The 122,218-nt window shown below is 45.5% G+C and overlaps 2 protein-coding genes and 1 pseudogene across 10 annotated transcripts in view; all 3 read right to left on the reverse strand.

The window, feature by feature from the left end:
* Positions 1 to 7,601, reverse strand: part of LOC133767223 (zinc finger protein 396-like) — a 9,123-nt gene extending 1,522 nt beyond the window's left edge. The window contains exons 1-3 of the mRNA XM_062201544.1: positions 7,539 to 7,601; positions 4,808 to 5,228; positions 4,394 to 4,541 (exon numbers count right to left, since the gene is read on the reverse strand). Coding sequence (XP_062057528.1) covers positions 4,394 to 4,541; positions 4,808 to 5,227 — 568 coding nt within the window. The 5' untranslated portion in view covers position 5,228; positions 7,539 to 7,601. The remainder of the gene's footprint in view (positions 1 to 4,393; positions 4,542 to 4,807; positions 5,229 to 7,538) is intronic.
* Positions 7,602 to 17,548: 9,947 nt separating this feature from the next.
* INO80C (INO80 complex subunit C) lies at positions 17,549 to 117,697 on the reverse strand. Of its 9 annotated transcripts, none has more exons than XM_062201554.1 (6): positions 117,495 to 117,641; positions 100,972 to 101,089; positions 96,941 to 97,051; positions 95,496 to 95,607; positions 94,470 to 94,537; positions 17,549 to 17,629 (listed from the first exon to the last, which is right to left on the reverse strand). In XM_062201554.1, exons 1-6 carry the CDS (start codon positions 117,539 to 117,541, stop codon positions 17,570 to 17,572), a joined length of 516 nt encoding a protein of 171 aa, XP_062057538.1. In that variant the 5' UTR covers positions 117,542 to 117,641; the 3' UTR covers positions 17,549 to 17,569. The 9 variants fall into 9 exon arrangements, with proteins under 9 accessions (XP_062057538.1, XP_062057529.1, XP_062057533.1 ...); XM_062201545.1 differs by lacking the exon at positions 17,549 to 17,629 and adding an exon at positions 66,797 to 66,979; XM_062201553.1 differs by lacking the exon at positions 17,549 to 17,629 and adding an exon at positions 68,775 to 68,882.
* LOC133766594 (partner and localizer of BRCA2-like) lies at positions 108,737 to 110,375 on the reverse strand (annotated as a pseudogene).
* Positions 117,698 to 122,218: the final 4,521 nt, after the last annotated feature.

Raw genomic sequence — 122,218 nt, forward strand, 5'->3', positions numbered from 1 at the left:
TAGAATGACAGGAATCACACGTGGCAGCAGGAATCATAAAGATTTAGTACAAGAGTACCAACAGACAAAGCAAAAACTTCATTACAAATGAATCAAAAACTAAGCAAACAAACTGAAAAAACTAAGGGATCAAAAAAGAATACCAACAATGAGGTCAGAAAATATAAGTGAGGCAAAACAAAGGATTACAAACTAGGATGACCAGAATCTCAAAAAATCAAGGTAAGGGTGGGCCTTGTGGCACAGGTTAAGCTGCCACTTGCAATGCTGGCATCCCATACTGGAACACTGGTTCAAGTCCCAATTGTGCTGCTTCTGATCCAACTCCCTACTAATGTGCCAGGGAAGGTAGCAAAAGATGGTCCAAGCACTTGCTTGGGTCCCCGCCACCCACATAGCAGACCTAGATGAAGTTCCTGGCTCCTGGGTTCAGCCTGGCCCAGACCTGGCTGTTGTAACCATTTGGGGAATAAACCAGCAAAAGGAAGATAACTCTTTCCAACTTTCTCTTGCCCCCTCTATCTCTGACACTCTGCCTTTCAAACAAATAAATGTATCTTAAAAAAAAAAAAAAAGATCAAGGGTAGCTAGGAAAAACCTCTGCTCCTATAGATATCTTATAGTAATGGTTGAATGGCTAAACTTACTGTATTATTTTGTATTGCATTTATGTCTATGAAAAAGTGTACATGGTTGCTTAGAGGTTGCACACAGAATGCACACAAATCTGGCTCAACCCACTGGGCCTTCTGATGCAGGGCACTTGAAGCTCCAGCAGAACTGCAAACTCAGATGCAAATATAGAACTTAATTTGAATGTATTCACCAAATAAATCACTTCAGTATTCCTCATGGTGTCATTTTAATTTTTTTAAAGATTTTATTTATTTATTTGAGAGGTAGAGTTACAGACAGTGAGAGGAAGAGACAGAGAGAAAGGTCTTCCTTCCGTTGGTTCACTCCCCAAGAGGCCACAACGGTGGGAGCTATGCTGATCTGAAGCCAGGAGCCAGGTGCTTCTTCCTGGTCTCTCATGTGGGTGCAGGGGCCCAAGGACTTCAGCCATCTTCTACTGCTATCCCAGGCCACAGCAGAGAGCTGGATTGGAAGAGGAGCAGCTGGGACTAGAACTGGTGCCCATATGCCAGCACCGCAGGAGGAGGAGTAACCTACTGCACCACAGCGCTGGCCCCAATGGTGTCATTTTAAGCAAAGCTACAGTTTAAAATGAGTTTGTTAAAGCTCAGCAGTTTGGGACATGGTTGAGGACATGACTTGGCTGGGGCTGACTGTGACTACTGGGATACCTATATATCTAAAGTAACTGTAGAAACCAGACTGAAGGAATGCATAACGGGACTGATAATAAGTGATCCTGTGTGCCTCTCAAGGCATAGTCAAAAAGATGACATGAGAAGAAAAGTTAGTGACTAAGTGTAATACTAAGAAAACTGAGTTTTTTTTTTTTTTAAGATTTTATTTATTTACTTGAAAGGCAGACTTCAGAGAGCAAGAAGGAGAGAAAAAGAAATATTCCATCCATTAGTTCACTCCCCAGATGGGTTGGGACTAGGCCAGGCAGAACCCAGGATCCAGGAGTTCCTTCTGGGTCTCCCATGTGGTTGCAGGGGCCCAAGCACTTGGGCCATCCTCCACTGCTCCCCCAGGCCACAGCAGAGAGCTGGACTGGAAGAGGAGCAACTGGGATTAGAACCCGGTGCCCATATGGGATGCTGGCACCGCAAGCTGAAGATTAACCAAGTGAACCACGGCGCCGGCCCCAATCACTACCGGTTTAAACAGAAACCATTTTATAAATGGTAAGGATTCTGTTTCATTTTTTAAAAATATTTTATTTGAAAGGGGGAGAGAGAGAGCGCTCTGATTTGCTGGTCCATTTCCCAAATGCCTGCGATGGCCAGGGCTGGACCAGGCTGGGCTGAAGCTGAGAGCTGGGAATACACTCCAGATCTCTCACATGGATGGCAGGAACTCAGTTACTGGAGCCATCACCACTGCCTTCCAGGGTCATTATTAGTAGGAACCTAGAGTCAGAAGCCAAAATTAGAAACCAAACTCAAGTACTCCAACGGCAAATGGTAGGCATCTTAACCTCTAGGCAAAATGCTTGCTTCTCAAATTCATTTTAAAAAATTTATTTGAAAGGCAGAGAGACATATAGAGTGAGACAAAGAGCTTAACATCCACTAGTTCACTCCCCAAATGCCTGCAACAGCCCAGACTGAGCAAGGCTGGAGCAAGGGTCTTGGAACTCAATCCAGATCTCCCATAAAGGTGGCCATGACCCAAATACTTGAGCCATCACTGCTACCTTCCAGGGTGCACATTACCAGGCTTCTGGAATCAGAAGTAGAGCTGGCACTTCAGCCTCGGTATTCCTACATGAATGCAGGCATTCCAAGTGGCAACTTAACCACTGCACCAAATGTCTGCCGCCTAAAACACATTTTTTGATAGCTCATATTTCAAAGTGACCCAGTGTTTAGTCACTATTATCAAAATCCTGGCAACAGTCAGAACTTGATAAGCACTGAGCCAGAGGTCACCTGCAGAACCTTTCAGTACCACAGAAATAGTTTTGTAGCTTTGAAAACTGATTATCCTATCACACAATTCTGGTTCTATCTGCCTCGTGTTACAAGATCCTGGGGCCTTTGGCTTTCTGTTTCAAATTTCCCTGTACCTTTTAAAAACAACTGGAAAGGGCTCTGTAAGGATATTTGCAGGTGGACCATGGTTCTTGCCAACACCAACACTCCAGCACCAGACTTCAAGGCTGACCATTTCTGTAGTCACTACCACACCCAGGCTGTAAGCTGGGATGGTTCCCTTCCACCCTTGATACAGTGAGAAAACACTTCCACTTTTCTCTGATATATTTCTAGAGGAGAGGTGTTAAGTGCTTAGTACAAGCCTCATGGGAGTAGGCACTTGTCAAATAAGAATAAAAATGTTTTCTAAAAGGGGCCGGTGCTGTGCGTAGCGAGTAAAGCTGCTGCTTGCAGTGCCAGCATCCCATATGGGTGCCACTTTGAGACCCGGCTGCTCTGCTTCCATTCCAGCTCTCTGCTGTGGCCTGGGAAAGCAGTAGAAGATGGCCCAAGTCCTTGGGCCCCTGCACCAGCGTGGGAGACTCAGAAAAAGCTCCTGGTTCCTGATTTCGGATTAGCGCAGCTCCGGCCATTGCAGCCAATTGGGGAGTGAACCAGCGGATGGAAGACTGACTCTCTCTCTCTCTCTTTCTCTCTCTCTTCCTCTCTCTCCTCTCTGTAACTCTTTCAAATAAATAAATCTAAAAAAAAAAGTTTTCTAAGTATCAATTTCTGTATTTTCTTTGCTTATATGTTTCCTACAGTTTCCTATCGACATTCCCTTGGAAAAATCTAACCTTGTTTAGGTAATTAGCCAGGCCTGAAACACAGAATTGGTGATGGAGCTTCCCAAATGGGGTTTCCCTATTCATCTCTGGCTCCCATTTTATCCTTAATGATCATCTAGAATGAGTGTCTCAAAGGTCACCTTACCAGAAAGGCCTTCTCTACAACTCTACACAATGAGATCCTGTCCCTACCCTCTTATTCTTTGTTTTTTGTTTTTTATTTTCCCTAGAACATATTTCTTAGGATCTGCAATAGAAAGACGGCTATGCCAGCCATTATGGAGTGCTTCTGTAAAAACTGAGATAGCAACAGAGGCCAATTTAAGGTGTGAAGGAGTAGAAATCCATATTCAAAGCACATGAAAAAGCAGTCGTTTCAGCAACAAAACGGGTAATTTTGCTACTAGGTCCCACCAGTAACTGAACAGGCAGTTACATAGGAAATGACACAATGCAGACTACACGTGGAATCCCACAGACAGCCTCAGGGGCTACTGCATGAGGTAGGAATGAGGCTGAGTTGGAGGCCCCACGGGTGAGACTGCCCACTCTTGCTTCACAGGTGTATTTTTATCTGTTTTATGTATTGGAACTCCACATGAAACTTCACTGGAGAAAAAGGTTTGAAAACCCTTATGGGGATGCTGTCAAGAATTTTAAAAATATAAGAATTTATATAAAAGAAACACAATTCTGAATGTTCCTCTAGTTTGGGACAAATAACAGTGGAAGTTCCCGCAGTAAGGAGGAGGCAAGAGGGGAGACTGATGCCTTACATAAGGCAGTGGGATGTCTGTGGTAGGCTGACTCACTCTCTCTCTCTCTCTCTCTCTCTCCTCTCTGTAACTCTTTCAAATAAATAAATCTTAAAAAAAATGTTTTCTAAGTATCAATTTCTGTATTTTCTTTGCTTATATGTTTCCTACAGTTTCCTATCGACATTCCCTTGGAAAAATCTGTACCTCCCTTAGAAATTGAATCCGGCCCCCTCACCATTTTGTCTTAAGGAATGCAGTTCCCCGGATGCCCACTGCAGCTGCTGCTTCACAGGCTTGAGCTTGCTACTTGGTAACTCCTGAGGGATTTCCCAAGGCACTAGCTTCTCGGCAATCAAGTCCGTCCTTTGTCCAACAAGGAAGACCTGCAAATGGGTACACCCAAGGCTGAGGAAGAGAACATTAGGATGAAATAACAAAGGAGAAACTACAGAAAATATCCTGGACATAGGAAACAGAAGGATGAGCGTAGAGCCCCATTCTATTTCCTGGGACACAGAGAAGGACATTCCTCAGCCTACACCCCAAGCCATGCTAAGTGGGAATGCAATTTGGTAAGCTCCACCCTTGATGGTACCACCCATGCTTCTGACTCTGCCTGGTCATTTGTGCCCCACAGATGCCTTCTTACCTGGTCAGCCTGCCTGTCAAACTCTCTCTCCACATCCTCCAGCACAGTCACGACCTCCTCTCCATTGGCTGGCTGATGCTCTTGCACCCAGGCCTGCAGCTCCTCAGGCAGGATGGCCAGGAACTGCTCCAGCACCAGCAGCTCCAGGATCTGCTCCTTGGTGTGCACCTCTGGCCTCAGCCACTGACAGCAAAGCTCCCGGAGCCTGCTCAGAGCCTCCCGGGGGCCAGGTGAATCCTGGTAGCCGAACTGCCTGAACTGCTGGCGGAAGGTATCTGGGCTGTAGCCGCGGCCACAGAGAAGACTAGAGTCCGGATCACAGGTCCGCTCTTCCTCTTCCATTTTCACCACCAGAATCCCATCAGGCTCTTCTGATGTTTGTGGAGGGAGCACTGATGACTCTCTGAATTTTGCAGACATTCTGACAGGCAATAGCGGAAGACTGCTAACCTTTAATCCTCAAGAAGATGGAGCTCTCCTTACAGATACTCGTTAAAAAATATGATTAAAGAAACAAGTGGAAATAAGGTAAAGGACAAATGCTTCTAGGAACAAAACAACTAAGAACAGAAATAGAAGATGGCAGAGAAAGTACTGACATTAATACTAACGTACACCATGCTTTCAAAGAATACCTTTCTCTAAGAGAACCAAAGAGCTACGGCTCATTAGTTCACATGCATGAGTAATTTCCAATTTATTTTGAAGACCATGCCCACGAGACCGACTCAATATTACAATAAGAGGTCAGCCAGGACTGCACAGAAGCTCTCAGAGAACAGAAATAAGGGAAGCCTGAGAAAAGCCATGACTGAGGAGCAGGTTCAAAGAACCGATCAGTTTTATCTAGTCTGCTACAAAGGGCTTGAAGAAATATTCTCATGAGACAAGTATTTTTGTGAGGCATTTTTTTTCAACTTTCACTAATTGTTAAAATTGTATCATCTGGAAATTAAAGGAATCATTCAAAAGAAAAAGCAAGTGCAATTTCTCCATCTTAATGATTCCTATTTTTTCACTTCCTTCTACTTCCTATCTGTAACAACTATACTTGAATCATTTACTTAACATCTCTTTATTGTAGAATATTGGGGTGTTTTAATGTTCATGTTACAATAGTGCTAGAAGGTATTTCCATGACTAGCATTATTTTTCCCCTTTCAATTTTTTTCCTTCAAGCACGTCCTAAGGTCTGTGCTGAGGTCAAAAGAGAGTGGCAAGTTCTATCTTGCTATATGTTATTAAAAAAAAAAATCGCTAAAAAGGGGGCCGGTCTTGTGACACAGCAGGTTAAACTGCTAGCATCCAAGATGAGCACCTCTTTGAGTCTCGGCTGCTCCACCTCTCAGCACTGGGAAACAGAGAATGGCTCCAGGGCTTGGGCCCCTGCCACCCCTGGGGAAACTCTGATGGAGTTCCAGGCTCCTGGCTTGGGCCTGGCCAAGCCCAGCTGTTCCAGTTATTTAGGGAGTGAACCAGCAAACAGAAGATCTCTCTCCCCCTCAATCTGTAACTCTACCTACACACACATCTATGTATGTGTATATATTTTTTAAATCATAAAAAATATCAACTCACAATGTTACCAGTAATTCCCAGTAACGTGTCAGGGCACTGAGCTAGCCACATATTAGCTTGTTAGTGCTTCCTGCTAACCACTTATCGTAGCACCATTTAATATATGTATCACCAGTAACTACAGTAATCAAACTTGTAAAATTGGGCCATGGTGTGTGATGTGTCTGTACATGTTCAGAAAATATTAACTAATCTTAAAATCTTAAATGTGTCCCCATTTTCCCTATTTACGTAGCTTGCCACCTGATAGTTTCTGTATTCACCATGCACTGTTCTAGGCATTGCAGACACAGGGTGACCAGGATAAAGTGTGTGCTGCATGTAACTCCTGTTATCAAGGAAGTGACACAACCTTAGCCAGTGATGTGCTACGCTGTAAACAGCAGCAGATACACATAGAATTTGCTTTGTGCCAAGCACTAAACACATTAATATGAATAAACAGAAGCCTATCTAAATCCTCATAAAAGCCCCAGGCGGTTATTTTTATCCCCAGGTTGCGATGAGGAACCTGTCACAGCACAGTGGTTATCGTGGCCAAGAACAAAGCAGCCATGGCTGGGTCTGCATCCAGGCTGCCGCAGTTACCCATCTCGGACAAGAGGCCAAGGGCAGGAGAGGCCCCTCGGGGCGACCCCTGCTCAGCGACGCCGCGCAGCCCCGGACAGAGCAGAGGCTGGGGGGCCGACCCGAGAGGCGGGAAGTTCTGTTGCGGTCACGAGCCTGGAGCGCCGGGGACCCCTAAGGGACAAGTGAGGAACCCCGAGGCTAAAGCAGTGTCGCTTGGCAGCAGCAGCACAAACTGCGCCCACAAAGCGCTGGGCTCTGCACGCGAGGCGAGCGCGCCGCCCCGCACGGCCGCCCCGCCGGAAGCGAGCGCGGTCTCCCGCAGGGGCTTTGCGGAGAGGCGCCGCGCTCCGCCACTCGCCGTCCTCCCGCCGGCCGGCCGCTCCGGAAGGGCCTCCACGCCTCCCCGACTCCGCGGGCCGCCGGGGCGTGGGGCGGGGACGGGCCTGGGGCCAGACGCGCGGGAAGCCGAGGGGAGCGGGCGAGCAGGGGGTGGGGAGGGGGTGCGCCGAGGCCCGCGCCCACCCCCGACAGACCGTGGCTTCCGCCGGCGGCCTAGGGGCCCTGACAAGACCTCGGCTCTCACCTCCGGGCCAGGAAGGACGACCCAACGCAGCCGGTACAAAGCCAACGGCGGGCAGCAGCTGCTTCCGGTCCTGGCGGCCGAGGGGGCGGCGGTTGCCATGGAGACTCTCCGCGGCGGAGGGCGGGGGGATGGCGGACAGCCCCTGCAGGTGGGCCCCAGCGGCTTGGTGTGCGGGTTCAAGCCAGCCAGCCATGGTACTTTTCTTTATTTCTTTTTTTAAAAAAGATTTATTTATTTATTTGAAAGTCAGACCTACACAGTGAAAAAAGGAGAGGCAGAGAGAGAGAGGTCTTCCCTCCGATGGTTCACTCCCCAACTGGCCGCAAGGGCCGGAGCTGTGCCGATCAGAGGCCAGGAGCCAGGAGCTTCCTCCCGGTCTCCCACGTGGGTGCAGGGGCCCAGGGACTTGGGCCATCTTCTACTGCTTTCCCAGGGCCATAGCAGAGAGCTGGATCGGAAGTGGAGCAGCTGGGACTTGAACCAGTGTCTATATGGGATGCCAGCACTGCAGGAGGTGGCTCTACCGGCTACACATAGTGCCAGCCTCCGCGCCATAGTACTTTTCAAAGCGCTTTTACTCACAGCGTTGCGTTAATTCTCTTAAACCCTGTAAAGTTATTCCATTTCACAGAAGAAAAAATATCTGTGACTTGCCCAAGGTCGCAGAGGGTTGGTTCTGTGTTCTGGGCACGGCTTGCTCGGATCCCAGGGTGCTACTGAAGGCTGTAAGGCGCCAAGTATTGACGTTTTAAGGAATAGGTTTGACGTACTCCAACCCCATGTTTTCCCACAGGGGCCCTTAAAACGGTGAGAACCTGCTCACACGTAGATTTTTGTCACCAATACATATACTTTTATTTCCTCAGATAATTTTTATTTACTTAAAAGGCAAACAGAGAAACAGGGAGTGGTCTTCCATCTGCGAGTTCACTATCCAAATGCCTGCTGAACCAGTCCTAAACCAGGAGAAGAGACCCCCACATGGGTGCAGGGGCCCAACGACTTGGGTCGTCTTCCACTGCCTTCCCAGGCGCACTAGTAGGAAGCTGGACAAGAAGCAGAGCTGCTGGGATTCAAACCCACACTCCAGTATGCTGGAGAGGACTCTGCTGATGTTTTATTTGACGTGTTTTAAAATTGAATCAATTCTCGCCATGTCAATTTTGGTTTCATACTTAAATATCTACATTTGTTCTGGCCTAGCGGTTCAGACTCCATTTGGGATGCCCATATCCCATACCTGAGTGAGCAATCAGAGTCCCAGCTCTGCTCCTCACTCCAGCTTCCTGCCAGTGCGGTAGTTGCATCCCTGCCACCCACATGGGCGATCTAGATGGAGTTTCTGGCTCCCGGCTCAGTATGGGCTGGAAGCCATTGCAGCATTTGCAGAGTAAACCTGTGGATGGGAGCCCTCTTTCTGTATCTCTCTGCTTCTCAAACATTTATAAATAATTAAAACCTACCCTGTTCACTTAGAAAATTCAAACATCTAGAATACTGGTGCTGCATTTCCCTAGGGCAAACACCCGCTTTAGGCTGAGCATGCTTTCTTCAGTTTGCCAAAGCCCCAACCTCCCCCTTTCCCCTTCCATCAGCTTCTAGCTCCTATAGGTATTTGTGTTTGGAATCTCATCTTCCATCTGGTTCTCAAAGATGTCCATGACCCAGATGACTGCTTCTCAAACTTGAAATACAAATCCCTTGGGAGTCTTGTTAAATTGTAGATTCTGATTCAAAAGGTTTTAAGTGGGACCGAGTTGCTGCATTTCTAGCCTCTGATTGATTCTAAGAGCTAGTTCATGATACCTGTCCACCAAGAAACCATGACAGTGTCTGTTTCCAAGAATAACTTGATGGAGAGCCAAGCTGAAGCTGCCAGAGAGCTGGTCCAAGCATCAGCCATGTTGCAGTACTAGCAGTACCACTGTGCCATCAGTAAGTGAAGCTCCGTCCCCGATCTTTAATACGGCTTCTTTGGTATTAAACAGTGAGTTTGTACCAATTAAAATGTGTTTTAATTATTGCACAGATGTGGGTGAGGTTTTTAATTGCCCATTTGGCAGATGTCTCTGAGGTAAAGCATGGCTGAGTCTCTTCGGAAAAAGCACTTAACAAGCACCCTGAAAGTGGTTCCAAATCCCTGGGGTTTTGAGGATAAACTCAGGATGAACTCAGAAACTACTTTGGAATGTCTGTCTTTGTGACTGAACTTGGTGATGTTGTACCCTTCTGTTTTTTAATAATACTCTTGCATTTTTATGGAGATGGAGAAATACAGGTTAAAAAAAGTCACCATTAGTAATGAAACCACGAGCTGTGATAAAAATTATCCACTCATTCAACTAACATTTTGGTATATAATAAACCCAATGCTAGTCCTGTAATATGTACATTTTATGGTAAAATTGGCTGAGTTACCCTTCTGAATTCCTTTCGAATTGTTGATTAAAAAAAAAAAAAGATGATAGTTGTGATGCCTTTAGCAGGCTTTACTTGACCATTTTTTATGTTTTGAAAAGTCATGCCGGCGCTGCGGCTCACTAAGCTAATCCTCCGCCTTGCGGCGCTGGCACACCGGGTTCTAGTCCCAGTCCGGATTCTGTCCCGGTTGCCCCTCTTCCAGGCCAGCTCTCTGCTGTGGCCAGGGAGTGCAGTGGAGGATGGCTCAAGTGCTTGGGCCCTGCACCCCATGGGAGACTAGGATAGGCACCTGGCTCCTGCCATCGGATCAGCGCGGTGCGCCGGCCGCAGCACGCCAGCCACAGCGGCCATTGGAGGGTGAACCAACGGCAAAAGGAAGACCTTTCTCTCTCTCTCTCTCTCTCACTGTCCACTCTGCCTGTCAAAAAAAAAAATTTATTAGGTCACCACTTCATAAAAATGGCACACATCCGAGAATACATTTGTTGTCTTTTGATGTTCTCTGATTATGAAAATATGGGGCAGCTTTAGTAGCGCATAAGGTAGAAATGGTAAGACTTCTCCGTTTCTTCTTCACTTTAGTTCTTCTGATGAGCAAACAGAACCTTCTGAATGCTGCTGAAGCAGTTTCTCATTAGTGTTCTCCTTGATAATAATAATCAGTCTTAGTGAGTGCTGCCATGTACTTAAGAGATGGGTGGAATAGTGTGTCTTGGGAGTGTGAGTCTTAAGAATAGGATGTCTCACAAATTCATAAGGCTTCTTCCCACAGGCATTACCTGATGACTAATAAGGGGTGACAGCCATGTAAAGTGTCATGGCCTGGGTCACAGTGATGAGGCTTCTCACCTGTGCATCCTTTGATATAAATCAGTGTTGTGCCCTGACTAAGGGTCTTCCCACAAGCTTCACTTTCACCGTCTATTTTCTGTTGCTACAACTGAATACCACAGATTTGCTCGCTTATAAAGAATAGTTTATTTGCCTTATGGTTCTGAATGCTGAGAAGTCCAAGATTAAGGGACCAGCATATAGTAAGGGCTTTTACCCTTTTTCATCCTATTGTCTCGGAAGGGCTGTAAGGTTAGCAAGAGCACCTGAAACAGAAAGCAGGCGGGACCAGGTGTTCTATAACAACCTGCTCCTGTAATAATTAACACACTCCCATAAAAGCATTAAACCCTCAAGAAGCTCCACCCTCATGATTCAATCACATTAAAAGCTTCACCTTTTAATACTATCACAATGGCAATTAAATTTCAATGTGAGCTTTGTAGGAAACACTTACACCATAGCATAGGACTTCTCCCACTGTGCATTCTCTGGTGATCAAAAGGCTTTTCCACCTTTGCCCACCCTTGTTTCTTGCCACTGTGGCTCACTGACCTGTGAGTTCTGTACTCTGAAGGCTTTTCTTCCCCATCCACTCTCATGTGTGTGTTTTCTTTCCTGTGTAGATTCTCTGGTATAGACTAAAGACTGATATTGGGCTAAAATTCTATCACGTGCATAGCAGTTATACAATGGTGTTTCCTATGAGATGGTTTCCTCTGATTTCATTCTAATCTGCCTTCAAAGGTGTTTCCAACCTGGAGCCATAATGTCTTCACTATGGCTCTTAGCAGAAATGACCTTATGTAGGAACTTCCTTCTTAGAAAAATATTCTTTCCTTTTCATACAGATATTTTCAACTGAAATAAGAAATAGAAATATCACCTGTTCCTCTGAGGCAAACAGTGGCGAAGAAATGGATGAAAACAGCAAGAACAATGTAGATACAAGGGCTCCATAGCTTAAGCTTATTCATAGGAAAGAGTATTCAGAAAATTGCAAGAAGCTAAAACAGTTTTATCAAGGTCAGAGGTGATCCATAAGTGCTAGCAAGTCGGGAGTTTTGAGAAGTGAGCTGAAGTTAATAAATACACACACACAGAGGTTGTAGATAGAAATATATGTATAATATATGGTTACATATGTGTATAATATTTGCATATATGTTTACTGGATTATTGTTCAGTATCAGGCACTGTGGCAATTTCTTCCACTAATCATTTATTTAATTTTTACAACTCTGCATTGCATATTCCTACACTGATCAGGACAGGAGCAAGACAAGCTGTCCTTGCAAGGAGTCAGTCCAGTGTTGTCCAGCGATATGACACAGGATGAAGAACTCACTGGGAATCCCGCCAGTCAACACTCTTCACTGAAGCCCGTCAGTAGGCATTTAGGGAAAGGTATTGATTTTAAAGACAAGAGGCTCAAATAAGCAAACAAAGACGACTAGGGGAACTTAGACAAAGTGAAAAGCAGAAGACATTTTATTAAAAAAATACTTAATGTCCTCAGAGAGTAAAGGAGGGCATTGCTTCCTGTTCTTGTTTCATGGAAGCTCTAATGAAGAAATCCAGAAAAGTAATCATTTGAAAATTAAAACCACAATGGATACAGAAAATTCAATTAAAGAGTTGGGAAAGCAAGAAAGTTCTCCAGAAAGCACAAAAAGAGGGCAAAAATCAGAAGACAGGTTCAAGTGATATATCCAAATGGTAAGAGCTACAGAAAACAAGGACAGAGAAGAGGAAGAGGCATTCTGATATTGTGAACTATGTATTTGGTGTCTGTCCCTATTTCCTGGCAGACAACTCCTAAAATCCTTAGAATGCTCACAGTGTCTTTTTAATACACTAATGAGTTGACCCATGGCTGGTAGCTTCAGGGTGGGGTTCGATCACCAGAAAGGCCAAGGCGCGATCAGAATGATGGGATTTTCAGCCCCATCTCCTAAGTTCTGGGGATGAAGGTTAAGTTGATTACCAACAGCCAGTGACTTCGGCCATCTTGTACTACTTTCCCAGGCCATAGCAGAGAGCTGGATCAGGAGTGGGGTGGCCAGGACTTGAACCGGCACCCATATGGGATGCAGGCACTGTAGGCGGCAGCTTTACCCGCTAAGCCACAGCACCGGCCCCATCATCACAATTTTTAAAATCCAAATAAAATAAATATTTTATAGAGAAGATCCTTCAGGAGACAGCAGCGGTGGAGGGGGATAATTTTTGGCAGAAGGTAAAGAAGACTTACGTGAATGAGAGATATCCCAAGATCATGGACTGGATAACTGGATGTAAAAATGACAGTTCTTCCTAAATTAATCTGTAGAGTTAATGCAATAAAATTAATATACTTTTTTGTGGAAACTGAAAAACTGGTATTAACATTTGTATGGAAATATTAAAGACACTCCTGAAAGAGAATGGAGTGATAAGATTTGTTCTATAACCTATAATGTGTTATTTAAAAGTTGCTTAACTGGGTCTAGCATTGTGGCCTAGCAAGTTAAGCCGCCGCCTGAAACTCTGGCATCCCATATGGGCGTGGGTTCGAGACAAGGCTGCTCCACTTCCAATGCAGCTCTGTGGTAATACACCTGGGAAAGCAGTGGAAGATGAGCCAAGTGCTTGGGATCTTGTGCACCCATACGGGAGGCCCAGAAGCAGCTCTGGGCTCCTAGCTTCGGCTGGCCATTTGGGGAATGAGCCAACAGATGGAAGATCTCTCCTTCTCTGTAAGTCTGCCTCTCAAATAAATACCAAGAAATAAATAAATCTAAAAGTTGCTTAACTAAAATAGTGTGGTATCAATGTAAAGATAAGTAAGCAGATCAATCAATGAAAGAGATTACAGCTCCAGGGATAGATTCACAGATACATGGATTCTTGAACATGTGACACAATTAGCGCTACAGAATGGTAGAAGATGGGAAGATGATCTTTTCAACAAATGATGCTAGATAAATTAAGTATCCATATACAAAAAAAAACAAAATAAAATTTGACCCCTGCCCCCCTCACCATACACAAAAGTAATTTCCATGTACATCATAGACCTAATTATGAAAAGCAAAACAATTAAGGACTTCTAGGCCAGTGTTGTGGCATAGGGGTTTAAGCCACCACTTGCAATGCTGGCATCCTATATCAGAGAGCCAGTGGAGTTCTGGCTGCTCCGCTTTCAATTCAGCCTCCTACAGATATGCCTGGGAAGGCAGCAGAAGATGGCCAATCAGTCAAGTAGGAGACCCAGATGGAGTTCATGGCTCCTGGCTTCAGCCTGACCTACCCCAGGCTACTGTGGCCATTTGTGGGGAGTGAGCCATCAGATGGAAGATATCACTCTGTGTCATTCTGTCTTTCAAATCTTTTAAAAAAGTAAGGAATAAAATATAGGTCAGTATCTTCAGAATATTGGAAGAGGAGAAATTTTTAGAATAGGATATTAACACTTTTAACCAGAAATCGACAACTTGATAAATCTGACATTAAAATTCAGAACATCTGTTCACTAAAAGAATGAAAGGCAAGCAAGTGTGTGTTCCCAGGATGATAGCTATGTCGTAAATGGGAAGGTGCACAGTCTCAATTTGACCAGTAGCACCAAGAACAGCTCCAGTAATATTTAAAATTGTAATTGTTTGAGAATTTAGATTTGTTTAACAACAGTCAGAGGACCTTACATCTTCAGCAGAGAATGTAGGCAGTAATTTTGGTAAGCACCTAGAAACCTAAGCAAAAAAATGAGACAATGTCATGATTTCCCAGGAGCAAAACCACAGAAGGATATTATCAGAAAGAAAATATAATTATAAAAATGCCCTGGGCCTTTTGTGAGAAATATTTACAAAACATAATATGGTCATTATAAGGGTATCTAGAGGAGGAGGTGGCAAGGACAAAGCTAAATCTCCCTCATCCTCCAAGGTAGCGAAACACGCGCAGTGCTCTTTCTCCTGTTCTCCAGAAGAGGGCGCAAAGGGAACGGGATTGTCAACTTGGATTTTTCAGCACTGGCTTCCTGCAGACTACCCTTCGCTTTCATTTTGGGAGAGATGACAAACTGTCAACCACCTAAGTGTTGGGCTCAAAAAGCGTTACCCCACAAAGTGACACTGACACGCGGAGGACTTTGGACTAAAGGATAATGGAAGCCCTCAGAAGCAAAGTGTTTACCTGACTCTCGCCCACTCTGCTGCAGACACCAGACCACGAGAACCAGAACCCCTTTTCCTCCCACAAGCCTAGGAAAGTCCTCTCTCCCTTCTCCGAAGTCTCTCGAAGATGCCCATTCCAGAGGGATCCTGCCCCACACCTGGAAGAGAGGAATGTTACACAGAGAGGGCAAGAAGAATCTGGACAGACAGGCCTGGCCGGCCTTTCCCTCCCCATAGCCTGTTCCATGGGTCATACCCTTCTGTCTGATCACCCCGTGACCCGGCCATCCATTCTTCACTGACTCTAAGCATAAAGTAGTTTCCCTTCGTTTCTGAAGGCTCCCGTTTCACAGAGAACTTGTGAAGCTCTTCCCTTGTTAACCTGTTGTTAGAGGAGCGCTGGCTGTCACCTTTATGACTTTCTGCCCGACATAAACAGCCTTCTTTGAGGGCCAGGGCACCGCACAGGGGTGTCCCGGTGAAAGACACAACTAAACCCCCCACAAGCTTGTGGGGCCACCTTTGGAGGCCACCCTAGGGGTTCAAGGAGTCCTGGGCACATAGTGAGTTGGGGGTGTCCCTGGGAGAGGTTGGAGTGGGGAGGGGAGACCCGAGAGGGGATGTGCACCTGGCAGCAAGAGCCATGACGTATTTGCATGAGGCAGGGGGCATAGGATAAACCACACACGGGGAAATCAGTCAATCAAACCTCACCAGGGACCCAGGAGGACTATGGGAATACAGGAAGTAGCACACTAGACCTGTTGGTGGGGGAGCCGTAAAGAGCCAAGGCTCTGCCCCCAAAACACTGGGCAGATTCTGAGGTCTCTTCAGTCTTCTTTAATTTCCGGAAGATCCCTTTTGAATTCACCTCCCACTTTCTGTTCTGCCTCTCTCCTCCCTTGCAGCCTGCTCTGTTCCCTCCCATCCTGTGACCACCACCCCCCATCCCACCCCCCAGGCATTCTCCTTGCCCCCAGGGCAATTCCCTTTTAGCAATTGGTGTTTTCTTTCCGGCTTCTCCCCTTATCTGGGGCTTGTTCTTAAACACAAGGCCCAGGCTGCTCCGGCCCAGGAACCTTAAGCTCCTCTACTCAACCTCTCTCCTGGTCTCAGCTGTTTCTTCCCTGGCGCTTCCTGGTCCCCAGGCCTCTTTTCCTCTCCAGAACACATTCCCGTCCCAGCCCAGGGTGGCAGCTGTCAGGAAAGATGAGACGGAGTATGCAGCCACAGCCAGACCAGGTTTATTCGGAAGAATAATTCTTCATTCTGGGAGAGGGCTTCCTCCTCTCTTTGTGTCTCCTCTGGCACTGCCAGCCTCAGCCCAGCCACAGCAATACCTCAGTAAACAGCCCTTTCCCCTAAATCCCCCAGACTGAGCCGACTGATGGGCGCGGAGGCCTTACCACCCAGACTGTCAGGCCCAGACACACGGGGTACACCTGCCAAGCCAGAGGCCTCCTTACCACCTCCGCTCACATTTGGCTTTCAAGGTATTAATATGGACTGGAGGTCAGCACACTGGTTGCTGTGACAAGCCACCTGGTGTACACAGATGCACTCATTTGTATTCTGAAGCAAAATCTCCCGTAGCTTGCTAGGGAGCAGCCTTTCTGGGCCGGAGGGGAGGGCCAACCCTTCACCGATGCGTTAAGTTGATCAGGTTGCTCATTCCCCTCTAGGACTTTTCTGTCTTCTAGCGTTTTGCTGTCTTCCTGCTTTGGAAAATTGGCAGCCATGAAGCCGTCCACTTCCTCGTGCATCCCCTCGGGCCGGAGAATCAAGTGGAGCGGGGTTGGCTTGATTTTGGCAGAGTGCTGGGCAGGGGCTCGTTCTCCAGCAGTGCTCCGGACTGCCTGACAAAGGAGGCCTTCCACAACCGAGACGCGGCTCCAAAGACAGAAAAGGCTGCCGATGAGCAGGGATTTCCAGTAAGTTGCTGGGTACTGGCCCCAGCTGTGATGGGAGGGAGGAAGCAGACGTCCTCTGGGTGGCCGTCGGCGTGGGCAACGGGAGTGTGGGAAGATTCCTTGCCCAAGGACCAGGCTTGGGTCACTTCAGTGAGAAAGTCAGCATTTTTATATTCTACCTGGGAAAGTGCAGGAAGCTCCACGGGACACCAAGGGCTGCGAGGATGATGTCTGGAGGGACCACCTGGAAAGAACGCCAGAGACCAGGGAATGCCAAAAAAAAAAAAAAAAAAAAAAAAAAAAAAAACCCAAAACAAAACTCTCAAAAGCACCCAAGGAGGAACGAACTTGCTTCCAGGAGAGGGTGCACCCATGTCCCTGGAGCCCACTTGCTCCATGTACAGGCCAGGCTGGCAACTGTGCTGGACGGTGGCAGCTGCTGTGGGCTCTGTGCTGCTGCAGGACCCCGGGCCCAGCAGGTGAAGGGCTTTTGCTTCCACCTGCCCCCAGGAGCCGCGGGTCCCTGCTCAAACCATGGCAGTACCACATGGACTGTTCAAGAGCGGGGATGTGAACTTGTCCAAGGAGCGTAGTGAGCCTGGATGGCAGGGCTGGTGCCCGTCTCAGATTTTGGGAAGGATCGCCTGGCCTGGATGTCCTTGTCTCTTCAGCACAGGCTCTGCAGGTCTGACAACTGGATGGTTCCGGTTCACCAGCAGCGGGGTTTTGCCTCAGCGAACAGAAAGGGTGCAAGGTGGCAAAAGGGCACCTGGAGGCAAGTGGTGCTGGTCAGTTCAGTGAGGAAGGAACGGGAGACCCCGGGCTAGGACAGCTCGCCCCGGGGGTGTTGGGATTCTGAAGCGGCAGGAACCAGGGGAGATAGACAGCAAGCTTCCCGGCGAGCTCCGGGAGGAAGTCCGATCTGGAGTTGGGCTGCTGAGGTGTTGTGGATGGGGGAGAGAGCGGTTGTCGAGCTGATGAAGAACAGAGACGGTGTGGTGGTACACCCCTTGTCCCGAGTGACAGGAGAGGGTCAGGCCGGAGCAACAGCCTCCAGAGAGCGAGGAGGGTGAGCAGGGGCTGAGTGCAGTCAGCTCTAGGGAGGGCCATGGGGGTGAAGCCGCCAGGAAGCTCAGCTCCAAGGGAGGAGAAATGGATTAGCAGGAGAGTCGGGTGACTGCAATGCTGCAGGGTAACAGCCCAGCTCGCTCTCTCTCTCTCTCTCTCTCTCACACACACACACACACACACACGCTGAGGCTGGCGTGAGTGGCCACAGCCCTGCCAATGCTACCCCTTCGCAAGGACCCTCGCCTGCCTGCAGGAACTCACTCCCCCACCCCCTCACTTTCCAAATACTCTCCCAGCACCCAGGGCCATGGCGTGCTTTGCTGGATGCCTGCAGGGGCCAGCCCTACCCTCGAAAAGCCTCCAGATCAGCCGAAGAAAGAGGGCTTTGTCGGGAGTCCCCTGAGTCACGCAAAATAAGGCGTGAACACCCAGATGTTCACACCTAAGGGGCGGTAAAGGGCAGGGGAAGACTTCCTGGTTCCGGCAGCTTCGAGCTCAGCCGAGGAGCGCGGGGAGGGAGGTGTCCGGGCTGAGACTGGCAATGGGACAGTCTGTGGTTAACAGGTCCTGCTGCTGGGACCCACAGCCATGGAAGGCTACTGCCCTCCCTGACTTGTGTGAATCACACATACAAGTGCAAACAAACTGCAGTGAGCACGTGTGAGCGGCTCTTTTCCCACAGAGAGCAGTTTGGACAGGTTTAACAAAGTCACACTGCCCTCAGCAATTTGAGACAGAGTCGTATTCAGCGTCCCGGTCTGATAGATTGCTCTGTACAGGCAGAAAATGTCAGATGAGAAAATGATTTATCTGTGGGAAGCTCTCGCCTTGCATATTTTACAGGTCCTGTAGTCTGGATTTACCAGCGCTATGGACTCGTCAGTGTTTCGGTGCCGCACCCAGAAGCGACAGGCGTGCCCTCAGTGTCCCCGTTCTCTTCCAGCTGACTTATTTGTCCTCCCCAGCAAGCCTCGCAGGGGCTACTCCAAGGCCTGGAACACAAAGTCTCTTCCTTCTTCATCCCCAGCCCTCCATCAGGGCACAGTTCAGCACTATCAGCCATGCAGGGAGGGAACAGCAGGAGATCCTGGGAAGAGAGCAGCGGAGTGGCAGAGAACCAGGGAAGGCAAGGGGCTGGGTCTGCAGCGTAGCATGCTGCCAGTGCAAGCACCAGCGAGACCTGAAGGGCGGTCACAGGAGCTGGGGAGAGACGCTCTGGAGGCCGGGGGGTGGGGCGTGGAAGCCAGATTGCCATCGGGCCAGGTGAGAGCAAGTGCAGACAATTCTTCCAAGATTGGCTGAGAAAGAGCCAGGAGAGATGGGGCAATGACAGAGAGGGTGTTTCTATGATGGGTGAGGTTGGAGCTTGACAAAAAGCCCACTTTTTGTTTAAAAAAGCTCCTTGGTTATAGCTAAAGTCAAGGGGATGTCAATTCAGTCTGGGAGCTGGGGGTGGCTGGAGCAGGTCTCTGCCTCTGACAAGATGATTGATAGCCCGGGGTCTCACACACACGCAGACACACACACACACACACACTGCAGCACCAGTGGGTCTCAAAGTCCCACCCCAAGGGAGTCTGGGCCAAAATTAGCCCCTGGACTATTTAGAAGCCCTATAGGCTGAGGGCAAAACAAAAAGTAAATAAATACATTAGAGAAAGGAGAAGGTAACTCAGAAATATATTCACATAAGTGGAGATGGTTTTTAGAAATCTACAAACATCTGAAAGTGAACAATGCTGGATTCATGGACACCTAGTGGTAGCAGTGGGCTGGATGTGACGATCCCACACATGGAGAGACCCACGCGAGTCCCAGTGCACCTGACTGCTAAGGACAGCTTTAGCACTTCATAAGCACTGGGGAGAAACAACAACTGGCATTTGCCGGTGACACATGAAGGAGGTTAAAACTTGGAAAGAGTGGGCATGTTTTGTACAATACAAACTACCGGGAAGTATTTCAGGATGGTTAACATCTTCATTAAAATGTGATACAATGCCACCATGCTGCCAAAAAAAAAAAAAAAAGCTAAAATGAAAATTGAATATAATGATTTTAACTGCTAAACTAAAGTTTAATTGCATTTTAAAAGGGCAGCAGACTTCTGTTCTTAGCCAAGGCACAGTAACAGAGACCACATTTTCCCTCTCATCTGGAATAACCAAATAAAGAAAATAGGACAAAATATATGAAACCATGATTTTCAAGATACTGGACATCAGGCAACAAAGGACAGTGACATTCAGGATAACAGACGCAAATGATTTCCCCAGTTTATTGCTCAAGAGTTTTCAAGCAAGCATTCAGAGAAGAGGACCGAAGCAAAGCAAGACCCAATTACATGCTGCCTACAAGAGACTCGTTTCAAATATGAAGCCAGAATGAAAATCGGTGTTTGCCTGGGGCCATGGGAAGGGGCTAGAAAGTGACTGGTTACCAGGTACAGTTTTCTTCCGGGCTGATGAAAATATTTTGGAACTAAATAGAGGTAATGATTGCACAACACTGTGAGAGTATTAAATGCCACTCAGTTGTGCACTGTAATGGCTATGTTTTTGTTAAGTGGATTTCACCTGAAAAAAAGGAAACTAACCAGACATACATGAGAACGAAGCCACATAAACTACAACCAACAGAAACCAACAGCCTCACAGGGGACCTGGAGAAGAAAGTTAGAAGACTCCGACCTTAAAATAATTATGCTTGTTGTGTTGCGAGATGAGATTGAGAGTTTGGCTGGGAAATTATATATACACACACACGCACACATGAAACCTAGAACTGTAAATACAGCTATCAAAATTAGCAACTTGGTGGATGGGTGTAACAACAGAATAGACAGCTGAAGAGAATTAACAAACTCCCATAGATCAGAGAATCAGAAGAGACTATCCAGACTATAGTGTTGAGAAGTGAAGAGAGAAGAGAACACGAAAGTGAAAGTAAGAGACAAAGAAGTTACAGAAAGGAGTTCCAGACAGAGAGGAGAGTGGAAGTGGGACAGAGGCAGTATGTGAAGAGTCAGTCACTGAGGATTCTGAAAAACCGATTAAAGATATTAAACCATACATTCATAGCTGACTTCTAGAAGAAATAATGGGATCTGGAAGACAATGGAATATCTTCAAAACATTAAAATATTTTTCAGGCAATGGATGGTATAGTTCCTAAGTGGGACTATTCACTCAGGCAGGAGAGATAATAAAAGGGTCGCTGGAGAAGAGTATTCATCGATCTGGCCCAGGCAGGTGGTCTGTTGGTAGAACTCCGACTGGGTCAGTTTGTTTGGGTGAAGCTGAACCCCACAACTAGAAGTGCAATAGAAACTGAGTTTGGAAAGATGGTGAATGATCTCCTTCTACAGGTGATAGGGAATTTTGAACCTTAAATGTCTTTTTTGTCTATTCTTGCCTTGTTTCTTGGCAGAATATCACTAGTAAAAGTCATTCTCACATTTTCCTGGTATAGTATAAATCATGCTGTCTCTTGCTACTTTACCTCAAGTGAAATGAAATTTAGATAAATGCCAGGCTCAGCCTGCACTGTGCTTTCATTCCCTTGAGAGCAAATATTATTAAATTTCCATTTTTGAGGAATCTAATTGCAATGTATCTCATTTCCTCTTTCATTTTCTCCTCTGCAGCCAGAATGCGACTTTAGATAAGGGAAGGAAAAGAAGCCGCCCTCCAAGTTGCTGACCTTTGGTTTATTTTCCCTCTAAGCACCATGCTTCTTCTAGTCAAAACCTTTCCCTTTCTGTCTCCACGAGGGCAGATAATCCTTTTAAAGCCACGCCATCTTCCCCAGGCCACACGAACGCCGCCGTGCTCTGGCTGTGTTTTGCTCGTCTCTGAGTGCCACTCCTGTTGGCCTGCACCTCTAGGGGCTGCTGTGCCTGGTGTGCGTCCTTGCATCATTCATGAATCTTAAAAATTCTGTGGTGCTCTTCAGTGTGTTTGAAGTTACATCAATAGCATTGTGCTTTTAGGATCTTGTCATTGGACGAATGAACTGAAACTCTAATTTTCCCAATCATTCCTTTCATTTGCATCTCTTGGCATTTCTGATTTTGAAATTATCTACTTCCTGAAAGATACCTCAACTCTGGTTTTCACTGATTTAAAATTTATGCTGTAAATTCAATTTAGTGGGCTGTTTCTCATTGCTGTAACACACTACTTTCCAAGCAGAGTATATACATAAAGGGGTTTCAGTGTCACAAATACATGAGGGGACTTCAAAAATTTCATAGAAAATGACATTTTTAAAAGAAGTTTATTTTGGTGCAAAAATTTGGAAACCTATGCATTGTTTTTTCATAATCTGCACTCTCCACAGAATTCTTGAAGACTTTTGTACTCCTCTGTACACACTGAATTGCACTAACATCAGGTTGATGACCAGACAGCTACAGCAGTCCTCAGCCCCACTAGCAAAGTTTCATGGTTACATTTCTTTCAAGTTCACCAACATCTGATATTACAACTTTTAATCAACCAGATGAGTAGAAAGCGCCTTACTACTGAAATTCAGCTTCTCTTCACATGCTTACTCTTTGGATTTGCCTTTGTTATGTTATTTGCCCATTTTTCTAAGAAGTTTCCCATCTTTTTTTTCTTGTTTTGCAAAATTTCCATGTATATTTCAGAGCACTGCTGCTCAGTATGTGGTATGGAAATGTTCTATCCTTGTGCTGTCCCATATGGTAGCCATGGGCCATCTGTGGCTACTGAGCACACTACAAATGTGCAACTGATGAACTGAATTTTTTAAATTGTACTTAATTTTAGTTTACTGTAACTAGCAATAGTTGACTAGCAGCTGCCAAGTTGAACAGTGCAAGATCCAGGTTTTAATACCTTGTCAGTTGGCTGGCGCCATGGCTTAACAGGCTAATCCTCTGCTTTGCGGCGCCGGCATACCAGGTTCTAGTCCCAGTCGGGGCACCAGATTCTATCCCGGTTGCCCGTCTTCCAGGCCAGCTCTGTGCTATGGCCCGAGAGTGCAGTGGAGGATGGCCCAAGTCCTTGGGCCCTGCACCCCATGGGAGACCAGGAGAAGCACCTGGCTCCTGGCTTCGGATCAGCGAGATGCGCCGGCCACAGCGGCCATTGGAGGGTGAACCAACGGCAAAAAGAAAAGATCTTTCTCTCTGTCTCTCTCTCTCTCTCTCTCTCACTATCCACTCTGCCTGTCCAAAAAAATAATAATAATAATACCTTGTCAGCTGTTAATACCTTGTCAGCTTTTGGCATTGCAAATGTCTTCTCTATCAATCCGCACACTGTGTGATAACTTGTCATTTGACTGATTGATATTCAATCTTTTGTTAAACATAAATCCTTAACTTTGAAGTGCTCAAATCCACACATCCTTTTCTTAATGGTTGGTTTTTGAATAGAGGAGTCTTCTCTAGGAAAGAATTCCCTATCAACTTCAATTTTACAAAAATATTCTCTGAAATTTCCTTCTATTACCTGTACGATTTTTTTACCTTTAATATTTATTCATTTAATATTTATTTCTTTAACCCAACTGGGGTGCTTATTGCATACTGAATAAGGTAAAGATTTTGCTTTATTTTTCTCCACAAAGCAGATCAGTTTTTTCAGCACAACTTATTAAACGATACTTGCTTTCCTTGGCAGGTGTTGGGAGCATTTTTCAAAAGATCATACATCAGGTCCTGATAATGAATGTTCTAGAAACATGTTCTAGTTCTGTGTTCTGTACTACAGGTCCATTTGCCTGCTCCTGTGCAACTATCCCCTGTTGGAAACCATGCCTTTGCGGTATGTCTACACAATTAATTGTAGGGCAATTTTCCCTTTGCTTTTCATCATCAGATTGACTTATCTGTTTGGGAACTTTTATTCTTCTATTAAATTTTAGAATAATGGAGACCAGTGCTGTGGCATAGTAGGTTAAGCCTCTGCCTACAGCGCCAGCATCCCACATGGGCGCTGGTTCGAGTCCTAGCTGCTCGACTTCATCCAGCTGATGGCCTGGGAAAGCAATGGAAGATGGCCGAAGTCCTTGGGCTCTTGCACCTATATGGGAAACCCAGAAGAAGCTCCTGGCTCCTGGCTTCAAATCGGCCCAGCTCCTGCTTTTGTGGCCATTTGGCGAGTGAACCAGAGGATGAAAGACCTCTCACTCTGTCTCTCCCTCTCTCTGTCAGTAACTATACCTCTCAAGTAAATAAATTAATCTTTAAAAAAATGTAAATTTTTAAAAAAATCTTGCTGAAACTTTAATAGCATTACATTTTTTTTTTTACTGTTTTTCCTTTTAATTTGATCCAGGGGGTGGGGGTCTGTGCCCCTGGGCCTGGGGGCCGCGGCTCCCCTAACTGCAGGAGTCCCCGCAGCTGCACACCCACAAGATCACCCGGGTACACAGGGACACAGAGTCTAGGCCGGGCCACTGGTGGGTGACCAGCCGGAGCCAAGGATGGTGTTGGCAGGGGGAGGGCACCGGCCTCAGTTTCCCTCAGCTCTTGGAGTAGTGCCGGAGCAGCGAGTCCCGGTAGAAGCGGAAGACGTGTTGCGAGGCAGTCTGGGCTGCAGCCAGGCACTGCTGAAGCTCAGCATCTGAGTAGAGCCCCTTGGTAGTAGACATCAACAGCTTCCGGTCCACACTGTCCAACGCAAAGGTCAGCACTGCGCGGGCCTCCTTGCAGGAAAGAAGCAGAGCCATCCGGCCTGGACAGCAGGTTCTGTTCACAAGCAAAGTGCCGGAGGCTGCAGCCAGGGCCCCGAGAGCGAGACTCTGTTCCAGTGTCAGCGTGGGCATTGGCGTCAGTAGCCACCACCTCCTCCATAGTCCCAGAGCTCAATAGCATTACATTTTTTAAAAAGATTTATTTTATTTATTTGAAAGAGAGAGTTAAAGAGAAAGGTAGAGACAGAGAGAGGAAGGTCTTCCATCTGGCAATGGCCAGAGCTGAGCTGATCTGAAGCCAGGAGCCAGGAGCTTCTTCCAGGTCTCTCATGTGGGTGCAGGGGACCAAGGACTCAGGCCATTCTCTGCTGCTTTCCCAGGCATATCAGCAGGGAGCTGGATGGGAAGTGGAGCAGCCGGGACTTGAACCGGTGCCCATAGGAGATACCAGTGCTGCAGGCTGCGGCTTTAACCTGCTGCACCACAGCACTGGCCCCAGCAATACATTTTGATTTATAGATCAATTAAGAAGAACCAATTTTGCATGAAGATTTTGTAATATCCCTATTATCCTTTTAAAAAATAAAAGGTCCAAGGACCTGCTGGTACAGATTTCAAGCCCTTAAATAGTACCCCTGCACCAACTACAGAACTCCCAAAGCCTACATTCCCTGCTTACACAGCCTACAGCTTCAATCACTGTACAACAAGGATACTGCAGCTACACCAGCAGCTTCCACAACAAGTAAGCCTGCTACACTTAGGATAACCAGTCCAACCAGTAAGCTGGTCTGTCCAGACAAGTATATATCACTGGAAGAGAGAAGGGCACAGGTACCTAAAAATGAACATAATCTTTCTCAATCAGGACAGGCTCCCATCAGGAATCCACAAGTTGGACCAACAGGAGGTATAACGCTACCACAGCCAGGCATTCCACAGCAACAAGGAAATGAGTCCACAGTGTCACCTCATGCTCAGTGTGATGGTCATCATTGAAGCACGCTAGGTTAATCTTCCTGGTGCTATGCCGCCGTATGGACAAGGACCACCAATGACACCCCCTTACCAAGGTGGGCCTCCTCAGCCTCCAATGGAAATGAGGCTTCCTGTAAAGTTACAAGGTGGCCATAACTGATCTTACTTTATCCAGCCTAACAGCTTTGGAAATTAAACTGCATCTCAACTTGTGCCATTTATATCACCAAGCTTCCATGAATAAAGTTTCACTTATTATTTCAAAGTCAGAATTACAGAGGAGACACACACACACACACACACGGAGAGAGAGAGAGAGAGAGAGAGATTGATTGAGACTGATTTTCTATCTGCTGGTTTACTCCCAAATGGCTGCAACAGCCAAGGCTGAGCCAGGCTGAAGCCAGGAGCCAGGAGCCTCATCCAGGTCTCCCACGGGGGTGCAGTCCAATGACTTGGGCCATCTTCTGCTGGTTTCCCAGGTGCATTAGCAGGGAGCTGGATAGGAAGTAGAGCAGCCGGGACCCGAACCAGTGCCCTTATGGGATGCTGGCACTGCAGGCGGTGGCTTTCCCCACTACACCACAGCACTGCCCCAATAAAGTTTCATTGTGACTTAAACATTATCTTCCTACACGCCAGGGACTATTGGACATTTATTTTACATGGGAAAAATTTAGAATAATAAAGCAGGAACTTTTCTGGAAGTTGCAATTTGTACTGTATGGTTTCTTTTTCATGTTTCATCTGGGTGTTTAGCAATGAGGTACAGTCAATTTGACCTATTAAATTGCGAAGCTGCTGGAAGTACATGAACACAGCATCCTAATGGCAGCAAGTTCTGTGAGCTGACTGCACTGTTTGTAAAGTTATTCCTTCCCAGCATTTCTTTCTTTCTTTTTTTTTTTTTTTCTTGACAGGCAGAGTGGATAGTGAGAGAGAGAGATAGAGAGAAAGGTCTTCCTTTTTGCCGTTGGTTCACCCTCCAATGGCCGCTGCGGTAGGCGCATCGTGCTGATCTGAAGCCAGGAGCCAGGTGCTTCTCCTGGTCTCCCATGGGGTGCAGGGCCCAAGCATTTGGGCCACCCTCACTGCCTTCCCGGGCCATAGCAGAGAGCTGGCCTGGAAGAGGGGCAACCGGGATAGAATCCGGCGCCCCAACCGGGACTAGAACCCGGTGTGCCGGCCCCGCAAGGCGGAGGATTAGCCTGTTAAGCCACGGCGCCAGCCCCTTCCCAGCACTTCTAACGCCGTTGGGCTTCATGTCCCTAACCTAGCTGGGGAAGGGCTCTGACTGTTCCCAAACAGGAAAGCCTGACAGAGAAAGTCTGACTGTGTAACCCTATCTAACGTGTTTAGAGTTTCTCCTGTTGCAGGGTTTAAGAGATCTGACCCACTGCGGTCATATGACTAATTTGAGACCTTTCTTTTCTAATGTAGGTTTTCGTGCTACTCATTTCTCATACAGCAGCAGCCCACAAATTCCGATATGTTGTGCTTTCATTTTCATTCCCTTCAAAATTCTGATTTTCTTTTGTATTTACTTTTGATTCAGTAGAATTGTGCTTTTAGTTTCAAAATATTGGGGGTTTTCTAGAGATCATTCTCTTATTCATTTATAATAAAATTTTACTTTGATCAGAGAATATCCTTGGTATGGTTTGAATCCTTTTAAATTTATTGTGACAGGCAGGCACTGTGTCGTAGCGATTTAAACTGCTGCTAGGGACGCCACATCGCATTCTGGAGGGCCAGTTCCAGTTCAGGCCACTCCGCTTCCAATCCAGCTTCCTCTTAATGCATCCTGGAAAGCAACAGAGGATGGCTCAAGTGCTTGGAACCCTGCACCCTCGTGGGAGACTTGGATGGAGTTTCAGGCTCTTGGCTTCTGCCTGGCCCAGCCTTGGCTGTGGCAGGCATTTGGAGAGTGAATTAGCAGATGGAAAAACTCTCTCTCCCTCTTTCAAGCAGATGAAAATAAATAAATACTTAAAAGAAATTAATTTATCATGACAGAGACTATGGTCTATTTTTGGTAAATCTCCCACATGCACTTGATAAGAATGTGTATTCTGCTGTTGTTGAACGAAAATTAGGTCAAGTTGGTAGACAGTGTTGTTCAAATCCTTGCTGATTTCCTAAACATTTGTTTCAACAACTATCTAAAGGGGATATTAAAATCTATGTACAAAATTGCTGATTTTTCTGTTTTCACTTTTAGTACTGTCAGTTTTGTATATTTTAAAGCTCTATTATTAGGGACATAAATATGTAGGATCATTATGTCCTTTTGATTAATGTATTCTGTGTTGTTATCCCTGGTAATGTTCTTTGCTCTGAAATCTACTTTGATGCTAAAATAGCAATCCTTTTCTTGATTAGTGTTAGCTGGTATCTTTCCATTGTTCTAATTCATATGTATCTTTATATTTAAGTTGCATTTCTTGTAGGCAGCATATAGTTGGGTCCTGCTTTTTTATTCATTCTGACAATCTGAGCATTGATACAGTTATGTTTATAACTGATCTGATCTGTTCTTTGTTCCTTCTTCCTCCATTGTAGTTATTTCTGATGATTTCATCTTACCTCATTTGTTGCCTTAATAGTTACAGAGAAGGAGAGGCAGGGAGAGAGAGAGAGGGAAAGAGAGAGAGAGAAAGAGAGAGAGAGAGAGAGAGAGAGAGAGAGAGAATCTTCCATCCCCTGGTTCACTCCCCCAATGGCTGCAATGGCCAGAAATGGGCTGATATGAAGCCAGGAGCCAGGAGCTTCTTCCAGGTCTCCCATGTGGGTGCAGGGGCCCAAGCACTTGGACCATCTTCCTCTGCTTTCCCAGACGCATTAGCAGGGAGCTGGATTGGAAGTGGAGCAGCTGGGATTCAAACCTGCGCCCATTTGGGATGCCGGCACCACAGGCAGCAGCTTTTACCTGCTACCTCACGGTGCCAGCCCCAGATACTGCTCTTTGTAACATTATTTTAGGGCTTGATTTAGGGTTATAATACATATTGTTAACATTATCAAGTGATTGTATTGTCTCATATGTATAACAAGAACCTTACAACAATGTGCTTCCATCCACCCACTCCGGGTCTTTGTGGTACCATTGTCACATAATTTACTTCTAAACCTCACAATATATGGTTCTTATTTTTGCCTTAAGCAGTTTATTACCTTGTAATCAGATTTCAAGAATTTTAAAAGTCTATATATTTCCCTGTAAAATTATTGTTTCTGGTGCTCTTCATTCTTCTGAGTAAATACAGTTTTCTCGGGTGTATCGTTGTTCTACTTGAAGGACTTCCTCAAACTTTCTTGTCGCATGAATCTGCTGGGGACGACTCTTACAGCTTTTGTTTATTGGAAAATGTATTTTGTCCTCCTTTTTTGAAATAATTTTTGGTGAGTAAATGATTTGAGGTTGACAGATTTGCTTCCCAGGACTTTAAAAAATTGCTATATTGTTTTTCAGCTTATATATTCTTTCTAATGAGAAATCCACTGTCATTTTTTGGTCTTCACATAATGTGTCCTTTCTTTCACCCTCTGGCTGCTTCTAAGATTTTCCCTCTATCACTGATTTTTTTTTTTTTTTTTTGACAGGCAGAGTGGACAGTGAGAGAGAGACAGAGAGAAAGGTCTTCCTTTTGCCGTTGGTTCACCCTCCAATGGCCGCCGCGGTAGCGCGCTGCGGCCGGCGCACCGCGCTGTTCCGATGGCAGGAGCCAGGTGCTTATCCTGGTCTCCCATGGGGTGCAGAGCCCAAACACTTGGGCCATCCTCCACTGCACTCCCTGGCCACAGCAGAGAGCTGGCCTGGAAGAGGGGCAACCGGGACAGGATCGGTGCCCCGATCGGGACTAGAACCCAGTGTGCCGGCGCCGCAAGGCGGAGGATTAGCCTGTTGAGCCACGGCGCCGGCTCTATCACTGATTTTGAGAAACTTGATTATGACGTGCCCTGGTGTGACTTCTTCACTTTGTGTTGTGTTTTATTGAGCTCCTTAGATCTGTGGGGCTATGCTTTTCATCAAATTTATAAAAAATGTGGCCAATTTTTAAAAGGTTTATTTATTTATGTATTTGAAAGGCAGAGTTACAGAGAGAGAATCTCCCATCCACTTGTTCACTCTCTAAACAGCTGGAACTAGGCCAGCCTGAAGCCAGGAGCCAGGAGCTTCTTCTGGGTCTCCCATGGGGGTGCAGCATCCCCCACTGCTTTCCCAAGAGCATTAGCAGGGAGCTGGATCAGAACTGGAGCAGCCAGGACTGAAACCATTGCCCATATGGGATGTTAGTGCTATAGGCCACAGCTTAACCCACTGCACCACAGCACTGTCCACTTGGCCATTATTTCTACACATTTTTTTTTTTTCCCTGACCACCAGCTGTAGTCTGTCTCTTTCAGAGACTTCAACTGCTTGGGGGTTTTGACCACTTAAAATTATCCCACGGTTCACCAAGGCTCACATTTTTAAATTCTTTATTCTTTCGGTGAATCTTGCATAGTTTCTATTGCTGTGTCCTCAGTTCATAAATGTTTTTCTTTAATTTGTAGTAGTTACTTAGGAGTTTACATTATACATCTTTAACTTATTACAAACTACCTTCAAGCAATGTTAAATGACTTCGCATGTAAGAACTTTATAGTACTTTACTTACAGTTTCCTGCCTCTAGCGTTTATCTCATCCATTTTATACATTTATAAACTCCATAATAAAATGTTAATACTTTTGTTAAGCAGTCGTTGAAGAGACTTATTTATTTATTTTTAAGATTTACAAATTTATTGAAAAGGCAGAATTCCAGAGAGAGGGAGAGACACAGCAAGCGATCTTCCATCCACTGGCTCACTCTCCAAATGGCCACAACAGCCAGGACTTGAACCAGCACCCATAAGGGCCCCTCTAGCACTCTCTCTATTCCTCTGCCAAAACCCAGATTTCCTTGACATCATTTTCTCTTTACCTGAAAGATGTTCTTTGTAGTTTGTATAGTGATGTGATTATAAAGAATTCCTTCAGCTTTCGCATGTCAAGAAAACCTTGACTTCTGCCTTCATTTTTGAAAGATATTTTCCATGGCTATAGAACTCAAGGTTGACAATTTTCCCTTCCAGTAACTGAAAGCTCTGCGTCCTCCAGCTTCTGTTGTTCCCAATAGGAAGTCTGTTGTTTGCACCTTTGCGTCTTTATGCATACTTTCCCCTGTGGCTGCATTTATGAATTTCTCAATTGGTTTTGAGTAATTTGATTATTATGTGCCTCGTTGTAATTTTCCTCATGTCTCTAATGCTTATGGTTCATTAAGTTCCTTGAATCTTTGCACAAAAAATTTGGGAAAATTTTAGCCATGATTTAGTAAAAAAAAAAAAATAATAATAATAACCTCACAGTCTCCTCTCTTCCTTCAGCCTCCATGTCTCCAGATGGCAGGCAGGGTGCCTGAGTGGCCTCCCAGGACACTGAGGCTTTTTCTTTCCTTTTCTTCTGCCGGTGATCTGCCGTTAATTAACCAGTCTAATCTACCATTCATACACTGAATTCATACGAATTCAGTGTGGTTTTCATTTCTGGAAGTCGGATTTATGTCTTTTTTTTTTTTTTTTAAATCTCACATGCCTTTATTTAACTTTTTGGAAAATAAACAATACTGGTTTAATAATTGTCTTAATGTTTGTGTCTGCTTCGCCTTGGTCAGTTTCTTTTGGTTCATTATTCTTCTCATCGTGAATTATATTTTCCAGCTTCATTTCATTGTCTGGTGACTTTTGTTTTGATGCCAGATAATGTGAATTTTCCTTGTTGGTGGCTCGATACTGTTTCATTCTGTGGATATTCTTGAGGTTTGTCCTGGAAGTCTCTTGGAAACAGTCTGATCCTTTCAGGTCTTCCATCTATGATTCTAGTGAGGCCAGCGTACTGCTTAGTCTAGGGCTAATTATTTCCCAGTATGGATGCAAAACTTTCCCGAGAATTCTGCTCCATGCTCTGTAAATGGTGAGTTTTTCCAGTCTGGCTGGTGGGAGCAGGCACCGTTCCCGGCTAGGTGTCAGTGCCAGGCATGATTCTCTAAACCATTCCGATAGTTTTTGGCCATGACCGTTTGCAAATGCCTGGGATTCTGCCTTTGTCTGAGGAATGGCAAGCTGCTTGGTCCTCCTAGGACTCTGTCCTGACTCCTTGACACAGGGCGACTGCTGGAGTCCACCTAGGTTCCCTCTCCCAGCACTGCAGCCCGGGAACCCTCTTAAGGCAGTGAGCTGGGGCAATCCTAGGGGCCCCTTCATTTGCGTCCCATCTCTTGTGATTAATCTTTATGGGTGCCTGATATCCAGTGTTTCATATATTTTATCTCAGTTTGTGACGGGATAAATCTAGTTTCTGTCACCCCAACCTGATTGGAAGTAAATGTTTCTTACTTTATTTTCTTGAGATTTTAAATAATCTCCATAAATATCTTGTATATCCTTGATCAGTCAGTCTTTGGATAGTTCCCTTCCCTTTGTTTTCTCTGTTCCCTGGACCAATCCCTTCATTCTCTCTTCTTTTTTTCTCCTGTTTTCTATTTATGGCTCTATGTTCTCAAAGACTTCTTCAATTTTATCTTTTAAATCTCCTGTTAGATGTTTAGTGTCTGCCATTTTATTTTTAATTTCCAAAAGAGCTCTCTTTTTTATTCCATGCTTCTTTTTATATCACACTCCCATTCTTATTTAATGGGTTACTATCTCATTTGGTGAGAATATATATATATATATATATATATATATATATATATATATATATTTGACAGGCAGAGTTAGACAGTGAGAGAGAGAGACAGAGAGAAAGGTCTTCTTTCCGTTGGTTCACCCCCCAAATGGCCACTACTGCTGGCACGCTGAGCCGATCCAAAGACTGGAGCCAGGTGCTTCTCCTGGTCTCCCATGCGGGTGCAGGGCCCAAGGACCTGGGCCATCCTCCACTGCACTCCTGGGCCACAGCAGAGAGCTGGACTGGAAGAGGAGCAACCGGGACAGAATCCGGCGCCCCAGCCAGGACTAGAACCCGGGGTGCCAGTGCCACAGGCGGAGGATTAGCCTAGTGAGCCGCGGCGCAGGCCATGGTGAGAATATTAATTATACTTTTAAAGACTTTTTTCTGCTTTCCACATTACCTTAGTTTCCAAATTTTTTCTTTTCTAATTGTTTATTTGATTTCTATATCTCATGTTAAAAGTTATATTCTGTTGTAATGTGATCCATTGTTTCACATTCATACTTAACAGCAGACATTTAAAAACAAATTGGAGGGGGTAGGTGCCGCGGCTCACTTGGCTAATCCTCCACCTGAGGCGCTGGCATCCCATATGAACCCCGGGTTCTAGTCCCGATTGCTCCTCTTCCAGTCCAGCTCTCTGCTGTGGCCTGGGAAGGCAGTAGAGGATGGCCCAAGTACTTGGGCCCCTGTACCCGCATAGGAGACCAGGAGGAAGCACCTGGCTCCTGGCTTCGGATCAGCACAGCGCTGGCCATGGCGGCCATTTGGGGAGTGAACCAACAGAAGGAAGACCTTTCTCTCTATCTCTCTCTCTCACTGTCTATAACTCTGTCAAATTTAAAAAAAAAAAAAAAAGACACAAAAGAAGCCCACATGAATTGGGTTTAAAAAAAAAAAAAAAAAAAAACAAGGCCAACACCGCGGCTCACTAGGCTAATCCACCACCTGCGGCGCCAGCACACCAGGTTCTAGTCCCAGTCGGGGCGCCGGATTCTGTCCCGGTTGCTCCTCTTCCAGTCCAGCTCTCTGCTGTAGCCCAGGAGTGCAGTGGAAGATGGCCCAAGTGCTTGGGCCCTGCACCGACATGGGAGACCAGGAGGAAGCACCTGGCTCCTGCCTTTGGATCAGCGCTGTGCGCTGGTTGCAGCGTGCCGGCCGCAGCGGCCATTGTGGGGTGAACCAACGGCAAAGGAAGACCTTTCTCTCTGTCTCTCTCTCTCACTGTTCACTCTGCCTGTCAAAAAAAAAAAATTGGAAGCACTTGCCTATTTATACAACAATAAACTTTGTATTTACAAACAGTAAACTGTCAAATTGTGAACTCACCTTTATAGCCCTTATTCCAGAGTGCCTTCTACTTATTTCTCTTCTTGCTAGAATTCTTTCTCCAAGAGTGTTATACAAAAAGGTGTTTTCTGTTTTTTGGGGTTTTTTTGGTATAGTAAGACTATGAGGCTTTATATCTAAAGATATCCTTTTATCACTCTCAAATTAAATGCTAATTTTCTAGTCCAATTCTCTCTCTCTCTCTTTAGAAACACTTTTTTTTGTTTTTTTTTCATTTATTTTTAATTTGTATGTGTCTCATAAATATACCATAATGTACATAGCAATTCTTCTCACTGTGCCTGCCCTCCCACCCCTTCTCCCCTCACTCCTGCTCTCTCTCTTGTTTTATCGGAGAAAGAAAAATAAAAAGAAAGAACGAATGGAATAAAAAAAAAACTAAGAGAATTGTTGCTCAACTGTCTATACAAAGGCTGATCTGTTATTGCTTCTAAAGGTGATTTAGCTTCTTTTTTTTCTCCTTCCTCTTTTCCCTTCCCTCCTCTTCCTTCTTTCCTTTTAGAAACTTAATTGTCTTTAAAGAAGAACCAAAAGATGGTACTTCTTTTGTGAGCTCTTGGACATAACTATAACTTATGAGACATAGTAATATCCTCCTTTTAATATATTAAAAGGAAGTGATTCTTGAGAACAGGTTTTACTATTTTCATGGTACAATTCTCTGGGGACAGAGGTCCTGCATGGGAAGTTAGTGCACAATGACTCTTGTTGTTTATTTAACAAATAAAGGTCTTACGTGTGGCATCAGTAATCACCCAAGATTCCTGACATGAGCTGCCTTGGCTATGGAAGCCTTTTGGATCCACTAGCTTGACAGAGCCATAAGCAAAGAGGAAGTTCTCTCCTCCCTTCAGAGAAATGTACATCCTTCTTTGGTGGCCCCTTCTTGCCTCTGGGGTCTCGCCCATAGGGGTCTTTGGTGTAGGACATCTTTTGCGTGAGTGACATGGCTTTCCATGCCTGAAGTGCTCCTCCTGGGCTTTCCAGCCTGACCAGAGTGCTTTAAGGGCTGATTCTGAGGTCGAAGTGCTACCTAAAGCAATTGTCCTTCTGTGAGTCTGTAGTACGGACTGCTTCCCATGTTAGTCTTCTCTCCTTTTTAATTCTGTTTATTACTGTTTCCATACACTTAGTCCTATAACTTGATCCTATCTATGTGATCACTTTAGTACTTAATTGGAAACACTTTTAAAAGCATCGTTCCATCATCCGCTCCACCAGTACTTGCTATTGACGAGTCTGATGTCTGTCTTGTTCTGGGCTTTCTGCAGTTTCCCTGGGGTGCCGTAATTTTGTTTTCAATTATCCCTACTGAAACCAAGCTACAAGATCTCTTTTCTAGAAAGAATGATGACTATGCAATTAAACCCTGCCTACAGCCAGGTTGTAATTCCTACAAGATTTGTGAGGCTAGTAACTGACCCCTGTACCAAAGACTCTGCAGCTGAAGAAAACATCCAGTCATGGAATCATGGAAAACAGAATTATTCACTTGCTTGTTCTTGGAGCACTGATCATGAAGTATTACCCTCCAAGAGGCAAGGACAACAGGGGATAAGAATGGAGCCAAGCCCAGTCTGGGTTCCAGGTGCATTTGGGTTCCATCTAGCAGGAACAGAGAGGTGTGCCTTTGTGTCCTTTCCCAAAACTTCCACTCAAACATGTTCACAGGGTTTGTCTTGATGAAGGAGCACAGTAGTTCCTGCAATGTCTGTGGAACACAGTGATGTTGCAGGAGTGGGAGGTCTTTGGGGAAGAAATGATGAAGAACACATTAGTGCACAGTGTACAGTGTATGTAATGTCAATACAAGCTCACTTCTCTGATGAAAAATATGGTTTCAGCCATGATTTCTGTCTTTGAAATAAACCTGAGAATTTGGGGCCAGTGCTGTGGCGTAGCGGGTAAAGCTGCCTCCTGCAGTGCTGGCATTCCATAAGGGCACCAGTTGGAAACCTGGCTGCTCCACTTCCAATTTAGCTCCTAGTTAATGTGCCTGGGAAAGCAGCAGATGCTGGTCCAAGTCCTTGGGCCCCTGCACCCATGCGGGAGACCCAGAAGAAGCTCCTGGTTCCTGGCTTCAGACTGGCCCAGCTCTAGCTGTTGTGGCCATCTGGGGAGTGAACCAGATGATGGAAGATTCTTTCTTTCTCTCTCTCTGTAACTCTGCCTTTCAAATAAACAAAATAAATTTTAAAAAATGAGAATTTTTACTTATTCTTTCCCCAAGCTGAGACAGGCACAATGAAATCTATAGGACTTCCATTATCCATGAGGCCTTCCAAGAAATTCATCACCCTCAACCATGCTCAGTACACCTGCTCACGTGGCCAACTGGCCAAAGTCTGTCAAAAGATGGAGCAGAAATATGGTTTTAGTTCAGCTTTTCCCAGCCATGGGACAGCCCTCTGATGGCTAAGACATTGGATTAGTTGTCTTAATAGGGAAGATATTGTGATATGTGTAGGCGAGACTATAGTAGGCAGATAGTGGTCACTTCAAAAACACTTGTGTCTCGGTTATGACCCATGTTGTTATGACCCATGACAAAAGCAATTTTGCAGGGGTGATTAAGGTATGGGCCCTGAGATGATTAAATTATCCAGCATTATCTGGCAGGGTGAGAGAGCCAATTCAATCAGATGCATATTAAAAAGCAGAGATCCTGGGGCTGGCGCTGTGGTGCACTAGATTAATCCTCCACCTGCAGCGCTGGCATCCCATATAGGCGCCGGTTCTAGTCCCAGTTGCTTCTCTTCCCGTCCAGCTCTCTGCTATGGCCTCGGATAGTAGTAGAGGATGGCCCAAGTGCTTGGGCCCCTGCATCCGCATTGGAGACCCGGAAGAAGCACCTGGCTCCTGGCTTCGGATCAGCCCAGCTCTGGCCATTGCGGCCATTTGGGGAGTGAACCAACGGAAGGAAGACCTTTCTCTCTGTCTCTCTCTCTCACTGTCTGTAACTCTTAAAAAAAATCTTAAAAAAAAAAAAAAGCAGAGATCCTTTTGCAGCTAGGTCAGAGAGATGAGATAGAAGAGAAAAAGACATTGAAAGGGTGAGAATAATCTGACCTACTGTTGGCTTCTAAGACAGAGGCAGAGGGCCTCAAGCCAAGGAGTATGGTAACCGACAGCAGCTGGCAACGAACTTTAGCTTATGACCAGCAAGAAAATGGAAATCTCAGTCCTACAATTGCAAGGAACTAGTTCTGCAAACAACTCGAATTAGCAGAAGATGAGTCCTCTCCTAGAATCTCCGGAGAGGAATGTGTCCTGCTGACACTTTAAATTTAGCTCAGTGAGCCCCACGTAGGACTTCTGACCTCCACTGTCAGGTTGTACATCTGTGTTGTTTCCAGGCAGAAAGTTTATGATGATTTATGGTGGCACCAACATAAACTCCTCTCAGGTCTTATTCAAATGCCAAAGAACAGTCAGCAAACTGAAATGAGTATACACGGAGGTGCTCCTGATGTCCATCGTCCCAGGCATCACTGTTCCCAGACACTGATCACAAGCAGGGACGTACCAGACAGCACCTAGCAGCAGCCATCACAGATTTATATAGATACTACAGTGTGGATTTTAAAACTGCTGAAATTCTGTTTCAGCTTCAGGACCAAACAAAGCCCTGCAAAGGGGAAGCCAATGGTGCCAGGGATAATTTGAGTGGTTCTGGGCCCTAAGGATGGCCCATCTACTGCCCCTAGCACTCCCTTGCTCCCATTTCCCCTTCTCCAACTGTCAGGGCTCCCAAGACCTTTTCACCCAGCAGAGGAAGTTAATAACACTGCACCTACTGTGTGCATTAGGTTTACTATCTTCTTTTTTTTTAAATTTAATTATTTATTTGAAAGTCAGAGTTACACAGAGAGAGGAGAGGCAGAGAGAGAGAGAGAGAGAGAGAGAGAGAGAGAGAGAGAGAGAGAGAAGTCTTTCATCCAATGGTTCATTCCTCAATTGGCCGCAATAGCTGTGGCTGTGGCTGCGCCGATCCAAGGCCAGGAGCTAGGAGCTTCTTCTGGGTCTCCCACGTGGGTGCAGGGGCCTAAAGACTTGGGCCATCTTCTACTGCTTTCCCAGGCCATACCTGAGATCTGGATTGGAAGTGGAGCAGCCAGGACCAGAACCAGCGCCCATATGGGATGCCAATGCTTCAGGCCAGGGCTTTAATGCTCTGTGCCACAGCGCCGGCCCCTCTACTCTTCTGAGATCTCAGCAACATGGTCAAAACCAAGGGCCCAGGGCCACCACAGCCAGTCTCTTTAGCACTGGTGAAGTTAGCAATAAGAGATTCTCATAAACTGAGTTGTAAGAAAAAAAAAAAAAAACTGAAAAGCCCATTAGATTGCATAAAGTAGCTACTTATGCCTTTTTTTTTTTTTTAAAGAGATTTACTTTTTTAGTTGAAAGGCAGAGTTACAGAGAGGTAGAGGCAGAGAGAGAGGTCTTCTATCCGCTGGTTCACTCCCCACATGGCAGCAAAGGTCGGAACTGCACCGATCCAAAGCCAGGAGCCAGGAGCTTAGTCTGGGTCTCCCACATAGGTGCAGAGGCCCGAGGACTTGGGCCATCTTCTACTGCATTCCCAGGCCATAGCAGAGAGCTGGGTCGGAAGTGGAGCAGTCAGGACTCAAATGAGGCACTGCAGATGGTGGCTTTACCCACTAAGCCATAGCACTGGCCCCTACTTATGACATTTAAAATTTTGCTCCATCTACTTGTTTTGCAACTCATTATGGAAATATTCAAACATACACAAAAAGTACACAGATTAATACAATGAGCTTTCATGTATCTATCATGCAGCTTCAACAATTACCAATGAAAATATGGTTTCATCTCTCTCCCCACAACTTGGCTTTGTCATGGGAGTGTTCTAAGCCAAAAAACAGATGACATGTAATTTCACCTATAGATACTGGAATATGAATGTGCAACAGATAGGATAGTTTAAAAGATGCTTCCCACGGAATTATCACACCTAACAAAACTGGTAGCAATTTGAGGAGGACCATTATGTATGAGACTGCATTGGAGGTATTAGAGGAGAAAGGTTAGCAGGAAAGTGTCCAATGCTGTACTAGTTTCATATTGTTGCTATAACAAATTGCCACAAATTCAGTGGTTTAAAACAATTTAACTTTATATTCGATTTGGAGGTCCAAAGTCCAAAATCAGTCCCAGTGGGTTAAAGTCGAGGTGTCAGCAGGTCTGCTTCCTTCTGGAGGCTCCAGGGGAGAATCTGCTTCCCTGCCTTTTCCAGCCCCTAGCTGCTGCCCACATTCCTTGGCTCAGGGCCCCTTCCTCCATATTCAAAGCCAGAAACTCTGTACCTCTCTAAGTTGTTTTGCAGATTAATCTTCCTCTCTGCTTTTCCATAATAATTTTCCTATTTCAAGGTCAGCTCACTAGCAAGCTGCATTTTTTTTCCCAAAGAAACCTTTTATTTAATGAGTACATGTGCTCACTTTGGCAGCACATATGTAGTTAATGAGTACAAATTTCCTAAGTACAACTTTAGGGATATAGTGATTCTTCCCTCCATACCTGTCCTCCCACCCCCACTCCCACCCCACCTCCTCCTCCCTCTCCATCCCCAGGCCCATTCTCCATTAAGGAAAAAAAATCTGTTCTTCAACAGTCAAGACAAGGGCTGTTCAAGTCATTGCTTCTCAAAGTGTCAATTCCACTTCTACAGATTTCCTTTTAGGTGCTCTATTAGTCATCACAGGTCAGGAAGAACATATGGTATTTGTTCCTTTTGCATTGGCTTATTTCACTAAGTATGATGTTTCCAGATTCATCCATTTTGTTGCAAATGATTGGCTTTCATTTTTTAACCACTGTGTAGTATTCCATAGAGTACATATCCCATAATTTCTTTATCCAGTCTTCAGTTGATGGGCATTTAGGTAGATTCCATGTCTTAGCTGTTGTAAATTGTGCTGCAATAAACATAGGGGTACAGATAACTCTTTTATCTGCTGATTTCATTTCCCTTGGGTAAATTCCCAGGAGTGGGATGGCTGGGTCATATGGTAGGTCTATATTCAGATTTTTGAGGTTTCTCCATATAGTCTTCCATAGTGGCTTTACCAGTTTACATTCCCACCAATAGTGGATTAGTGTGCCTTTCTTCCCCATATCCTTGTCAGAATTTGTTGTTTGTTGATTTCTCTATGAAAGCCATTCTAACCGGGGTGAAGTAGAACCTCACTGTGGTTTTGATTTGCATTTCCCTGACCACTAGTGATCCTGAGCATTTTTTTCATGTCTCTGTTGGCCATTTGGATTTCCTCTGTTGAAAAATGTCTGTTTAAGTCCTTTGCCCATTTCTTTACTGAGTTGTTTGTTTTGTTGTTGTGGATTTTCTTGATCTCTTTATATATTCTGATTATTAATCCTTTATCAGTTGCATTGTTTGCAAATAATTTCTCCCATTTGGCAACCTGCATTTCATTGGCAATCTTAAATCTGGTTTGCCTTAAAACCTTACATAATCACAGGTTCTTAGGGATTATGTCATGAACATCCGTGGGGGACTGTCTACCACGGCCCCCTCCTCAATTACCCATGATTTTAGGGATATGGTTGGGGGCAGCAGCCAGGAGAAGCAAAAATAATAACAGGATCTGGAAAGCCATGAGAAGGGATTTGAGTTCACATAAGAAGCTTCAGGGGGAAGCCTTTGAATATTCCTGTAAATGAAACAAAGGAACATGACATCTTCATGAGGAAGGTGCAAGGAAAACTGGGAAACTGCTTTGCATGCCCTGTCAGCCTAGGCCACATTCAGTGTTAAGAGAAGAATGGACATAGGCTCTTCCTTGTTCTTTCTAGACAGATTTAGTCATCATGCTACATGGGAAAAACATAACGGGAAAAGTCACTGTGGAACTTTATCAAATCATAGGAAAGTCACCTCAAGGGCAATAAGCCCGGGGCCCATCCAATGAGGTGGCTGCTGTGCAGTACCGATGGGCTTTTACTGGAAAGGCCAAGAGGTTTGGAGAGAGAGAGAGAGGAGCTCTGGGAGGCAGCTTACAAGAGGTCACGCTGACTAGGATATGAATCATACCTATTCAGAACAAGAACATAACCCGAAGAAAAAAACAGCGTTGAGCAAGGTGTTTTATGGCTTCAGTGTATTTCCTCTTTGAACCCTTAGGGAACGTCAGACTAGTTCGTTCACATTTATTAGGGGATGCATGGAAGAGGGAAAAACTAAAGAACAGAAACACTCGGTTGCCTCACAACTGTCTCCTGGGCTTCCTTTCCAGGCATGAACTGCCTTTCTATAAACCAAGGTTTCTCTCCAAGTCTTTCTTGTTTAAGGACAGCAGATCACCAGAAGCTGCTGACACACACACACTCACACGGTCATCTCCAGTCGCTGCTTGCTGCCTGTTTTTCATTTGCTAAAACCTCATGATGATGGGGATCATGTGAAACCACTTCCAAATCCAAACCCTCTGCTCTTTCTCACTTATGTATTTTCTGTATCCTCAACTTGTATTATTAATATGGTGCGATCCTCACGTCTAGTTTTATTAAACAGCAAATCCTTGCTGTTTGTACTTCTTGGTGTGCGCACATGTGAGTCCATGCGTGCTCTTTTATTTGCATATGTACCTAAAGGAACCAACCAACCAAACGTTGTTCTACTTCCATGCTAAAGCAACTTTTAAGAATTGCTAAATTACAGTGAATCTGGGTAAGGCATTTGGGTGAGGGACAAATTATAGCAGGCAAAACACTGGAATAGGATCATAATCATTTTATCTGAATTTTAATTTAAAACAGAAAACAGTGGTTACAGCATTGACTGTGCTCCTTATATTTCTTCCTTCCACTTCAAAAGAAAGATTAGTCCTGCCTTTGTTCTCTGTAGGCCGCCTTCTGCCAACCACTACTACCAGTGCAGCCACAGACCCTTAGCAGGTTCCTCCCTCAGGACTTGGGGATCCTCCTGGGGACCATACAGCCACTGTGTCCCTTGCCGTGGGCCCTGGATGGTACTCATCTTGCTGGGATTCTCTTCAAATTCTGCAAAGATTGTGGGAGAAATGACTCCGAGAGGTTCAACTCCAGTTGACTGTGCTAGGAGGCTGTCCTCCAATTTCACGCACTTCCCAGGGCTCTGTGACTGTTCCCATATCCATGACTCTAGAGAGGTGAGGACCCACTCTGGCGCTTAATCAGGAGCAAAAAGAAAGTGCTATGTGCCTGTGCTCTGCTGTCGTTCTCCACAAAACCTTTGTTCTCTTCTGTGTGTGAGAAGGGAGGGTTGCCAACAATATAATGATTTCTCTCCTTTCTTCAAAAGGAAAAATAGCATGAGGAAGAGTGGGGTGGGAGGGAGAGGGAGACAGAGGGAGATCATAGGGAGATCATCTTTGTTTGGGGAAAACATTAGGTAGTCTCAGCCCTGTTGAAGGAAATCCAGGCCACATTAAAATCCAGGGAATTTGAAATGACAGTGTTTGTAGTGGCTTGCAGATTTCCATTGGTGATTTCTTTAAAGCCAAAGAGTTATAATTAAAATAGAAATGGATCCAATTATTTCTGCCTCCTGTCTGAAAGGATGTAGCTGGTAATGAAAATCATATGTCTCAACTTCAGCTCCTTCTATTTCCAAGCAAGTTCCCCCATGAGAGAAATTCCTTCTTTTCAGCAAAACTCAGTGAACCACAGGCCTCCCTCCTCCTTGGCTACCGTGGTTTTGCACTGGTTTTTACAAGTGCCAGCCCTGGCACTCAGTCATAGTAAGTCTTCTCATTTATTTCCCTTTCTTCTCTGTATAAGTCATGTCTAGGTGACAGGATTATCTTTTTGTTTCAAAGACACTGAGATGAGAAGAGTCTTGACCAGGCAGACTCACCTTATCAGGAACGATAGGCTAGGTACTGAGCCATTGCTACTTGGGATATTGTTGAGTTGTGGGAGGAAGAGGAGGAGATGACTAAGTGGCCACGCAGACCAGTCTTGGGGGAATTTTACCCACCGGCTGAATGAAGCTCAGATCAACATGATGGCTACCAATGTGCCCTGAAAGCGGTAGAGCCTGTACAGGGGCAGAATACTATCATTACCAGGAACAAACAGTTTACACAACAGTGTTTTCTTTCTTGTTTTCAAAGAAAAGATTTATTTATTTATTTATTTATTTATTTATTTAAAGTCAGAGAGAGAGAGAGAGTGAAAGAGAGAGAGAGAGGGAGAGACATACAAAGAGAAATCTTCCATCCACTGGTTCACTCCCCAAATGGCCTCAACCACCAGGCTGGGCCAGGCTGAAGCCAGGAGCTAGGAACTCCATTCTGGTCTCCCTTATGTGTGCAGAGGCCCAAGCACTTGGGCCATCTTCTACTGCTTCCCCAGGTGCAATAGAAGGAAGGTGGTTTGGACGTGGAGCCACTAGGATTCAAACTGGCATTCATGGGATGCCAGTGTGGTAGGCAGCAGCTTAACCCATTGTGCCATAATGCCGGCCCCAACAATAGTGTTTTCTTATCATCACTACTGATCACTCATGACTGTTTAGTTTGTAAAGGGTAGATCCATTCAGGCACATTAGTACATCCTAACCCCCAACTCTTTCCCTTTACAGAGCCTGTCCCCAGGGCCCAACTGCTATGAACATTCACATACATGTACAGTTGAATTTGCTTTCTTATCCAGTCTGAAAACTTCTGACTTTTGACTAGAATATTTATTCTATTAACATTTAAGGTAATTATTAATGTTTGTATAAATTTGCCATTTGTTTTCTAAATATTTAATGTATTTAATTTGTTCCTCTAGTCCTCTTTACTCCCTCTTTATTAAGCAAATACAACTTTTATAGTACTTTAATTCCTTGGTAGATTTTTAAATGATATATTTTTAAGATATATTTATTTATTTGAAACAGTGATAGAGAGAGAGGAGAGGCAGAGAAAGAGAGATCTTCCATCTGCTGATTCACTCCCCAAATGGCTCCACCAGCCAGGGCTGGCCCAGGCCCATAGCTAAGAGCCAGGAACTCCATCGAGGTCTCCCACAGGAGTGACAGGGGCCCAAATGCTTGGACACATTCATTATCTGTTGCCTTTCCAGGCACAACAGCAGGCAGTAGGATCAGAAACAGAGTGGCAAGGACTCCAATCAGCCTAACCCTCTGTGCTACAATGCTGGCCCCCTTAAATTATATTTTTGAGTTATTATCTTAGCATTTGCTCTAGGAATCAAAATATCACAACCTGCTTCAAGCTAAAACTTACCCTGGTAAAATATAATAACTTTGCTCCAACATAGCTCCATTTCTTCCCTGTCCAACCTCACTTTTTTGTTGTTAGTGTCATATACCACTATACCTATATATGTTACAAACCTAAAAATACAGTTGGTCTATAGAATCTTATGCCATTTACAAACTAGAAGGAAAATATATATTCATCAAGTCTTTTATAATTGCCCACATACTTACTATTTCCAGTCTTCATTTCTTGTGGATTCAAGCTACCAACTAGAGTGTTTTTCTTTCAGCCCAAAGGACTTCCTTTAGTATGCTTTGTAAAGGCAGGTCTGTTGGTAATACATTATTTCAGTCTTTGTTTACCTATGAATGCACTTCACTTTCATTTTTGAAAGATAGTTTCGCTGGGTGTGGAATTCTCTTCCAGCACGTTGAATATGTTGTTCCACTGTCTTTGCCCTCCACTGTTCCTGATGAAGATTTTGCCGTTATTGATACTGCTATTCTCCTACAAGATGATTAGTTTTTCTCGTGTTACTTTCAGAATTTTCTCTTCACTTTTTGTTTTCACCATTTTGATATGACTAAGTGAAGATTTCTCTGTTTTTCCTGCGTGGGGCTTATTAGGATTCTTGGATCTGTAGATCAATGTTTTTCATCAAATTTAGAAGGTTTCAGCAATTATTTCTTCAAAAAGTTTTCCAGCCCGTTTTCTCTTTCTTCTTATTTGGGACCTCCCATTATGTAGTTGGTATGCTTGATGCTGTGCCACAGACGTCTGAGGCTTTGTTCATTTGTCTTCAATCTTTTTGCTCTTTGTTCTTCTGATTGGATAACATTCTATCTGTCTTCAAATTCACTGATAATTTCTTCTGATACCTACTGCTTATCTCATATAATCACTTTTTTCTTTTGTTATATTTCTCAACTCCAGAACTTCCAGTTAGTTTTAAAAATTCTGTTTCTTTATTGATATTTTTACTTGTTGAGTCATTTTCATAATATTTTCCTAAAATTCCTTAAACATGGTTTTCTTCAACTTTTTCAACATATTTAAAATAACAGCTTTGAAGTCTGTTAAATCCAACATCTAAGCCACTCAAAGACAGCTTTCATGGAGTCTTCTCCCCAAGTAAGGATCACACATTCCTGTTTTTTAGCATGACTCATAAATTTTTGTTGAAAACTGGACATTTTAGATAATATAACAACTCTAGATTCAGTTTTCTTTTTATTCTTTGAGAATCTTGTTTGTTGCTACTTTCTATTTGTCTGTAACTTTCCCAGACTTTGGAAACCATCATCTTACAGGGTGCATTTGTTGATAACTCAGCTCAGTTTTTAAAAATTATTATTTGTCTTCTGTGGGAGCAGGGGCTGGCGTCTTAGACCAGTCTCTGCGTCTGAGTAGCTTTAATGGTCCCTCAGTGATTGATCAGAGGTTTTGCTAAAAAACCACACTCTGTTCCTGGTGCATCTGTTTTTTTAATTGGGGGATGTGTTAAAATGTGGGGCAGTTTTCAACTCTGCCCCAGCTGTTACTTTAATGCCATGCCTTCTTGGGTATCCACTATGTATGTGCCTGGGCTCCCAGATAGCTAAGGATATAAGGAAGGCTTATCAAACCCTTAATACTACCTCATTTCCAGGGTCTTCTTTAAATCTCAGGCTAATCTAATGTTTCTCATCTCAACCAGGATTCTGCAACTTCAGGTTAGGAGATCAGCAAGCTTTTCCCACTTGCTGTTGGCAACAAGATTTTATATATATATATATATATATATATATATATATATATGTGTGTGTGTGTGTGTGTGTGTATATATATATATTTTTTTTTTCAAGTTGTACAGGTTTATTTTTCCAATACTATGAGAAACACACAAAAGCAGTGCTTGTCTTTGGGCAGCTCCATGGCCCAGACCAGCACCCAGCTGTATCCTCCAGCAGCCCAAAGATCCAAGTACAAAGAAGAAAGGGCCCAGACACACCTGGATGCCTGCTCTGTCTGTGATAAACAGACTCTAGAACTGACTTGGTCAAGACGGCATTTAAAGTCACTACGTAGGGACCGGCGCTGTGGTGTAGTGGGTACAGCCACTGCCTGCAGTGCTGGTATCCCATGTGGGTGCTGGTTCGAGTCCCGGCTGCTCCACTTCCAATCCAGCTCTCTGCTATGGCCCAGGAAAGCAGCGGAAGATGGCCCAAGTCCTTGGGCCCCTGCACCCATGTGGAAGACCTGGAAGAAGTTCCTGGCTCCTGGCTCTGGATCAGCACAGCCCTGGCCATTGTGGCCATTTGGGGAGTGAACCAGCAGATGGAAGACTTTCTCTCTCTCTGCTTCTGCCTCTCTGTGACTCTGCCTTTCAAATAAATAAATAAATCATTAAATGGGGGGGTGTGTGTGGAGGGAGGTTTAAAAATGAAACAAGACTTATTCAAGTCATACAAATTTTATACCTCCCTAGAGGCACTCACACATGGAGACCTAAATTAAGTGAATAATAAAATAAATTATAGTAATATATAATAAATATAATAATAATAATAAATTAAATGTCTCAACTCTGTAGTAGGCCGAGACACAAGATATAAAGCAGGACACAGGGTGAGGGCAGACACAGGACCACCTACTAGCTGGAAAGGTGTTGGGACAAACAGGCAGCAGGCGTGGCTTTGTTTCTTCCCAAACTTGCTGTCAAAGCACATCAAAAGGAACTCTGTGGCCCCAGGAGAGCATGGTCCCAGGTACTGCTGTGACAGGCAGCGACCCTAGGGCCAGATCTGCAAGGCCTGCCTGGGGGCTGCCCAGGGAACTCAGGATGGGTTTCCACTCTCAACTCCAAATCCAGTGAAGGCAGAGCCACCTCACTGACTGGGCTGAGACGGAGGGTGAAGGCAGCCCCACAGGGAGCTCCATAACTCTGCACTATTTTTACCTGAATCTTCATACATTTTTTTTTTTTTTTTGGACAGGCAGAGTTAGACAGAAAGAGACAGAGAGAAATGTCTTCCTTTTTCTGTTGGTTCACCCCCCAACTAGCCACTAAGGCCTGCACGTTGCAGCCGGCGCTGCACCAATCCGAAGCCAGGAGCCAGGTGCTTATCCTGGTCTCCCATGGGGTGCAGGGCCCAAGCACTTGGGCCATCCTCCACTGCACTCCCTGGCCACAGCAGAGAGCTGGCCTGGAAGAGGGGCAGCCGGGACAGAATCCGGCGCCCCAACCGGGACTAGAACCCTGTGTGCCGGCGCCGCAGGCGGAGGATTAGCCTAGTGAGCCGCAGCGCTGGCCTCTCCATACATTTTTTGTGAAAATATGCTTCTCAATATTTTCTTTGCCTGTAGTCATTTTCCAGAGTCCTGAGTTAATTGTTTTGGACAATTTTGTCTACTTTTATAACTGCTTTGGGGGCATAGGATTTGTTGACCTACTCATTCCTTCCTAGCTGGAGGTCCAATCTAAGTACGTATATCTGGAGAAAGACATTTTATTATTTTTAGCATGACATCTTATTAATTTAGATGTGATAGAATACTAATAAGTAAAGCTAAATTTAGAGCAAGTATGACTTTGACATTTTATAATTAGAAACAAAGAAAGCTTTTTCAAAAGGCATTTTGAGATCATTCTTAAAATTTCAAGACTTTTATGTGAAAAATCTATTTATCTGAATAGCAAGAGTCTCATATTTTCACAGAAGGAAGGAAATTATTTCAAGTATTTAATATAGAAACAAGCATATAAATGAACTGCAGCCTACATTCCAAATTTCTTCCCCCCTCCTTCACTTGGGATTAAGGCATAATAAAATATTTTCCTGGTATCCTGTGAGAAACTGAGGGGCATTTGAGGTCATGATTTATATATTTGCCATCCTCGTTTAAACGGATTCAGCTGTAGTGTCTAGGGCACCAGGAGAATGTGGAAGTCTGCCTGAGGGCCAGGACCGGGCCCATTTCAAGAGCTCAGCCAGACCACTTTCCCAGGGTCCTGTCCAGTCCATTCCTTTTGTAAGTGGTTCTCTTGAGACCAGGAGAAGAGGGGCTACAGGGGCAAGAGGACACCTACCCCTGGTCTCTGAGGTCACATGGTCACTGAGGCACCCCAGGGTGCTAGAGGCAGGGCAAAGGGCGATCTCTGCAGAAGACCCAGAGGCCAGCTGGAGAGGACGGCTTTCCCGTGAGGGCCGCCACACACTTGCCTCTGGGGAAGCTGGAGGCCATCCTGTTTCCCCCTCTAACTGAAATTCGCCTTCCTTGTCTGTCCTACATGCTGTGGTCCTCATCACCAACCACGCAGCTTTCCCTAGGTCTCTCTGCTAAAGTGGAGCTCCGAGGTTTAGCTTTGGCTCTCCAAGGCAGAGAGCATCAGATAATCTGCAGCTTAACAATTCCCAATCGCTGACCTTTTCACCCCCACTTCACTTTCGGATACCTCCCGATTTCTCATCTTCCTCCTGCCATGTCCATCCCTGGAAGACCCAGAGTTCCCCCTAGCACTCCCCTGCTTGGGACCTGGATGGCTCCCTCCTGTCGGCTTCCTGGTCCTCCAATATCCAGATAGTCCTTAGCTACTCCACCTGCTTCCCCACTAGAAGGTGTGGAGTCCGTGGGGGAGAGGGAAGCAATGAAGACCACTTAGGCCTGCATGACTGTAGGGGCTGCGCCTCTGAGAAAAGTCCTAGACTTCAGAGCTCAGACCAGCTCCTGTGTTGCAGTATTTGCAACTTCATCCCACAGAGCCAAGGCTGCCCAGTCCTTTCTCACCACCGCTTGTCTCCTGCCATGACCTGGTTATGGGCTGAACTGTGTCCCCCAAAAGGATCTACTGAAAATCTGATCCTCTGAACCTCAGCACGTGAACCTGTTTGGAAACGGTCTTTGCAGAGATAATTTTTTTTCTTCTTCTTCTTTTTTTTTTTCCCCAGGAGATAATTATTAAGAAGAGGTCAGCAGGCTAGTCCTACTCTGTCCTCATAAGAAGAGAGATGACGTGGAGACACAGAGACACAGGCACACCGGGGGACAGCATATGAAGATGCAGGTAGAGATGCCGCCCTAAGTCAAGGAATGCCTGACGCCATGGGAATCGGAGGGTTGGGGGTGGGGAGGGGACAAGGAAGGCTCCACCTGCGGGGCCTCTGGGGAGGCCATGCCCTGCCAGGACCTGGATTTTGGACCTCTAGCCTCCAGAGCTGTGAGAGCACAAGTATGTCACTTCAAGCCACTCAGTTTGTGCTATCTTGTTACGGCAGCTCTAGAAAACTGATAAACATTTCACACATAAATGGGTATTTCAAAAAGCTCATAGAAAAATGAAACAGAAAGGTGTTTATTTTAGCACAAAAATTTTTTTTGAAATCCACACAGTTTGTTCATAATATGCATTTTTCATGAACTTTCTGGAGAGCCCTTGTTTGAATGGGCTTCAACATTTTTACACCAAAAAATATTTATTTTTAAATCCCATTTTGTGTGAACGTTTTGAAATACACTCCATTTTGCCAGCCTGCTCAGTGTGTCTTCTATTTCCACATATCTAACACAGCAGGCCTCATGGCTCCTGTGCCTGATCCCTGGGGCCTCAGCCTACTTACCAGCCATGTCCACTTCTCCAGGCCATGAGGTCCTACCACGTGTGGTCACAGGCTTTGATAAACAGGCACACAGGCTAAACTTGGACTTCGTATTTCCTACAATTTCTCATATTCCTATGCTCACCGTGAAATCATGCCTGTTTCTTGGGCACTAGTGAAGAACTAGGGAGCCCTGAGCCTGTGAGTCTGTGTAAGCAAAGTGACACAAGTGTGACGCTAATGTCCTAGATGCAACGTGCCATCCCTGGGAGGTTGGCCAGGCATAGCTGCACAGTGGCAATGGTGACCAGTGACTGCATCTCTGGGCCCTGGCTTGCTTCCTGCCCTGTTCTGGCCTTTGCACAGGCGGTTCCCTCTTCTGGGGGCTGTTCCCACTTGATCTCCCACTTTGTGCCTCAGCCTAAGTGCCACCTTCTGACTTCTGAGAGCACTGTTGTCCCTGTGTCCCATAAATATCCTCCCCAGCCCATTCTTTCCTTCTGTGATAGCATCCGTTATGACGTTTTGCTATTTTACTTGTCTGCTCCTTTGTCATTGAGCTTTTTGAGTGACAGCTATTCCCACTTTCTCCCCAGTGCAATCCTGACACTGAGCGCCAGATCCCAACACGTATGGAGAGGTCAGAACTCCCCCAGGATGTGTTCCTACTAGCAAAGGCCCAATGGCATGCAGACAAACACTCGGGACACCACCAAAGGCATTTTCACTGTCTTAGCCACTTTCTTTCTTTTCTTTCTTTCTTTTTTTTTTTTTTTTTTTTTTGACAGGCAGAGTGGACAGTGAGAGAGACAGAGAGAAAGGTCTTCCTTTGCCATTGGTTCACCCCCCAATGGCCACTGCAGCCAGTGCGCTGCAGCCGGTGCACCGTGCTGATCCGAAGCCAGGAGCCAGGTGCTTATCCTGGTCTCCCATGGGGTGCAGGGCCCAAGGACTTGGGCCATCCTCCACTGCACTCCCTGGCCACAGCAGAGAGCTGGACTGGAAGAGGGGCAACCGGGATAGAATCCGGCGCCCCGACCAGGACTAGAACCTGGTGTGCTGGCGCCGCAGGCTGAGGATTAGCCTATTGAGCCGCGGCGCCAGCCAGCCACTTTCAGACTTCCATCCCACGGGCCTTGGTGAGGAAGTTGGAGCCTGAGGTCCTGCTCCTTGGGCTACTCCTCACCTCCTCTCATGACCTTCATCCTCAACTGCACTGTCTGCCCTCCACGGATCACCACCATAGACATCCAGCTCTTGAGACCAATCAAGCTTCTTCATGAAGCTCTCGCACGCATTACCAAAGATCTAAATGCATCCACGCCTAGGGGAGTACAGACAGGGGTCCATGAACACCAGCTGACACAGAGAAACTTAGGTGACGGCAGTGGCCTCCTCACTGTCTCCCTACTTCAACCCTGGACTCTACAGTGTATTTTCCACTCTGAGCCTGGAGTGTCTGTTGAAATGGAAGTTGGCCCACATGAATCTGCTGTTCAAAGCCAACTGTAGAAAACCTTGGACCTTATTGTGCCTTCTTTAAGCCGCAGATAACCTTTCCCATTTACCTCCTGTGCCCACCACACTGACGCTTCGGTGCCTCTGAACCTGCCAGGTGCTCTTCTGCAGTGTGGTCTCTGCCAGGGACACTTCTCCCCAGGTAAATGCATGAGTGTCTCCTTATCTCTTTCATCTTGGTTCAAATGTCATCTTTATTTCTCCACTCTGGCTCTTTATATATATATATATATTTTTTTTTAAAGATTTATTTATTTATTTATAAGTCAGTATTGGAGAGAGAGAGAGAGAGGGAGAGGGAGAGAGAGAGAGAGAGAGAGAGAGAGAGAGAGAGAGAGAGAGAGAGAGAAACGAACTTCCATGCACTGGTTCATTCCCCCAAATGGCTTTAATGGTCAGGGCTGGGCCAGGCCAAAGCCAGGAGCCTGGAACTTCCTCTGGGTCTCACACATGGGTGCAGAGACCCAAGCCCTTGAGCCATCCTCTGCTGCTTTCCGAGGTGCATTAGCAGGGAACTAGATTAGAAGTGGAGCAGCTGGGACTTGAACCAGTGCCCATATGAAATGCTGAAACTGCCTACCACAGTTTAACCCGCTGTGCCACAGTGCCAGACCCCCACCTTATCTTTTTAATTGAACTGTTTACTGTAAAATAATCATAGATTCACATGCAATTATAAGAATAGAGAGTCTCTGTGTGTTTTACCCAGTTTCTCCCAAAAAGCACAACCTGGAAACTGATGTTGACTCAGCCAAAATAACAAAATAATATTTCTATAACCCCCAAAGACCCCTCATGTTGCCTATTTATAGCCACTTCCCTCCTTTCCCACTTCCTCCATGACCCATGATCGCCTCCCTCTATTCTGTTTTATGATTTTGTCATTTAAACAATATTATATAAATGGGCCCATGTACTAACCTTTGGACATTTAATGTTTTCAATCAGGATAATTCTCAGAAGATTCATCAAGCTGTTGTATATACCAATAGCTTATTGTTTTTTATTGCCAAGTAGTATTCCAAAGCATGGATGTACCACAGTGTGTTTAGTCATTCTCTCATTGAAAGAAAGCTAGGTTGTTTCCAGTTTGGGGCTGTTACAAACAGAGAGGCTATGAAAATCCATGTGGGGGGCTGGTGCTGTGGTGTAGTGGGTAAAGCCGCCACCTGCAGTGCCTGCATCCCATATGGCAGCTGGTTTGAGACCTGGCTGCTCCACTTCTGATCCAGCTCTCAGGTATGGCCTGGAAAAGCAGTAGAAGATGGCCCAAGTCCTTGGGCCCCTGCACCTGCATGGGAGACTCAGAAGAAGCTCCTGGGTCCTGGCTTCAGATCGGCGCAGTTCCAGCCATTGCGGCCAACTGGGGAGTGAATCATCGGATGGAAGACCTCTCTCTCTCTCTGCCTCTCATTCTCTCTGTGTGTAACTCTGACTTTCAAATAAATAAATAAATCTTAAAAAAAAAAAAAAAAAAAGATGGCCAGTACCACGGCTCACTAGGCTAATATCTCCGCTTGCGGCACCGGCACATGGGGTTCTACTCCCGGTCGGGGCGCCAGATTCTATCCCGGTTGCTCCTCTTCCAGTCCAGCTCTCTGCTGTGGCCCAGGAAGGCAGTGGAGGATGGCCCAAGTCCTTGGGCCCTGCACCCACATGGGAGACCAGGAAGAAGTACTTGGCTCCTGGCTTCAGGATCAGCGCGGTGCACCGGTCACAGTGGCCATTGAGGGGTGAACCAACGGCAAAGGAAGACCTTTCTCTCTCTCTCTCTCTCACTGTCCACTCTGCCTGTCAAAAAAAAAAAAGAAAGAAAAAAAGAAAATCCATGTGGAGGTTTTCAGGTGAACGCACGTTTTCTTTTCTCTGGGACAAATGGCTGAGAGTACAGCCGCTGGGTCACCCATTAACTGCATGTTAACTTTTTAAACAAATCTCTGGCCATTTTATTTTGAACAGTAACCTCCATGCCTCCTGCCCCCCTCCCCCCCATCCCAAACATCAGACACCGTTTTACCTTACTTCCCTTTTCCGGGCACTCAGGCAGACACCAGCCCTGCCCAGTACCCTCCAACAGGGGAGCAGCTCCTGGGATCACCAGGACACACCAAGGCCAGCATGCCCACAGACCGAGTAATGTACTGATGTCGACCAGATGGAGCCTGGGCACGAACTCCCCAGACGAAGCAGCATGCTGGGTTTAAAGAAAATCACATCGAGTTCAAAAGCCAAATCAGCGCTACCCCTGAATTGTACTGTGACTGCGGCAAAGTTTTTAACTCAGAAACTTTCCTGATTTACGAGCTGACCAAGCAGAGCTGCAGTCCAAGCAGCTCTCGGTCTCCCCATCGGAGCTGCCAGGCACCCGCCAGTCCCAGGGGAGGGAGTCGTTTTACGAATGAGCAAAAAGGATTCTAGTTAGAAACGTTTCAAGAGGCCCGCAGGCAGGAGAATTAAGACAGGACTGTATTTCATGCCGAACAGTGCAAACCAAATAAACAAAGCTCCCTGTCATGGCCACGGGCCAGCTCAGCTGTGTGAGTTGACGGCAAAGGCATTCCTGAGCTCTGTGGAAGCCCCTGGAAGGAATCCAGAAGCTTATGCACTTGGGCTGCCTGGGGGGTAGTTGTTACAATTACCATAAATTAATTTATTTCTTAAGATATTGGTTTCTCTCCCTTTGAGCCTTTGCTTGACGTTTGTACTGCTTGGGTGAATACTGGAAGAAACTGTATTGTAAGATAATGTTTTGGCTGGACTTAAAATGGAAATGTTTACAACATTCCCACCAACACCAGATGATGTCAGTGTCACTGTGGTGCTGCTTTTTCAGAAACACGTCAGACGGAGGAAAAAAAAAAACAACTTGACCAATGGCCTAAAATGAGTCCAGGCTCCAAGCGGCTTTTTCTCCACGAACACCCTTCTTGTCTGTGACGTGGGCCCGCCGTGGAGCCTGTGGGGACTGAGCATCATTTGGTGTGGTGGCTGTGGGGAGTTCGGCAGCTCTGAATGCTGGGGGCTGCCAGGTCCCAGCCTCTGACAGGAAAAGCAGAGACTGGCAAGGTGGCTGGGGTATCGCTGTGGACAGCGTCTGGGACCCCTCCCTGCCTGGTGACTGTGGGATTTGAAGACCAAAGTGCTTTATTTAACTCCTGTGACTCCTGATCCCAACTTTTCTTCTCTACTCTTTTTTTTTTTGGATAGGCAGAGTGGATAGTGAGAGACAGAGAGAAAGGTCTTCCTTTTTGCCATTGGTTCACCCTCCAATGGCCGCTGCGGCCAGCGCATCGTGCTGATCTGAAGCCAGGAGCCAGGTGCTTCTCCTGGTCTCCCATGCGGGTGCAGGGCCCAAGCACGTGGGCCATCCTCCACTGCCTTCCCGGGCCATAGCAGAGAGCTGGCCTGGAAGAGGGGCAACCGGGATAGAATCCGGCGCCCCAACCGGGACTAGAACCCGGTGTGCTGGCGCCGCAAGGCGGAGGATTAGCCTGTTAAGCCACGGCGCCGGCCTTCTCTACTCTTCTATCTCCCACTTTATCCTTCCATTTCTTCTTTCTCCTCCTATCCTAAGCTAAACGAACTAAGTTAATCAGGCCTCAGCCCAGAAGCACCAGCCTCCATGATGCAGGGAGAGCAGCCGGCTCAGTGCAGTAAACTGCTGTGCTCGGCAGACAGCCAGATTCCCAACCCTACGGCCCTGAGCCCCAGGCAACGGAGGAGAAGGTGTCTTAGCCCAAGGAGTGGCCAGTGCTAGGGTGCAGCTGAGTCGTTCTCCAAGCCAAGCCCAACCTTCCCCTACCCAGATCCACCCCATACCAAGAGCTACCTGGGCTCTATCCTGGCAACCTTGGTCTTCCCCCACACCGGGAACTACATTGGACAATCACTATTGACTCCTCGAAGTGTCCTGGGGTGGAGAGCCAGGGTCTGAGGAAGAAGGTCCCATTGAGCGGTTTCAGTGCAGTCTCTGGGGAAGATTATCAACTTGTGAGAGAAAAAGCCGAAGCTACTTCCAAGGAGTCTTCAAAGACTAAACTATAATTACACAGTGAGCAGTGCATGCCATGGGTGGGGGCGGGGGGGAGGCAGGTGCCTTCTCAGGCCCATAGCCTCCAGTCAAGGAACCACAAGGGGCCCGCTGTCCTCAGAACACACCAGAGGCTGCAGAACCGGGATTTGTGAGCCAGGCCAAAGTTCAGCAGGCTCATGGTGGCTCCTGTATTAGCTCTGCTCAGGCTGCTGTAACAACCTAGCGCCCACAGGGTGCCTTAAACAGCAGAAACACATTTTTTTTCCCCACATTTCTGGAGGCAGAAACACCCAAGAGGAAGGATCTGGCAGGGCTGGGTTCTCGTGAGGGCTCTCTTCCTGACTTGCAGACGGCTGTCTTCTCCTTATGCTCTCCCGTGACTTTCCTTGGTGCCTGTTCATGGGAGGAGAGGGGAGAAGTGCAAGGAGAGAGTATTGTCTGGTATCTCTTCTAAGGATACTAATCCTATCAGATCAGCACCCACTTTTATGACCTTACTTAGCCTTAATCACCCCTTCTAGGCCCATCTCCAAATACAGTCATGTTGGGGGTTAGAGCGCCAGCATATGGAGGGGACACAATTCAGTACTTAGCACCTCCCCAGGAAATGGTGTTCCACTTCCCTGTTGGAAGAAGGCCAGGGACTCCTCAGGCATCAGTCTGCTTAGGAACTGCCCATGAAGCATGTTGAGCGACGGTCTACGGCTCTGGGTGGGGTCAGGAGCCATAAAGGAGTCACAGCGCCTGGAGTACTCTGCCCTCGCAGAAGCTCAGGTGAGAATGTGGGAAGTTACATTACGTAAGTTCCTTCCAAATCAAGCTGATGTGCGAATGCAGGAGCATTCTGCCGGCTCTCGGTCTTGAGGACTGGACAGGAAGGAGGGGTGGGCCACTGGGTACTCTCAACAGCCCATGGGCCTCCACGTGAGAAGGCTAGGCCGCTTCCTTTACCCATGCAATGGGGGTAATACAGTGCCTGTTGTGCAGCCCATGGGGTGTGGCACCTGCATGAGACCCCGTGCGCGGAGCCCTGAGAAGCAGAGGGAGAAGTCTCAGGAGGCAGAGACAATGAGGAGACTGGTCTCCTCATCTTGTCATGGCGCCATGGGAAGCCTGCCCCTGGCTTGGCGGCCTCTGATGCCATATTTCTAGCAGCATGTCCCCTGACTTCTGTTCCTACAGCTACACTCTGAAAGAGCCACCGCATGTTTGGTCACCAACACTGGAGGCTGCTCCCCGCCCTGCTGCAGCAGAACAAAGAGCAAATCTGGATGTGGCCCAGAAGTGCAGGGCAGCTTAGACTTAGCAGCTGTCATGGTCCAGAGAGGGAGCCACCTGGCTCAGGAAAGAGGGCGTGGGGGTAGGAGGGTATACTGAAAGCAAAGGCTGTGACCGGGACTCATTCCCGCAGTCGGCCATGACCCTAGGAGGCTGGAAACATGTCCCAAAGTGACGGGAAGATCCAGGGCCTTGGGTTTCACTGTTCCCAAAGGACTATACAGCCCTGGCCTAGAGCAATGCCCCAAAATGCAGAAGGGACAGGAGTTAGGGTGTCTGTTGCAGTGCCAGAGAGGCTGTGGGAGCTATGGGGCAGGGACAGTAATACATGCTATGGTGGGTATCAGAGCATCAGGTCCCTAGGGCTCACAGTGAGTGGGGGCGGGGTAACACTGATCCCTCTCTCCTGCTCCTCTGAGAGAGATAACCTAAGAAGTCTAAACAGAGATTTGGGACCTGTACTCTCGTAAGGATGCCACCCTCTGAGCCAGCTCTCCCAGCCATGGGGCCAGATGTCTGCTTGCATCCAGGCAGGAGGCACCAAGAGGATGCAGGTCTTTGGAAAGGATCATGATAGTTTAGAAGAAGATATACATTATGGAGCTAGATGCTGAAAGCAGGTGTCAGGAGTCTCTTACGTGGTGTCGGCAGCCCTAATTTGACTTCCATGAAGTACACGATCTCCGCGGTTATCTGATCTGGTCACGGAATCTGCTGTTCTCAATAGGATAATATTTGGAAATGTTCATTTCGTCCATTAAGCAGGTAGTTGTGCAGACCTCAGGCTGTGCCAGGAAGGCCTGGCGCTAGAGACCCATCAGTGAGCAAACCAGGCAGAGTCCCCACCCTGTGGAACTTGTACTTAAGTGGGAGGAGACAGACAATGAGCCACCAAGCGAGTGAAGAAGTAAAATAAAAATTAAAAATAAAGCCAGTAATCCTCCGCCTGCGGCGCCAGTACTCTGGATTCTAGTGCTTGGGCCCTGTACCCGCATGGGAGACCAGGAGAAGTGTATGTCTCCTGGTTTCGGATGGGCTCAGTGCGCTGGCCATATTGGCCATTTTGGGGGGTGAACCAACAGAAGTAAGACCTTTCTCTCTGTCTCTCTCTCTCACTGTCTAACTCTGCCTATCAAAAAACTAACCAAGTAAATAAATAAAAATAAAGCCAGGAGGTTGGGTACAGGTGGAAAAAGAGAAAGAAGAGCAGTGGCAGGGCAGGTAGCGCAGGTTACAGCTGGAAAAGAAGGGCAGGAGTGAGCCAAGGGTAAGAGGCTTCCAAGCGGAAACAAGAGCCAGTACAAAGACCCTGCGGCAGGTAAGTGCAGCTCATGGAGAAAGCTTTCCCAGGGCCAACAAGGATGGGGGAAAGAGGGTGGACGCCCACATGGAGCTGTCCATCAGGATCTTCCTCCTTGTGATAGTCAGGGAGTCCACTTGCCCCCTGGTTGCACAAGCCCTGGGCCTGCTCATGTGCATGTGGCCATCGCCATGTGGAGACAGGCTCTATCACACTGGGCACAGCCCATAGACCGGCTCTGGTTCATGCTCTACCTCCAGCTACTCTCCTTGGGGAAATGTCTCCCTGGCCCAGGCCAGCCCCTAGAAGTGTGTGCTTCAGAGTCTAGAAAATGAACTTCCCGGGACCTGCTGGCCCCTACAGGGCATTAGACTTGACGACTGCTTAGAGCCTTTCAAGACCTGTCCCATGATTCTAAGGGAAATCGGTCAAAACAGAATGCAGCCCTCACTGCACTGGGATCGTTTAAGGGACACGTTTTATCTTCCTGCAAACTGCAAAGTCCTAATTACCAGAATGTAGAATATAAACTTGTTTGGATCGCTCTTTGGGATGCTCTCTGACACAGACAAGCAAAGGAGATGTAGGGTTATGTATGCACTGACTGAGCGACACCATGAAACAGCTGCGTACAGAAGCCCACGCTTTCAGCTGGCTTTTGTCATTTGACTTGTGTTTAAAAAAGCAAAAGGAAGGTTGCAGCTCTCTGCCCCAAGGAAAGCGACATTCGATAAAGCTCATTACTAATTGCAAGAGGCTATCTGAGACCAGCATCGTGGCACAGCGTGCTAAGTTGCTGCTTGCCACACCAGCATCCCATTTGAGAGAGCCAGTTCAAGTCCCAGCTCTCTGCTAATGCACCTGGGAAGGCAGCAGAAGGTGGCTCAGGCACTCCAGGCCCTGCCACCCATGTGGGAAACCCAGATGGAGTTCCCGGCTCCTGGCTTCGGCCTGGTCCAGGCCTGGATGTTGCAGCCATCTGGGAAGTGAACCAGTGGATGGAAGATCTCCCCCACCTCCAACCCTGCTTTTCACATTCATTGATTAGTTTTAAAGAGAGGCTATCTTCTCTCAACAAGATTTCCTCCCTACTCTTCTGCACCATTAGCAAAGCCCTGCAGTACACCTCATCCACATCTTCTGTTCCATGGCTTCACCCCTGCACGCAGGCTCCCTGGAATCAGACGGTTATCTCGGAGAAGCAGCAGAACATCACAGATCTCTGCAGGGATCCTCGATGGCACCAAGGAGCCACAACACACAGGTCCTCCACAAACCTGCTGGGCCAACTGCAAACGCTTTCTGAGATTCCTGCAGAACAGCTCAATGCTGCATCACCTCCAGGGCTGAGAAAAAGGTTCAGGCCTTGCAGAAAGCAATGTTCAAGTCCCACGGCCAAGCTGAACGGACTCAAATTCTTTGAGTGGTATTCGCCCTGACATGTAGCCATGCTGCAAAAGCAACCACCACCAAGAGCTCAGGTGCTTGAAAGGACTGAGTCCTGTTTCTTGCACACATTCTTGTTCATCAGGGCCAGCTGGGGCTCCCTGCTTTGTTCTGCATTACCCACATTCAGGAATGTAGGCTGACAGAACCTCCCCCACACAACAGTACTCTAACAGCTACTCTAACAAATCACTGCAAATTTAAGTGGCTTAAAATAACACACATTGGGGCTGGTGGTGTGGCGTAGTGGGTAAAGATGCAGCCTGCAGTGCCGGCATCCCACATGGGCGCTGGTTCGAGTCCTGGCTGCTCCACTTCCGATCCAGCTGTGGCCTGGGAAAGCAGTAGAAGATGGTCCAAGTTCTTGAGCCCCTGCACCCATGTAGAAGGCCTGGAGAAGGCTCTTGGATCCTGGCTTCCGATTGGCCCAGCTCTGGCTGTTGCAGCCATTTGAGGAGTGAACCAGCAGATGGAAGATCTCTCTCTCTCTCTCTCTCTCTCTCTCTCTCTCTCTCTGCCTCTCTGTAACTCTCCTTTCAAATAAAATAAATAAATCTTTAAAAAAAAACCCCACACATTTATTATCTTAGAGTCCTAGAGGTCAGATGGGAAATGGGTCTCGTTGGGCTGAAGCCAAGCTGTCCACAGGACTGCCTTCTTTCAGGAGCCTCCAGGGGAGATTCCATTTCTTTGCCCTTTCCACCTTCTAGAAATCGTCTGCTTTCCTTTTCTCATGGCCCCTTTCTCCATCTTCAGGGCCAGCAATGTAGCATCTTCAAATCTCTCTCTCTCTCTTTCTCTCTCTCTCTCTCACATACACACACACACACACACCCCTACCTCTGCTTTCAATGGCACATCTTCTCTTGATCCTTCTGGCTCCCTCTTATGAAGACCCATGTGATGATGGGGGATCCACTTGGGTAATCCAGGATAGTCTCCCTATCTCAAAATCCTTGTCTTAGTCACAACTGCAACCTGCTTTTTGCCAGTAAGGTAACACTTTCACAGGTTCCAGGGATTAAGATGGGGGAATGAGTATTTTTTTAAATATTTATTTATTTATTTGAAAGTCAGAGTAACATTGAGAGAGAGAGAGAGAGAGAGAGAGAGGTCTTCCATCTGCTGGTTCACTCCCCAAGTGGCCACAAAGGCCAGGGCTGAGGCAGGCCAAAGCCATGAGCTTCAGCCAGGTCTGCCACATGGGTGCAGGAGCCCATGCACTTGGGTCATCTGCTGCTGCTTTTCCTAGGCCATTAGCAGAGAGCTGGATTGGAAGTAGAGCAGACGGAACACCAACAGGTACCCATACGGAATGCCAGCACTGTAGGCAGCAGCTTTACCCATTACACCACAACACCCACCCTGAGGGTACCAGTACTAAGCCTCCCACACAGAGGGAAGCGACAGTGTCCAACCACATGCAAGGCTTAAGCACTCTGCCCAAAGGAGCACACCTCATGCCCCTCGTATTTCATTGGCAAATCAAGTCTCTTGCCACATCTAACCCTGATGAGACAGCAAGAACAATGCTTCTATGTATACAGAATGAGAAGAATAAGAATAAACACCTTGAATTCTGCTTCAAGATTAGGATGAAGGGCCGGCGCCGTGGCTCAATAGGCTAATCCTCCGCCTTGTGGCGCCGGCACACCGGGTTCTAGTCCCGGTCGGGGCACCGATCCTGTCCCAGTTGCCCCTCTTCCAGGTCAGCTCTTTGCTGTGGCCAGGGAGTGCAGTGGAGGATGGCCCAAGTGCTTGGGCCCTGCACCCCATGGGAGACCAGGAGAAGCACCTGGCTCCTGGCTTCGGATCAGCGCAGCGCGCGGGCCGCAGCAGCCATTGGAGGGTGAACCAAGGATAAAGGAAGACCTTTCTCTCTGTCTCTCTCTCTCTCACTGTCCACTCTGCCTGTCAAAAAAATTAAAAAAAAAAAAAAGATTAGGATGAAGAAGAATGCAAAAGGCCTTCTCTACCATGATAACAAAATAAATCTTGGAAATAAAAAAATAATACTTTTCTGGGGCTGGTACTGTGGCACAGTAGATTACGTGGCTGCTTGTGATGCTGGCATCAGAACACTGGTTCAAGTTCCAGCTGCTTCATTTCTGAGCCAGCATTCCTCGTAATGCACCAGAGAGGCAGCCCAAGACTGCCTAGGTGCTTGGGCCCCTGCCACCATATGAGGGATCAAGATGGAGTTCCTGGCTGGCGCCGCAGCTCAATAGACTAATCCTCCGCCCGCGGCGCCAGCACACCGGGTTCTAGTCCCGGTCGGGGTGCCGGATTCTGTCCTGGTTGCTCCTCTTCCAATCCAGTTCTCTGCTGTGGCCTGGGAGTGCAGTGGAGGATGGCTCAAGTCCTTGGGCTCTGCACCCCATGGGAGACCAGGAGAAGCACCTGGCTCCTGGCTTCGGATCAACGCGGTGTGCCACAGCGGCCATTGGAGGGTGCACCAACGGCAAAGGAAGACCTTTCTCTCTCTCTCTCTCTCTCTCATTGTCCACTCTGCCTGTCAAATAAAATAAATAAATAAATAAAAAAGATGGAGTTCCTGGCTCCTGGTTTTGGCTGTCGTGCCCATAGGGGAGTGAACCAGCCAATGGAAGATCTCTCTCTCTCTCTCTCTTTCTCTCTGCCTTTCAAATAAATAAACCTTTTTTTAAAATTATACTTTTCTGGCCGGCGCCGCGGCTCACTAGGCTAATCCTCCGCCTTGCGGCGCCGGCACACCGGGTTCTAGTCCCGGTCGGGGCACCGATCCTGTCCCGGTTGCCCCTCTTCCAGGCAAGCTCTCTGCTGTGGCCAGGGAGTGCAGTGGAGGATGGCCCAAGTGCTTGGGCCCTGCACCCCATGGGAGACCAGGAGAAGCACCTGGCTCCTGCCTTCGGACCAGCGCAGTGCGCCGGCAGCAACGCCCCTACCGCGGCGGCCATTGGAGGGTAAACCAACGGCAAAAGGAAGACCTTTCTCTCTGTCTCTCTCTCACTGTCCACTCTGTCTGTCAAAAAAAAAAAATTAAAAATTATACTTTTCTATTTGGTGAATGAACAGTAGGTGCATGAAAGCCCTGATTAACTGAATTCCAGGTAGGGACAAGCCTTTCATGGTTGAGTCAAAAGCCCCAGTCAGATAAAGTTCCTGGTCTGGTGTAGGTAGATAGAAGAGCAGGTTTACTATAGAGGAAGATTATGTGAATAGGAGGCACCCAAGCTTTTAATGACAGGTTACGATTAAGCAAAAGAAGACAAACTTAAACCTACAGATCCCAGAAGCTGAGCAAGTAATAAGCAGAATAAGGAAACACTTTTCTCCTCAAAAATACCTTGCAAAATTTAAGATAAAACAAGGACATCTTGGGATAAACAACAAGCAAGAGTTATCTCTAACAGATTCACACTATAAGAAGTGTTAAAGAAAATCCTTAAGGCTGATAGAAAGTGGTATCAGACTGAGTTAAGAAGAAAGAAAACACAAATTTCAAATAGCAAGAATAAAAGGTGCTTGTCATTACTGATCCTACAGATCCAGAAAGATTAAATAAAGAATTTTTTAAAAGATTTATTTATTTTACTTGAAAGTCAGAGTTACACAGAGAGGAGAGGCAGAGAGAGAGAGAGAGAGAGAGAGAGAGAGAGAGAGAGAGGTCTTCCATTGATGGTTCACTCTCCAATTGGCCGAAACGGCTGGAGCTGCACCAATAGGAAGCCAGGAGCTGGGAGCTTCTTCCAGGTCTCCCACACGGGTGCAGCGGCCCAAGGACCTGGGCCATCCTCTATTGCTATCCCAGGCCATAGCAGAGAGCTGGATAGAAAATGGAGCATCCAGGTCTTTAACTGGCACCCATGTGGGATGCCGGCTCTTCAGGCCAGGGTGTTAACCCGCTGTGCCACAGTGCCGGCCCCTAAATAAAGAATTTTTGAGCAACTTTGAGCTAAAAACTATAGGGAACATTCCCTCTGTTGTGATTTTTATTATTACAGTTTCTTTCCAATTTGATCTTGAAGTCTCTTTCTTGAAAGTGCCCATAGGCCAACAGAGCCTTTCTCTAGAAAAGCACTGATGAAGGGAAAGTTAGGTTCAACTGTTTGTGTCAGGTGAGGCACAGTGAGGAAGTGAAACCAAAATGAATGAAACGGAAGGAATTTATTTCTTACAGGTCCTGGAGATGTGCTGACAAGAGGCTGACAGGAAGTCAAGAAGTAGCAGATTGCTCAACTAGCAAGTTGAGACACACAAAGACAGAGAGAGAGAGAGAGAGAGAGAGAGAGAGATTATGGAATTATTCCTTTACTAAGGTCCATGGGTGTTAGCTTTTAGCTTTGGGATCTCATGGGGGCTGTGGGTTGGTCAGTTTACAGAAACCAGATGTGGGGGCCAGAGTTGTGGTACGGCAGGTTAAGCTACCATTTGCGATGCCAGTATCTTATAGGAGTGCTGTTTGGATCCTGGCTGCCCCACTTGTGATCCAGCTCTCTGCAGAAGATGGTCAGAATGCTTGGGACCCTGTCACCCACATGGGGATCTGGATGGAGTTCCTGACTCCTGCCTTTGGCCTTGCCTAGCACAGGCTATTGTGGTCATTTAGTGAGTGAACCAGCAGATAGAAGATCTCTATCTATCCCCCTTCTCTCTGTAACTCTGCTTTTCAAATAAGTAAATAAATAAAGCTTTTAAAAAGAAAAAAAGAAACCACATGTGAAGGTGAGAGCTTACTATGCCTTGAGTATTGACCATTAGGTTTCATCACAGTCAGCAGCTATGGGTTGTGTTGCATTTTAGATCAGTGTGGTCAGGAACAAGTGGGTTATGTCACAAACAACCACATACAGCAGAGAACTAAAGGTAAAGTGATGGAGTATGACAACAACTCATGTCAGGCCTAAAAATGGATTAGCATCTACATTACCATTAATTAATTAATCAGTTAATGTACTTACATTACATTAGAATCTAATGGGTAGCAGCTACATTAATAACAACTTGAAAACACAACTTATCAAAACTGACATAGGAAGAAGTAGAAAATCTGAAGATCTCTATGTTAATTTTAAAAAACGAAATGTGCAGGGCCAGCATTGTGGCGCAGCTGGCTAAGGGCCACCTGTGACACCAGATCCCATACTGCAGCCCTGGTTCAAGGCCCAGCTTCTCCGCTTCCAGTCCAGTTCCCTGCTAATGTGCCTGAGAAAGCAGTGGAAGATGGTCCAAGTATTTGGACCCCTATCACCTGTGTGGGAGACCCAGATGAAGCTCCTTGCTCCTGGCTTCAACCTGACCCAGTCCTGACCATTGTGGCCATTTGGGGAGTGAATCAGCAGATGGAAGATATGCCTCTCTCTGTCTCTCCCCTTCCCTGACAACCATTTCACTCTGCCTTTCAAATAAATAAAACAAATCTTTTTTAAAAATTGAATTTGCAAACCTGGCAGAGAAAACTTCGGTTATGGATGATTACACATAAATTCTACCAAACTGGCAATGAAGATTTTATACCAATTTATATAAACTTTCAGAGAATAGAAGAGGAGAAAAGTACTTCTCAATTTAAAAAAATTTTTGTCAGCACAAGTATAATACCAAAACCAGACAAAGATATTACAAGAAAAGAAAACCACAGACCAATATCCCTCATGAATATAGACACAAAAATTCTTTAAAAAATATTAGCAAATTGAACCCAGCAATTTTTAAAAAAGGATAACACAACATGACCAAGCAGAGTTTATCCCAGGAATGCAAGGTTGTTTTATTATCTCCAGATCTATCAATCAACCTAATTCATCACATTATCACAACAAAACACGAAAATACAACCATCTCAATAGTTGCACCTGACAAAATTTAATACTTCTTCATGATACAGGTTTTTAGCACACTGAGAATAGATGGGAAGTTCCTCAACATGATAAGGGGCATTTCAGGAGACCTATAGGTAACAGAATACATAATAAATATGTAAATTTTTACCTCAAGATGGAGAACAAAGCAAGAATGTCCACTCTCACCACTTTTATTCAACAGTGTCATGGAGAACTCTACTCACTGGAATAACAGGGTAATAAAATGAAATAATAGGCATAAAAAGAGAAAAAACTAATCAAAACTTTCCACAAATAATGAATGAATTTTACAAAGTTGATATATAAATATCATTTGTATTTCTATGTTCTAGCAATGAACAATAGGAAAATTAAATTTAAAAAATACTATTTGACTACAGAGGGTCATATTGAGGGAATACTTTGGAGTGTCACAATTGTTTTATTGTGATGGTTATGTATGCTTTGAAAATTAAATTAAGAAAACAATTCAATTACAGTAGTATCAAAAAAACAAGAATATACTTAGGAATAAATTTAACCAACTAGAGAAAAGACTGGTACACTATAAATTACAAAACATTGCTGAAAGAAATGAAAGAAGATATAAATAAATAGAAGGACATGCCATTTTCCTGGATTGGGAGGCTTAATGTTGTTAATGTGATAATACTATCAAAGCAACTTATAAACTCAAGGCAATTCTTATCAAAATATCAATGGCACTTCTTATGGAAATGAAAAAACTCACTCAAAAATTCAAAGAAATTTTAAGGGACCCTGAATAGCCAAAGTAAACTTGAAAGAACAAAGTTGGAGAGCTCGAGCACATACTTCCTGATTTCAAAACTTACTAAAAATCTACAGTAATTGAAACAGTGTGGTACTGGCACGAGAACAGATATAGACCAATGGAACAGATTAGTGAACTCAGAAATAAACTCTCAAATATATGGTCAATTGACTTTTGACAACAGTTCAAAGATCATTTAATGGAGGGAGTATAACGTTATAATAAATGTATTATTTATATATAATGGTGCTGGAAAAAACAGGGTATCCATATGCAAAATAATGATGCAGGAACCTTACCTAACATCATATACAAAAATTAACTCAAAATGGATTAAAGATTGAAGTATAAGAGATAACACTAAGAAACTCTTAGTACAAAACATGAGGAAAGAAGTGGGCATTTGGTTAAGATAATCATGTCCCATATGGGAATGCCTGGCTCCCTATTCCAGCTTCCTGCTAAATGTGCACCCTAGGAGGCAGCAGGTGATGGCTCAAGTACTTGGGTCCTGTTACCCATCTCCCAGTTTTGACCCTATATCCCCAGCTATTGCAGGCATCTGGGTAGTCAACCAGCCAAAGGAAACTCCCTCTGCCTGCCTTAAGTGCATATATTTTTTTTTACAAAGGATGCTATCTAGAGAAAGAATTACCTACAGTATGGGAGAAAATATTTGCAAGTCAGACATCTGAAAAGGATCTAGTACCCAGCACATCTAAGAACTTCACAATTCAACAACAAAAAGACAAACAATGCGATTCTTTTTTTTTTTTTTTAAAGTCAAAGTCCTTTATTTTTTTAAATAAAAATGTTTGGTATCATCCTTATTGCTACCCTAAAGTGAAATTTTTCATTTTCTCTACCTTTGAAAATGACTTTCCTGAACTCAATTTAATATTTGAGCTATAATACAATATGTATTATATACAATCTAATGTATGTAATATGTAAAGTAATTTAGTACAAAATAGGATATATATATATATTTTATTTCATAAATGTGAATTTACAAAGTGCAACTTTTGACAATGCGATTCTAAAGTGGCCAAAGGACTGGGACAAACATCTCTCCAACAGAGATGTTCAAAGTCAACAAGCACATGAAAAGCTGTTCAATACCATTAGTCATCAGAGAAAACCACAATGAGATACCACTTCAAACCCATTAGGATGGCTGCAATGAAAACAAAACCAAAATAAACAAGTGCTAGTAGGTTTATTGGAAACTTCATACATTGCTGGTGGAATGTAAATTGGTATAGTTGTTGTGGAATACAGTCTGTTGGTTCCTGAAAAGATTAAACATAGAATTATATGACTCAGCCATCCCATTCCTAGAAATAGATTCAAAAGAAAGGAAAACAAGTATTCAAACCAAAACTGGTACACAAGTGTTTATAGAAGCACTATCTACAATAGCCAAATGGTGGCAGCAACCCAAGTGTCCACTGATGAACAAACAAATAAAAGGTGGTTTATCCACACAATGGAATATTATTTCACCATGTAAAGGACTGAAGTACTGACACACAACGCAGTATGCATAAACCTTGAAAACTCTAAGCTCAGTAAAAGAAGCCTGATGCAAAGGTCACACATATGGTTCAATTTATATAAAATACCCAGACTAGGCAAGTGCATAAAAACAGAAGTTACATGGGAGGTTGCCAGGCTGAGAAAAGAAGGAAACGGAGACTAACAATGGATATGGGGTTTCTTTGTAGAGATGATGGAAATGCCCTAAAATCAGACAGAGGTGATGATTGTACCACCTTGGGAAAATACTAAAACCCACCAATCTGCATACTTTAAAATACTTATTAAAAAAAGATGTATTTATTTATCTGAAAGACAGAGTGACAGAGAGAAAAGGAGAGTTTTTTCCATCTGCTGGTTTGCTCCCTAAATGACTGCAACTGCTGGGGCTGAGCCAGGCTGAAGTCTGGAGCCCAGAACTCCATCCTGGTCTCCCATATGGGTGGCAGGGACCCTAGCACTTGGGTCATCTTCTGCTGCTTTCCCAGGCACATGAGCAGGGAGCTGGATCAGAAGTAGAACAGCTGGAAATAGAATTGAAACTCTATTTGGGATGCCAGCATTGAAGGTGGTACCTTGACCTACTGCGCCATGATGCTGGCCCCTAGCAGGCCTTTTATTTTATTAGGTTATATCTGAATTTAAAAAAAAAAATCTATGTAGCATAGAAATGTCTAACAAAATTTAATACTACTGCATGAAAATAAATTTTGAAAATGCCATTTATAATAGTAGCAAAAAAACACAATCCCATGAAAATATTTAGGAATAAATTTAATTAAGTATGTGTAAGATACTCACCGAAAACTAGAAAACACTGCTGAGAGAAACTACAGATTTAAATACATAGGGAGACAGGTCAAGTTCACATATCAGAAGACTTAATACAAGTTAAGATATTCATTCTTCTCAAATTGAGCTGTATAGTAACGCAATCCCAATCAAAATCCTAGTAGACTTTATTTTTGGCAGAAAATAACTGCCTGGTTTTACCTTTTAGGTGGGGGGAAAAAAAAACAGGACCTGGAATAGATAAGATAAAATATAAAGTTGAAGACTTATCTGATTTCAGCACTTCTCTAAGTCTATAGGAATTAGAATACCACAGTATCAGCATAAAGAGAAGATCTATTAGAATAGCAAAGACTACTAATAGACCCATATATAGATAATCAACTGATTTTCAAGGCAGGCACCAGTGCAATTCATTGCGGGAAAGAGCCTTTTCAACTTGAACAACTTGCATAATATGTAAAAAAATAAGTCTTAACTCCTACCTCACATCAAATACAAAAGAATGGATTCAATGTGGAAAACAAACCTAAACAGAAAAGGTAAAACTATAACTCTTCCAGAAGAGAGAATAGGGATAAGAATTTTGTGCTGTAGCTTTGATGCTACTTAGGGCCCTGAGATAATCTAGTATCAGAGTGCCTGTGTTGAAGGTCTGGTTTCGCTCTGATTCCAGCTTCCAGCTAACGCACACTCTGGGAGACAGCAGGTGACAGCTCAAGTAATTGGGTGGGTCGCTGACACTCACCTGGGAGACCTCGAATTGAGTTTTCAGCTCCTGGCGTTGGCCTGGCCCTGCCCTAGCCATGGCAGGTATTTGAGGAGTAAACCAGATAGGAGATATCTCACTCTTCCTCTCTCAGCCTTTCAAATAAAAATGAAGAAGTAACTAAAAATAAACAAAGAGAGCATAAACGAATATCCTCATAACCCGAGACAGGCAAAGATTTCTTGGCAGGACATCAAAAATATTAACTGTGCAATTCTTAACAATGATCCTCAAAGGGCGTCAAGATTAAAATTGAGCTCATCAAAAGACACCATTTAGAGAATGAGCAGAATGCACGGCCTGTTTAAGTAGCACGAGGCCACAACAGTGGACGGGCTTGTCACTCTCCTGCTCCAAAGGTTTAGATCATTTAGAAGACCTTTTTAACTTCTACCCATCTTTTTTCTCACCAGATGGATTAACTGGCAGTTTGTGAGGGATGAAATGTGGCTCTGACCAATTCAAGAATTTTCCTGTCTAGCAATGAAGCCTACACCTTTAATAACATTTCTGCAAATACCAACTGGCCATGGTTTTCTCTACTCTCTGTTTAACATTCAAATGGTAGTCAGGTTCCAGGCACTAAAGGCATTAACAGCGATATTTTGAATGTCATGACAAAATTGACAATTCCAGAACTAGCTGTGTAGTAGTATCTAAGCTTGCTATTTTAGTCTGTGAATACCACAGACAGGGGGATGGGGTATTTTATCTTTATAAAGTAAGAATAGAGGTTATGTAGTTGGGAGCTGGGAAGTCCAGGGTCTTTTTACTGATGTGGAGTGCACCAGGAGATAGAAGATATTCTCTCTCTCTCTCTCTTTCTCTCTCCAGATTCCCAAGACCAAAGAGGTCACCACATGGCAAGACAGAACAAGTCAGCCTGAGAGCACTCACTTTTATAATAAAACTACTCCATCCATAACCCATTAATCTATTAACCCACAAATTAAAGAATCCATTTATGAGAAGAGACCTCATGACCCAACCACCCCTTAAAGGTCCCACTTCTTAATACTTCACAACAGGGATTAAATTTCACTCTGAGTTTTGGTAGAGACAGCCAAACTAAGCATTAGCTCAATATCATTTTCCAGAATATCAAAGTGTGAATGTTAAAGCACTTTATATCTACAGCACGTAACAAGGCACTTTTATGTGAAATATCATGTGAGTTCCATACAGGCAGGAATTATTATCTTCTTTTTTTTTTTTTTTTTTTGAAAGGCAGAGTGGACAGTGAGAAAGAGAGAGACAGAGAGAAAGGTCTTCCTTTTTCCGTTGGTTCACCCCCCAAATGGCCGCTGCGGCCGGCGTTCTATGCCGATCCAAAGCCAGGAGCCAGGTGCCTCTCCTGGTCTCCCATGCGGGTGCAGGGCCCAAGCACTTGGGCCATCCTCCTCTGCAGTCCCGGGCCACAGCAAAGAGCTGGACTGGAAGAGGGGCAACCGGGACAGAATCCAGCACCCCGACTGGGACTAGAACCCTGTGTGCCAGCGCCGCAGGTGGAGGATTAGCCTAGTGAGCCGCAGCACCAGCCTATTATCTTCTTTTTAAGATGAGCACATCAACATTTCTGAGTATTCTTGTAACTGACCCTTGTTTACCTATTTATTATGTATTTAGCCTGGAATTCAAACTTAAGATGCTCAGACTCCAAATCTAGCCTTTCCCTCTTCATTGTCAAACCTGGACCTAAGAGGGTGAAGATAGTACCAGTCATGAACTCTGTTTCATCAACACAAGGGGTGAAATCCATGTGCAAACATTTGGTAGGATTTACACTATGGTGATGGAATCAACCAGGCACATTTGCCTATTCCAGTGTCCCTGGTCCCATGTAAGCAGTCAAGGAGCTGCTGAAGGCTTTAGGAAACCTAAGGTTTTGTTTACTGAAAGCAGGCAGCATTAAAACCTCCAAGTATGAGCAGATCAGCTGGATTTTACTTAACTTTTGGATCCTTTGATTCACTAGTTACTAATCATGGCAATGGCCCAAGGATACTTATCAGGGCAGTGCTCTGGGTGTGGACCAGGCTCAGAGATGGGTTTTAAGATGCTGAAGTTACTAAGTTGCTCTGCAGTTTTTTGATTAGCTGATTGCTTTATGAGCCTTCTAATCCTTGTTTTATTTTTTTAAAAGATTTTATTTATTTACTTGAGAAGTAGACTTACAGACAACGAGAAGGAAAGACAGAGAGAAAGGTCTTCTATCCACTGGTTCACTCCCCAAATGGTCACACAGCAGAGTCAGGAGCTTCTTCCAGGTCTCCCATGCAGGTGCAGGGGCCCAAGCACTTGGGCCATCTTCTACTGCTTTCCCAGGCCATCAGCAGGGAGCTGGATCAGAAGAGGAGGCAGGCACCAGCACAGCAGGCAGAGAATTAACCTGTTGCTCCACAGCATGGCTCCCCTTGTTTTATTTTGAAATGGCAAAGCTATGCTAACTAAGCAAGAAAGCCAGTGAAGAGCACTTTATAAAAGGACTGGGCATACAGGGAACTCAATAGAAGTTGTGCTGAGAGCCTTCCTGCACCTGGCCCTTTTGGGTCCAGGGTTCTGTCCTGACTCACAACCAGGTGAAGGTCTACGTGAGACAGAGAAGACCATGAAACCAGGAGGAAGTTGGCAAAGGGTAGAAAACAGGGTGGGGTGGGGGGGCCCAGGAGCGAGGTAGAAGAAGCCAGGAGATGAGAGCTGGAGAGATGGCAGGTAAAGCAAACAAAGAAGCTGGGATTTCAGAACTGGAGCAGGTTTTCCCAAACGTCCTTGTGATAGCATCTTTCTTCTTTGCAAATCCCCCGTCTCCCCATAAAACAAACAAAAGCAGCACAAGAAACACATGATGAATGAAAATCACAAATTATTGTGGGAAAAGTGAGCTAGGCTCACAGACCACAAGAAGACATGGAATCAACTTGTTTGGGGCTTATTGTACCTACTGATCACTGGAAATGACTGCTTCCTTATCACAATACCTACAACGTAGAATGTGGTGGGGCGAGTGGGTATTCTGAGTCATTTCCAAAATTATATTAAGGGAAGTTCGGCAAGTAACACTGTTTCTAAGGTAGAGACAATTTGACAACAATTTCTTCTTTCAAAGCCCACCAAGTAAATGTGTTACTTTCTGAATCAGAAATAAATCAAACCAGAATTATAGAGTACACATTAATAAAGGTTCTTGTCAATCATATAATAGATATTTCAAACAGCAGCAAACAAACAAACAAAAAAAGGCTAAACTGGGTGAGTCTTCACTTGGGAACAGGCTGGTACTTTATTCTGTGTCTAGTTTCAAAGACTACAGGATTCATGAGTTAGATTTTCTTCCCCAATATCTGCCCAAACAACTGATGCTCCACTGGGGCTTTTACCTCTTTATTTTTTTAATAAACTTTTAATTTTAGAGCAGTTTTAGATTTACAGAAAAATTACGAAGATATTACATAGAGTTCCTATATAGGCTACTTCAAAAAGTTCATGGGAAAAAAATGAAATTGAAAGATAAGTTTATGGGGTGAGCATTTGACCTGGCAGTTAAGACCCTGGTTAGGATGCCAACATCCCACATTGGAGTACCTGGTTTGCGTCCCAGTTGTTTCTGATTTCAATCCTGCTATTACACACCTTGAGAGGCAGTGGGTAATGGCTCAAGTACTCGAGTCCTTGCCAATCATGTGGGAGGATGCCTAGCTCTTGATTTTGGCTTGACCCAGATCAAGACGTTGTAGGTATTCGGGAAGAAAACCAGTAGATGGGCGCTCTCTCCCTGAATCATTCAATCAATCTCTCTCTCTCTCTCTCTTTCTCTCTCGCTGCCTCTCAAATATTTTTTTAAAGATAACTTTATTTTGGTGTAAAAAAACCCTTTGAAATCCAGGCATAGTTTTTTTTTTTTCATAACACAAATTTTCATGAACTTTCTGAATAGCTGTCATAATCATGGATTTCAGATAATTTTTTGCACTAAACATCTTTTAATTCCATTTTCCATGAACTTTGTTTTTTTAAAGATATATTTGTGTATTTATTTGAAAGGTAGAGTGACAGAGAGACGAAGAGGCAGATTGGAAAAGATCTTCCTTCCACAGGTTCACTCCCCAAATAGCTGCAACAGCCATAGCTGGACCAGGCTTTAGCCAGAAGGCAGGAACTCCAACCTGGTCTCCCACATAAAGGTGGAAGTGCATGTACTTGAGTCATCATCCTCTGCCTTCCCAAGAGCATTTCCAGGGAGTTGGATCAGGAGCACAGCAGCCAGGACTGGACCTGGTACTCTGATGTGATGTGATGTGATACGATAGGATATGATATGCCCACATCACAAGTGTTGGCTTAACCTGCATTCCACAATGCTTGTCCCATGAAGTTTTTGAAGAACCCTTGTACTTCCAACACTTTGTTTTCCCTGTTATTAACATCTTCACATGAGTGCGTGGTACATTTGCTAGAATTAAAGAACCAAAAGTGATATATTATTGCAAACTGAACTCCATAATTTATTTTGATTTCTTTCATCTTTGCTCCATGCCCTTTGTTCCATGATCCCACGATGGGATTCCACCTTGCGTTTAGTTGTCATATCTCCTTAGACTGCTCTTGGCTGTGATAATTTCTCTGTCCTTATTTTTGAAGATCTGTTTTGAGGAGCACGAGTCAGGTATTTTAGAGGATGTCCTCTATTAGGATTTGTCTGATGTTTTGCACATAATTGCACTGCACAGCGTATTAACAGGGTGAGTTTTGATTTCATGGGGGCCAAGCGTGTAGCTCCTCGAAGGATAAGCTCTAGATTCAGCTGTGGAAAATGGGGAGAAACCTAAACAAGCAGACCACCTGCGTCCTGGGAAGTCGCAGAGATCTGTACCGCTAGGCAAAGGAGAATGCACTCAAGGAGGGAGGCAGTGTCCTGCCATCTGGCTCGCGGATGCCCAGAAAGGGTTTCGCCTGTGCTTCCAGAAGTCCAGGAATCCTGTAGTGGAGGCAGCGGTGGTGGTTCTGGGGGAACTAATTCATCAATGTGGGTATTAGCTTAGCAGACAGAGGTTAAGTTTAAGACGGGAGCCTGTTTAAGAGATCCTCCTAAGTCAATGAGGTGGGACAAGCTTTATATTGTAAGGCACAAGCATCACACAATCCAGGCTGGTAGGAGACACACACCTGAGATTTGAATCTGTGGGTCAGCAGCCACAGGGCATGGGCACACGCAAGCAATCCTGGAGAGGGCTCAGCACAACTCACAGGCTGCAGGGCCTGGGAAGGCAGGAACCAAGCAAATCTATGATACTGCTTGGGCAGCACAGCGGACATCGGCCAGGCCTCTCCCCACAGCCCACTGTGCCTCGGTGACAAAGGGACAGCATGTCCATTCTCCTGGCTCACGCTCAAGGGCACTGCCTGGTATGCAGGCCAGAATGCTCTTGGGCTTTGGGTTTCCACGTGTGCTCCTGCGTGGAAAGTCCCAGGCGGCTCAGGATGTCCTCTACAGTGCCCCATCCTGTCCTTCTTATCACAGCTGCAGCTGCCTGGGCCACATTCCTCTGACCTGAGTCACAGCTCCAGGCTAGGGGGCCTGGTCTCCAGCGTGGCCTAGGAACCAGGCCTCTGTCCTTTCAATCTTCGGCTTGTCTTTTTCTTCTCCAAAAACACCACAGATTTATTTTTATTGCCTACACAGAATGACTATATTCTCCAAGGAAAATTTTCCATTCTTAGCTTTTCCCTTTCTTTTTCTGCATGTTGCCTATCTCATCTCTCCTGGGCTTCACCTCTAATTACCTTATTTATTCATGGATTTCTACCTAGTTTTCCTTGACAATTCAAACACCATTTTGACCAAAATTAGCATCGTTTCTGGGGTGGCTCATGCTTCTGACCTGCTCTCTGGTGCACTTCTGGCCTTCTCCTTCACACGCAGCAATGTTTTGTCTTTTTGACCACCTTAAACCCTCCTATGGCAGGAGGCTTCTCCCCACTCCCTGCTCGAATGCATGAGGGAATGAAACGTGAATGGTCACAATGATGCCAAACACCTGAACCAAGCCATCTTCAATTTCTTGACTGGACCAGCCATTTGAGGGCCAATAATCTTATTTACCTGAAATAAACAGCAGACCCCTGGAATCGTGTCATATTCAATCTTAGGTTTAAAATACCTATAATAAAAAAATGGGGGGCTGGTTAGTGCTGAGGCATGGTAGGTTAAGCCTCCATCTGTAGAACCAGCATCCCATCTGGGCAGTGGTTCCAATCCTGGCTGCTCCTCTTCCCATCCAGCTCTCTGCTATGGCCTGGGAAAGCAGTGGAAGATGGCCCAGGTCCTTGGGTCCCCGCACCCACGTGGGAGACCTGAAAGAGTCTCCTGGCTTTGCATTGGCCCAGCTCCGGCCGTTGTAGCCATCTGGGGAGTGAGAGTGAACCAGCGGATGGAGGAGGATCTATCTCTCAGTCTCTCCCTCTCTGTCTGACTCTGCCTCTGAAAAAATAAACCTTTTTTTTTTTTTTTTAAAGTGAGGGCTAAATTTTGTGCTGATTACTAAACTTGAAATAAGCTTCCTACTAATGTGCATCCTATGAAGCAGCAGGTGATGACTCAGTAGTCAGGTCCCTGCCACCAACATCATCGTCAGCCTGACCCAGTCCCAGCCATTGAGGGTGTCTGGGGAGTGAACTAGAAGACCGGAGCTCTCTGCCTTCAAAATAATGCAGATAGATAGGTAGATAGATAGATAGACAGACAGATATAGATAGATGTGTGTGTGTGTGTGTGTGTAGGAACAGTAATTCCTGCCTCAGAAGATGCTGAACAGCAAAGGGCCTGGATCATGAAAATGCGCAATAACTGATGTTTGTGTCCCAGGACAGAATGGGATCAGGCACCTCCCTAAGGAAGGGCCTGCCTAGCAGGAGGCTCAGAGCACCGGGAGAGGTGTGTGTGGAGGGGTGAGGGGTGAGGAGTAAGGGGGTGGAGAGGCAGCACTCCCTGCCTCAGAGCTCTCCTCCTTACTCTGACCTAAAAGATACATCAAAAACTATAATCCCTGGACTGCTGCTAGTCACAGAATCTCCAGAAAGGGAAGATGCCTCATCACTCCGATTCCCAACCTTCTCCTGCTGATCTTAGCAAGAAAGTTTCCGTCCTTTCCATCGAACTCAATGACTCATAAGGGAACCAAACTGTACTTCAAATGCATATCATGCCTGGCAAAGCGACACAGCATCTGTAGTCTCACTGTTTGTTTTCATTCAAGTATTTGCAGAGTACACATGGAGTATAAGGTTGCGGGGGACGGGGGTGTGTGGTAATGCCACAGAAAGGGAGTTCAGATTAAATATGTCCACACAATCTTCTCCTTTCAAGTCACTGAATCAGTCAGGACTTTCCTGAGAAACAAACCCAACAGGATGTGTATATTTATAAGGGGACTTGACGAAGTTCACGGAAAATGGAAATAACAGATCTTTGATACAAAAATTTTTGAAATTCAAGCATAGCCTTTTCATGACATACCTTTTCAGTGGATTTCTTGAAGCCCCTCTGAATAGAGAGAAATGGCCTCCCAGGACTGCAGGCGCTGGCAACTCTGAGAGCGACAGGGCAGGTTGGCAGGCTGGAGACCCAGGGAAGATCTGAGTCTACAGGCAGGCAGCTGGCAGAAGTCCCCTCTCTTCAGGGGACCCCAGCCCTTCTCTTTTAAGGCCTTCAACTGAGTCGATAAGGCCCGCCCAGGCTGTAATCTGTGTTACTTGGTTTACCGGTTTTAATGTTAATCTTAAAAATGCCCGTGTAGCAACTTCAGGACACACTTGACCAAACATCCGGGTATCATGGCCTAGCCAAGTGTATGCATAAAATTCTCCACCAGAGAACTTGACAGGGCTAAAGCCTTTGCACATTCATGTTCTCATGTCCATGCAGGCAGTTCCTGTGTTTTTTCTGACACTCCTGAGGTAGCTCCCGGTCAACCTTCTGCGAGAGGAAGTAAGGGCTGAGAAGGAGTCCTCTGTGTGAGAGAGGAACCTGGCATACAGCCCTCCAATGCCTCCTAGTAGCTGTGCAGTTTTGTCCTTGAACTTCAGTTCCTTCAGTGTAAAGTGAGCATGTTGCTATGGCTACCTGGCAGGATTATTATCAACATTAGAGGGAAACAGTGTATATGGGTGCTTTGTATTCTGTTGGGTACAGTCATTGCACTATTAGGAAGGACTAGAGTGCCCGATACAGAGCAGGTGCAGAGAGGGCCCCCTGTCTTGACGGATAGGGTGGGCTTTCCTTACGGCCTGGGGAAACCAGCAGGGTAAAGAGGGGTGAACCTCCAAGATGAGCTCAAGTTCTACAGGAAACCATTGGCAATCCTCCCGACCCAGAGCTCATAAACTGAATGCTTTTGTCTTTCAAAATTACTCTGCTTTTTACAAAATTTCAGAAAGAAAAATTTAAGTTTCCTTCTTCATCACCCCTATCCCAAACCAACTCCCTTCTCAAAAGGAGACAACTCTTAATCCACTGGCATGAATCATTTAATTCCTTTTTTCCACAAGTTTACTTATTTAAAAAAAAAATCTATTTAGTCATCTGAAAAGCAGAGTTACAGAGAGAGCTAGAGAAAGAGAGCTAGAGAGAGAGAGAGAGAGACCAGACTGGGCCAGGCTGAAGGCTGAAGCCAGGAGACAAGAGCTTCATCTTGGTCTCCCATGTGGGTGGCAGGGGCTCAGGGACTTGGGCCCAGAGATTTTCCCAGACTCATTAGCAGGGAGCTGGATCAAAAGTGGGGCAGCTGGGACTTGAACCGGTGCCCATGTGGGATGCCAGTGTCCCAAGTTTAACCCACTATGACACCAGCCTCTGACATTCTTTCTCATTGATTTTTTAACTACAAAAAATAGGTTTCTCCATAGCTTTATGGCTTTGTTGTTGTTATAACTTGGCAACCTTCCACACGTGTTTTTTCATTTCTAAATCTGACACTTGTATACTGGGCTTTAAATCTTTATATTTGCTTAAATAGAAAAGAAAGATAAAAGGAAGTAAATAAAAGGCTTCTCACAAATAAAATATAGCCTCCACTGTAGCTCTAGGAAATTGGTTTCTTTTCTTTTTTCTTTAATTTTTGGCAGGCAGAGTGGACAGTGAAAAAGAGACAGAAAGGTCCTCCCTTTGCCGCTGGTTCACCTTCCAATGGCCGGCGCACCGCGCTGATCTGAAGGCAGGAACCAGGTGCTTCTCCTGGTCTCCCATGGGGTGCAGGGCCCAAGCACTTGGGCCATCCTCCACTGCACTCCCTGGCCACAGCAGAGAGCTGGACTGGAAGAGGGGCAACCGGGACAGAATCCGGAGCCCCAACCAGGACTAGAACCCGGTGTGCCAGCGCCGCAAGGTGGAGGATTAGCCTATTGAGCCATGGCGCTGGCCAGTTTCTTTTCTTTGACAGAGAGATATCTTCCATCTGCTTCCCAAATATCCACAATGGGCTAGGACTGTGCCAGGCCAAAGCCAGGAGCCTGGAACTCTGTCCAGCTCTCCCATGTGGGTGGCAAGGGCTCAGGCACTTGAGTCATCATCTGCTCTCCTCCAGGACACAACAGCAGGAAGATGGACAGGAAGTGGAGTAGCCAGAACGTGGACCAGCACTCCAATATGGGATGTGGGCATCCCAAGTGGCAGCTTAACTCTCTGTGACTCAACTCCTGCCCCAGGAAATCCGTTTTCTGAGAGAGTATCCACGTTACCCAGCTCTGAAAAGGGCCTAGCTGTGGGCTTCACTGCTCCTGTCCTAGTGTACCCATAAGTCCTCACAGACATGCTCCTCCTGAAGTGTTCTATCCAGCCATTCCCCTTACTCCTGTAGCCATGTCTGCCTCCAAGGCGGAACCAAAATGTCTTGAACTCTGCTACTCCATAAGCAAAGAAATGGCAGCATCACATTGCAGAGAAAATGGTCGAATTGGCACCAATCCTTAGGTTACTATTTCTTTACCTTCCAGTCAGCCAAGCAGGGAATTTGGGGGAAATTGTACAAATGTGTACTTTTATACCATCATGTTCAAGGTCTGGTATTGACTTTGAAGGGACTTTTTGTTTGAAAAGACCAGAAACTCTCATCTTTATCTCTGGTTAGCAATTTCCTCCCGAGTTGTTATTAGGGGAGATATCAGTCACCAAGGCCTTGGCTGGCTCCCTGAAAAAAGCCCTAGCACTATTCCACACTGTAAAACCCCAGGCCATGCCCTCGCATTCACGCTGCAAAGATCCAAGGCTCCCAGGCACTGGGGCTGGTGGATGTGACTCATCTTCCTGACCCCACGCAGAGGAGAGCAGTGTTTGGTACACACTGTGCACCTGTCAGCAGCCAGCATCCTGCAGGCCAGGAAAACACCGACTCTTCCCAGGAAAGGCTTTGTCTGCAGTTGGAACAGAAGCGCCAGTGGACAGAGGCTACTGAGTCATGGAAGAAAACCAGATGGATCCAGGAGCGGTGTGTGTGCCAGTTGGGGGAAGAATTCCCATAACCCCCCACTGAACTCTTTCACCAAAATAAGTAACCAATTATCCCCCTTCATTTTCTAGAGTTTTATGCCCTGTTGTTACACAGGAAACAAACAACAGTACCACACATGATGAACACCCAAGGAGAAACAAAGCAATAATGATTTTTAAGAGAGGCAGTGGCTGGTTTCTACCTCCTCCTCCTCTCCCTGGTGCACCCTGCAGGAGCTCACCCATCATAGTGCCCTGCTCTTCACCCCACAACCGCATCAATCACAGATCGTTTGCCTGTGGAGTTAGCTATGCACTCCTTCTCCTGTCCCATGAAAGAGTTGAGATGGCTAATGAAAACACTCAGAATGAAGAATGGAATAAATGACCAAGATCAGCAAGGAACAAGACAAAGAAAATGACAGAACCAGCAGTAAGATGCGCACATAGCAAGAGCCATCATCGGATGTTGTTCAGTTACGACAAGCTGACCGCAAATTCGGATCAGAGTCCTGGGAACCAAAGAAATGACAAAAATAATGAAGAAGGTTTAAGTCAGGAAGGGATCTGCCTTCCTGACACACAGAGGAGGGAGGCGGGGCGGCCTGGCTGCCACAGCAAAGGGCTGGGTTAAATGTGCTGTCGGTTTTTCATTTGATTCTGACAATGACAGTCATGCGGGGTGGACATATTACTCTGCTCATTTTACAGATAAGGATACTGAGAATTTGAGGGGAGTAACGTGTCAAAGGCAGAAATGGGATTTGAGCCCAGGCTATCAGGCTCCACGTCTGGGTGCCAAGCAGACAGCTCACCCTGCAGCACAGTAGGGGTCCTCCAGGAGGCATTTCTGCAACAGATACAATGAGCACTTTTGTCAGGCTGTGTCTCCTCCCCTTTCAATGCAGTTCTGAATTATGGGCACAAATAAATACAAATCCAGTTAAAAGGCAGCGAAAGCAATTCCTTGTACCCCAACAGTTTGCTCCGATGCTTAATTCTTTGATGATCTAATTTCCTTCTCTGTGCAAATGCATAAATATTGCAGATTCTATGAGGAATTAGATCAACAGTATTTTCTTAAACCACAGCTGGTCATTGCAATGCATCCCAAATCCTCTCTAGTTCGATTTACTTGCACCCAACAAGAAATTCAAAAGCAGATCTCTTATGCCTACTCAACCTCTACAAAGGAAATATTCTTCGATACTCAACAGCCCTCTGGGACAACGGACACACAATGAAGACCTCTACTGAGAACATGGAAGGACAGCATCACCTGCCTTGCGGGTCTTTCTTCTAACCTATTCTTTGTGAACTGCTTTAGGAATTGGGTATTTCATCTATTCAAGACCTCATCCCATTCAGGCAGCATTACCAAACTATGAGCCTGCACAAACTAATGCACAGCACCAATGTCATCACAAATTTTAATGGTAAAAACATTCAGTCTTCTAAAAAATTTTGTGTTATATTCAAACACATACAAAAGAAGAATAGAATAATGAGCCCTCACTTATCACCCAGTTTCAACAATAACTGACTCACAGCCAATCTTGTTTCAACACTGCTCCCATCCACTTCCCCTGTCCACGTCATCCTGCAACAAATCCCAGATATCATATCATTTTACCCATAAAACTTTCAATGTGTCTCTAAAAATATGAGCACTTTAACATTATAGTATAATCACCACAATCAAGCACTCATAAGAATTTCTAGATATTTTCAAATATCAAAATTCTAATTGTCTCAAGAATATTGCCAGTCTTTTTGTTTGAATCAGAACACAAAAAGGCCCACATACCTCCATCAGATAGAACATTATTTTAAATAACACTAATTGTTTCATGGATTTCTAAGTGGAAATCTTTTGTAATCTGTCTCCCAGGTATGTGTCCTGTTTGCTGATGGGTCAGCTTCCATACTCCATCAGTTTCATTCCTTACCCTTTATTTTTCATGAATTTCAGCACTCAGTTCACAAGTACCATCACTGAAAACAGCGTCATGTGCCTGGTGTCTTTTCCAAGGGCCTGCATTCAGAAATTCATCTCAACAAAAATACTTCTGACCTTTCATCAGGTGCCAAATCAATTACAAGACACATTCAGAATACAGTGCATTTTTTTTCTTCTTTATTTGAAAGAGCAACAAAGAGTGAGAGGGAAGGACTTAGAGTTCTTCCATCTACTGGTTTACTTTCCAAATGGCCAGGCTAAAGCCAGGAGTCAAGAACTCCTTCCTGGTTTCCCACATTGTGGGGGTAGGGGCCCAAGAATGAGCCATTCTCTGCTGCTTTCCCAGGCTCATTAGCAGGAACCTGGATCAGAAGTAGAGCAGCCAGGACATCAGACACAGACATCAGTCAGAATGGATTTCAGTGTGGTCTTATGAAGAAAATTGGATTTCTCAAACCTAGCTAATTGTTTTTCTTTTTAAGAGGAGGAGTTCACCCTCTGGACTCTAGGGACCAATGCCAGAAACAACCACCTATCAGCGACAAATCACAACACACGGCTGATGTGTGGGGTCGTTCACAGTCATGGGAAGGCTCTTTGACCAAGGATCAGAAATCAGAGGGGAGAAGGTCAGTGTCAGAAAGGGTAGTTAGGAGTTCACAGAAAATTTCCAGGCAGGAGGCCAGTGCTCCCAAAGCCAAGCTGGAGAAAGAGTGATCTATTTTGTCTCCCTGCCCTCCTGGAACCTGGTTTGAGGAACAACCTGACCTCTAGAACTCACAGCTTTCCAGTGGGGAAACTCTGGCAGGAGAACAGGACAGAAGGGATCCAGGTGTTCAGCACATGAACTTGCCCTCTGCCTGTGGACGGCTGGGTTCTCACCACCCTGTGTGCATCACTGGGGGTATTTATCAAATGCAGATTCCTGGGCCCCACTCCCTGAGTGGTCAGAAGGTCTCAGATATGGCCCAGAAATCTCCATTTTAGCAGATATCCAGGTGACTATGAGAGGGTTCATTGAACACAGAGAGACCCTGAGAGGCCTAGGAACAGCAGCCTGTAGGACCTCCCCAGTGGGCACAGACAGGAACCCCAGAGACTGAATAGGTTCATCTGAGAGGCATCCAACATCAGTGCTGGGAATGCCCAACTGGGGAGCCTTCATGGAAAAGAAGTAGGCCTGCCCCAAGCTCCCTTCCTGTAACAGAGGGTAGAAAGGAAGCAGGAGGGCCCCTGGCTCCCTCACTCCTTGTTTCCGCCAAAGGGAAGCTGGAGGCTCTCCTAGGCTGATTGCTGGCAGCAGGTGCTGGGGCAAGGACGGGAACAAGCAGTGGCTTTCAGGTTCACCAGAAGAGTGGACCTCAAGGCATCACCTGCTGGAAACACATCCTCAGGCCTCCCCCTGGCCCACTGCTGGCCTCAGACACTCAGTGTGCGACACACGGAGCCTCAGTGACCACGGGTTTAGAAAAGCTTCTCCTCTTCTGGCCTTCACCTTGCATTCCTGACTGTGGGAGCAGGCGGAAAGGTACACAGCACCCCTCCCACTCTCACCTCCAGTGACTGGGAGGTGCTCAAGGACACGGGCTGCCGCACCTGGAGAAAAAGAAGTCAGGCTCCGGGCAGCTGCCACCTGCATGGCCCCCTCTGCTGTCCCAGCTGCCTCGCCTTTGTTTTTCTCTTCTCTCAGCCTGGGCGGGGGGGAGAGGGGGGAATAGAGCAGGGCTTACCCCACAAAGGGCACCTTGGCACTTATCTCCAAGGCCAGGTTCTACCAGCCTCCCTGCAGAAATACAGGAGCAGAGCTCCGAGCAGCTACGGCTTCACTCCACTCTGCTTTTCCTGGCCCACAAAATGCTGCTTCTCCTATCTTTCTGGAACAGGCTAAAGCCAAAGGGACGGCATCCTGACACAAGACAGGACACAGAGAGCCTGAGTGTTGGCCTTCCAGAGATCAGGAGAGGCTGAGGCCCAGGGCGAGGACTGGCCCAGGACACAGGACGAGTCGCTTAGCTCTTCTCTTCTGCAGACCTAACCGGGGACTTCTGCCGGGTCTGCCAGGCAAAGAGGGCCGAACACGCTCTACAAAGGGAGTCAGCAGGATCAGAAGAACCCAGACTGCTGGGGATTCACCACGGTCTTCCTGTGGGTCCCTGTGAGCTTACCACTCAGAGATAGAGCCAGGACGTCCTTGGGTTAAATTAAAAGCATAGTTTTATTGTATTTTCTGGTCAAACAGTTTTACTTGATGCAACAACTGAAGTATAATTGAACTCAACAGGAAATATCTCGCTTAGAGGGAAAACACAGGAAAAGCCCTTAAATGAAAGCCCAACATTCCTTGTCGAGTCGCAGGCTGGCATTTTCAGACGGACGGCGGGAGGAGTTCGTTTCCACAAGACAAGATCATGAAACCAAAGCGTGCCCGCGAATCAGTTTTCCACTCCATCTCTGTTCCCCAGCCTCAGGGAACGATGCTTGTGGCCTTCCTCAGGGCCAGGTAGCCGGTGACCACGTCGGAAGGCAGCCTCCGGATGTAGGAAAACTCCTCGATGGTGCTGAACCGCAGCTTGCTCTGGGGGTCCGTGTAGTTGGCCTGGGTGGGAAACAGGCCCAGGGAGGGGCTGAAAGTCGGTGGCGGTAGTGACCTTTTCCATTCAAGCACAAGTGTCAACATTTTTCTGCTTGACTGAAAGTGAAATCTACCTTGCACCCTGCAAGTCTTTCATGTCCTTCCTCAGCAGAAAAGCTCTCAAGACGGCTACTCCTTGTTCATCGCACGTCTCCTGAGCCTCCTTGAGCCTCCACTCTGAGATTCCAGCCAGTCCCAGTCCTAGTCCCTCCCCCGATCATGCCTCATCTGCTCCTTCGGTGGCAAGGGACTCAACCCTGGCCTACTCTGCTCAGTAATCACTCGCTGAGCCTTCAAGACTCAGCCCAAAGCCATGCCCCCAGGGAGTGTTACCTGCATCTGTCCACAGGAAGTCAGGACCCCAGCCCTAGCAGTCACAGAAGAGCTCTCCTGGGAAATGCTTATCTGTGTGCTTGTGAAGTTCACTATCTACCAGACTCCCTGCTTAAGGTCTAAGCTGGGTGGCTCCATCAGCAGGAGCCCTGTGGTTTGCTTGCAGAATCCAGGGTAACTCAGTGCACAGGGGGCCTGCACTCACTGTTCAACAAATGATGAGTGAATGACAAATGAATGAATGAACAAAAGAGCAGACAATCAGGACCATCACAGAAAAAGACAACTTCTTTCCCAGACATCAAAATCCTCTTTTGGTCAGTTTTTTTCCATATGCACAGTGGGGAAAATAATGTACTTACTATATACCTCAAAGCAACGGCTCCTAGATTTTTAAACAGACAACGTGACAGTGAGTCATTTTGAGCTAACTTCTTAAAAATTATAAAAGATGCCATTAAAGTCTAGACAGATAACATCCAATTACTCAAGTGTGGATTGTCTGCTCCAGTGCTGGTCATCTCAGTGCGGACCTAGACTCAGTAATTCACCGTGGAATGGCAAGGAGGGGCCGACGCCACATACAAGCAACAAGCTGGAGGGAACTGAGTCACAGCTCTCTGTGCTCTGTACACAGCCCCGGGGCAGCTCTTCAAGCATTTAACTGCTGTGTGTCAGGAAAGGGGGTTATTCCTAAAAGGCTAACGCTAATTATCTATAAAGATCTATAGAAAATAAAATGTTGATCCTTTGGGCTGACTTGCTATTACCTTTCTGAACCATATTTCCTTTCCTGAGAGTAACAGAAGGCGGGCTTAATTAGAAAACTGTTACAAGCCTCTCCTGAGGGCTCCTGGCCATGAGACGGTTCACTGAACTACCCGGCAGAGGGAGGCTGCCCTGACATTCCCAGCAGGGTGCGGGCATGTGGGTTTGGCTTGGATCAACTGCCTCCAAACACAAGTCAGCCGCCGCCTGGCTCCATTCTGTGGCTGCCTCACTCCTACCACCGAACTGGGCTGAGCCGGCCCGCCCAAGTTCAGACCTCACTGCCAAGAAGGCTGCTGAATAAACAATGGGAAACACAGAGATCCTGGGGCACCAACAGAAACCTGAACAGCCCAGACCTGACCCAGGAGCCAGCACTGGGAATTCTGAACAGAAGAGACAATGTCAAATGACACCCGGTGTTGAACGAGCAAAGAGCTGCACCCTCTTCTGGATTCTATCCCTGGAGCCCAATAGAAACAAAGGCGGCCATCCCCCAGGGCAGCCGCAAACGCTGCCAGGCCCCCTTGCCGCTGGGTGATGGGCAGTGTTCTCACCACAGCTGTGCCCTGAGGGCTGAACACAGGTGTGACCCCATGCCTGCGTGTCAGTCCAAGCAGATAGTCCCGTGGTGGGCTGGGAACACGTGTGTCAGTGCCAGCGTGAGCTCGGCTTTCCTTTTTAATTAAGTGTCTTTAAATGATATAAACCGCAGGCAAACTATGCCCTCCTCTAAAAAAAAAATTACAGCTCCTAGTCCCACTTTACCACTATGTACCATACAGAAGTCTTTTGATGTCTCCTAAAAAAAACCACTGCTAAGTGGGTACTGTTCCAGACTTTAAAAATCTTTTATTTATTTATTTGAGAGGCAAAAAGACACAGAAACACACATACACACCAGGGGGCTGGAGAAGATACTCCCATCTGCTAGTTGACTTCTCAAATGTCCACAAAGGCTCAGGGCTGGGTCAACCAAAGCCAGGAGCTAGGCATACAATCCAGACCTCCCATGCGGGTAGCAAGAACTCAGTTACTTGAGCCAGAGTCTGCATTAGCATAAACCTGGAGTCAAAAGCTATAGTCAGGAGCTAGAGTGGGGTATCAAACCCCGGTACTGCCATGTGGAATGCAAGTGTCTTAACTGACAGGCTAAAGGCCTACCTCTACATTTTCTTATGCATTCCCTTACACACGTACATAAACACATCAGAGAAATTACCCAGTAGTGTGTGTGTGTGTGTGTGCGTGCTAATTTTTATATTCAGGGTACAACGTTGTTTACATTGCTTTGCATCTTTCAGCCAAAAGTATAATTTGGAAGTTTATCCATGTCGGTACATATGCAGTGAGCTCAAAGAATAGGATGAAAACAACCCTGTGTTAGCCCCTTATGTTGTTTCCAACTTTCTGCTAATTCAGTCTCTTATAAGCAATTCTCTGAAGTTCCTTGTGCACACTATTTCTCTAGGGAGCTACCCAGAAAGCAAACTGCTGGGTCATGGGTTTTTGTATTTTTGTCTCAAGAGATGGTGCCAAACTGCCCTCCAAAGGAGTTGTCCCAACATCCATTCCTGCCACTTAACAACAAGGTATGAGGTTATCCATTTCCTTATGTGGACACCAAAACATACAATCAAACGCTTTAATTTCTTGCCCATTTGAGGAGTCTTTTTTTTTTTTTTTAAGATTTATTCATTTATTTGAAAGAGTTACACAGAGAGAAGGAGAGGCAGAGAGAGAGAGAGAGACGTCTTCCATCCAATGGTTCATTCCCCAATTGGCCACAATGGCCAGAGCTGTGCTGATCTGAAGCCAGGAGCCAGGAGCCAGGAGCCTCTTCCAGGTCTCCCACATGGATGCAGGGGCCCAAGGGCTTGGGCCATCCTCCACTGCTTTCCCAGGCCATAGCAGAGAGCTAGATGGGAAGTGGAGCAACTGGGACTTGAACCGGTGCGCACATGGGATGCCAGCACTTCAGGCCAGGGCGTTAACCCAGGGCCAGCCCCGAGAAATCTTTTTTCTAATTACTAATGAAGACAAATGTCTACTTGTCTCTTGTAATTGCCTATTCAAATCCTTTTAGCCAGTTCTACAGATTTATCCTTCAGTGATCTGGTGGGGTTCTTTGAATAGCCAGACTGTCTTAATTCTCACATACAGTGGGCAAGAAGTTTTGGATAACGCAGACCATGACAAGTGCTCTGCCGATGGCATAAAGGGGCTGGGGATATTCCTTCTCCAAATGGTTCTCTTGCTTTGTAACATATGGAAACCACTGTAACTAGAAGGGGAGCTGACTGAGATGAGAATGAAGCTCACATTCCAAGGCACTACTCTCCAAGTTTGGCTCCCATAAGCTCAAAATAACACAGGTTTTGACCACAACAGAATACCTGGTGCCAGAAGAGTTCTCCTGCCTTAAACAACTATTCAACTACATGAGGCCACTATCTTCAGGCAATGGCCAAGAGGTATAGCGTAAGACTGTAACAAATGAGAAAGTGAAGCTCACCAAGGGAGCCTTATGATCATCCTAGTCTCTCTCTGCCTGGAACAACTTCCTGACCGTGGGACAGGAAGCTGGACCCACTGTGCTGGAAAGGCAGAGACCAGAGTGACGGGCTACTGAAGCAGCTAGAAAAGTGCAAAGCTGGGCACTAGAAGAGAGGAAGCTGAACTGGAAGTGGGGGCAAAAGTCTGCTTGGGATTCCCTGTCAGTCCAAAGCCATGGGCTGATCTGTGCATGTTCAAAGCATGACAGACTATGTGAGCTTACCGGGGGTGGTTCCAAGACAGAGACTTGAGAAGTCTGAGAGTCACCAAAGATACATCTCAGCCAGGGTAGAAAGAGCCCTCATAATATCCCAGGCAGCCAGCTAACACAGCAGAAAGGCCACAACATAAAGTGAAAAACTATGCCCTTGAATAAGGCCTCGTCTAATTCAATCCCACCAAAACAAAGGCTAACACCAAACCTCAGGCAGACCGGCACAGGGGGTGAGCATTTGGGACATCTGTTACGTCGCTGCTTGGGACACTCACATCCCATATCAGAATGCCTGATATCGAGTCCTGCCTCTGCTTCCAACCCAGCTTCCTGCTAAAGCACACCCTGGGATGTAGCAGGTGATGGCTCAAGTACTTGAGTCCCTGTCACCCATGTGGGAGACCTGGATTGAGTTCCTGGTTCCTGGCTTCAGCCTGGCCTTGCCCCAGCTGTTGCAGGAATTTGAGGAATCAACTAGCAGATGGAGGATCTCTCTCATCACTCTCTCTCTTTCAAACACATAAAATAAATAAATTTAAACATTAAAAAATAAAAAAGGTTGGCAGAGGATAAAGAGCTTAGAGGTTAAGTGTAGCTAAGTTAAAGGACGTTGGGAAACATCCTAGGCTTTCCACAGATCTTTCCTAACAAATCCATAACCAAGCTACCTACAAGGAAAACAATCAATACCCTATAGAAAAAGATAACAGAATCTAGAGTTTGTACAATGTATCATCTACAATGTCCACTACACAAGCACTTTAAAGTAACTATCATAAATGTTTCCCAATACTAAAAAATACAGAGAGATTTAGTGACTATTCATAAAAACAAGGAAATTGGGGCCAGTGCTGTGGCATAGCAGGTTAAGCCACTGCCTGTAGCACCAGCATGCTATATGGGCGCCAGTTTGAGTCCCAGCTGCTTCGCTTCTGATCCAGCTCTCTGCTAATGCACTGGAGAAAAGCAACAGAGGATGGCCCAAGTGCTTGGGCCCCTGCACCCACATGGGAGATCCGGAAGCAGCTCTTGGCTCCTCGTATTGCAGCCATTTGAGGAGTCAACCAGTGGATAGAAGGCTTCTCTCTGTCTCTCTCTGTAACTCTGCCTTTCAAATAAATAAAATAAATCTTTAAAAACAAAACAAAACTCAAGGAAGTAAGTAATATCACACCTGGGTATGCCACAAATTTAAAAAACTATCTAAATCTAAATAACTAGGAAATCTAAAATAACTATCATTATTATGTTAAAGGAAAGAAAGGAGAGACAACATGTAAGACCAGAGAGTTATTTGATCAGAGGCATGTAAACTATAAGAATCAAATGGTGAAACTAGAAATTTAAAATAGTAACAGAGGAAAGAATGTTTCCAATGGGCTCATCAATATACTCAGTTTAGGGAATAAAGATAATAGAAATCACTGAAATGGAACCACAAAGAAATGAGTTTAATAAAAAAATAAAAACCCCAGAGCACTCAAGAGTTATAGGACACTATCATATACATAATTGGAATCCCAAAGCAGACAAGATAAAAGAAATATCTGAGGAAATAATGGCCAAAGATATTGCAAAATTCAGGATATATTCCAAACCGATCCAAAAAGCTGGGAGAATGGGAAGCAGTAAAAATACCAGCAAAGGAGGGGCTGGTGTTTAGTGCAGAAGCTGATGCTTGGGACGGCCACATCGCATCGCAGCCCGCCTGGCTCCAGTCCCAGCTACTCTGCTTACAATCCAGTTTTCTGCTAATAAGCACCCTGGGAGGCAGTAGGCATTCGAGTATTTGGGTCCCTGCCACCCATGTGAGAGTTCCAGCTCCTGGCTTTGGCATGGTCCTGTATGCTACTGCAGGCAAACAGGGAGTAGACTATGGATGGAAGATGTCTCTTGGTCTCTCTGCCTCACAAATAAAATGAAAACAAACAAACAAAAAAAAACAGAAAAATAATACTTAGATATGTCATATTAAAACTGCTGAAAACAAAAGACAAAAAGAAAATCTTAAAATCAGGCAAGTAAAAAAGAAGTCTACAAAGAGAAGAACAAAAGTGAGAATCACATCAGACTTGTCACTGGAAAATCTTTCAAGTCAAGAAAGAAAAAGTGGCAGTCCAGATTTCCATACTCATTGAAAATATAAATCAGAAATGAAGGAGAAATAAAAGCTTTTCCAGGTAAAGAAAAAAGGAAGGATTTCATTGGCAGCAGACCTACTCCATGAGAAACGTTCTTCTGACAGAGAATACAGGATGCGGCTGTAACCTGGATATAAACATTGAAAACTAAAAATAGAAAAAATGAACGTAAAATAAAATTTTTTTTTTCTATTTTTATTTCTCCAGAAGATAAGTGGTTATCTAAAACAAAGACAAACAGAATGTATTGTGAGTTTATAGTATATATAAAGGTAAGCTATATGACAACAAAGAATGAGAAACTGGAATTAGAAATATACCATTGGGGCCGTTGTTACGACACAGTGGGTAAAGCTGCTGCCTGCAATGCTAGCTAGCATCCCATGTAGGCTATGGTTCATGTCCTGGCTACTCCACTTCCAATCTACTTCCCTGCTAATGGCTTAGAAAGGCAGCAGTGGATGGCCCAAATGCTTGGGCTCCTGCCACCCATGTGGGAGACTCAGATGAAGCTCCTAGCTCTGGCAGTGGCCTGGTCCAGCCCTGACTGTTGCGGTCAACTAGGGAGTGAACCAGTGGGTGGAGGATCTCTTTTTATCTCTCCCTCTCTTTCTCTGCAACTCCATCAAATAAATAAATCTTTAAAAAGAAAAAGATATATACTATTGTAAGATTCTCCTACTACATATGAAATAGTATAACATCTGAAGACAGACTCCAATTATTTAGAAACATAAATATTAGGGCAATCACTCAAAATTTTTAAAATAAAATAAACAGTTTTTAAATGTTTAGTTAACCCCAGTGTTATCATGAGAAAAATATCAAATTCCAATAGTGCAACATTCTGCAAAATATCTAACTAGTCCACTCTAAAACTGCCAAGGTCATAAAAAAACAGGAAAATCTAAGCAACAGCCATGACAAAGAGGAGCCTATATGACAACTAAGTGTGACATGGTCTCCTGGAGGGACTCCGGGACAGAAAGAGGACATTAGGTGAAAACCAAGGAAATCTGAATGAACTACAGACTTCAGTTACTAATAATACATCACTACTGGTTCATTAATTGCTAACAAATACATCATAGATGCTAACAGAAAAAACAGAGCTTGGAGACAAGGGAACTCTGTATAACCTTCTCAATTTTTTTTTCTAAATCTAAATCAGCTCTAAAAATATAGTCTATTAAAACATGTTTGGGGCAGGTGTTTAGCTTAGCAGTTAAGACATTTCCATTACACTCACAATACTTGGTTTCAATACCCAGCTCCGGCTCCAGACTCCAGCTTCCTGCTGATACAGACCCTGAGAGGCAGTAGTGCTGGCTCAAGTAACCCGATTCCTCCAACCCAAGTGAAAGATCTGGATTGAGTTCTCAACTCTGGGCTTTGGCCCAGCCCAGCCCTGGTCATTGTGGGCGTTTGCGGAATGAACCAATGGATAGGAGCACTCTCTCTTCCTGTGTTTCTCTAACTCTCAAATGAAAGAAAGAAAGGAAGAGAGAGATGGAGACAAAAATAAGAGAAGGAGTTCCAGACAAGTCAGAAAAAGCAGAATAAACAAACACAAATGGAACAAATAGAAACGACTTGCAAGATGACAGATTTAAATTCAACCATGTTAAAAATCATTTTAAATATGGTATTACCTAGAGATAACAGATAAGAAAGATTGTGGAATTAGATAAAAACCAAGATCCAATAACGTGTTTTCTATAAGAAATCCACATTAACTAAAGTATGTAGAAGTTTTAAAGTAAAAGGATCAAGAAAGATATACCACACCAACAAAAAGAAAGCTGGGGTACCTATATTAATTTTAGACAAAGTAGACTCAGAATGATATTATCAGGAACAAAGAGATATTACAGGGCTGACACTGTGGCACGGTGTGTTAGAGCCCTGGCATGCAGCACCAGCATCCCATATGGGTGCCTAGTTCAAGGCCCGGCTGCTCCACTTCCAATCCATCTCCTGGATAATGTGTGATCGCCTCATCTTGGCCATTGTGGCCATTTGGGGAGTGAACCAGCGAATGGAAGACCTCTCTCTCAGTCTCGACCTCTCTCTGTAACTCTTTCAAATAAATAAAATATATATATATTTTTTTTTGGACAGGCAGAGTGGATAGTGAGAGAGAGAGAGACAGAGAGAAAGGTCTTCCTTTGCCGTTGGTTCACCCTCCAATGGCCGCTGCAGCCGGCGCATCTCGCTGATCCGAAGCCAGGAGCCAGGTGCTTCTCCTGGTCTCCCATGCGGGTGCAGGGCCCAAGGACTTGGGCCATCCTCCACTGCCTGCCCGGGCCATAGCAAAGAGCTGGCCTGGAAGAGGGGCAATCAGGATAGAATCCGGCGCCCCAACCGGGACTAGAACCCGGTGTGCCGGCGCCGCAAGGCGGAGGATGAGCCTCAAATAAATAAAATCTTAAAAAAAAAAGAGAGAGAGAGAGATTACATAGTGACAAAAGAGGCAATTCTGCTTTGTGTAATATATATCATTAATTTGGTCATTTTGTTACAGAAGTTGGAGCCATACATTTTCATTAAATTGTAAAGCATTTAAATGATATGTATGTAAGTTTAAAAAGTGGCATGCTTCATTATTTCTACAGTTGTGAGAAAAAAACCATCTTCCAAGTGGATGAAAAAGGGGTTAGGAAGGTAAACAGAAAGTATCTTTACTGGTTCCACACTTTATCTATATGCTACAAATAAGAAAATGGGCTCTGAGAGGCTTAGCCACTGGCCCAGTTCCCTTTCTTCCAGCTATGTGGGTGGTTTCCAAACTGAGTTCCCCAGAAGTCTCTGAGGGGTCTCTGACATGGGGAGTGCAGAGAACAGAGGGCTAGACTCACATGGGACCATGGAGGGTAGGTGGGCTCCAGGCATCTTTTAAGCAGTACATGAATTCTGTAAAATATTTGATTCAGAGAAGAAGTTCCAATGCTTAAATCTAAGGTTGACATTGGGGAAACTTTGTAAGACATTGGCATAGGCAAAGACTTCTTGGAAAAGACCCCAGAAGCACAGGCAATCACAGCCAAAATTGACAAATGGTATTACATCAAGCTGAGAAGCTTCTGTACTGCAAAAGAAACACTCATGAAAGTGAAGGGGCAACCGACAGAATGGGAGAAAATATTTACAAACTACACAACAGATAAAGGGTTAACATGTAGAATCTACAGAGCTCATGAAATTCAACAACATTAAAACAATCCAGTTATGAAAGGACTTGAACCGGCATTTTTCAAGAGAGGAAATTCGAATGGTCAACAGACACTTGAGAAAATGCTCAAGATCACTACCCATCAGGGAAATGCAAATCAAAACCACAATGAAGTTTCACCTCACTCCAGTTAGAATGGCTCTCATATTGAAATCAACAAATGACAAATGCTGGCAAGCATGTAGGGAAAAGGTACCATGGAGCACTGTTGGTAGGGATATAAACTGATGCAGCCACTGTGGAAGACAGTATGGAGATACCTCAGAAATCTGAATGTAGACCTACCATACAATCCAGCCATCCCACTCCTGGAAATTTACCCAAACCAAAAGAAATCAGCACATGAAAGATTTATCTGTATCACTATGTTCACTGCAGCTCAATTCACAGTAGCTAAAATATGGACTCAACCCAGATGTCCCTCAACCTGACTGGATAAAGAAATTATGGTGTAGATAGACACTATGGAGTACTACTCAGCTGTAAAAAAAAAAGAAAAAAAGAAATCCTGTCTTTTGTAACAAGATGGACACAACTAGAAACCATTATACTTAGGGAAATAAGCCAGTCCCAAAAAAACAGACATCATATGTTTTCCCTGATCTGAGGTAACTAATTGAGTACTTGCAATGTAATGTATTGGAATGAAATGGACATTTTGAGATTCAATAATTGTTTACAGGCCTTGTCTCTTCCATTGAGGAACAGTGTTTTTGTTTTTCTCTTCATACTATTTGTTGAACTGTTTTACTTAGAGCAGGGTTAACTATATGATCACTAAGGATATTGAACATTGATCTTTGTAAAAATTAAGAGTGGGAATGCGAGATAGGTGGGGGAAGAGTTGGAACATGGGTAGAAGGGAGGGTGGGGGTAAAGTGTCACTATGTTCCTAAACCAGTATATATGAAATACATTAAATGTGTATAACTTAAGTAAACTAAAAAATTAAAATTAAAAAAAGGGAAAAAAAAGATTAGTTTGAAAGTTGTTACCTTTACCACAGTGTCTCTTTAGAGAAGTTTGGATATCTTTTAAAAATAAAATCATCATCTTAAATGCATCATGTTAAATGCAGATTTTTAAAGTTTCAATGCAAAAAAAAAAAAAGTTGTTTCTCTCCTGTTATCTCCAAGTCAACGAGCAGGGGATAGGCAAGTGACAGTAGAGATCTCCTGCTTTTGGAGCAACCCTCCCTCCAGGCTCCCACACAGACACCTCCACATAAAACTTCTCCCATTCACAGTATCTGGGCTCAAAGCAGGACCAGCAGAGGTTGATATTCAACACTGTTCCCACGGACATGACTGTGAAATCTTCTTTTCAATTGTAGTGTCAGAAGATAAAAGAATGTCACTATACTTACAAGAAGGCCTGAAACATCGGAATACTTCTTAGCTGGCTTAAAGGATGGAGGAGCATCAATACTGAAGTCTGCAGGAAAAAAAAAAAAAAAAAAGGAAAAACGATAACTAAATGACCTTAAAACACTCAATTCCCTTCTCTCTCTTTTTTCTAAAATACTGTTTCAATAATATTCTTAAAATTTTCCTTTGTTGATTCAACACTTACAGAATTCTCTGGGGATTAACCAGAGAAGAAAGGGAGGAGTCTTAGAAATACTGCTCCAGATCCAGCCCCTCCCTGTCACCAGGGACCCTCTATTCTAGCAGATCCACTAGAATGCTCCTCTGCTCACTTGCTGCTGTCACAGTCTCGGGCTACATGGGCTGAGGGTGATGAAATGCCAAACAACCCACTGAACGGTCTGGGCATTCAGACACCTGCAATATCCACACCCAGACGACTGACTAGCTCACTCGTCACCCATCTTAGTCATTTCCATGAAAGCCACACACAAGACAAGAGCTGGAGGAACTCTGAGGCTGTACTTTCCAGTAGCATTGAACAGAACATTTAACGGTGCTTTACAAAAATGTGGACTTCTTGTAGCACAAAAATATTTTACTCTGAGAAACACTGGCTCAGAGAGTAAGAGTTGGCCTTTAAGCTAGTTGTTAGAAAGCCTCCTTGATCTGGCATTATACTGGTCTTCCTTGTTCTTGGAAACAAATTTTCAGAGTAGACTTTAGAGTGAGAAGTTTGTCTAATAGGAATCCTAATATTATCACATGGGGACCTATTTCTCCAGACTGAAATGTTAACAGTGACACTAAAAACCACACATCCATGACAACTCAAACAAACAGATTCAACACAGATAGAGTTATGAGGAAACAGACATGTAATATCCCTAGGCTGATGCCACTTTAAAATCCTCAAAGAACTTTTTTCCTACCATAACACAAACACAGTAAAATAAGGTAGACTTGTTATAAGCAAGTTTCTCATCTGAGCATTAGAAACACATGGAAGGCTCTCGACAGCTCACAGTTAGGATCGTTCAGTTGCCAGGGCAATGCCCTTTCGGAAGCCAGGATCTGTTTCAGGTTCTTCCAGGTTCTGTTCTTCTTGCCAGCTACCGCACCACCGTGGCCAGAGTGCTTGAATTAAAAGCATGCATTAGAAGAAAGAAAAATCAATGGGGACTACCACTGGAGAATTTGACATTTATGCTTAATCATAATGTTGTGGCCCTTACATTCTGTCAACAGTCATTGGTACCTCAGATTTTCTTAAAAAGTATTTCACCATACACTGTAATCTTGGTTGAAAAAAGTTTCTGGATCTTCAAAAACGCATGAGTTAGTTGGTGACAGAGTATGATAGAATAGAAATGAAGGGTTACTTTTTTTGACAGCACAAAAAAAAGTCAAATCTTTTATTGAGTCTAACTTTGCGGAATTCACTCATGACTTCATCACTTTAAAACAAATTTACTTCAGAGTCAGAATTCACAACTGCACCTCTAAACTCCCCTCAGAGGGCAAGTCTCTGCCTTGCACAGGACTGGTGATTCTGGAAAACCTGAGTAAGCCTCAATTATAGTGCAGCAAGCCAAACGGAATTTTTTTTTTTTTTTTTTTTTTTGGTCCTATAAAGACGACAAAATAAAATGGAAAAGAAAACCAAAAGGTGATGGTAACACTGTATGCCCAAAACTAATCCAGAAAAAAATAAACTTTTACCAGTGTAATTTATTGTTATCACTCAAGAATGGAAGAAAGAATACCCTATTTCTATTTTATAGACGATAGCCTGGACTTAATACTTAAAGAAATTAATGTTAGCACTTTTCTTTCAGTTAAATATCTTAAACCTCATCTAAAAGTTACATGTGGGTACAGAGGCATTTGGCACAGCAGTGAAGCCATTGCTTGGATGCCCTGTTCTGTATCAGACTGCCTGGGTTGGAGTGTCATCTTCACTTCTGGTTCCAGCTTCTTGCTAATGCACACCTCGGGCGTCCCTGCCACCCACAGAGAAGTTTAGACAGAGCTCCTGGCTCCTGGTTTCTGCATGGCCCAGCCCAGACTGTTGCAGACATTTGGGGAGTGAATCAGTGAACGGAAGTTCTCTGTCTGTGTTTCTCTATCTTTCAAATAAAAATTATTTTTTAAATAAATAAACAGAAGTTATATGAGACCAGTGAAAAGGCAAGCAGAGCAACCATCGTGGGCAGAACCCACTCTAAAAATTGTGCCCTTTAATGTAGTTCACAGAGAACACAAAAACACCCCCAGGATCTGGTATACTGGGAGACCAATCCCTGCCCCCATTCCTTCCACAACAGCCCTTGGGAGAGGTGGTGACAACTCGGACAGAGGGAGAAGGGGACATCGGTGCCACCTCAGCTACAGGCCCAGCACGATCAGAGGCTGAAATGTAGTTGTGTGGCTTTTTATTTATATTCATCTAATAACCTTAGATGCTCACCACAAAGTTGGGATCCTTAAATGGCAAAGGTTTGGCAGCTTTTTCCACAGGTCCTGTGCTCAACTCAGAAGGCACCATTTTATTCTCACTCATGGCATCCATGCTGATACCCTTGAAGAGAGTAAGAACAGTTAGAGGTCAGTATCTTCCATTAACTTCCTGACTTCTGTTTCCAGCAAGACAGAAGCTAAAACAAGGGAAGACAGTGGGCCCAGAGCTCTGGCAGGTAGCCTGCTCCAGGGGAGGGCGTGCCAGAAGGGGAGCAGTACCTGCCACACAGGAGTCACAGGAAAGACAGGCAGGACCCTCAACTGCTGTGTTGCCTGGCTCACCTAGGTTCAAAACACAGGGATGACTGTCTAACTTGAGCTGGCTCATTTAATTCTGACAAAGTAGGTGCTCATGCCCTCAGTTTACAAAAAATAGGTTTTGAGGGGCTAGCACTGTGGCGTAGCAGATAAACCTGCTGCCTTCAACATTTTAGTGGGTAAAGCTGCTGCCTGCAACACTGGCATCCCATATGGGCACCAGTTTAATTCCCGGCTGCTCTACTTCTGATCCAGCTCCCTGCTGGTGGTCTGGGAGAGTAGTGGAAGACGATGGCCCAAGTGCTTTGGCCTCTGTGCCTACATGGGAGAACTGGAAGAAGCTCCTGGCTCTTGGCTTCAGCCTGGACCAGTTCTGGCTGATGCAGCCATCTGAGGAGTGAACCAGCAGAGAGAAGACCTCTCCTTCCCCCTCTCCTCCCATTTCTTCCTCTCCCTTCCTCTCTTTTCTTCTCTCCCTCTCTCTCTCCCTCCCCTCCACCACTCTTTCAAATGCATAAATAAATATTTTTTAAAAAAAGGAAACAAACAAAAACAGGGGCCAGTGCTGTGGCGTTCTGGTGCTGGTTCAAGACCCGGCTTCTCCACTTCCAATCCAGCTCTCTGCTATGGCCTGGGAAAGCAATAGGTAGAAGACAGCCCAAGCACTAGGGCCCCTGCACCCATGCAGGAGACCTGGAAGAAGCTTCTGGATCTTAGTTTTGGATTGGCACAGCTCTGGCCATTGCGGCCATTTGGGGAATAAACCAGCAGATGGAAGACCCCTCCCCCCCAATTCTGCCTTTCAAATAATAAATAAATAAATCTAAAGAGAGAAAAGGGTGGGGGAGGTAGGAAGGGAGGGAGGGAGGGAGGGAGAGAGGGAGGGAGGGAGGAAGGAAGGAAGGAAGGAAGGAAGGAAGGAAGGAAAGAAGGAAGGAAAAAGAAAAAAGGAAGAAGGCTTTGAAAATGGGTGCAAGGCTACACAGTGGTCAACCTCTGGATTCAAGTCCAAATATGGCCAATTCCAACACCCATACCATTTCCAAGACACCACACAGTTCCTACTCATGCAGTTCTTGTCAGCTAGTCTTTTTTTTTTTTTTTTTTTTTTTTTAACAGATAGAGTTAGACAGTGAGAGAGACAGAGAGAAAGGTCTTCCTTCTGTTGGTTCACCCCCCAAATAGCCACTATGGCCGGAGCTACGCTGATCCGAAGCCAGGAGCCAGGTGCTTCCTCCTGGTCTCCCACGTGGGTGCAAGGGTCCAAGCACTTGGGCCATCCTCCACTGCCCTCCTAAGCTACAGCAGAGAGCTGGACTGGAAGAGGAGCAACCGGGACTAGAACCCAGTGCTCATATGGGATGCCGGCACCACAGTCGGAGGATTAACCAAGTGAGCCACGGCACTGGCCGCGTCAATATGCATTAAACCTAAAGAAAACCTTTAAGCTAACAATCACAAAGAAAAGAACAACTCACAGTAAGAAATCACCTCTGATTTTTACAATTACCCGTTTCTTAGGCCATAATAAATTTTTAAAAATTGAACTACAATTTATATACAGTGAAATGAACACACCATAAGTGTAGGTTTCATGAGTTTTGCCAAATTATTGCACAATCATAATCCCTAACAAGAAATACAATATTGGCATCACACTAGAAAGATATGCCAGGGTCCTGCCAAGCCAATACCTCCCAGTCCCAGACAACCATTGCTCTGATTCACATTACTTTTGTGTTTTTTTTTTTTTTTTTAAGATTTATTTATTTATTTGAAAGAGTTACACAGAGAGACGGAGAGGCAGAGAGGTCTTCCATCTGTTGGTTCACTCCCCAATCAGCCACAACGGCCAGAGCTGTGCCGATCTGAAGCCAGGAACCAGGAGCTTCTTCCGGGTCTCCCATGTGGGTGCAGGGGCCCAAAGCCTTGGGCCATCTTCCACTGTTTTCCCAGGCCATAGGAGAGAGCTGGATCAGAAGTGGAGCAGCCGGGTCTTGAATTGGCACCCATATGGAATGCTGTCAGTGCAGGCGGCGGCTTTACCGCTATGCCACAGCGCCAGCTCCAATTCACATTACTTTCACCTGCTTTAGAATTTTATATTGATAGAATCTGACAGCATGCACTCCTATGTCTGGCTCTGTAGAGTAGCATGAAATCTGGAGATGTATCCAAGTTGCTGCACAGGTCAGTAGTTTCAGTGTAACAGGGGGCTTCAAAAAGTTTGTAGAAAATTCAAATCCTGGGGCCAGCACTGTGGCATAGTAGGTTAGGCCTCCACCTACGGTGCCAGCAACGGCAGGTGCAGGGGCCCAAGGACTTGAGCCATCTTCTACTGCTTTCCCAGGCCACAGCAGAGAGCTGGATCAGAAGAGGAACAGCCAGGACTCAAACAGATGCCCATATGGGAAGCCTACACCACAGGTGGCATCTTCACCTGCTATGCCACAGCGCCGCCCCCTCAAATTCTCTTTGAATTCCACCTTCCTCAAATTTCTGAAGCCCCCTCCAATCTGTTTACACCTTAGCAGAGTACTACTCCACTGTATGAGTGTACCACAGTGTGTTTAGCTACTTTCCTGTTGAACATTAGGTTTATTCTCGGTCTTCACCTATTATAAAATAAAGCTGCTGTGGTCTTTTCTCACCTCTGTTGAATAACAGATACATTTATATAATAGAATATTATTCAACCACACAAAGAAATGAAGTATTGATCATGCTTTGTCATGGATACACCTTGAAGTGCTATGTTACCAGAACGAAGCCAGACACAAAAGTCCTCATAGTTATTTAATTTATGATTGCATTTAAATGAAGTACCTAGATTAGCTGAATTCACAGAAACAGAAAGCTGACCAGGTGTGCTCAGGGGCAGGCAGAATGACAGGAACGGGAGCGACTGTTAACAGGGTGAGGGTTTCTTTACAGGGTGAAAGAAACTTCCTAACGTTAGATAATGGTGATGACTATCCAACTCAGTGAGTTACTATAAACCACTGAACTGCATACTTTAAAAGTGAATTCTGTGATGCATATTTTGTCTAAATAAAGCTATTATATACAAGTAAAAGAATAAATAAATAAAGCCAGTAATGGATTGCAACCCATAGAATAAAGAATCCATATTATAAATACCAATTTTAAAAAATAAATGAATGGGGCAGGTGTTGTGGCTCAGCAGGTTAAGTTGCTGCTTGGGACACCCGTATCCCACACTGGGGAGGGCGGATTCATGTCCCAGCTCCTCTGTTTCAGATCTAGCTTCCTGCTAATGCATCCTGGGAGGCAGTAGATTATGGCTCAAGCACTTGAGTCCCTGTCACTCACATGAGAGACCCAGACGGAGCTCCAGGCTCCTGGCTTTGGCCTGGCCCAGCCCTAGCTACTACAGATAGGCATTTGAGGAGTGAACCCATAGATGTAAGATGTCTCTCTCTCTCTCTCCCCTTTTCATGCAGATGAAAATAAACATTTTTAAGTGATTTAATGGGAGAGAAGAGAAAGCGCTTGCTCACAATAGGATAAGAATTAGAAAACTATCATGCGGTAAGCATCACAGTAACTGCTTCAGGCAAAAGCCATTCATGGACGCTAAAAGTGGCTGGCAAAAGTATAAAGAGAAATGAGAAATTCATATAAAGTTTCTCCCCACAAGAGACTTTAATACAAACAGAAGAACAACTTTGCAGAAGGGAAACCTGGCAAGAATCACCTTACCAAGTGCTGGAAGCTAACGCCATGGGTGATGGGATATGGCGACACTGGGCGCCATGAGACAGGGTGTGCTGAGGCCAGCATCGCTTCTCTGTTCTTGCCAAAAATGTAACGCCCAGACCTGTGAGGAGACATCAGACAGGCCCACGCTGAGGAACATTCTATAAAATCAGCATCCAGGTCACAAAGGGAAAGGCTGGAGGGCCTGTTTCTGATTAAAGGGGTCTGCAAAGATATGGCCAGGAAATGGATCCTGGACCAGGGAAGGACCAAGAACATGGTCTACCTATTGTGACTTCGCATTGCAACAAAGTTCATTTCTTGAATTCAGACAATTCTGAAGGTCTCCCCACACAGCTGGGTTTCAGGCAAGATGTCCCGGCCCTCTGCTCTCTCCCCTATGCACACCAACCCTTCTGTCTGGATTGTCCCTCCCCCATGCCTGGTCCTTCCTAACTGGCAGAAGAGAATGCCTTTGGTTTTAGAAAATTTTCATTGAAGGGGGCCAGCGCCGAGGTGTAGTAGGTAAAGCCACTGCCTGCAATGGCAGCAACCCATATGGGTGCTGGTTTGAGTCCTGGCTGCTCCACTTCTGATCCAGCTCCTTAGGAAAGCAGAATAAGGTAGCCCAAGTGCTTGGGCCCCAGTACCCATGTGGGATACTCAGAAGAAGCTCCTGGCTCCTGGCTTCGGACCAGCTCAGCTCTGGCCATTGAGGCCAAAGAAAATTCAATTTTCCCTGAAATCTTTAGAAGGCTGATAAAGAAATACAGTGGGCAAGTAAAACCTCTTCCCAGGGCCCTGCCAGCTGCCAAGCTGACAGTAAGGGAGGTACTCCATGGTACCTGAGAAAGAAGCTGTGACTGGCACACAGTCCAAAAAGCTGACAGTTACCTGCTCACTTTTTTTTCCTTTAAGATTTATTTGTTTATTTGAAAGGCAGAGTCACAGAGAGAGAGGGAGAAACTTAGAGAAAGAGATCTTCCATCCACTGGTTCACCTCCCAAATGGCCACAATGGTCAGGGCTGGGCCACAGGTCTCCCACGTGGGTGCAGGGACCCAAGCACTTGGGCCATCTTCCGCTGCTTTCCCAGGCATATTAGCAGGGAGCTGAATTGGAAATGGAGCAGCCAGCACATGAACAGGCGAGCACATGGGATGATGGTGTCGCAGGCAGTGGTTTAACCTGCTATGCCACAGCACTACCCCCGTGTTACCTGCTCTTTCAATAGGTGGTAGGTAGTCTTGGCCCACTGACTGGGAGGGAAACAAGGTGAGAGTGTGTGAGGAGCCAAGCTAGCACTAGAAGGCAGCAACAGGCCATTTTCCCAAGGAATCTAACAGCCGTGCGTAAGCGTGCGCCACAAGACCACTCAGTGAGAAACAGGCCCATGCCTGTGTGCTGTCAGGAGGCTCAGCCCACAGGTGACCTAAGCTAAGAGAGAGAGGCATGAACAGCCATAAGAACTACCCAGCGGGATCACATCAGAAGAGAAAAGGCAGGATGGCTGGGACAGCTCAGGGCTCAGGCCAGGGAAGGCAGCCGGAACAGGAGAGAGATTTCCTGAGGACAGGCAGACTTTAGGTTCCAGCTCCATTGTTTGAGCTTTTCACAAAGAACAGGATTACTGATAGCAACACTGTTTCCATCTGGGGGAAGAAACCCAAGTAACTGCTATAGAAGCAGAGAAGACAAACTACAGAAAGGGGAACAGCCAAGGCCTCCAGGCCTCCAACAGTCATGCCAGAAACATCCACAGAGCACACTCAGCTCCATCCTCACGCAGTAGGAATCAGCTTTTTCTTCCGTGTCAGAAATGCCCAAAGATCGCCTTTCTCCCTTGTTGTTCATTACTCTTCCCTGATTCCCAGTGGGGAAGCTCAAGGGTGCTATGGGCTTAGAGAAAGGGACATAGGCTGGTTGTCCAAGGCCACGAGGAGACCCAAGAGAACACTGCCAGAGACCCCCAGTAAGATCCGGGCAGGTGAAGCTTCGCCCAGAGCCACCGTGATAAGCAGGGACCTGTAAGGTAAGTCAGGTAGGTCAGACAGCTGGAAGTTCTGCCAGAGAAGACACCAGGCAAGCATCTACTATGGTGAGAGAGCTGAAGTCAGCCGAGGGCGCAGGCCGCAAGCTGGGGAAGGGTCAAGGACGCAATGAAAACATGCTAAAGCACGGATTTTCCAAACAGAGCCCTCCTGCTGGCTGCTCTCACCATGTTCTGCAGACCCAGACCCTCACTCAAAAGTCAAGCAGGAGACGGGGAAAAAGAAAGGAAGCCACCTGACGTGGCCTGAGCCACATCATTCTGGGGCTGCCTCCTGCTTGGAAAGAGAGGATGACTCGCTTGCCTCTCCAGCTAGACACCCCATCCCCACCCTGCCCCAGAAGCACAGAGCTGGTCTTCTGCTGTCTCTCCTCCAACTCCCACTCCTGCCCCCAGTTACCACACTCTCATTCCTCACTCCTCAGTTTCAGCCACAGTGAGACGCCTGTGTCTACTAATCACAGCACGGGATTCCCTTTACTCAAAGGGAAGATCAAGTCTGTGGGGTGTGGATGCAGCAACACAGCATTTAAAACGCTGGACAGTTTCCATACTACTAAAGTACTATTAACATTGCACTGCCGTGGGCCATGGATGCCCTAAGGAGAGACCAGGAAGTAATGCTTACTATCAAGTCTGTCCTATCTTGGCAGCATGAAAAGAGATGATGTTAAGTCCAAGGGAAGAGAAAGCTGGTCTGCTATTAAAGAAACACAAGCCTATCCTTAGCAGACTGGAGTCAGCAAGGCCTGATCTCAGCCCAGCTCTGCCTGACAGCACAGCCCCAATCAGTGGCCCAGCTTTGCCTAATGTAGAGCCCAAATAAACGGTTTTGTCTCTCCGGATAGCAGTCTACATGACTGACTCAGACTTAAGGATAACTTGGGTATTCTGTCTGTGGTTACAAGAAAGGAAGCAAATGTCCTTTGTTTGTTATTGAAAAATCAAATACCCAGTTACATTTACCTAATGACATTCTAGATTCAAACAGCTGACACTAGGTTAAAACAGAGATACTTGCTACAGGCATAAATTTGAGATACAATCTAAATATTCAATCAAGTCAATTAAATAAAAGCACTTAATTCCTTGGGGCATAATGCAGTCCATTAGTCATAAAAGTCTATTAGACTTTTTAAATTCTCCAGCAACACAGAGAGCTGTTCACAGAATACCATTAAGTAAAAAGCAGAGAACACATTATACACCAAATACGATATGAACAACTATATCTATATTAAAAAAAAACACATAATAGCTATCAGGGAAGGAGACTAGGCAACCTGTTATATCCAGTTCAAAAATGGAAGAAACATGGTGGGCCCTTGGTCTAATGGTTAGGATCACCACTTAGTGAATCACAGACGCCATATTACGTCCACAATGGCTGGGACTGGGCCAATCCGAAACCAGGAGTCTGGAGTTTCGTTCAGGTCTCCCATGAGGATGCAGGGGCCCAAGGACTTGGACCATCTTCTGCTGCTTTCCCAGGCACATTAGCAGGGAGCTGGACTGGAAGTAAAGCAGCCAGGACTCAAACCAGCATCCATATGGGATGCTGGCACTGCAGGCGATGGCTTTACCTGCTACACCACAGTGCCAGTCACCAGGATTGAGTTCTGAGATCCTGACTTGAGCCTGGCCAGGTCCCGCTGTTACAGGAATTTAGGAAGTAAACCAGTGAATGGAAGATTGATCTCTCTCTCTTTCTCTACCTTTCATTTAAAATTTTTTAAAAAAACGTTTAAAATGGAAAAAAGTAACTTTAAAAATAGAAAAGCATAACTTAAGACTTGATTAGAATGATTTTTTTAAGCTGGGGTAGAATAATTATTTTTTAAATGAAGAAATCAAATCAATCCAGTATTGTCTGGCTGTCTCTAATTATAGAAGATTCTATCATCATCTGCATTATCCTGCTAAAGAAGCAAAAGTCTGTTAAGTAACTTTCAGTCTATAGGTCAATTAAATTTCTTAGCAAAATTTAGCAACTAGAATAGGCATTTGAAAAGCCTAAATATTCCTCATTTATGCAGTAAAATTCCCCGCAGAAAGCAGTTCTCTGCATCATGGATTTGATTATATCAAAGATCTAATTACATCTTCTCATGTAGAGAAGGACAGAACATAGAGAAGAGGCAGTTAAGAAAACAGGATGGAGACTCCGGACAGCCTGTCTGGGTTCAAACCCTGCCTCTACCACTTACTGCACGACCTTGAACAAGATATTTAACTTCTCTATGCCTCAGTCTTTTTGCTGTAAAATGAAAAAAATAACAAGTAACAGAAAAGTTGCTTAGAAGATTAAATGAGTTAGTACTTAGAAAGTGTTTAACTGCTTGGCATACAATAAATGCTCAACAAATATTAACTATTATCATTTTTTCACTTTAGTAAAATTATCTGATCTCCAACTGACCAACTGAACACTAATCCTCCTCAAAGATTATAAGCAGAATGAATGGAGGACTGCACTTTCATAAAATGTACCCATCAGTAAATACATCAGTTTACACTGATGTGTGAAACCAAATACAGAATTGTAATTCTAAGACAACCTGTACAACTTGGCAAGCATAAACACTTAAGAGCTTTTGTTTAACTAAAGACCTATCCTGCTGGCGTCTCAGCTCACTAGGCTAATCCTCCGCCTGCAGCGCTGGCACCCTGGTTGGGGTGCCAGATTCTGTCCCGGTTGCTCCTCTTCCTGTCCAGCTCTCTGCTGTGGCCTGGGAGGGCAGTGGAGGATGGCCCAAGTCCTTGGGCCCTGCACCCGCATGGGAGACCAGGAGGAAGCACGTGGCTCCTGGCTTCGGATAGACACAGCGCGCCAGCTGCAACGCACTGGCCACTGGCCACAGTGGCCACTTGGGGGGTAAACCAATGGAAAAAGGAAGACCTTTCTCTCTGTCTCTCTCTCTCATTGTCTAACTCTGCCTGTCAAAAAAAAAAAAAACCTATCCTGATGAAGATCCATTCAGATAAGTAATAATGCTGTCATTACTCACTTCTTCTGGACTAAAGATCCATTTTGATAGAAGAAGAAGCATAATAAATTGGGAAGCAGGTATTTTAGTGTAGCAAGTTTAGCGGCCACTTGTGACATTTATGGCCCATATCAGAGTATCAATTCCAGACCCAGCTGCTCCACTTCCAATCCAGCTTCCTGGTAATGTGCACCCTGGAAGGCAGTGTGATGGCTCAACTTGGGTTCCTACCACCCTCAAGGGAGACCTCGATGGAGTTCCTAGTTCCCTGGCTTTGGCCTAGCTTAGCCCTGGCTATTATGGGCATTTGGGGAGTGTACCAGTGGATAGGTCACTCTCAAATCTCTTTCTCTGTCACTCTGCCTTTCAATAGATGAAAAACAGACATTAGAACAATACTTTTGTACTATTAAACTACTTAATATTTTTACTAGGACTGACCCAAAGGAGACTTCTATTAACACTTTGCTCAGAATACTTTTTAAAAAGTTTTTATTTATTTTGAAAGTCAGAGTTACAGAGAGAGGAAGAGATAGAGGGAGAGAGAGAATGATCTTCCATCCACTGGTTCACTTCCCAGATGGCCACAACAGCCAAAGCCAGGAGCTTCATTTGTGTCTCCCACATGGATGGCAGGAGACGAAAATTTTGGGCCATATTCCACTGCTTTTCTGAGGCTGTTAGTAGTGAGCTAGATCAGAAGTGGAGCAGCCAGGGCACAAACATGCACCCATGTGGGATTCCAGTGTCAGTCAGTGGCTTTACGCACTATACCACAATGCTAGCCCCTCAGAATACTTTTAGATCAAAAATAGTACCTTCAACTATTGAAGACTTTTAAGCATTTAAATCTCTAAACACCTCTACATTTCAGCTATGCAAAAATTTTAATACAGAAATAGCTTGTGTAGGGGCTAGCACTGTGGTGCAATGGGTTAAGAAGCCCCTATCAGAGTGCCACTTCAAGTCCCAGATACTGTTTCAGATACAGCTCCCCGCTAATGTGCCTGGGAAAGCAGCAGAGAATGACTCAAGTGCTTGGGCCCTTGACACCCACATGGGAGACCCGGATGGAGTTCCAGGCTCCTGGCTTCAGACTGGCCCAGCCCTGGCCGTTGTGGCCATTTTAAGTGAACCAAGAGACAGAAGATCTCTTTCTTTCTGTCTCCTCTTCTCTCTGCAACTCTGCCTTTCAAATAAATAAATCTTAAAAAAAAAAAAAAAAGGAAAAGAAAAAGAAACTGCGGAAAGTATTGACATAGGGGAATTTAAGTGTTCAAAGTTTTGTAAAATCCCTTCTAACTCAAGAAATACAATCATTTATATAAAAATATTCATGTCCACACTACTGAAACCTTGACAGCTGAAGTACATTTTACATGTGCCCAGTTCAGAACTTGGAATGCCTTCCCCATCCCAAACCACTATCTTCAACCTTGGTTTTCTTGTCTGACTACCAACACCAGAGTCCTCACCTTCCTCTGTCCCACACAACAGGAGACAACTATACTCACCTTTGGCTCAAGGATAGAATTTACTATATCTTCCTCATTGTTTTTTCTTTGTTTATCAAAATAAATATTTATTGACAACTGGAGCTTTATGTACATATTTAAAAGTAAATGTACGCAGGCCGGCACTGTGGCTTAACAGGCTAATCCTCCGCCTTGAGGCGCCGGCACACCGGGTTCTAGTCCCGGTTGGGGCGCCAGATTCTATCCCGGTTGCCCCTCTTCCAGCCCAGCTCTCTGCTATGGCCTGGGAAGGCAGTGGAGGATGGCCCAAGTCCTTGGGCCCTGCACCTGCATGGGAGACCAGGAGAAGCACCTGGCTCCTGGCTTCAGATCAGCACAATGCGCCGGCCGCAGTGGCCATTGGAGGGTGAACCAACGGCAAAAAGGAAGACCTTTCTCTCTGTCTCTCTCTCTCACTATCCACTCTGCCTGTCAAAAAAAAAAAAAAAAGTAAATGTACAGGCGGCGCCGCAGCTCAATAGGCTAACCCTCCGCCTGCGGCGCCGGCACACCGGGTTCTAGTCCCGGTCGGGGCGCTGGATTCTGTCCCGGTTGCCCCTCTTCCAGGTCAGCTCTCTGCTGTGGCCCGGGAGTGCAGTGGAGGATGGCCCAGATGCTTGGGCCCTGCACCCCATGGGAGACCAGGAGAAGCACCTGGCTCCTGCCTTGGGATCAGCGCAGTGCGCCAGCCGCGGCAGCCATTGGAGGGTGAACCAACGGCAAAGGAAGACCTTTCTCTCTGTCTCTCTCACTGTCCACTCTGCCTGTCAAAAAAAAAAAAAAAGTAAATGTACAAATGTGGAGAATTACAAAAACCAATCTAAAACCCTGGATGCACGCAAGTAATTATTTTATGTGTCCTTCAGATACGACCTCTTATAATTACAACTCCAAAAAAAATCTACCTACAAGGCCAAATATATCCTGAAACTGTGTTTTCATCTTATCCTGACTCATATGCAGCAGCATATAAATATATTTCCTTTTTTTTAATCCAGTCAGCAAATGAGAATCTGTACATGATCATTTAATGAAAGAACAATTTTGGGCACAGACAGGTGGAAGAAGAGCAGTACAAAATCCTCGGAGCAGCTCCCAAATGGCAACTGTTCCAGAAGTCAAGACGGCTGCCGCAAAATGGTCTCACACATCACCTTCCGGAAACCTTCCATCCTGACTTTGAAAAAGACAGTATATCATCACTCCCATACTCAGGGTCGCCTTAGGGTTAATCACAGTCAGTTGAAACACAGGGCTTCCCAGCTATTCCCTCTCTTTAGCGCAAGGATGACTCAGAACACAAACAGGAGTCCCATTTCAACACAGGCTCTGTGAAAGACTGAAGTTTGGAAAGAACCATTAATGTACATTTTTTCAGGAGCTGTTTTTAAATTCCAAATAACAATGCTGTTCATAATAATTGTACCAAGCACTGTTCCTGCATTCCTTGGACCTCAACAAGTTAGTACAGTCTCTTCAGGAGGCATCAAAAACTGTTTTTCACTGATTCCTCTATCTTCTGCAAATGTCGTTTCTATTTGTTGGTCACAAAGGGTGCCACAACTATTGACTTGCCTTCTCTTGGTAGGGCCAAACACAGCTTTTATCTTTTCAGATTCCAGTAGTACTTGTTTTTCACTTTCATCATAATGCTCTGACATCTCTTGATTTCCAAATTTTCCAGAGCTACACACACTAGATTACAAACATCAGGCACAGGAACTATTTGTAAAACTGGAGCCTCTGAAAGGACAGGTATAGGTTTTTACCCACTGCCAAGCATCCAGAGGGTTCCACAGAGAAAGGACATACTTTCAGGCAGTTATGATGCCAGGCTCTTTAAAATCAGCTCTTTCCCACCACATGGCACTTACATCTGCAGAACAGGAAGCATGAGCATTCTTTAACTTTGAAACCAATTGTAGGTTCATGGGTTTTGGGTTCTTTGTTCTTCCTTTATTTCCTTCCTTTCTTTTTTAGGGTTTATTTTATTTATCTGAAGGGCAGAGTGACAGAGAAAGAGAAAGACAGAATTCTTCCATCTACTGGTTCACTCTCAAAATGGCCTCAACAGCCAGAGCTGGGCCAGGAGCCTGGAACTCCATTCGGGTCTCCGACATGAGTGGCAGAGGCCCAAATACTTGAACCATCTTCTGCTGCATTCCCAGGTGCATTAGTGGGGACATGGATCAGAAGCAGAGCAGTTCAAACTGGCACTCCAATATGGGATGCTGGCGTCACAAATGGCAGCTTAACCCACCACGCCACTGCTCTGGCCTCAGGTTGCATAGGTTTAAACTGTCATTACAAGCAGGAAGATCTGCCGTTTCGGTTTGTTTATGCAACTCCAGGCATGTGTTTCCACAGAGTTGAATTTTTCTGAAAGTGAGTAATTCAATCAACAGAGCTGTTGTTGGGGAGGCCAGAGTCACAGTTACAGGCAGGTTTTCCTTACCTACTTGACACACTCAGATGGGTACCCAGTTTTGGCAGGCTGGTTGAACTGCTATATTGTTTACTATCACTAGCAAGTCTGCGTCTTCCCATGGAGAAAACTGGGGTGTAGGGCAAGTTTGTCCGATAACCTCTGCAGACACTGGGGAATCAAAAGCTTGAGCAGTACCTAACATGGGAAATTCTGGAGAATCAAAAACTTGACTAGTACCTAACACAGGGAGAGCAGGTGAACACACATCAGTGGTAGATCTGTACTTAGCATCAGGTACAATGGTATTTAAAGAACTGAAAATAGCATAGATGAAGAAAGACTCTCCTTTGTAGGCTGGTCTTGAAGATTTGGCATGTCAGAATGTACTTTTCCTAATAGAACAATATGCTCCTCTTCCAAGTCTTCCATTTCTTTTCTTTTCTTTTCTTTTTTTAATTTTTTGACAGGCAGAGTTAGACAGGGAGAGAGAGAGAAAGAGAGAGAGTTATAGACAGTGAGAGTTATAGACAAAGAGAAAGGTCTTCCTTCCATTGGTTCACTCCCCTAATGGCCACTACAGCCAGCACTGCGCCGATCCGAAGCCAGGAGCCAGGTGCTTCCTCCTGGTCTCCCATGCGGGTGCAGGGACCCAAGCACTTGGGCCATCCTCCACTGCTCTCCCAGGCCACAGCAGAGAGCTGGACTGGAAGAAAGCAACCGGGACTAGAACCCGGTTCCCCAACTGGGACTAGAACCTGGGGTGCTGGCACCGCAGGCAGAGGATTAGCCAAGTGAGCCACCGCACCGGCCCTTCCATTTCTTTATTGATTTGTTTAGGAATCAGTTCCTCTGTAATAACACAATTTCCCTCTTAAAAAAATTATCTTATTTATTTGAAAGGCAGAGTTACAGATGGAGGGAGACAAAGAACCATTGCTGGTTCACTCCCCAAATGGCTGCAATACCTGGAGCTGGGCCAGGCTGAAGCCCAAAGCCAGGAGTTTTATCTGAGTCTCCGATGTGGGTACAGGGTCCTAAGCACTTGTGCCACCTTCTGCAGCTTTCCCAGACACATTAGCAGAAAACAGAATCAGAAGTGGAGGAGCCAGGACTCAAATCAGCACCTCTATTGGATGCTGGCATCCAGGCGACAACTTAATCCACCGTGCCACAACACCAGTCTCTCTCCACAGTTTTGTATATGTGCTGCTGGTTTTTCGGAGTAGGACTTCTGTTTTTGAAGCTGAAGGGACTCAAAGTCTTCATCAGGTAACTGAAAGTCTGCGATGCTGAAAAAAGATGACAGTTGCTTTAGAATTAGCATTTCATTCTTATGAAATGGACCCCTGAAAGTATCATCATCCAAAGCTAAATAAGCATTACACATGAGAGAACAGGAGTCCTGTTTTTGATAGCTTTCTTCCCATGAATAATTGCTTTTTTGTTCTGGCATTTCTTCAAGGTGACTTTCTCCTTGGACCTGTTAACATCTGCTATGCCGGATGTTGGCAAAGGGAGTTCATGATGATCCAACAGTAGTGTGCACACTGACTTTTTCTTTGCATCTTCTACCAGACAGTTGGGAATTGCCTTCGTAGAAAACTTATCTTTAGTGGGACTGGCAGGTGAGCTAACCTCAGTTAATGACAGAAGGTTCTGAGAACTTCCTGAACTTGGTTCTACATGTGTACCTGACAGCCTGATTTCAATTTGGTCAGTTTCTCCATAGGAAAACCTTAAATTTCTAGTTGCTTCCTTATTTTTGCTTTTAAACTTTATCTTCCTGATACCTAAATGACTTTGAACTACAGTTTCCAAGGCTACTTTCCTCCAGCAACCTGACATGCCTCATGTTGTTCTAATATAATTATCTGCCAGAAACACAGTGCCTTTTAAGCACTGTGTAAGAAAAGTATTTGGTTTTCTGTAGAAACAGACTACTTCTGGGCTGAAACTCTTAAACTGACTTAGAACTTTGTTATCCTGAAGACTTTCATTTCTTCTTCTTTTTTTTTTTTTTTAAAGATTTATTTATTTATTTGAAAGTCAGAATTACGCAGAGAGAGAGAGAGAAAGGTCTTCCACCCGCTGGTTCACTCCCCAATTGGCCACAACAGCTGGAGCTGTGCCAATCCGAAGCCAGGAACCAGGAGCTTCTTCTGGGTCTCCTACACAGGTGCAGGGGCCCAAGGACTTGGGCCAACTTCTACTGCTATCCCAGGCCATAGTAGAAAGCTGGATCAGAAGAGGAACAGCCAGGACTTGAACCGGCACCCATATGGGATGCCGGCACTTTGGGCCAGGGCGTTAACCCACTGTACCACAGCGCTGGCCCCAAGACTTTCATTTCTAACATCAAGAGTGTTACTCAGGGGCCGGCACTGTGGCACAGAGCATTAAAGCCCTGGCCTGAAGCACCGGCATCCCACATGGGTGCAGTTCTAGTCCAGGCTGCTCCTCTTCCTGTCCAGCTCTCAGCTATGGCCTGGGAAAGCAGTGGAAGATGGCCCAAGTGCTTGGACCCCTGCACCCACAGGGGAGACCTAAAAGAAACTCCTGGCTCCTGACTTGGGATCAGCTCAGCTCCAGCCGTTGCAGCCATCTGGGGAGTGAACCAGCAGATGGAAGACCTTTCTCTGTCTCTACCTCTCTCTGTAACTCTTTCAAATAAATAAAAATAAATCTTTAAAAAATAAAATAAAATTAAAAATTAAAAAAAAAAAAGAGTGTGACTCAGAGCCGGTGTTATGCTGTAGCAGGTCATGCTGCTGCCTGCAATGCTGGCATCCAGTATAGGCACTGGTTCATGTCCCAGCTGCTCCACTTCCAATCCAGCTCCCAGCAAATATGCCTGGGAAAGCAGTGGAAGATGGTCAAAGTGCTTGAACCCCTGTCACCCATGTGGGAGACCTGGATAAAGCTCCTGGATTCAGCCTGGCCCAGCCCTGGCCATTGCAATCATGTGGGGAGTGAAGCAGCAAATGATGGAAGACACCTTTCTTTCTCTTTCTCTTTCTCTCTCTCTCTCTCTCTCTCTCTCTCTCTCTCTCTCTCTCTCTCTCTTTCCCTCTCTCTGTAACTCTGCTTTCAAATAAAAAAGTGTCTTTAAAAACAAATAAAAAGTGTTACTCATTTTAAAGATTTCTCTGTATGATCCTGTTCTTTTACATTTTGTTTTTTATTTAATGTTATGGTGACTTCTTTCTTAGAACTTGAGCTATCTGCCTTTAAGTTAGGACTTCTAGGCAGCTGGCTATTTGCACTCACAGCTTTACTTACTACTGAGTTATCTGTAAAAAGAGTCCTTTTTTGCCTTGTGCCTCCAAGTTAACAGGTAAAGCAGAGTTAATGTTTTCTAAGCCCTGAGTAACAAGTTCAGCTGCCTGCAGGAGGCATATGTTCAAGGTACTATTACTTGTATTTGAGGGAGTCTGCAAAGGGGTTGTAGCCTCCTTAAGGAAATTATTTCCTCTTAAGAGTATCAACATCCCTTTCTGGTTTGGCCGTTGGCGAATCAATGCACTCACTCTATCAGTTTCTGTAACTGGTGCTGGAGAATCAAGAAGTTCAGACTTAGACTTCAAAGGCAAGCTCTTCTTTCAGTTACCGGTGACCCAGGATTTTTGCTATAAGCTTTTTCCTCTTCATTTAATCTTTTTTCAAAGAGTATGAGTTAAAGAAGTACTCTCTCTCCTGTGAAATAAATGTTTTCTTCTGTGGCTTCTTTCTTCTCCCTGGCAGCCTACTCTGCCTTTTTCAGCTTCATGGCCACTGACACTGCAGGGGAAATATTTTTGGATATCATCAGTTCTTTGTGTGGATAATCCTTCCTCTGGGCCATCTCGAGGGCTAAAGGACTCATCGAAGGTGATAAATGTCTTTTCTCCAGTTTCTTTGTCAAGATGAGTGTTGATTTGTAATTTGCTACAAAGAGGTGCTTTATTTTTAGGATCTGAGTGGTTTAGTTGTGGCGAGAGTTCCTGTTGGAGCAAGCAGTTCTGTTCCTCTACTGTTTTCTTAATAGAATTCTTAAGCTTCTCAGCTCTTTGGGCGTGCTGAAAGCTGGCTGGTATCTTGCTGTATTTTTTCAAGAATGCTAATTTTTTCTTCAGCCTAGCACCTTTACCTTCTCTCTGCAGCTGAGGGACTTCCTGTGAGGCTCTTCCATCATGTCAGAGGCTGAAACAAAAGAGCTGCTGTCTCCAGCTCTGGGCCTGTGGACAGAGACCCAGTAGGACTTGGGTCCAGCATGCACACAGGGAACGGGGACTAGTATCCCCTCAGTGCGCAGCTCATGCTGGCCTACACCTGATCAACCCTGGCATTCCTGGCTGTTTCTTATGTCCTACATAAGAACTGTAGGACAGGCAGAATTGTAGGACAGCTCCCCAAGATTCCCAGCCCCTCGTGTACATACACTCTTCCCTACTTATTCAGGTACGCACTTCCACATACTGTTGTAAAGGAGTTTGCAGGCGTAAATAAGATCTCTAATCAGCTGACTTTAAAAAAAGACAATTATCCAGGTGGGCCTGTCCTAACCACTTCAGTCCTTTAAACCTAAATTCAGTGGTCAGAGTCAAGAGAAAGGAGAAATACTTGAAATATAAGGGATCAGACACAAGTGAGATTCTCCAGAGCAGTCTCTGAAGATGGCAGAGGCCAGGTGGCAACGAATGTGGGCAGCAGCTGACTGCCAGCAAGAAGACAGGGCCTTGCAGTCCTGCTGCTGCAAAAGAATGGAATTCTTATGTTAGCAACATGAATGAGCCTGAATGCAAAATCTCCCCCAGAGTCTTCGGACAAGAACACAGTCCAGTCAAGGTTTGTTCGAGCTTGTGATACACTGAGCAGAGAACCAAGCAGGTTATGTCCCAGGACTTCTGATCTATCAGAAAATCTACTTCTGATCTACAGATCTATGAGTCAATAAATGCTTGGCGTTATTTAGATCACTAAATTACTAAATTTAGATCACTAAATTACTGCCACGATTCCTAACGGACGAAGTGGCAGACTCATACCACAAATGTGACATTCTCTCCTCCTAAAATCTCTTGGAAGGGTGAGGAAAGGCTACGATCCTTTGAAATGTTTTAACATACTGCTATGGACATAGCAGAAATACAGTGTAATTAATTTTTGCTGACTGAACTGTACTGAAACACAACAGAAAGGCTAAGCGAGGGATACAGATATTTGTCACTTTAGATTCCAGGCAGCTCTTACAGCAGCACTGTGCTAATGCCTGCACGTGGAACAGGGACCAAGGATGGGAAGATGGACCAGGTCAAAAATCCAAGCCTCCTTTCCAGAAACAGAAGCCAATTTTTTTCACCCTTTCTAGTGGGCTGCTAAGGATGGAAGTGAAGTAAGTGGTTACTACACCTCTTTAGTTGAACACCAGATGGGAAGAAGAGAGCCAAGACAAAAGAATCCAGTCTTCTAGGAAATTCTCTGCTCTTACCAGCCTCTCCTACGGCGCTGCTGACACACAGGTCTACAGGGAATATCCAGGCCACAAGAGTTGTGACCTCCACCATATTTGATTACTAGATATGTCCAGCATTCTGAAGGCATTTGACTACTACTCTCTGATGCTTGCTGTGGTGGGTGTTGATCAATGCTACTGTGGGGTTAGAGCAAGTATCCCTTCTAAAATGCACTGACTACATTCCTTGGCCTTGGCACAGCTTGATATCAAAACAAAATCGTGCATAGTGGGAGAAAGTATTCACATGCTTCTATCAGGCAAAGAACCAAGAGTATTGAAGCTACTACTAATTATTAACACTTTTTAAAAACCCAATTAGAAAAAAATAATCAGGCACGTCACAAAAGATATTGGAATAGTCAGTAAGCACATGAAAGGGTGATTTATATCATTAGCCATTGGAGAAACAAACTCAAACAATGAGATACCACTAGACATTTGATAGAATGGCAGCAATTTCTGAAGACTGCTGATGGGGAGGACATGCAGCAACCAGAACCCTCATACACTGCTGGTGAGAATGCAATATGGCGCAACTACTTTGGGAAATACTATTTTTAACCATTAAATATGTGTCTACTTTCTGATCCAGCAGTTCTACCAGGAGAAATGAAAGCGTATTTCCACACAAAAACTTATATAAGAACTTTCCGAGCAGGTTATGCTCAAAAAACTGTTTAACAACTAATATGTCCATCAGTTATACGCATACAACGTATCAGATGTACAGAACAAATGACTCTCAAACTAACTTCCTTCCAAAGCCCTTAATTCCAAAAAGAAACCCAGGCCCACACAAAATAATATGTTCTATAAGATTGTATTATGTTTAAAAACAGAGTCAATAGGGGCTGATGCCGTGCCATGGCAGGTAAAGCCACCACCTGCAGTGCCAGCATCCCACATGAGCCACGGATTCAGTCCCAGCTGCTCCACTTCCAATCCAGCTCCCTGCCAATGCGCCTGGAAAAGCAGTAGAGAAATGGCCCAAGTGCTTGGGTCCCTGCACCCAAGTCGGAAACCTCGAAGAAGCTCCAGGCTCCAGCCGTTGCAGCCATTTGCAGAATGAACCAGGAGATGGAAGATCTCTGTCTCTCTCTCTCTGTGCAACTCTGCCTTTCAAATAAATATTTTTAAAAAACCAAAAAGGTTGTGCTCCCTTTAAAACAAAAAAATTATGGTGAGAGGCGGCAGAACAGTGGTTACCTCTGAGGGTGTGCTGACAGGAAAAGGTTACCCCAGGATCTTCTTAGAAAGCTCTCTCTTGAGCTGGACGGTGGCCACAGGTGTGCGTTTTCCTGTATTCTAATTTTACCTCAACAAAACATTGAGCATTGGGGGTGGTGGGGGGGAACCTCTACCAATTACAGACTGAAGAAGCCACAGGCGCCTACAGAGCAGTCGTCGGGCGCCATGCTGTGAAGCACCAAGTAACACACTCCACCCCTGCTCTTAATGGGCGGAGAAGAGGAGCCAGGGAAAACCCTAATCTAATGAACCCACTCCGATGAAAAGCTCCTTGCCGGAACTGCAGCGCCTGGATTGCCAGATGCCCTCAAGTGCGGGCTTCACAATCGTTATCTCACTTAACCCCCTTAACCTCATGCGGAAAGACCGACAAAACCCACTCTAGCACGAGGAAGCCTGGGGTGGAAAAAGCACGCTCCCAAACACGAGGAAATGAATATGCCTTTGTTTCCTCGGGCGTCAGGGAGCTCGGTCCCTCTCGCGCTCGCCAACGCCGTAGCAAAGACTAAGGGGAGACTCGCCAACTTCTCCATGACTGGCTCTGAGCCCTGAGCCTCGCTCCAGAAGCGGCAGGGGCCCGTCCGTTGGTTCACCCCGCAATGGCCCTACACCCCTAAGGTGAGTGATTCTTCCACTAGAGCCCGCACGTCCAAAATTCGAGTCAAACTACTCATTCACACCAAAACCCAGCCCGTCCCACAGCACACGCGAGCCGGCGTCACCTCGGCCCCGCCCCGCCCCCGGGCGCGCACGCGCCCTCGCCGCTCGGCCCGGCGCACGCGCAGCTCGGACGAGCGACCGCGTACCTGCGCAAAGCCCGAAGCGGACACTTTTTTCTTCTTACTGGCGCCATAGCCTCCGCCGCCGCTGCCGTTGTGCGAAGGGCTGGCAGGCCTCTTCTTGCTGTTCCGGGCTATCCCGGGAGTGGAAGTGGCGGCCACAAGTGGAATTTGGGCCGCCATCCTCCTCTGAGCCTTCCTGCTGCACCCCCACCCCCACCCCGGGCCGACCCTGGAACTTCCGGCTGGGTGTAACTTCCGCCTTGGTGCTTGAAAACATGGCCTGGACTCTAGAGGATTTCGCGGACTCTGTCGGTGGGCTCTGGAAGGCGGAGCTGCAGCAGAGCGTGCTCTCTGGCGGCAAGGAGTCCCCCAGGCCGCTCCGAGCGTGGCCCCTGGGGCAAATTCTTGGAACTCCCCAGTGGCAGAGGAATAGGACAAGCCCCTGTGTTTTATAACAGCTACCTTTTAAGGAATGTAATCGTATTGTCTTTCCTCATTAACTTAGGCGATTGATGGATCACTTTTGATGTCCGAGAGTGAAGGTAGCGTCAGTGTTGGTGAACCAAAATGTTTGCCACGGAGCTGGCTTTCCCCGGAGAAAGGACTTGTGTATCGGTAGTGCCCAAATGTCTTGAAGGATGGAGGGGTTCTTAACCTTTTAGGGATCATAGACCCCTTTGAGCAAAGAAACTTTGCTGCCCCCATCCCAAATGTATAGCGATACAGACAAAATTTTATATTCAGATTTCAGGGAGTCGTAGATCTGCTAAAACCTATTTATGAATCTTAGTATCCACCCATTCTCTGCCTCATGCTACCCCATGGAGGTGCTGCTTATGATTGGGTAGCTAATGTCTTTTTTGGCTTCTGCTAGAATGTAATATCAATGAGGGGAGATCCAGTTGTGTCTTGTTCACTTACCTATCTTTGGTCACGGTACCTTGTATGTCTTTGGTACATTTTTTTTGTAATGAAGTCATCAGCAAATGAACAAACTCCCTGCAAGAACTAGTTGGAAGCCCGTGTGTTCTTATATAAGAAAGAGACCAAAGAATCTGGGTATTTAAAAGGAAAAAAAAAAGGGGGGGGGGGGCTATAGAATGCCTGAGGGTAGAAAGTAAATACACAGTTAGGGAAACCAACCATACTGTTCCTGACACCTTTTTTCTTTGAAGAAATAACTATTGAAATATTCACTCCCATGCCCAGTGTCCACCCCTATCCTCACCTGAATCTAGGCTTTCCCTTTCTTATTTCAAGGGCTCTCCTTCAACCAGCAAGTCACCAGAGCATGTTCTTTCTAGCATCCCACCCTCCTGCCACTCCAGTCACCTCCTCAGCTCACTTCTCTCCCCTGCTCCTGACCTGGCGGAACCATCTTGCAGTCTGGGTCCCTGAACAGCTGTGAGCTGACTAGAGGTCTGGTCTGTTTGCTTGAGGTGTTGCCAAAGTGATCAGCCTCAAAGGGGAGTTGCTCAAAGGAAAGCTTCCTTTACTTGTGATGAGTAAAGGAGATAAAGGGAAGGTACAGTTCCCTAAACACAGTGTTTCCCCAAAGAAGCAGTTGGCCAGGGCTTTCTCGCAGGGGTTAGAGGAGTGTTTAGGATGTAAGGGGTGAGGAGCAGGAGGGTCCTTCTGTTACTGGCATAGAATCTCAATATTTTATTTCAAGTTCTTTCCTCCACAAAGTTAAGAATTGAAAGCAAGGGCATAAATACAGTGCACAAGTGCGAGCAGGATTTATTTAAGAAAGAGGAAGTAAACATGCATTTCATGTGAGAGTATGGGAAACTCCAAGGAATAATACCCATCATGAGTGACTCAGAGAGTGGCCTGGGAGGAGGCCAGAGAAGGACCCATAAGCCAGATCTAAAAGCCAAAAAGGGGCACTCCCGTGAGGTACAGGGTGGTACCCTAATTGAAAATACAAATGGTGGAGTTTAGTGTCTGTAAGGTTTTCTGGGAGTTTCATGGAGCTCCCATGTGGAGTTTAACTTCCATGTAGCTATCATGGTGTCTCCTCCTTCCTGGTCCTATATGTAACATGGGTGCATCATGGGAAAATGGGTGTACTGGATTGACAGGTAAGGGTCTAAAGTTACAACGCAAGGCTACACAGAAATTGCTTTTAAAAATCTTCCAGGGCTAGCACTATGACATAGCAGGTAAAGCTGCTACCAGCAGTACCAGCATCCCATATGGGTGCCAGTTCGAGTCCCAGCTGCTCCACTTCCAATTCGGCTCTCTGCTGTGGCCTGGGAAAGTGATGGAAGATGGCCCAAGTCCTTGGGCCTCTGCACCCACGCAGGAGACCTTTAAGAAGCTCCCGGCTTCGGATCTTCAGCGGATGGAGGACCTCTCTCTCTCTCTCTCTCTGCCTCTCCTCTCTCTGTGTAACTCAAATAAATAAATAAATCTTAAAAAAAAAAAAAAAACCTTCCAGCTTCATTTATTCCTGCCTAACTCCCTACTTAGCTCCCCATATCACTTCCTGCTTGCAGTATATATCCAGGATGTAGAGAAGGGGGAGCCAGCAGGAGGGTCCTTCCTGCTCAGGCAGCATACATCTTCATTTGAACATCTGACTCACTCAGCCTGGTCTCTTGCAGCTGCCCTTGTCCTTAGAGATCTGGCTGCCTCTGACTGAGTACAGCATCACAAGATAAACTTTCCCAAAATGTCCTCTGAAAAAAAGCTTTGGTGGATAAACTGTTTCAGATTCTTTGCCCCTGTTCCTGCCTAAATCCTACACTTGCTTACACAGCCTCAGTGGGGAGTGTGGACCTCCATCTTTTCCTAACCCATCCCTGTGCCCAGACCTTCTTCACACTGGTTGCCAGAATGACTTTTTAAATCATAAATCCAATGCATACCACGCACTTCTATTCTTCAGGGCCCTTTTACCTTCAGGCTAACGTCCAAAGAAGTTTTTAGCTTGGCATAAAGATCTTTAATAACTGCTCTGCCCTCTTCACTTGCTTCATTCCCACACTTAATTCCTTGTGCTCCAGCCAGGGACTATTTCCTAGGGTATACATTGTTCTTATAACTCATCATACTTTTATTTCCATTGTTTCTTCTGCTAGGAATGCTTAGCCCCCTGCCTGTTATCCATTTTGCCTCAGTACAGATTCTACTTCCAATCAAAAGCCTTCTGCCATCTGACTATCCCCCCCTCCCCCAATTCCGCCTGGCCACAGGTGTCTTTCAGTGCATGGAGCACAAGGAGCTCTGCTGGGCCCTTTCCTGTGATGTTCATTGAATTCAAACAACAGCTCAATGTTTTAAGGAGTCAGACAAGTGGATGCACCACCATTTGGCTTCCCATTACTGAATTCAGTTCTGGTCTTGTCTGATTCTATTTTTTCCTGAAATTCTTCTGGTGGCTGAAACATCACCATCCTTTTGTTTTTCCTCTTTCCTAACAGCTGGCGTGTCTCTGACAGTCATCTTCTACCATGGATGATTTCTAATGCTACTACAGGTTTTTCAAAATATATGTAGTCACATCCCCCTACGGATGCACATTTTAAGTTTCCCAGGTAATTCTCATGATCAGTGAGGTTTGGAACCAGGATCTTCCTGCTCAATCCTTGCAGACTGATCACTCCTTGGGGCTTAGTCCAAGGCCCTCTGCCTCCCCAGTCTCTACTCTCCCTAGCCATCTCACTCACTCTTAGGGCCTCAATTGCCGTGTAAATGCAGACTGCTTTGATATCGGCATCTCTTGTCTGACACTCTCCAAAGGTGCCTAGCCAGGTACATAGAAACGTGGATGCTTAGAGGCATCTCATGCTCTGTGAGTCAAAAGCTGATTCATCATCACCTCTGCACCTCTGGAACATGTGCCACACCCGCCCACCCACCCCGTGTTTTGTGTCTCTGTAAATGCTAATTGTTCATCAGTTATTCAATCCCAAAGCCTAGGCAGTTGCCAGAGTTAGCAGGAATTAAGTGGCAGAGCATCAACAGGTGATAGAAATAAGGAAAGAGAAAAATATTGGAGGACACCAACTGAAGCAAGTAAAACTGGGGCCGGCTGGGATAAAACTTTCTCAACATCCACCTTGGCAGTGCCAGCCACTTCCCTTGGCTGGCTCATATAGGAACTCCACACACCCTTGTGCGTGTGTGACCCACCTATTCTCATATCCATTGGTAAAGATAAACGAACACTGATGACCCACATTCTGCTAGCTTACGTGTTCAGACAGCCTCCCCTGAGTTCCCTCCCCAGTTACTCCTGAGAAACTTACTTGACTCATGTACTTCCCCATGCACTTCCTCTTCAGCCTCCCTGCTGGCTCCTGCAGCTCATGTGACCCTCACCAAAGCCACACTTACTTTGGTGAAGGTTGCTGGAGCCTCTCCTGGGATGCTGATGCCCTGACTGGGGTACACCAGTTAAGCAGCCAGAGTTGTTGTTGTTGTTGTTGTTGTTTTAAATAGGAATCATTTAAACAATTTTTTAAAATTTATTTGAAAGGGGGGTGGGGAAACGTGTTTGTTCCCATCTGCTTGTTCGCTCCCAAAATATCCACAACAGCCAGGGCTGGGCTAGGTCAAAGCCAGGAGTCAGAAACAATATCTGGGTCTTCCACATGAGATTCAGGGACCCAAGTAGTTGAACCATTATCTGCTGCCTCCCACAATGCACATGAGCAAGAAGCTGAAATTGGATTGGAGCCAGGGAGTGCAGGAGGTCCAAGCTGTGTCTTTACTGGTAGGCCAAGTGCCTGCCTCTCAAC

This window comes from Lepus europaeus, chromosome 9, assembly GCF_033115175.1.
Source record: "Lepus europaeus isolate LE1 chromosome 9, mLepTim1.pri, whole genome shotgun sequence".
NCBI lineage: Eukaryota > Metazoa > Chordata > Mammalia > Lagomorpha > Leporidae > Lepus > Lepus europaeus.

Bases quoted from the DNA above. Each gene is read 5' to 3' on its own strand.
- INO80C (XM_062201545.1), bottom strand. From the start codon at position 117,541: ATGGCGCCAGTAAGAAGAAAAAAGTGTCCGCTTCGGGCTTTGCGCAG. The intron at 97,052-100,971 runs GTAAGGTGATTC...ACTCTCTTCAAG, and splicing joins GCGTTAGCTTCCAGCACTTG to GGTATCAGCATGGATGCCAT. The intron at 66,980-94,469 runs GTAAGTATAGTG...TAATCTTTTCAG, and splicing joins CCGATGTTTCAGGCCTTCTT to GAACCAACAGACTGTATTCC.